General features: G+C 27.4%; 4 protein-coding genes and 3 long non-coding RNA genes across 11 annotated transcripts; 2 read left to right on the forward strand and 5 right to left on the reverse strand.

Annotated features, from left to right (window-relative positions):
* Nucleotides 1-1206: 1206 nt before the first annotated feature.
* On the reverse strand, nt 1207-7580 carry LOC100198830 (GSK3B-interacting protein). Of its 4 annotated transcripts, none has more exons than XM_065804994.1 (3): nt 7389-7580; nt 6932-7317; nt 1207-1482 (listed from the first exon to the last, which is right to left on the reverse strand). In XM_065804994.1, the coding sequence occupies exon 2, from the start codon at nt 7305-7307 to the stop codon at nt 6948-6950; it is 360 nt and encodes a 119-aa protein (XP_065661066.1). In that variant the 5' UTR covers nt 7308-7317; nt 7389-7580; the 3' UTR covers nt 1207-1482; nt 6932-6947. The 4 variants fall into 4 exon arrangements, with proteins under 4 accessions (XP_065661066.1, XP_065661063.1, XP_065661064.1 ...); XM_065804991.1 differs by having other exon boundaries at nt 1207-3091; XM_065804993.1 differs by lacking the exon at nt 1207-1482 and adding an exon at nt 2707-3091 and having other exon boundaries at nt 7389-7579.
* A 261-nt stretch (nt 7581-7841) lies between these two features.
* LOC100214245 (ATP-binding cassette sub-family B member 10, mitochondrial) lies at nt 7842-24074 on the reverse strand. Its single transcript, XM_065804995.1, has 12 exons — nt 23766-24074; nt 23367-23576; nt 21800-22002; nt 21238-21519; nt 20995-21130; nt 17158-17253; nt 14998-15141; nt 10436-10581; nt 9647-9821; nt 9278-9321; nt 8703-8737; nt 7842-8349 (listed from the first exon to the last, which is right to left on the reverse strand). The coding sequence occupies exons 1-12, from the start codon at nt 24031-24033 to the stop codon at nt 8121-8123; spliced, it is 1968 nt and encodes a 655-aa protein (XP_065661067.1). The 5' UTR covers nt 24034-24074; the 3' UTR covers nt 7842-8120.
* Nucleotides 24075-25109: 1035 nt separating this feature from the next.
* Nucleotides 25110-69786, reverse strand: LOC100214324 (adenylosuccinate synthetase). Its single transcript, XM_065804996.1, has 15 exons — nt 69529-69786; nt 55564-55631; nt 50169-50203; nt 45071-45184; nt 42861-42918; nt 42663-42708; nt 36189-36250; nt 36047-36079; nt 34791-34839; nt 32956-33079; nt 32691-32845; nt 30165-30289; nt 29843-29940; nt 29306-29455; nt 25110-25752 (listed from the first exon to the last, which is right to left on the reverse strand). The coding sequence occupies exons 1-15, from the start codon at nt 69640-69642 to the stop codon at nt 25700-25702; spliced, it is 1284 nt and encodes a 427-aa protein (XP_065661068.1). The 5' UTR covers nt 69643-69786; the 3' UTR covers nt 25110-25699.
* Nucleotides 69787-76283: 6497 nt separating this feature from the next.
* Nucleotides 76284-100767, forward strand: LOC124811139 (uncharacterized). 2 transcript variants are annotated; one of them, XR_010640699.1, is made up of 2 exons: nt 76284-76789; nt 99534-100767. It is a non-coding gene; the product is annotated as an uncharacterized LOC124811139 (long non-coding RNA). The 2 variants fall into 2 exon arrangements; XR_010640698.1 differs by lacking the exon at nt 99534-100767 and adding an exon at nt 94962-96960.
* LOC136084627 (uncharacterized) lies at nt 86660-89921 on the reverse strand. The gene is made up of 2 exons (XR_010640697.1): nt 87154-89921; nt 86660-86839 (listed from the first exon to the last, which is right to left on the reverse strand). It is a non-coding gene; the product is annotated as an uncharacterized LOC136084627 (long non-coding RNA).
* Nucleotides 100768-115633: 14866 nt separating the features above from the next.
* Nucleotides 115634-117129, forward strand: LOC136085039 (uncharacterized). Its single transcript, XR_010641023.1, has 3 exons — nt 115634-115853; nt 115974-116053; nt 116419-117129. It is a non-coding gene; the product is annotated as an uncharacterized LOC136085039 (long non-coding RNA).
* A 5738-nt stretch (nt 117130-122867) lies between these two features.
* Nucleotides 122868-123335, reverse strand: LOC136085329 (uncharacterized). Its single transcript, XM_065806626.1, has one exon. The coding sequence runs from the start codon at nt 123333-123335 to the stop codon at nt 122868-122870; it is 468 nt and encodes a 155-aa protein (XP_065662698.1).
* Between the last annotated feature and the right edge of the window lie 14666 nt (nt 123336-138001).

Below are 138001 nucleotides of genomic sequence, written 5' to 3' on the forward strand. Positions count from 1 at the left end.
ACGATTCATTTTATGTTCGTAACATAAGTTACGCTCTTTCCTTTCTATCAAATAAACTAAGTTATATTACATTGAAAATTTATAAGTAAAAATATACATATGACGAAAACAAACTGGAAATCTTAAAGCCATTTAACTACAAAAACATTAAAATTTTTATCCCGCTCAGTCATAATATTTTACGTATTAAAAACTGTCACTGATAACAGAAAAATTCGAAAGAAATTTGCCCATAATTTGATAATTTTGTGTGATTCATGCGGTTGGTGCGAATCATTTAAACCCCAAAAGTATTTATAAGACAAAACAATATTCAAATTCTTAAAATTTATCTTAACATTTTCTTTTGAAAAATGCACTAAGGGTAATATTATTGCATAGCATGAATTTTAGTGATAACATTCGTCATTTTATGTGTCCAAGAGACGAATATTCATGGTGCAAATAGCAATAAAACAAAGTGAAAGGCACAGTAACAAAATAAACTTTCTATCTTTATTAGCAATTTTAAAAGTCCTATTTTCAAAAATTTGTTTGGCAAGAAAATGTTTACATGGTCGGACTCAAAATTCAGATAAAACATTTCACTCATTTTTATTTTTTTAGGTGTTTATCTAGCACATGTGATTGTAGGGCACGTTGCGAGAGTCCTTCATATTCTATGGACTTGCGCGTCCTTTAGAACATGTATCACTGTTCTAATAACTTTTAATCTAATCTTAGTGTTGTATCGATAATTTAATAAAATTATATATAAAAATGTAATTATCTTGTTTGTGTTAAATTAACTACTATTATGTAATTTAAATACTATTATGAATTACGGTTTTTAATTTCTTTCCTGCCGTTTCAAACAATTAACTGTTCGTGATTTGTTCTACGATTGCTTTAGTTTGCTTTTATTTGCTTTACATAATGGTAGAACATTTTTTTCAACAATATATTTTATTTATAATATATTTTTTTTGAGTACGTATTAAGACGGAGCAGACATCTTTTAAACACGCCCCTGTATTGCATCTTTTAATGAATGACCCTTTTAAAATTCTTCCTGATTATATTAAAAGATGTTATGATTTGTAGCTAAATAGTTATTGTTAATACTAAAACTTAATAAACTTAATAGCCTATTGTTCATTCCTAAGATTCTTTTAAAAAAAAAACGAAAATATTGAAATAATACTATAGTTAAATAAATCATAAAGATTGTTTTTTATCAAAAGTAATACTTCACGTCTCTTTATCTCTATATACAATTGTTGCACTGCACAAAATAAAAGTACCTCTATAAAGTAAAAAAAGTTGTATGCAATCGACATAATTACACGACAAATAAATTGACAATTGTTTATATTATTCTAAAACCACATTCACTCCAAGCTTTCTGATAGTATCGCTAAAACTTTCATCGATAGTATCGCTAAAACTTTTCAATAATGCAACCGATAACGTAACACGAAGAAAACGAAAAAGTAATATATTCTAAAATTTTAATAAAAAATCATATGAAAGTATAATATATAAAAAAAACTATCTATATAAAAAATACAAATGTGATACGTTTAAAATGCTAAAATATTGACATCGGCGTAATTGCTAATATAGAATATGTTTTGATCAAAGAAATTACTACTTCCCCCTTTCCCTCGGTATTATAATTTTAACCGCCTGATTTATTTTTAAATAAAAAACAAATTAATAATATTTGAGGAGCAAAACGCGCAAAGTCACAAAAACAAAAATTTTGAGTTAATCCCTTTTCCACATTCTTTATAGAGATCTATCATCTATTTAAATATTAGACCAATTAAAAAATTTTTGGTCCGAAAAATAGACAAAGAAAAAATCAATTTCTGTTGATGCGCAACTAAGAGTAGTTTATGTTGTTTTCTCAAAATAAGTTTACTCGGACTTTTTCGGCGCGTTTTGTAAATGTGCTCCTCATGACAAAGATTTGTTTGCCTATAAAACACGAAATCAACGGGAACTTTTTAGTAGGCGTACTGCAAATATTGTGAATAAAACATTTTTATTTACTCCTTTGATGGCTAAAATACTAGACAAAAAAAAGGAAACAAATTTTAAAAGTCGATGTGCTCAGAAATTGACGCTAATTCGACTTCAGTTAAATCCAACATTTCAAAACTTTTTTTCCATACACTATCACATAAGTTCTCATCAAAGACTATTGGCCATGGAATCCTCTGTTCACATTCAGAGTAAAACCCTCCTTTCTTTGTTTCTACATCTTTTGAACAGGCACAATAAATTGAAGTTTGAGCACCAGCGCGTGTACCCTTAAATGCCAACCAAGTAAATGGCCTGCATAACACTTGATAGAAAAAGCTACTCATAAACCAAGCGTCTCTTCCAATGTTTGAGAATATAATACCTGGATCGACGCAAGAAATAGAAACATCGTCAAACGTAAACTTCTTAGCCAAATTAAGAAAAGTTGCAAGGCTGGCACATTTGCTATCAGCGTAAGCTTGCAGAGAGTTATACGGTCGTGAAGTGAAATTTAAATCTCCCACCTGTATATTGCTGAAAATGTACGTAAGAGAAGAAATCAGTATTATTCGCGAATGCGTATTGCTACATTTAAGCATTGGCAATAATAAGAGCGTTAGTAAAAAATGTCCTAGATGATTCACAGCAAAATTCAACTCAATTCCTTCTTTTGAAAACATATGAGGCACAAATATAATTCCAGCATTATTAATAAGTATATTTAAATAGCCATGTTTTCGTTTAAATAATATTACAAAACCTCTAATAGATTCATATGACGATAAATCCAACGGCATATACTCAACGTTAGCGCATTTGAAGGCCAGTTTAATGCTATGCATGGCATTTAAACCACGCGCTTCATCTCGACATGCAAGAATTACTTTAGCACCACGTTTGCAAAGTTCTAAAGCTGTTTCAAAACCAATACCAGAATTTGCACCAGTAATAATGATTACTTTTCCATTGAGAGACTCTGAGCCGTTATAAAATATACCAGAAGTAGATTTTTTAACAAGACACGCTGTAAATACAATAAGTGCAAGCCAACACAAAATGCTTTCAATGTCATCCATAATATCTAAGGGAAAAATATTCAAATAAAAAGGTTGGGTAAAGCTTAGGGTAGATTAGGGTAACATGAGCACCTTTAGCGGAAACTGGAATATTTTTAATAATAATTATGCTGGATCCAAAATTTTTGCGAATAAACAATTTTTAGGGATCCCTACTCATGATCTACTTAGATATTTGGGCACCCGATATTTTTTCTTAAAGATACAGAAGTTTTAAAAAAGTAGCAAAAATGCTCATATTACCCAACCCACTTGATAATATGAACACTTTAAATAAGCTAAAAAAATAACACAAATTAAGTAAAAAAATACCAACTTGACAATTAGAACTAATTTTTGGAATATAATGATTCGTTATTAACAAAACTTATTATTAAAAGATCAAATTTTAAGCCACTTTTTGAAGAAACAATACTATGTTTTCCGCAACAACAACAACAAAAAAGTTAGTTCGTAACTTCTATTTTATCAACTCAAACCTTTGAAAGATAAAAATTCAAATTTTTTGAATTTAATATACAGAAAAATATTTAGTATGGTTAAAATATTATAATTTTTTACTTTGTTTTGTTTTTATTCAAAAAGCATTTAAAACTACTGCTATCTTAGGACTTTAAACTAGATAATTTCAATGAAAAACACCGGGTAATTTGAGCATGCTCAAATTACCCGGTAAAATTATACAAAAATGGCATCTTTAGTTTTGACTTTATCTAAATGGCATCTTTAGATAAAGTCAAAACTAAATAACTCTATGCATCGTTTTTCAAACAAAAATGGAACGGATTTTTAGCTTACATATTTTCCTTTATGAAAAAATTAATTTCATTTTTTTAGCACTGAAATTTCGCGCCACAGATTTATTCATGCGTGATGTTATTATTTTAACAGTGCAAAAAATTTAACAGCGTTTTAATTAGATGATAGACGCTGATTACTGCATATAAATTTACGCTAATTGTACTAATTTCTGTTATCACCACAAAAAGTTGATTTAAAAAATACAAAGCAACTTTAACTTTACTGATTATATCTAAGAAACCTTTAAGTATGCTCATATTACCCAAGGTGCTCATATACACCTTAAGTCATTTAATTATAGATTTATACAAAATCATTGTAGTTAACAGAACTTTTTATTAGTTATAATTAACGTAAACAAAAAGTTGCATAGGTAAATAAATTAATTTCTACTATTTGTTACCATTAATGTAAACAAGGAGTTACTTAAGTAAACAAACCGATTTTTACTATTTAACATCCGCATGATAATTTATGTTCCTGAATTAAACTACAAAATATAATTTGAAACTTCTGTTACTAGTTTATTAGAAAAAAAACTAATAATTCTGAATATTTATATGAAAATATCTATTTTATGAAGGTGAAAAAAAGAAATATTCAACTGTACCATATTGATACCATTGAATGAAAGAAAATAAAAATCACAAAACATAGTTTGTATAAAGGAACCAAGAGGTCCTAATAAAGAAAATATCAAGCAGGAGTTTTTTTTGAAAGTAAATGATATACTCTAAAAGTCATCGCAGCATTTCCATTTGAATATTAATTTCCTAATTGTATACGTGCTTGAGGAATAATAATAATAATTTCGAAGTGCATGTAAAACAAAATAAAATTTTAAGATAATAAATTAATTTTATAGAGACTTGAGTATTTTTGAAAATATAAATTTATTTTATAACTTTTTAGTTACTTCAGAATAATCACTATAAATAATTGGATCGTTGCGCTGTGTTATCAATTGCTCACTTTCTGGTGGATTTCTGCTTTCTGGTGGATGCATTTTGAACTAAAACTGTAACAAAATTAAATTATAAACGCGTTCCAAATAAACATAGCGGTCATTACCATAATATTATGTAGTTCTAAACTGATTATCTTTCTGAAACCAAAAAATAAAAACTTAATAAAAAACGCAAAAATAGATAAACTCTAAACAACTATCAACAAGCTACTACAGGCCTCATCCCAGTAAGCTAAGACGCGTTTAACGCGTCTAAAAAACGTGAAATTAATACATTTTATAGACGCGTTTAACGCGTCTTATGCTTACTTTAATATACTTGCAATCACTCCTAATTTGTAACAAATCAATTATTTATAGTTACAAAATAAATAAAACTTATGATGAAGATTCATTTAGAAAACGAGTGTACGCATTTTTAGATACGCATCCAGATAATAATAAAAGCTTTATTGTAACTCATTTTTCGAATGGAAAACATACCGAAATCTGCTATGTAAAATATACTAAAGAAAAAAGAATAATATAAAGCCAAGAACATTATAGACCAAACAATCTAGGCCAAGAACAATATAACCCAAACAAAAAAACCCGATCAAATCAGATAGAGTTATTAAAAATCGATTGATCAAAAGAATGGCATTTCACAGCGTTTTTTGTAAAACGATTTAATGGATCACAAACGTGCATATGCAAAGCTATCAATAAAAAAAACTAGTATTCGTTATCATTAAAAAAATAAAAATAAAAAACCAAAAAAAACACTGGCGCAAAAAGCAGTATTTGTTCGAGAGAAAAAAAATAGTTATTATGGACGATGAATCGTACTTTTACTCGAGCAATACCAGTATTTCTGGAAACGCTGGGTTCTATTCTTCTGACATAAACGCTGCATCAAATGATTTAAGGTTGAAAAAAATAGACAAATTAGAAAATTACATGTTTGGATTCGAGTAATTGTTGTTGAAAATTGCATTCTCAACATAATTTCCAAGCATTACATCGCTTAATCGGGACAAGAAGCCAATGAAAATGTGTATATTTCAAAAAGTCTAATCAGATTAGAGAAATTGATTGCGAAATATCATTAAAATGACAAAATCATTTTCTTGTCTGATCTTTCTTAATCACATTATTCATGTAAAGTACAAAGCCATCTAAAATTCAAAAAATCGAATTTGTACCAAATGAGCATTCTAATGCGCCCAACTAATGTGCCAGAACTAAGGTAATGTGGTGCATAATAAGTCAGGGGGCAATATATATATATATATATATATATATATATATATATATATATATATATATATATATATATATATATATATATATATATATATATATATATATATATATATATACACACACACACATACACATATAATATATATACACGCGCTCACAGAATTTTTTGATGTTTTAGATAAAACACTTTCACACATTGTGCAAACTCCAAACTTAAGTATGTTCATATCTATGCCAAATGAGGAGACCTTGCAAAAATTTGGGATGGCAGAGGCCTGGGAAGAAAAAAAGCCCGAAAATGCTTGCCCCCCTGCTCAAATGTGAGGGCACTCAACTTTACTATCTTAAACTAAAATTAAATTTATCGACAGATTTTAAATTCCGTAGAAAAGTATTGTAAATTACAAAAGTGCAAGATTTACACCCCTTTCATTTTGGCAAATGTGCGGAAAATGTGCATGGTTATAACTTTTGTAATTTACAATATTTTTCTATGAAATTTAAAAACTGTCGATAAATTTAAACTTAGTTTAAGATAGTAAAGTTGAAATTTTACTACATCAGTGCTCTCATGTTTGAGCAGGGGGAGGGGAAGGGTCAAGCGTTTTAGGGCTTTTTTTGTACCCAGGCCTTTGCCATCCCAAATTTTTGCAAGGTCTCCTCATTTGACATAGATATGAACATACTTAGGTTTGGAGTTAGCATGATGTGTGAAAGTGTCCTATCTAAAACATCCTGCGGGCGCCCATGTGTATGTGTATATATATATATATATATATATATATATATATATATATATATATGTTATATATAATGTTCAATCAAATGTTACCTTAAGCAATGGATACTTATTCAGCATTTTTTTCTTGCAGATCTTTTAGAGCGTTTAACTTTACCGATAGTGCATTTCCAAAAACAGTTACATAACTTTCACTTATATTTTCAAGCAGCGAATAAACTGTTTCATATATTCTTGGATATGTTGTAGATCCATCTTCATCTTTGTCTAAAGCATGACTAACAACTTGAAAACCTTGAGGCGATAAGCGAACTGTAAATAAGGCATTTTCTTTTGTTTCAATATTTAAGAATACACAATAATCAGATGAAGGAAGTGAAGAAGATATTGAAATGTTCTTCACAGCATAACTAACTTCGTTTATAAGAACTTCTGCATCTTCCTTAAGGCTCATGTATTGAACCTCCATTTTTTTAAACCTACATATTATCTTTATTTAAATCCTTTGAAGTTAAATAAAAAAAAAAAAAACATAAAAATATTTACGCACCAGATGATATCACTCAACTTTTGTTCAGTGGAAAGCACAATGCGTCAATTGTCTCTTTTTAAAGACGGGCCAGATATGCTTCAAATTATGTCCTTTAATTGTTCTCTTTAACAATGAAATAATTATTGGTCTCCAAAGATATAATTATATTATTTAACCTAAAACTAAAAAAGATTTATAATAACCTTATATGTAAACTAAAAATTTCAAGAAGCCAGCATGATCAGAAATGAAAAGGGAAATAAACAAATTTAAAATACTAAAAAGCAAACAAACACTCCTCTCAAGATTTGTTTAGAATTAAATAAGTTTTACTAAAACTAATTGCAAACCGGAATCAAAATAAACTTAATTATTTTTAAGTGTATTATGTAATCGTTTGTAATGATGCGGGTAATATATTACATAATAAAAAATAAAAAAAGCAAGGTATAATTAAAAAGTTTCAAAACATTATGTTGTGATTTATTGATCTTTTTTACTGTTCATCTACAAACAATACATCTACAAAAAGTACGGCTGTAATAGTACCAATCTAATGCATTTTATTTGTGTTTAATAAAATATTTCTTGTTTCGTAAAGAAATCAAATTAATGATTTCAAAATAGTTTATGCTAGTTAAAAAAGAATAATTTCACGCCATCTAAATGTCTTGAAGACGCCTTAACAAAGTTATTGCTATTTTGTATCCTTTAATCTGAATATTTTTGGCACTGGAAAACGAAATCATATTACCCAGCAAATGACTGTCGCTCAACAAGTTGCCGAAATAAACCATCATTTTTAGATAGCAATTCTTGATAAGTCCCAATTTCCGAAATTTTGCCTTGCTTTAAAACCGCTATTTTATTTGCTGACTTTATAGTAGATAAACGGTGAGCGACTATAAGCGTTGTTCGGCCATTCATTAACTTTTGCAAAGCATCTTGAACTAAATACTCACTTTCTGCATCCAATGAACTATTTAAAAGTGATTAGTAAACACAATTACTTTTTTTTAGGCTTATACATGAAAAATATATTGTTTAAATTAAAAACATAAAAATGAAGTAGGATATTGTTTCAAAAGTTTCAAACTAATTTCAAAAATCGTTTAAAAAAAAATCAGATAGAAATGTTGTTATAAAATCACTTAAGATTTTAGACATAAAAATGTATATTTATGGACCATTATGTATGGCTTGATTACTTATGACATTGTTTTTTATATTGATGAGTTTAAATCAAAGAAGATAACATTCCAAAACACTGAAAACTTAACTAAAACAAAATTCTTTTATGTGTATATACAGTTAAATTTCCAAGACACAAACCTTGTAGCTTCATCAAGGAGAAGTATCTTCGGGTTCTATAAAACAAGAACTTTTATTATATACTTTTTTAAATAATCTTTTATTTTAACATTTTAAAAAAAAATTCAAAAAAACACGCATTCCTGACAAAACTATGCTCGAATTCATTTTTAGCGTAACTTGGCATACTCAAGAGGACTAGTGTTGATATTGATATAATATAATCGTATCAACATCACAACTAAAGCCAATGAAGTAGTGGTGCAGCGGTAAAGCGCTTGCTTCGTAAAAAAGGGATTATGAGTTCAATCCCCACCACGACCCTGCAATATCACGCTTAAATTGTTTCTTTGAGCAGCGGTTTTGTTTATCTCGTTTGGCTCGTGTTTTGAAGTTTAGAATTCGAGAGTGGGGTTGTAACAACAACAACAACAACAAAAAGTTTATTACAACAAAAACTTTATTATCTAAAACATAATAAACATAAATTTAGAATTAATTCAAAATTTTTCAAAATTTTAAATGCTTTTTCTGAAAAATAAAACAACAAAAAAAAGATTTTAAGTAAACAGCACCAATAAAAAATTAAAAGAAACCTTTAAAATAGCTCGAGCAATTGTAATACGTTGTCGTTGACCACCTAAAAAAAATTCAATTAATTCTTTCATATTTTTTTTCAAAGTCTTGAAATCCAACTAAAAAAATCCTTGAAATCATTTTTGATTCTTAACTTAGCCTTAGATTAACCTTAGGTTAGGTTAACTTTAGGTTAGCTTTAGATTTAACATTTTATAAATGTTACCAATTTATAATAATAATAATAACTTTAAAACACTCAAACAACAATTTATTTTAAATATCCTTTTAAATTATAATCTTTACTACCTTTGATAAAATGAAAACTTTCGTAACTACTCAACAGTAACTTTAGTAAATACTTAACAATCTCAAAAAAATGTACTAACCTGATAACATTAGGCCTTTTTCTCCAACTATTGTATTGAAACCATCTGGGAAATTCATAATGAAATTATATGCATTAGCTTGTTTGGCAGCTGAAACAATTTCTTCAAATGTTGCATCATTTTTTAAACCGTATGAAATATTGTTGGCAATTGTTGTAGAAAATAATACAGGCTCCTAAGAAACAATGACTTGTATTACTTAATCGTATATATAGTAAATCCATATTTCGAAAATTTGCTACTAAAAACGTCATAACTTTTAAAACGTCACTAAAAATGTCATAACATAAAATAATAAATAATAAATTGAATAGAATATACAAATCATTGACAACCGAACCTAAATGCTTAATACTAAATTTTTATTAATTCGCAGAGTATAATACTACATAAGTTGTAAGATGCTTGTAACCAAACTCTCTTGTTTTGTAACATAATTAATAATTAATAAATTTTAAACTTGTTTATTTGATGATTTAGTGTAACTAATAACAAAGATAAAAACAATTAACTTTTAGCAAAAGTTTCTTTGATTTGTTGTTGTATTTAATTATTTGTATTGATTAGCTGTTTGTATACTTTGCCCATTTGTAATATTTATTAACTAATAAACAATTATTCAAAATTTTTAGCAAACTATACTCTTTTGAATTTCTAACACTTTTTAATTTATAATAACAAATTTATCAATAGTAAAAAATAATTCTCAACATAATTGATAATCAACATAATTTAATGCTGATTACTATAATTCTAATGGTTTAGTTATTAGTGGGAGACTCATACTACCTGACTTACTGTCCCAATAGATTCTCTTAACATGTATGGATCAAGTTCATTAATGTTGACACCACCTATTGTTATTGAACCACTATTGATATTATAAAAACGAAGTAACAAAGATCCAACCGTACTTTTGCCACTACCACTTTCGCCTAAAATATTTACAAACTTTTAAATATAATAAATACAAATTTTTAAATATATACCATAAATCGAGGTGACTTTGATAATAGAGGTGACTTTGATAATTTAGCTTGTTAGTTACAAAAGTATTGGCTTAATGTAATTTTAAAATAACCACCTATTTCAATTTCTGATATATAATTATATTGTGTATATTTTTTAAATTATAATGATTGTGAAGAGATTACTTTTACTTACTTGTGGGAATGTGTTTGACTCAAACAAAATTACTCAAACAACAAAATAACAATTTTTACATGTCCCCAAAAAATGCCCAAAATGTTATAATTTTAATTTTTTGGCATAAATTGCTTTCTAAAAGCCCATAGCTAAAAAACTAATATATTCCAGTTATAATAACACTAGTATATACCACTCGTTTTTGGTTACTCCTAATTTCCACAAAAATCCAAACATTTTTTCTTCAATTTTTTTTATAATTTTTAGTCATTGATATATCAATCCTATTGTAATTTTTTATTGTTTTAAACAATTATTTCTAGTTAAAAAAGACATAACAACATAAAATATTAGAAAATATACAAGAACAATTGCAAGAAATGTGAGAATTTATAAATGTAATCCAGGTAGTAAATCATATGCAACAAATCTACCAGAAGCCATTCAAAATGTCTTGTTGGATATCTCAACGAACAGAATCTTCAAGGCATCAGAAACATTCAGTAAATAATTGATGTTAAAGCATTTGATTTAAGAACATTAATATTTTGACTTTCAAACTTTTGGTTTTAAGACTAGTACCCTACAGCAGTTAAGATATACAACATAGTACTAATTAATCAGTAGTCAAGTTTTGACACCAGTTGTTAGGTTATTTTTATTTTGTATATCTCTCTCAAAGATATGTCTAACTTTACAAAAAAAAGAAGAATAAAATCAATAGTAAGAAAGTGGCGAGCACGTTAAATAGATGCAACCTTAGCAGATGCTAATTTTGCAATCAATTTGATATATGGTTTTCAGAAATAAGAGTTAATCCTAAAAGATGAAGGTTAGATGACTCATTGAGTACATTACTGTTCATAAATATAGGAAAATCTAGATTATGCAATAACGATTAGCTGAAAAAAAGTTTTACCTGAGTTAAAATTCACTAGCCACTGAGAGTCCCATGCTGTAGCATAAGTGAAATCTTTTTCAATCTCAAATGCCCTCTCCAAGCAATTGGAGAGTGTTGGTTTTAAGACAAGAGTAAATGGTTAAGTAAATCAAAACAAGAGTAAATAGTAGCACCATCAGTGATGATTCAACCTTAAATGTGTGATTTTCTGATAGATCGTTAAAGTAAATTGAAAAAAGTATAGGGTCAAGAATAGAACCTTGACGTACCCCTGAAGTTACAGGAAATGAATGGGAGTGCTGTCCATCAAGGTATCAAGGATAACTTTTATACTATGGTTGTTAAGGAAGGATACAATAGTCTTTAAAATGTGATACACCGTAGGAAGAAAGCTTATAGAAAAGACCAGCATGCCAAACTTTATCAAAAGCTTTAGAAATGTCGAAAGCAAATCTATCAAACGATAAAACTTATCAGTTATTGCCGTTAATAAATCGGTAGTAAAACCTATATTGATGATCAGAAATTAAGTTATTAGATTCAAGATGAGAGATTAAGTGTTTATTAATTAAAGACTCAAAAATCTTGCTTATGATAGGAAGAAGACTAATGGGAGAATAGTTAGACAAGTCAGATAGCACTTCAAAATTTTAAAAAAAATAGAGATAACAGATGCCGCTTTCCAGCAGGCTGGAAAACAAGACTCTGATAAGCACTTGTTAAATAGTTTTGAAAGTATAGACAACAGCTCCGGAGCACCCTTCTGCAAGACTAGGGCAGGTATGTTGTCCGGACCACAAGCTTTAGAAGAGTCTAAATAGGAAATCACTTAGATACAGAAGCTGGAGTGATATGAATCCAATACAGAATGATCCATAACAATGGATCAACCTGTTTGTCAGCTATATCAGGTAGAATGTGACTAGTGGAATCAAGAGATGATATAGATGAGAAGTTATTAGCAAATAATTTTGCTTTGTCTTTAAGTGAGGTGACAAAATCTGAACTATATAAGAGAGGTGGAATAACAGATTTGCCCTTATAGTATCTATATATATATGAATAAATATGATGAAATACAAGATTTTGTGACTTGAGACTAGCAGGCTTTGGCATTAGACAAAACCTTTTAACAATGGTTCCTAGCAATAGTATAAAGATACTGTTAAAGATTCTCCAGAAGTCATGGGAGCCTAATTTTTGAGAAGAAATACAAGATTTTGTGACTTAAGACTTGCGGGCTTTGGCGTTAGACAAAACCTTTTTACAATGGTTTCTAGCAATAGTAAACAGACGTCTGTTTTTTGGAGAATTGTTTTGCTGATAGATATGAAACTAATGGTTATGATTGAAAATTGCAGCAGCAAAATGTGAGTAAAACCATGGAAAAGAGTGAGGTTTGACTTGGAATGGTTGAGAAGGTGTAAAAGATTCCATGCCAGCCTGAATCCAAGAAGTTACGTAAGAAGCACATTTGTCAAATGCTATAAATTTGTTTTTATATCATGTTCTAATTTAGTAAAACTTTAAAAAAACTATTAATGACACTTGTGAGGAAGGTTAAATTAATAAGCCATTATAAAACTATTGAGCTCAAAGTTGCAGCAAACAACGAGGTGAGATAATGTTTTTGAAGATGAAAAAAATAGTGACACAAAAAAAAAAATTTTTTCAATGAAATTCTTCAAATGAGAGGCATAATGTCATTTTACGTAAGCAGTAGCAATTTTAGTTAAGCAACTTTTTATCATTCTTTAACTTTTAAATTATTCTATAAGCAGTAAGATAAAAGAAGTAATTAATTTTTAAAAAAATAACATTAATTTTTGAATGATGTTTATGTAAAAATATTTGTTACTAAAGTTTAAATGACAATTATTTTAGATATAAGCGCTATTTACTAGTAAAAAAAAAAATTCAAATAACATTAATAATTTATTTTTATTTTGTTTTTATTTTATTGTAATGATTGATTTTTTTGCTTGAAAAACACTAATACTTTAAGCTTGAAGCAAAGTTCATAATAATATAATTTAATTCTGATAAAAAATATATGATTTAATTTAATACTTATTTAATAAAAATATATAATTTTATTCTGATAAAAAAAATATAATTTAATTTAGAAGTAAAGAATATATAATTTAATTTTGATTTAATAAATATATTTAAGTTTATTAAAATTAAACTTAATGCTTGGGTTTAACTTAACTGTCAAATTTATTTCAAAGTATTACTAAATATTGTTCAACATTTAAATTTTATTTGTTCTTAAAAGTTAGCTCATTTTTATCACAACTGTTTTTTCAGTTTTCCCTCCTTAATGTTATATTTTTTTTACTCAAAATTAAATTTTAAATAAACGGCTTTATCAAAAATTTGCACAAAACGTTTGAACTTTTTCTTTTTTTAAATAACGCAAGTTAAATGCAGCGATTATTTATTAACAATCGATATATACATAATTTTATTAAATGATGTTTGGAAAAATAATCTTTGCTTTCACAACAAAATTTTTATTAAAATAATAAACTTTTAATAAATAAAGTAAATAAATTAACGTAATTTTATGTTACTCGCTAATTTTTTTTAAAATAAAAAATTAGCGAGTAAGATAAAACAAAATTACATTTGGAGTTGCAAAGCCGCAATTAGAAATTTAAAAATTCAAAAATTTAACATATTTTAATTCATTTATGCAAATGTTGAAAAAAGAATGAAATTTGCTAATATCAAACATTTTGAAAAATGTAATATTAACAAAAAATAAAAAAAATTAACTTATTCCCTTATAGTAATAATAAAAAAGAAGTAACATTTAACTCGTTTTGCTGTAATTAGTATTACTGCAGTGATTTAAAAAAGTTAATGTCTTTAAAAAATAGAAAAATAAAGAAAATTTTATGACAAAAAATTCACATTCAAATTTGCTATTGCGTTAAGCATTTTTAATTTAAAACAAGGTCTGCTATAGCGCTTTTAAACTGCATATTTTTTCAATAGCATTTAAAACTATGAACTAACCAACCAGTTTAGAATTATCAAAGACTCTAATCCACAACCTTTTGTTTATTTTGAAGCTTTTAAATTATTATTTATTATACTATATTAACAAAAATATACATTAAAAAAAAACAAACCGTAACTTGTAATTGTTCATTTTATTATAAAAAAAATATATAAATAAAAAAATGAATTAATAAATGAATGAAAATAGACAATGGGAAAGTAAAAATCTCTTCATACTGTTCCAGCATGAGAATATTTAAAATAAAAATTTTTTTTAAAATATAAGACTTTTTACCTACTATTGCAACTGATGATCCTGACTCAGCATATAGATGAAAATTAGAAAGTACTTGTAGATCTTTTCGAGATGGATAATTAAAACAAACATCTTTAAACAAAACTGAGTGATTTTTAATTACATCAGATATATGCATTCCACCTAACAAAAAATTATATTAAACTATGCATTTATTAAATTATTCCAATAAAAACTATAAAAAATTAACATGGATTATAGCATATCGACGGCTTAATCTGTAAACGAGGTTAAAACATAAAGTCCAATAAACCAAACTGTGCAACAGCAACATAAAAGTATTTCATATGCTCATATATACACTTAAGTTATCTTTTTTTGGGAAACGGTTTTTACCAGTTTTAAGAATATTTAGGAATTATCTTTTGTACAATGACATCTTAGAAGTAAGAAAACCTGTTACCGCAATAAAGTTGATTTTACAAAAAAGTGGAGTTTTTTTTTTTTTTGGCAGATAAAGGTGCCAATATAGAATTAAAAAATTAAATATCATTCAAAAAAATATTTAGCTTGATGATCAAAGTTATATTTCTGCCAACTAAAGTTTTTAAAAATTTTGCTGAATTTTTTTTTGATTGAATTGTAATTAAATCTGTTTATAACCATACGTAAAATAATTGATGCACAAATAGTCTCTAAAGATAGACCAATTATTTGTGCTAGGGTTAAAATTTCCTTAATGTTAATACTTTCTACAATAATAAAAACCATATCACATTATTCGCATAGATAAACTTTTAACATAATATTGTAGTAAATAAAGGAAAATAGCCTTATTTAATTATAAATTTTTTAATAAATACATTTTTATTCTAATACAACTACAACACTAAAACATCACCCATTTGCTAATACATCATTTGTTTACTAATATATCATCCATTCACTAATACATCATCCACTCACTAATACATTATCCATTGGCTAATACATTTATTTGCTAATACACCATTCATTTATTAATACATTGTCCATTTACTAATATATCATCTATTAACTAATACATCATCCATTTACTAATACATCATCCATTTATTAATACATCATTCATTTACTAATACATTATCCATTCACTAATACATCATCCATTCATTAATACATAATCTATTCACTAATAAATCTAAATCAGTTATCAAATTATTCTAAATCAGTTGAGTTGGGCATGAGATTGACAAAATTTAAAGAAAAAAATAATTTAGAAAATAGAGTTGCAACTTAACTGTAGTTAAGACATTAATCCATTTGACAATAGAATGGAACATAAAAAAATAACTATTATGTGTACACATTGTTCCATTCATCTTTTGCAAATGCAAATCTTGGCATTTTAGTGATACACACAGTCTATAAACTAAATGATGTACAAACTGTCAATGTACAACATAAAAAAACGAATTTTGAGTTTTAAAATTATTTTAAATTTTTATCATAACATGTAGCGGTTTATAAACATTACCTATCATAACATAAACACAGGAAAACAAGTTTTAAGCATATAAAAAAATTAGAAAAATTGATATGGTGTGTTAAAAACAGTTACACTCATTTAAAAATTTAAAGATTCACACAATTAAGTGTCAGCAAATACTTTTTAATAGAAATAAGTAGTGATATTGTTCTAAAAACATTTGTATATTAGACTTAAATACCACATACATATATATATATATATATATATATATATATATATATATATATATATATATATATATATATATATATATATATATATATATATACACATATATATATATATATATATATATATATATATATATATATATATATATATATATATATATATATATATATATATATATATATATATATATATATATATATATATATATATATATATATATATATATATGAGCCTTTCAGTGCATTCTTAAACTCCATAAAAATAAAAGCCGAGAAAAGCGATGAAATAATATACATTGATTTTAAAATTTCCATTATTATAAAAAAAAGTGTAGTTTAATGAACTTAATTTTTATTATTAGGGAAATTTATTAAAAATGCAAAAAGCTATGACTAAATCAAATAGGCTGACGCTTAAATTAAAAATTTTTCAAAAAGTGAAGTTAATCAAAGTGTGCACTGAGAGACTCAGTCAAAATGTCAAAATTGTTATTCTACCTCTAAGTGGTATTTCAGGTTGTTTATCATTGAGTTGCCATATGCGAGAGCTTGCACCAATACCTCTCATTAACTCTGTGTAAAAAGACCCCATTCCTAAAAAAAATATACATAACTATATGATAATGGTAATGACTGTTACTTTTTACCCAAAAACAACAACAACACAGTTGAACATATTGCATGAAAATAGCGCACGGTTGAACATATTGCATAAAAACGGTGCAAAGTTTAATATATCCCATAAAAATGGTGCTTAGTTGAACATATTGCATAAAATGTTAAATATTACATAAAAAATTAAGAAAAATATTACTTAGTACATAAAAAATATTATTAGGATTGTTTACAATTGTTAAGCTACAAAATAATAGTATGCAGCATATATATATATATATATATATATATATATATATATATATATATATATATATATATATATGCATTTTGTTTATTTTTTAAAATTAGGTTATTATGAAAATATATGTTGTTAATTATTACTATTATTAAAGTTAGTATAACACAAAAGTTCATGTGTTTTAGAATGTTGTAAAAATATGATTATATATATATATATATATATATATATATATATATATATATATATATATATATATATATATATATATATATATATATATATATATATATATATATATATATATTAGGGTGGTGGTAAAAACAACTTATTTTAAAAATGTCAGCTGACAACCCCTAAATGTGTTTTATATAATAAAATAATACTGGATTTAAAAATTTTTGAATAAAAAATATTTTTACGGGTGCCACAAGGCCCTTATACATCAAACAGGTTCCTAATATTATAAAAAAAAAAGTTTTTCAAAAGTATATCATGTTGGGTCTCAAAAGAAGCAAAATTTTATAAAAATTTCAAAAATAACAATTATCTTTAAAAAAAAAATTGTTATTATATAGTTTATTGCAAAAAAAATGACCTTTTAAACTAAAAATGAAAAAAGTTTATTTTTTTTAATTATAATTTCAAAAAAATCTTAAATAATAGTTTTTTTATAAAATAATTGTTATTTTTAGAATTTTTATAAAATTTTGCTTCTTTTGAGACCCAACATGATATACTTTTGAAAAACTTTTTTTTTTATAATATTAGGAACCTGTTTGATGTATAAGGGCCTTGTGGCACCCGTAAAAATATTTTTTATTCAAAAATTTTTTAAATCCAGTATTATTTTATTATATAAAACACATTTAGGGGTTGTCAGCTGACATTTTAAAAATAAGTTGTTTTTACCACCACCCTAATATATATATATATATATATATATATATATATATATATATATATATATATATATATATATATATATATATATATAATCATATTTTTACAACATTCTAAAACACATGAACTTTTGTGTTATACTAACTTTAATAATAGTAATAATTAACAACATATATTTTCATAATAACCTAATTTTAAAAAATAAACAAAATGCAAAAAAATAACAAAAACAATTTTGTTAATTTTTTTTTGCAATTATATATATATATTTTTTCTTTTACAATAAATGACCTTAATAGTATTAGATCATTTATTGTAAAAGAAAAAATCATCTTTAGTATTAAGTATAAGTCTAAAGGCCGGATGAATTAAAAAAAAAGCAATTGCTTTAACTCAGCGTTTTTGGAGAAATTGTTCAGCTTTACGTGAATAAAAATTTGACAAAAATCACCCAAATCTTTATTCTAGTAAAGTTAAGCAATTTACTCCAAAAACGCTGAGTAATTGCTCAGCTTTCCATCAGGGCCAGCGCAAGCATTTATTGGTCTTTGAGATAGCTAACTTCCAGACATGGAGCAAACTTCAAAGATTTATATGTTTATACTTATGTTAAATAAGAATGCTTTGCAAAAAATTGCAATGATTGGAGCTTGGGAACAAAAAAGCCCCAAATTTTTAGCCTAGCCTGCCCCAAACATGAGAGCAACAAGTTGATGAAATATTTTTTGGACTATTTTCAACTAGACTTATATTCATCGATAAATTTTAAGTTTCATTGTAAAATAGTTTAGCATTCAAAAATTATGACCATAGAAAGTTTAAACCCCCCCCCCCAGTTTGAGGGGGTTGCAAATTTTATATGCTCATAATTTTTGAACGCTAAGAGAAAGTACTATGAAACTTAAAATTTATTGATAAATATAAGTCTAGTTGAAAATAATACAAAAAATATTTCATCAACATGTTGCTCTCATGTTTGGGGCAGGCTAGGCGAAAAAATTTGGGGCTTTTTTGTTCCCAAGCTCCAATCATCGCAATTTTTTGCAAAGCATTCTTATTTGACATAATTATAAACATATAAATGTTTGGAGTTTGCTCCATGTCTGGAAGTTAGCTATCTCAAAGACCAAAAAATACTGGCGCCGGCCCTGCTTTCCATGAATAAAAATTTATGCAAAATTGCTGAAATTTTTGTTCACGTAAAGCTGACCAATTACTAAGTAAAAGTAACTGCTTTTTTTATTCACCTGTCCTCATATATCAGTGGAGTAACAGTCTATCAGAGTGAAGCATGTATTTGTATTTGGTATTGCTTTATTTGTATTGTGTTTGAACTAAAGCTTTTTTTTATATTTGTATTTGATTGAAATTTGTTTATAGTTTTGAAAACTAGGATCATAGGCAATTTTTTTTTGTGCAAAAAACCAAAAGCTTCATTGCTGTTTTTTTGTTTGTTTAAACCAAAATACTACTTCTTTATTTTCAACACTGAAATATTAAAAAAAAACATTAACTTCAAGGTTTTCCTTAAAATTAAGAACAAATGTGGAGAGAGTTGCATTCATAAACTTATGATTTTTAGGTTCAAGAAATTTTGACTTGAAAAAATTCAAAATAAAATAATAATAATAAATTTCAAATAATATAAAAAATATGACTTTTAATATGTTTAATTATTTTTAGAATAAAAATAATTAAATGTTACATAGAATTAAAAGTTGAGTTAAGTTTAGTTTTAAGAAATAAAAAAAAAAGTTAAAAATACATTTTCATACTAGAAAAATTATTCATTTATATTTGTACAAGGAAAACTTAGATTACATATTAAAACTTAAATTATATATATCATTACATATATTTAAATTTGTTTATGGGAGAAATTAATGTATTTGTCTTTGATAAAATGTATTTAACTCCAACCGTGCAACCTATTGATTTTTGCTTAGCAACAAAAACTAGCTAACAAACTTAAGATTGTTGTTTATCAACAGAAACTAGCTAACAAACTTAAGATTGTTGTTTAGCAACAGAAACTAGCTAACAAACTTAAGTTTGTTGTTTAGCAACAGAAACTAGCTAACAAACTTAAGATTGTTGTTTAGCAACAGAAACTAGCTAACAAACTTAAGATTATCTTGGTGCACAAAGCAAACTTTTGTTGCTGTTAAAGCAAATTTTGGTGTTAAAAGAAACTTGCTAGAAAATGTTTAAAACTTGCTAGAAAATGTTTAAAACTTGCTAGCAAACTCAGGTTTGCTTTGGTATAAAACAATATTTAAAAATAGTAAAAATAATTTTTACTGACTTAAAAAAACAATCAAGTTACAATTTTTCTTTAAATTAAACCTTTTTTTTTAATTTTTGTGAATTTTTTTTTACTATTTTTTACTTAAGGAAATTTCACTATATGTAAAACTAAAAGTAAATAAAATCTAAAATTATTATTATTTACATAAATAGTTACAATATAGTTAAGTTTATAATATAGTAAAATGCACAGTTGATATTACAGGACATTAAAGAATGCAAATGTAAATTAAAGAATTCAAACCAAATAAAATATATTTTAATGGTACCTGCAATAGAGATCCCAACATAAACAGTGTATATTAAAAATGAAGTTAAATCACCAACAGTAATGTTTGATTCAACCATCATTTTTGCTCCATTGTATAACACGGCCAAAACAATAACATTTCCTGTGAAGGAATTCTAATAAAAATAAAATTTTAAAAGTTTTTTCAGTCTTTTTAACAACAGTTTACAATACAAAACAATTTTGTAATACTATATAAACTAATTAATATTATATTATATACAAAGCCAAAGAAAGCAGATCTGGCCAATGCTTCTTTTTGAGACAATTTATAAACATCACTGATTTTTGAATCATATTTCACTATTTCATTCTCTTCCTGAGCAAATGCTCTAACAGTTCTCATATTACTTAGTCGTTCTTCTGCAACCTTGCTTGAGTCAGCAAGTTTATCCTGCACTCTTTTTGTAATGCTTCGTACATATCTACCATAGATAACAGCAAACAAGACAACCGGAGGAACAACAAACAATGACACACCAGCAAGTTTAGGGCAAGTGTATACCTATAAATAAAAAATAAATGATAACGAATAACAAAATAAATAATAAAAGAAAAAATATATAGAAAAAACACTCAAAACTACAATATGCATAAAAGAATGCAAACTGATATTTATAAAATAACTTAAAATGGTAAATATAATTTCAGCGTATCTTGATAAAATAAATAACAGTATAAACCGTATATATAGCATATATAATAAATAGTATAAAATAATAGTAAAAATTTATTAAATTTTATATTCCTATGTAAAATATTATAAATGCAACAAAATTTATTACCATTAATGAAATGCCTCCAACAGCTTGCGTCAGAGCTCTCAAACCATCTGATATATTATCTGTTACTGCTTTACCAACAAGAATTGTATCATTTGATAATCGATTGGTAAGCTCGCCAGCTGATGTTTGGTCAAAAAAAGCAATTTCTTGTGAAATTATTGATTTAAAAGTCTTCTTGCGAAGTTGTTGAATGATTCTTTGGCCTACGCATATTATCCAATAACTATAATTTATTTATCATTGTTTATCAAGTATAATAATTTTATATATATATATATACATATATATATATATATATATATATATATATATATATATATATATATATATATATATATATATATATATATATATATAATATAGAATTTAGATGAATAAAAACAGCTGATTAGCGAACACTCTTTATATATATATATATATATAGGGGCTATTCTAGACCATTTTTGATAGTGTTAACCATATTTGGGTGCCGCCTAAATTAAAGAAGACCTTTTTATTTTTTTACATTTTTACGACAAATATTGTTTTTTTCGTAAACAAAAAACAAAACAAAAAAAAAAACTGATTCTCCGCTAAAGCTCCCTGAAACAAGGGGGTACTGCTGCCCAAATTTTTCTCCTAGAATAGGCTCTGATATATATATATATATATATATATATATATATATATATATATATATATATATATATATATATATATATATATATATATATATATATACATACATATATAAATATATATATATTTTATTTAGAGGAATAAAAGCAACTGATTAGCGGACACTCTTTGAGCTATTAAAAATGAACCGAAAATGGAAATGACTTGAAACTTTCCAGAAATATGAAATACTATCACATAATTTAGTATGTAAAAGTTGCAGCATTAATTTCTTCAACTTTTTTCAAAAATAAATTGTAGGTAGACTTAATGCAGCGAACGACATGGTAAAAAAAAAAGCACATACTGATGTTATTATAAAATTATAAAAAAAAAATTTTGAAATATTTAATGACTGCTATTTCTCATCGAAAATATATTAAATATGAGTTTTACTTGAACATTCCCTAGCAATTTATTTTTATAAAAATAACTACATAAGCTTGACAAATCCACAACTTTTGTGTGTGACCCTACATGAACTGTATTTAAACAATTATTATGACTCTAAGATATATAGTGCAATCCTGCAACTTTCTAAAAATCTTTACTAATATATATAATAATTTTTTTTTTTAAATGTATACTGCTAAAACTTAAATTTTCTAATGAATTAAAGTTTACTATCTAGTAACTAAAATTTTTCCACTTCAAATTTAATTTTTGATACATTACTAATGTATACCATTTTTTGTTGGCAAAATATTTATACATATTAAAATAAAACCAGAGTAAATTGGAGATTTTAATATAAGTCAGTTTTAATATTATGAAAATAATAGATAAAACATATACCATGCGTGATTTTTTGGAAATGCTCTTATTATATTTTATTAAACTTTAAAAAAATCAAAAACAATTGTTTACAATAACAATTTTATTCCATTTATAGTAGTGAAATCATTCTAACCTGCTGTCTGTATCATGTACAACCTTCCCATATTAGCCAAGGCACCAATAAAAAATACCCCTGATAAAAGATAACAATTTGAACGCAAAGAACTCAACATCTCCATATGATCTTCAGCCTTTGAAGAATACATAACATCAATAATTTTTCCCATAAAAAAAGGAACAGACATTGATATTGAAGAAAAGACAAGCATAAGAACAACGGATCCTAAATCGAAAAACATTTTTTTTTGTTGTTGATGTTTTTTTCTTTTTCTTGAGATTATTTTACGTTTTACTTTTTTGTTTAATAAAATTTATAAAATTAACATTGAACATAAAATCACATTACCTGAACTTATTTAATTTATATCTATTTATATGATCCAAATCCATAAACAAATTGGTGTCGCCTTACCTCCAATAGTCCACCGTTCAGGATATGCTAGTGATAAAAGTCTCTTGACATCACTACTCAAAGTTTTTTCTACTCCTGTTGATTTCCATTTTTTATTGAAAAGTAAATTTCTTTGCAAACATCTTAACTTGAATGGTTGACTGTAAACAACTTTGCTTTGATACTTCAAATTTCTGGTGATTGGAGAAAATGTTTGAAAAAAGCATCTTGAGCAAATAAAAAAGTTTGACTGGGTTTTACATTTTCTACTTAATAGATTAGAAAGCATCTAAAGTTAAAAAAGCCTCACACAAAAACACACTAAGCAATACAAAAATACACTGAGCAATAGAAATTAAGCAATACAAAAATATGATCTGGTAATTTCAAAGTATTAAAACAACTCTTTACAGCTTCTAACACTATTACAAAACACTATTTATTAGAGATAAAATATCTGTTTTTTAAACTGCTTTTTACAATTATATTATAAAAAAATATTAAATAATTTATTTTTATTGCATTATACCATTATATAAATATAAATAATGTTTAGAATAAACTTTTAATTTTTTTTTAATTTTGGTTTTTTTACAGAGAAAATATTTACAAAACACTTATACATTAATTAAATATCTTCTTAAATTAGGAACACTTTAAATAAATGTTCCTATGGATACAATACTGCCATTTTTAAGATCAGCAAGTCGTTTATTCCCTAAACGTAACAAATACTCAATTTGCATTATATTTGTTTTTGGAATATCTTTATTACGTTGGAATTCTTGACGAATATGAATCTTCATTCCAGCTCTATTATTAGCCATACGCAAAAGATTTCTATATAAAGCCAATACTTGTTTCTGCAATTGGCTTCTTCTGGTCATGTCATTTTTTCTTATATAATTAAAACATTTAAACATTATATATATATATATATATATATATATATATATATATATATATATATATATATATATATATATATATATATATATATATATATATATATATATATATATATATATATATATATATATATAAATTCATTAGATAGGTTTTTTTCAGCATTTTGTAAAGAAAAGAAAAATTAAAAATTATAATTTAATAGTAAGGGGTCGTTTATAAATAACGTCATGCTCTAGGATGGGGGAGAGGGATTAGTGGTTTTGTGACAAAACAAGACTTGTTAATAAAGAATAAAAATGTACGAGACTTTATGAGAAGGTACGAGACTTGTTACTAAAGAGTAAAAATGTTGTGACAAAAGGGGAAAGATAAGGCATCAAAAAACAGTCCCTAAAACAATCGGTTATCATTTTTATGTTTGTATATTTTTGATTATATAAATGTAAAAAATAAGCATTTAGGAAAATGTTAAAATTTACGATAATATCAGAGAAAAATTATTTACTGCTTACACAAAATATAAATTACAAAACATTGAACGCAAATAATAATATAAAACCTATATATAATTTTTTGTTTATATTATTTAAATAAAAAAAATTGTTTTATTCAAATAAAAAAAATTGACAATTAAAAACCACATAATGACAATCTATTAAAATAGTTTTAAAAAAAAGTTATTTGCAGAAGGACTTTTTATATCAAGATGAAAGTTTTAAATTTGTTCAAGTAAAAACTTTTTTTTCAAGTAAAAACTTTTTTTTTTTAGTGAACTAATAAAAATAATAAAACGAGAATAAAAAACATTTTGCTGTAAAAATGCCAAAACATAAATTTTTAAAATTTGACTAAAACTGGTTAATTACTAAACTTGGTTTAACAAGAATATTTTAACACCTCTATAGTAATGTTATTGTTGAAACACTTTTCTGTTAGACATGATTGATAGAACATTGACCTATTTTATAAACAATGAATAGTATCTACTACTAAAGCACAACAAAGATGATGACTTTGACATTTATTTGGTAATGCCACAAATTATTCTAAAACACTTCAATAGTAGCATCACGAGATTTTCCAACGCTCACCCATTTTACTAAATAACAAAAAACAAAAATAAATCTATTTTTAAATGAGCAATTAATATAATTAATAACAATGGTAATGACAACAATAATTTTAATAGAATAATAACAATCATAATAAAGTATGAATGATGACAATTTGCCTTTCAACTTTCTGAAAATTTTTCTTTTAAAAAAGATTTAGTTATTTTTAAAAATGTGTTAAACAGTTACTTTATTGACACTCCTATTAATTCAACAAAACTGAGCTGTGTATTCTATGATTGAAATGTAGAGTTTTCTATGATTGAAATGTAGAGGTTTCTATGATTGAAAGGTAGAGTTTTCTATGATTGAGTTTTTTACAGAAAAAAAAAACAAATTTAAATCTTTTATGAAGTTCACAAAAAATAGCATTCTAAAGATGAACAAAATTTGGAGAAAAAAAATTTAACCCAATTAATATTATAATTATGTATAAGTAAAAAAAAAACACATTAATAAAATAATAATATGATTAAATAATAAATATTTATAACATACAGCTAAAACTTAATATTTATGTTAAAATATATTATTATAAAATGTCTGACTAAACTTTAGTTAGTTTTAGACTAGCACCTGTTGCTTGTTTACTTCAAATAATTTGGAAATGCAAGTGCATTAAAAGTTTTAACATTAGAAACAGAATCTAAATATAACTCCAACTGCAATAAAACGTGATACCACTACAGGTGTGAAAGGTATTAGATAGTATTAATGACAGGTAGCACACTTCATCTTGCCTTCGCTTGAGAAGCAATTGCAAGATGAAGTGTACTTCCTGTAATCAATACTATCTAATACCTTTCACACCTGTAGTGATATCTATTTTTTTCTGTTTTAAAATTTAAGTTATCTTGGTTACTGTAACCCCAAATTTGCTATACATGTACATTTGTCTGAACCTCTGGCGCAGTGATAGTGATAGTGGCTATGCAACTCTTCCTACTATCTCCTAATGAGGGTACAGCTCTAAAACTCAGTTTAATGTATCTAAGGCTGGCTGGTAGTAAGGTTTCATAAACTCTATGGTAGCTCTCAGAGAAGCTGACTCCATCAACAGCTTTAAAATATCAGAGTATTAGCAGTACTATGTTGCGCATAAACAGTGTCCCTATTAATGCTTTTGGTGTGCATAGTATGGCACCATGCTCTATCTATGAATGACTCTAGTTCTCTTTAATTTAAATCATGCTTAAAGTAACCAATAGTATTAAACATAAAACCGCCAATTTGTTTCAATATATCTTTCACAAATATTCAAGGATTTTGAAGTATCATTCCATCAGTTGAATCCTACCTTACAAAATTCACCAGACTTGCTTGACTAATTTAAATTTGGCTATCCTTTGATTCACAAAGACTCAATTAGTCTCATGCATACTTGGGCGTATACTTACATATTAATTCATCTTTTCGTTAAGAAATCAGGTTTGCATTATCTGACCATTCTTTTATGTGCTCTATCACCTTTCTCTTTATTCTTTACCTTTCTTTTTCTTCAAGACCACTCTTTTAGATGTAACTTTTTGGCTTGGCTCTAACACCATTGAGCCTTCTGGCACTAATAACGGTAACTTCTGCTTTCTCAATCACTTACTCAAATAATAATCTTCAAGACTCATTTCCCAAACAACCCTAATTACTAACCTTGTGTCTTATCTTTGACCCTAGCTTGTATTCTCTCTATAAATCTTTTATCTTGCACTTCTTCTTTGGACTCGCCCTATCATCCCACTACTTACCACTACCCTAAAGCTGATTGGGATTCTTTTTGTGTTTTCTTTGTGATGGTTCTTGGGCTTTTTATCCAGGAAGAAATGGAAATTTTTATCCCTTTTTGTAGGTTTCCAATCAAGTCTACTTATACTCTATGGTTTTCACTTTCTTGTGCAGCTGCTATATCTAATTGTAATCATTTTTTTTCATAAAAAAAAAAAAAACACTTTTGAGAACAAAAGCCTTTTTATTATTGCAAGAAAACAATGTAAATGTTTATGAAAATAAAAAATGGTACTTTCTGATACTAAGCTCCATTATTCCAAGTTTACTAAATCTCATATCTTATCTCAGAAGTTAGACTCTAGAGACTTTTGATAATTTTTTAACAAGGTCATAAACAATGTCAAACATTTTATTTCTAAAACATTTTATTTCTAATTCATGAGTCTGATCCTATTACCTTTCTTAAGGATAAGGCTGAACTATTTGCAAAGAACTTTTCTTATAAATTGACTCTTAAATCTTATGGCCATACTCTTCATGTCATTCCAGTTAAACAGGTTGACACATTGTTAGACATCCAAATTGCTATGGCTACCATTGCTAAAGTCCTTTCTCAATTAAATTATTGTACAACTTATGGTCCAGACAAAATTCTTGTCATAGTCTTGCAAAAGTATTCTCCAGAACTTTCCGAAAACCCATTGTAAACGTAGTTGGACATGTTCTGTCCCAAGATAACCTCTAGTTGCATCAACCAAAACTCATTCTCGCTTGACTTGCCATTCAGCAAAGACACATTACTGCATCTGTCCCTGCATGCTCTAACAATTCATTTTTTTTTTCTCCCTGCACTTCAACCCTTTGGAACTTTCTCCCATTTTCATGTTTTCCTAACTCATACAAACTTCAACTTTTTAAATCTTTTGTCATCCAATTCCTTGTTCTACAACTCTATTCTTATTTTCTAGTAACTCCCAACATAATAGCGGTTGCTTGCAGCCTTGTTTGGAGCAAACTTGATAATCAAAAATAAAAAAAGATCAAAAAAAGTTGACTTTCTGCTTGAACTAATTCCTTTGTATAAAACAATAATTGTTAAAGGACTACAATTACTAATACTTAATGTCTAATTTAAATTGTTAGTAACAAGATTTAAAATGTTTAAACAAGAATTAAATTGTAACAGTTAATTATTTTCTTTTTTTTTTTTGTCATTTAGATTTCTTTATTGTTTCAACTCTTTACATTGCCTTGTTGTTGCACAGCAACAGTTGTATACCATTCTGAACAAAGTTACTAAATATAATTTACAGACTTAACCGAATCTATAGCAACAAATAAGTCCTTAGATTTAAACTGTTTTCCTGCTGGATAAAGCTATGTTTTGCATGGAATTTTAAATTTCATTTTCAAAAAAGTAGTAATGAAGCATAGTAATTAAGTAAGTAATCTTGTATTATTCTAAAATTTAATGACAGTATTTACAAAAATAATTTCATCTAGAACATCTAGAAATAGAATGTGTGAAAAAAACAAAATAATAGAAACTATTGATTATTACTTTATATAGAAACTTATTTTTTTTAATATTTCAATATAAACTCATACATTCTTTTTTTTCTTTCCAAAAAAAAAAAAAAAAAAGGAAGAATAATTAAAAAAAGAATGAAAAAAACTTATTTCTCCCCAACCCAAATTGTCATTTAATTTAGCAACAACGCCTTTGCATGTTCTCCCTATCCCAAAAAATGTTCCTACTAAAGCCCTTACAACTCCCTAAAATAAATGAACTAAAACAAAATTTTAAAACTTAAATACCTGGTACATTGACATAATCTTCAATAAATTTAATATATTTTCGAGCATTTTCTGGCAAATCCTCAAACTTGCGAATATCTTTTAGACTTTCATTCCAGCCTGGTAGAGTTGCATACACAACTTCAACTTTTTCTAGGATGCTGAGATTAGCTGAAAAAAAAAAAGTTACCTAAATTAGTGCATTTGGCATTAAACAAATAAAATATTTTAAATTTTTTTAGATACCAGTGATACAAGACTAGATATTTTATAACTTGTACTCCAAATAACAAATTTTACTGGTATTAGCTAAAATTGTTAGAATTTCTAAAAGATGATCTTTTTTTTTTTTATTTGATAAAACTAAATACTTTATTGATCAATAAATTTGTAATGAAAATTTTTAAACAAAAGGTCAAGTTTTTAACAAATAAAACTTAAAATTTTTTTTTTAAAAATCTAATTCTTGTCTAAAACTTGGAATTAAAATAAAATTTTACAAATTTTATTATAACAATTTTTATTTCCATCTTTTATTTATATTTTTACATAACTTACCTGGAAAAGATGGTAAAAGTACCCCATCTAATTTGTATCCAATAGCTATCTTTATTTCTTTTAATGTGTCCAGAACATCAATTTTTGTCAAAGCTAAACTATAAAACAAAACATTTTATAATTAAACTTATTAAAAATAAAAAAATGGTCGTTACTCCATTCAGAACTGTTTATGTATTAAAATAAAGTAAACGACAATATTTGCAATATTTACTGTACTTTAAAGTAATGTCTACAGAACATTACTTTTTATAAACCCAAAAAAATCAATGCAATAAATAAAAATGAAAACAAGAAACTATAAAATTTATAATAGCCATACGCTGTATATCCATTTATCATGTGTGTATAGTTAACAACCACTAAATCCAACCAACCACATCGCCTTGTTCTCCCGGTATTAGTTCCAACTTCATTACCGATTGTTTGAAGTAGGGTTCCAGTTTCCTATAGTTTTTAACTCAATAATAGTTAATCAAATAATAATAGTATAATACAATAATAATATAATAATATAAATAATAATAACAACAAAAATAATAATAATGATAATAATAACAATAATAGCAATAATAAAAATAATATTCTATTATAATTATTTAATAACTTATAATAACAACAATAATACCATTACTATAATTAAAAATAATAATAACAATAATAATAAAAACATTTTTTACTTATGTTCTATAAAAAAATGTTTAACTCAATTTTTTAAACAAATCATTCCATCATAAAAAAAAAAAATCATTTATAGAGCAATAATCTTTTTTAAAAAAACATCATTTCAAAAAAAAAAAACTTTAAAATAATTAGTAAAACTTTTTTAAATGTCACAAAGTTAATAAAATTAAAATCTCATTTAATTTTTTAAACATTCGATATATATATATATATATATATATATATATATATATATATATATATATATATATATATACATATATATATATATATATAAATATATATATAAATGTGGCAAAAATAAATGACCGCAAAAACAAAAATAACCAACCTTAATGAAAAAATATTTACAAATCATAAAAAAAAGAATTAATATTTTAAGGATTTATTAATGTTTCAACATGAAACTCACTTAATTCTGAATAATATCTTTTGAAACACTGTTCAGTAATTTTTTTACTAACTCTTTCAGCTGGTCCAGATCATTTTTTTCAATTTTACCAAGATTGTGGTTTAACCAAGACCACAAATTCTTTATGTAACTGAGATCTGGACTAATGGCAGGCCAAGACATGATTTTAATGTTGTTTTCTTCAAAAAATTGCTTGCAAATCTTAGCAGTATGGAGCATTATCATGTTGGAAGATAGTTCCCATGTCTCTTGGGAAAATGTCAATAGAAGATATTAAATAATTATCCCTTATGTTTAAATATCTTTGCAAATCAAGCCTTCCGTCAAATAATAATAAAAAAACCTACAATATTTCATAGTTCATGCAAGCCTAGATACATATACTACCACTACCATGTTTTGTTCTACACGTAGAACAAATGAGTCCATATATTCATGTAACTTTCTTCTCAGCATTACTTGCTTTTTCTTAAATCAACCTAAACATTTGTTTCATATCTGAAAATAAAGTTGTGCCATATGCTCATAGACTGAATTTTATGAACTAAACACCAGTTTTTTCTTTGCTTTCTGATGAGATGCTAGCTCTTTAGAATAGTGGCCATTATAGTATTTGTAGAAAAGAGAAAGAGAAGCAACATTAGGATGATGTGATAATGGTTGGAGGTTGGCTGCAAGAGCAGTTCCAACTATGTTTACAATGATTTTTGCACCTTGTCTAAAAGAGAAAGGGCATCATTGGAAGATCCACCCTAGATATGGCAACAGTATTCCCTACAAGAGCAGATAATGATTAGCTGAAAAATTGAGTTTCATCTGAATTAAAGTTCACCAGTCACTGAGAGCCCCATGCTGTAGCAGAAGTGAAATCCTTTTTAAGCTCAAATGCCCCTTTAAGCAATCAGAGAGTGTTGGCTTATCAAGACAAGAATAGATAATAGTATCATGCAAACAATGCCTCCTTAGATGTAAGAATTTCTGGAAGATTGTTAAAGTAAATTAAAAAGAGTAATGCATGATAAAACCTATTGGTTAATACTGTTAGCAAATCAGCTGTAGAACAAGAAGAAAATCAATATTGATGATCAGAAAGTAAGTTATTAGATTCAAATGAGAGATTAAGTGTTTGTTAATTATAGACTCAAAAATCTTGCTTATGATAGTAAGAAGACTAATGGAAGTCAGATTGCTCTCCAGAATTTTTGAAAATAGGGATAACAGATGCAGATTTCCAGCAGGCTGGAAAACAAGACTCTGATAGGCACTTGTTTAATAGTTTTATAAGTATAAACGACAGCTCCAGAGAACACTTCTGCAAGATTATAACAGGTATGTTGTCCAGACCATAAGCTGTAGAAGAGTCTAAGCAGGAAACCACTTTAGACACAGAAGCTGGAGTGATACGAACATCAAGCAATGGATTAACCTGTTTGTTGGCTATATCAGATAGAACCCATTTAGTAATATTAAATTTAATTATTTAATATTTAAAAAAAAGAAAATAAAGTAAACATTTCTTATAAGTAAAATAATAAAAAAGCCTTTAAACAACATTTAACACATTTTGCACTAATTAATATTATTGCAGTAATTTAAAAGCTAATGTCTTTAAAAAATAAAAAAATTAAAGAGAACTTTATGACATCAAATGTCGCGTTAAGCTAATGTATTAAGCACTTTTTATTTAAGACAAGGCCTTATATATATTTATATGTATATAAAAAATTTTTAAAAAAAAAGAAAAAATAATACATCAAACAATTCAGATGGAAGTACACCTCCACCAACTCTGGTAGTGTAAGCCTTAACAACACCATAGACATTGTTAATCGCTTTTGCTGGTATACCAAGCCCAGTAATTGCACCACCTATACCACAGTTTGATGATGTTACATATGGGTATGTGCCTAATAAAAATAATTCATAAAAATGTCATTTACACGACATTTGCATAAGTAATTTTGTCTTAATCTTACATATTATTCCTACAAATAAAAAAATAAACATGAATGCATACCAAAATCAATATCAAGCATAGTCGCATTTGCTCCTTCAACAAGTATATTTGAACCTTTTTTAATCTCTTCGTATATTAATGGAATCGTATCAACAACCATTGGTTTAAGTATTTCTGCATATTCCTTTAAAAAATAATTGTTTTTTACTTTTGTTAATATTGCTTTTTGAAGAGTTAATTGTTTTTGTATTAACAGTTTCAAAATCAAAATTTTTCAAATCATAACAAACTTGATTTATAAAAAAGTTTGTCATTAAATTATGGAGTATGAAGTATAATTATTATGTAGATGTATATAGATTGATATTATTTTATTAATTAGTTAAAAACAGTAATAAAATTGAATTAAACACAAAAACTCTTCTTAAAATAAAATAATTTAAACAGGTTTTTTAAGTGAATGTAGTTTTCACTACTTTTATTAGTAAACTTGCTTATATTTTACATTAAAAAAATAATAAAATGAAAAATTTTACAATCCATAAAAAAAAATGATAAAATAAAAAATTATATTATATATAAAAAAATTAATTTTACTCTAAATCAAAGTTTTCACTTTGCTAAAAAAAAAAAAAAAAATCCAAATAAAAAAATACAGTAAAATAAAATAAAATTATATTATATATAAAAAAATTAATTTTACTCTAAATCAAAGTTTTCATTTTGCTAAAAATAAAAAAAAAACCCAAATAAAAAAATACAGATTTTAAAATTATAAAGTTGCAAATTAAACTGGGTTTATTTAAGTTTAATTAAGCTGTTGTTAACAATATGAACACCATATACTACTATAATAGTTTAGAAATTTTATATTCCTTCGAAAAGTTCAAAAAGGTTTTTTGAACTTAGCAATCTTATTAACATAGCTAATTAAATACAGAAACACCCTGAAGCACAAATAAATAAAATAATGCAAAAATTTATAAAAATTATTAATGTGATATAGCTGTTCTAATATAGGGGAGACCGGGGTTAGTTGGCAGCAGGGGTTGGTTGATTAACTGCATTTATCTTATGATCATTTCATTAGAAAGTGCCAAAAATTACATAGAACCTTCTTAATTGACCATTTCATCTTTCACTGTAGTATTGTTAGAATTCGGACATTCGCAAGGAAGATATATAAGATAACATCGCTTCCTTAATACTTTACATAGAAAATAGTTGTATGAAAAAAAAAATTTGTAAAAATTTTAGTCATAATTGGTTTACTATTTTCAGTTAGTTTTTTTTTTTCAGTAGTTGCTGTTTCTCAGGATCTATAGACTGTTTACTGAAAAAAAGACTTTTAGGGTACTTTATTATAGCATTTACTATGGAAAATATATATTTTTATAAAATTAACTTTTTTTTAAATTTTCAATAATATTGAAAAAATTTATTTTTTACAAAAAATTTTTTAGAGTTTTTTTAAACAGATAAATTTTTAAACAGATAAAAAAGTGGCTACTGTTTTGGCTTGTTATATGAACTAATATTTGGCACCAACTAAAAGTAATATTAAATTTTTGGATTAAAATTGTTGTTACAATAAATAGCAAAAAATTCCCTATAAATTTTGCACACAATAAGATATGAATAATCATTTTTATAGTTTGCTTTTCTTTTTTTGAGGCCCCATAAGGCCCCCAAGAAAATTTTCTTAATAATGAACGCAAGTTAAAAATGTTAAAAATTCATATTCTTTAAGATTGCGTTTTATTATTTACAAAAAACTTTGCTGATATGGTTACAGAGCTCAAAGAGTAAAAACAGAGACAACAGAGGCCCCCCGGTTTCCTCTATATTTTAATAAATTACTTATTGTTTATAACTAATATTCTTCAGATGTTTACCTTATACTTTTGGATCTCACTTTCTATATTGATTTCAAGATCATGAAAACTAAAATAAAATAAAAGAATATATTTTAATTACAAGCATAAAAATAAATTTTTATTAACATAAACTTTTGAAAAACAGTGTAGTTACATACACCGACTTAAATAGGTAGGGGGAACTGGAGTGTACATACTTTTTCGCATTTCTATAGTTTGATATAAAGTTGTTTAAATGAACAGTGACTAAACAGACAAATAACCTCCAAAAATATATTAAACTTTTGATAAATATATTTGTTGCGGTGCAAGTTATATTAACATTGTAATAATTAATGCTGTGTTTTACCTATTACTGTTGTTTAATGATTTTTTTATTATTTAACAATTAAATTATTACTTATCTTTTCATCAATGATATCGGTTACATCATTGACTCATAAAGTTGACGCAGCAAAGTCTACATTAAGCAACTAAAATTTTAGTCAAATTGTAAAAAGTCAATTCTATTATAATTGAAGTTAATTAAAAAAGCCAATTCCATTTTGTGTTACATTGGAATATGTTACTGTACATCAACTGTGGGTTTATGTTTTAATTACTTTTAATCAAAAGAAAAGATTTGAAAAAAAGTGTTGTGTCACCAAACTAAATACCCACTTCCCTCTTACAAATTGACACAAAATTGTCAGTATATTCAAAGACTTAAAATGGTAAAACCTTAGATTTAATGTTTGCACTTATACTAATAATAAATATTTAGCGTTTTAATAAAACTCTTGAAAAACATAACTTTTTTAATGTCTTGTTTAACTTACTTTAGAAAATAAAATACTTTAGATTATTTTTTTATTTTCCTAATATTTTCTTTTAAAACAAAATACCAACAATAAATTGAAGAGGATTTCATTTTTAGAGTAAAATAATTTAATTCATAGTGAGAGTATTTACAAAAATATTCTTTGTTTGTCATATGACATTGAAAAAACTATTAACTTCAACCATTCAGAACCCTTAAAATAACTTATATATAGTAACTTATTATTGAAAATTTTTTTTAATTAATTTTTTGTATCTTTGTTAATACTTATTTGCTAAAGATTAAAAAAAAAGGGGATTTAAAATCAACATTTTTATTTTCTGCTGTTTATTTCCTTTATTATTTTATTTCCTAATTATTTTGTGTTTTACACAAAATAATTATTTGCATAAAAATTATGCCATTTTTAATGACATAATTTTTTGATATATTCAAAAAAAATAAAAGTATTTACAGCCTCTGATGATATGCTGACAAGTCCTTGAAGCTAAAAAAAAAATTAATTAAAATGAAACATTAAAAATACAATTCTTTTATCTTTTAGATCTTTTTTTACAGAAAACATCAAACACAAGTTAATTACAGATTTTACTTACAGGTTTGTAAACTTTTCAAAATCACCAACTAAGTCTGAAACTCTGATAGAATTTCTCAGTGCCTAAAATAATACTCTGCATATTATAAATGATAATAAATTAAAATAAATTATAATAAATGATAATAAATTAAAATAAATTATAACAAATGATAAAAAATTATAATGATCATTAGCATTTTGATGGTGACACTTGAACACCTGTACAACAAAAAATAACTAGAAGGAAATTAAAATTGCAGATTGGGCTTTGTATTAGAAAATGTTTAATAACACACAATTGGTTATACTGTGCATTTGAAATAATAATAAAAAAATGTATGATTTGTTACAAAAAAAAATTGTAATATTATCTCTGTGACCTAATAGGGCCAGCAAAAGATGATGAATATTTATAGATATAATAATCGTTTATATAATAGATATAATAATCGTTTAAAGTCAAGAGGTGCATTAATAAAAACTAAAGAATATGCACCACATTTATCCAGCATTATCCAAACATCCAAACACATTTATCAAAAGTGTTATGATGTATGGTAGTGAAACATGCGCAATGAACAGATGAATATGTGGTTTGTGTGAACTATCACAGTGGTGTACCCTTCTGTTTTTTCGCAGTTGCCCTGCGAGCGACTAAAACAGTTTTTATTTCTTATTTGAGTTGTCTGCTATGATAATCAGTAGTCCAATGTAATAGTTTTTTTTTTGTATTTTTTCTTGGGTGAAACTAATGATATCTTTAAAATTTTAGTTGCAAAGCCGTGTACTTTGTTTTTAAGGAGCAAGTTATTATAAGTTTGTTAGGGAAAAAGCTATAAAATAAAAAAAACAAAACAAAAAACTTATGACTACAAAACACTCTAGTCACTAACTGCATTATAAAAGTAATAAAACTATAACAGTGTTATTACTTTTAATAGTGTTATTATTTTTTTATAAAGCACTAATTTTTTTTTATAGTTCATTCTTTGTTCAAACATTACTAACTCCAAACTTTTATAAAAGTAGATAAGCATCTAGAAAATATAAAGTGGATATTTAAATATTATTCAAAATATTATGAACTTTTACAAATACTTAAACAACTTTATAAAAACGCACTTTACAAAAAGTTTGGCATTATGAAAAATATTACAAATAGTCCGTAAAAACGCGCATTAATTTTAAAATCAACTAATAAAAAGTTTTTATTAGTTAATTTTAAAATTAATATGCATTTTTACGGACCATTAGTAACATTTTTCATAATGCTAAACTTTTTGCACAGTATGTTTTTATAAAGTTGTTTAATTTCCTTAATAAGTTTTAAATATTATTTATATATCCATTCTATTTTTCTAGATGCTTTTCTACTCCAATTAAAATATAGTTTTATTAATAAATACACTCTTATAAGTAATAAATGTCAGATCATCGTGCCGGGCTACTGACAGACATTTTTTTTTATTTCAGTTGCCCTTGGAGAAAATGGATCGTGCTATGCCACCGGACGACCATGATGGGTACACCACTGCAATCTTCTTATTGAATTCTAATTTTCTTAGTATAAATATAGTATAAATAGAGCCTTCTTTCCTTGTTAAAAAAAACTTGTATAAAAATTATGATAATTTAAAAAAATGAGGTCAAAGCCAGTGGTTTTAAACACGATTTATGAGAGTCTGAGTAAAAAGAGACATGTAGTAATTGCTAGATAAAGAATAGATAATTAATTTGTCTTTTTAATAAGCTAAGTATAAATAATAAGTATGTGTAGTATACATATGATTTATTATGTCATACTTAGCAGCATCATGCCATACCTAGTAGCAGCAATAGAAAAATATGCTGAATAAAACATTTTAAATCAATTTTACTCTAACAAGCTACAAATAACTTTTAAAAACCTCTTTTTCAGTGAGCGTAACAAGTTTTAAATAACTTGAAGGCTATTTACAACTCTAAAGTTTGATAAAAAAGTCTTTCATACGTTTAATAGAACATGCTGTGTTCTGAATTCCGATCTTTGTTAACTCTGAACCTATTAATAATTCATTAGCATATTCTAATTTTTCTTAAACAAAATGCAGGAATTACCAAATAAAGAAGAGTTTTAAAAATTTTAGATTTAGCCATGATTGCTTTTAAGAGAGAAAAATTTGTAACACTGTCTTCCAATGCCCATTATACCCATATATACCATATGGGTAGCTTTTAGGCAGGTTGAGCAAAACATTTTGTCTTTCTCACATTTATGTAAAATCTTTTTTTTTTTAAATTAAATTTTAAAAAATAAATTAAAAAAATTTTTTTAATTTTTCTTTCCAGCATTTTAGAAATTTTCTTCCTTTTTTTTGATGGATATAATGGCTGTTTTGAACAAGACAGTTCAGCCTGCTCTAAAAAAGATGGCCATTATTTCCGGAATAATTAGAACCTATAGAATCAAAGTTATCAGACCTATAGTCAGAAGTGTTAAATCAATCATAACTTCTAACTACTCAAAGATAAAACTCTTTAACATCCCTAATATATATAAATATACTCTCGAATAAGATGTCAACACTTAAATCATATATATATATATATATATATATATATATAATATATATATATATATATATATATATATATATATATATATATATAAAATCATATATATATATATATATATATTTTTTTTTTTTTTTTTTTTTTGTTATTCACCTCTTCAAAGCTGATAAAGCCACTACAGATGAGGAGGCTACTTAATAGTGGTTATAACCCTCTCTTAACTCTATAACTCCGAAACACGAACCTTGACAAACAAGGCCGCTGCGCGGAGAAACAAGTTGAGCGCGGTACTACCAGGGACGTGGTGGGGATCGAACTCGGAACCTCTCGCTTATGAAGCGAGCGTTTACCACTACACCACTACCGCATATATATCTATGATTTAAATGTTGACATCTTGTTCAAGAATATATATATATAAACTACTTTGAAACATGGATTATAGGCATATAATATAATATAATTACAAAAAATTGTGACCGTTAAATAACAACAAAAATTTTTTTAAACTTGACAACACCTCTACAATGGATTCTTTTACGTAAATATGAAAAAAAAAATGAAGTCCAAAAAATTTGTTTTAACATATTGTCCATTCTCTAAACTTATACCACCGTACATTGGAGAACATTGATGTTTTTGTATCTCCAAGGCTTCACAGACTTTTCTATCAAAATTTTCTCCACTTAAAGTGTTTTTGCTTCATCCCATTCAATGTCCTCATTGCAATCAACTTTATGCAAAGCTAATGCAGACTGGTTTAACATGCATTCAATCAAATATTTTTAGCGATGTTGAACTCTGGATTGTACTCAAAGTATTGATTCACCGACACTTTAGAACATTTGCACTTAATTAAATAGGTTCCTGGTAGGTCATTGCATGACTATTTATTTTTAGATGTTAATAGTGTTTTTAAGTTGGTATTGGATTCAAAAACTGTTCTGTAACCAGCTTTTCTGAATATTCTTCTAAGCCTGGGAGATATTATTGGTATCCGTGGTAAAGAGATTGTAGAAAGGAGTTTGGTATTTTTTTTTGAACCTGATAAGAAATGTCTTTAAGCATTTTTTCATTGTACCCATTTTCAGTGAACACTTTAATTTAAAAAATTAATCTCATCTTGTAAATGATTTTTGCTGCATATTGAGTAGGCTCTGTGTATGTATCTGTTGAATATTGCTATTAAAATTATGGGATCGTGATTAGAATGAGGTTTGATTTGGATATTAGCTATAGCATCTTTCCTGTAAACCTTGAACACATATTTTCCTTGTGTATTATTAATTACAGTTATATCAAGAAAGTTAAGTATCTTACTTTTGTTTTCAACTTCAATTCCACAGGAAATAACAACGAAACAAACAAAGTTCTATTTGTTGTTTTGTTTCAGTTAAAGTAAGTTTAAAGTTCAGTTTAAATGTGAGATTTTTATTGAACTTCAGTTAAAGTTGAGATTTTGTAAGAAATGCTTTTATTTAATTGATCCAAAAGTAGTATAATTGCTTCTTTTAATGGTACTGATGGGAATAAGTTCACAATATCAAAGGATACCTGAATTTCATCTTTGTCTATTTTATATATATATATATATATATATATATATATATATATATATATATATATATATATATATATATATATATATATATATATATATATATATATATATATATATAGGCCTCAGCGGGAAGCGAGAGCTTAAGCTCTTTCGCCCACACTCCCCTAAAGTGATTGCGATTCCTTTTTTTTTGTTTTCAACACTATTCATTAAATTCATTTGCAACATTCTTTATTCTGTTATACAATTAATAATGCAACAATTTGTGACACTTCATTTTTTACATTTTAGACAATCAAAATTTTGCATCACTATTCCGCCACACCAATATCACTATAACATTAATGACAACATTAATGGTCACAAAGTTGTTTGTTAAAAAAAACTATTATGGTTGTAACTAAGATAAAAAAACGCCAAGTCATTTTTGAAATAAACCAATAAACTGCAATGCTTTTTTAATGGCATAGTTATTGTGAGAGAGAAAAAAATATTAAAAAATTGTCAATGAAATCAATGAATTTATTGATTCATGTTAGGGGTCGTCCATAAGTTATGCCATTCAATTTTCATTTTTGACTCTTTCCTTCTTTGTCACAACCACTAAACTCACTACAGCTCCCCCCCCCCTCCTTCCTCTATGACAAGAAGCTGTGAATAAAATAGTTACAAAAACTGTCACTTTTGAAAGAGGTATTTTACAGCCTCAAAGTACTTCTTTTTTTTTACCCTTTTTTTTTACCCTTTTTTGACATTTTTCAACCCCTTAAATAATATTGAATTTGATTATTTTATTTGCTATTTAAATAAAATTTTCAACATTTTGCTATTTAAATAAATTTTCAACATCTGCTATTTAAATAAAATTGAACAAAACTTTAACCTGTGTAAAATGTTGATTTTGTAATTATAAATTTGCACTGTCTTAATATATTCTTGGTTCTTGCATTATATTCAATAAAGTATGTTTTTAGAAATTAAAAAAAAATATGTAAATTTATGTTATTATAGTTCATTTACATAAAAAAAAGGAAAATCTTGGAAGACACTATTATCTAATCTGTTTTCATTTATTGAAGAATATATATTAGATAGTTATTTAATCAATATTAATTTTAGGAAAGAAATTGAGGCTTTAATAATGAAAAAGGCTGCTGAGAGATCTTCAAAAAAAAATTCTAAAAGGGAATCCTCAGAAAAAGAAGATTCACATATATCTTATAGTTTAGAAAGTGGTGTCACTTTCTAAACTATAAGATATATGTAAATCTTCTTTTTCTGAGGATTCCCTTTTAGAATTTTTTTTGAAGATCTCTCAGCAGCCTTTTTTTTTTGAGAAGTAGTGAGAAGTAGTGCTACTTCTTTGTGCCTGTAACAAATTATGTTTTAAAAAGACATATTACCCACTTTAACAAGATTTATCCCAGTAGTAAAAGATCTGGTCCAGACAATTAGCTCTTTAAACACTAGCCTGAAATGATCTTAAAAAAGATACAGTTCCATTAACGAGGATTCAAACTCATGCAGGAAATTGGTTAAATAAACAATATCTTGAGGCTGAACAGTTCTACAGAGATGTAATAGATAATTGGATCTACAAAAAGGTTAAGAACAACTGCATTGTTTGTACTGACTTGATAAAAATAATTTTAACAACCTGTTTTGTATGATCAAAATATGTGAACTAAATCTTTTAATTTTAGGGTGGTAAATCAAGAAAATATTATTAGGAGTATATATAGAATATCCTGTAAATACTCCTGTATATACAAAAGTGTATACAGGAGTATATAGGAGTATATACAAGGGGAGAGCTAACCCACCTTACTTTAGATACTTCACTAAGTTTGATATTTAAAATAATATAGTATATTTTTATTGCTTATTTATAATTTGATTACACACACGCACACTGTCTCTTTCAAGAATGCTTTCATAATATATCTATGTATTTACTTTTTTTCATGCGATTCTGCGCATAAGGAACCATGACATACTATTAAATAAGCGCATGCACGAAATTATCAGCTGTGTAGAGGTCCGTTTAATAATGTTTATGGGTGACATACATGGGGTCAAAAAATGTCAAAAAAGGTCAAAAAATGACACAAAAAAAGTACTTAGGGGCTTTAATAATAACTTTAATAACAATTGACATATAACAACTATGGCTTAAATAAAAATTGATATATAACAACTATGGCTTAAATAAAAATTGATATATAACAATTCTGAGAAGATTGCCTTTTCTCTACTAAAGTTCAAAAAATCTATTAATGGTAAAAAAAAAAATTTCTGAACTTTTGAGTCCATTTTGCAAAACTTTGTATTCTCTATATAATCTAAATAACTTCGTATAAAAACTACAAAAAAACTCACTTTTGTAGCATAGGCTGGTCCAATCCCTCTTTTTGTTGTACCAAGACTAAATATTAAAACATTTATTTAACAATTAACAAATTATATTAACAATATTTTTATCTGCAACCATGATATAGTTAAGGAAAATTACTTTTTAAAATAATTTAAATATAAATATAATAATTAAAATAATAAATATTCCTAAAATTAAACTACCTTGATTTATTCCTTAAATTTTCTAGAAAGCCATCTATTTGCTGATGTTGATCAAAAACTAAAAAAGTTGACAAAAACATCTTTGACATAAAACTAAAAAAAGTTGACATAAATATCCTTGACATTCAGTTAGAGTGTACCAAATGACAGAAATGAATACAAAATAAAAAACATCAATTTTTTATACTGTAGTCAAATACTTATCTACTTCTAATGGTCAAACTAGATAACACAATTACAAGCATTCCCAGAAAATGGCAACTGCACGCTTATGCCATAAAGTTATTACAATATTACTTTTATAAATAAAATTCTGAGCATCACTTGAAAACAGATTCATTTCTGACATTATTAACTTAAATTTACATGAGAGTGAAATTCACATACAACAGGACAGCAAAAAAGCAGTATACTGGTACAGCAGTACAGCAGTATATTGGTACAGTGGTATAGCAGCATATTGGTACAGCAGTAAAGTAGTACAGTCAAGTGACAACTTATTATGGCCACCTACAGCCCTCGGAATAAGGGTCGGCATTCCGCAATGCCGACCTACCTGCCAACCTTAAAGTGTTTGAGCTCAGCAATAAATTGCTGACCTCCTTTCTATGTTTTATGGTAAGACCTTTGTATCAAAATTTTTTTCCAACCTGATGCCGACCTCTAAAAGATTGAGGTCGGCAAGTTATTGCTGACCTTAATTCTTCTGATTGGGTTTTGCCGACCTCTAAAAGATTGAGGTCAGCAAGTTATTGCTGACCTTATTTCTTCCCAGGGTTGCCACCTATGAATTTTTGATCTTTTTAAAACCTCATTTTTTTTATATGAAAAATAAAAATTCTTTTAATTTCATAAAAGTTAATCTTTTGTTTAAAATAAAGTTTTAACTCATAAAATCAGTGCTTTTATTTTTGCTACTGGTAACACTGTTACTTTTGGCAGCCATTTTGTCTTCTTAATTATAATCTTTTTGCTGTACACTTGTTGATTTTTTTACCAGAGTTTTTAATTTGCTTATTAAGTAAGGTAAAGTGGGGTTTAACATTAACACCTCTTTAAAAAAATTTTTTTTTTAGCTGTGACAAACAAAATTTGGTATGATATATTTCTGTGCATTTACTAACGATATTACTGCCACAAACTGATGAAGAATTTAATTAGTTATCTAATATTATAGATAGGTAATTAATTCTGTTAGCACCAATCTACATTTTCGTTTTAAAAATAAGCAGCATTAAAAAGTAAGATATCAATTAGTTTCAGTTCTGATAGTGTCTATTTAAAAATATAAAAAAGTTAATGCTAATTTATGATTAAAATTTTTTTCTCTAAGAACTGTCAACTATTAAGCTCTACATCACATTAATGACTCAGTATTTGATTACAACAAAACTCCGTAGTACTGTAATTTTTTGTTTATAGAAACAAAAAATTACAGTACTACGGAGGTTTAATTATAGAAACAACAAGATAATTTTTTTCATTAAGTTTTGATGTTTTGTTCTAACCAATATTATGCAACATTGGTTATGTGTGGATTTTAATATTTTGCAAGTGTCGGTTTTCAGATCTGTTGACATCTATGATGCATCGGTACATTTTTTTCAGAACTATTTTTTTTAATTTAGGGTTTGTTTTGTTTGATTTCATTTCATGTAATTGTGAAAGATTCATCAGACGTAAGACATTCCACCAACTTTTGTTTGATTCTTGGCCCATGACTTAAGCATTCCTGTCAATCTTACCCCAAAACTGAAATATAGGTTTAAAAAAAAATACTTAATATATATTATTTTCATCAAACCTGTCTACATTTTTTATTGTTGTTATCAAACCTGTCTACATTTTTTATTAGTATCTAGTAGTGGTTAGTTAAGACAATTTTTATTTATATTCATTAATTTAATTCATTATTATTTTATTCTTTCTTTTTTTTTTAATTTTACTTTTAATCTTATTTTTATCTTTAAAATTATAATAATTTTTTTTCAGGTTTATTGAATTGCAAGTGTAACAATTTTTTGATTTAAGTTAACTGATTAGTTTGTAACTACTTGAATGTTGTTTGATTTAGTTTTGTAAAAAGAACTTTATTATGAATATGACAAACACATTTTTTTTTCAAATGTAAAAGTGTCAAGTTATTAAATTTATAAGATACATAAGTTTTTTGAAGAAAAAATATAAAATTGAAGAAAAAAAAAAGTTACCTAAATGTGTTCTATCTGAGATTTTCATTCTTTCCTTCATGCTTAAAATTCCTTTCATTGTGTTGTTTTCAATTTCTTTCATTAAAGTTGGAACATGCAGGACAACTCCATTGCCTAAGATAACAAGCACACACATACATACATACATACATACATACATACATACATACATACATACATACATACATACATACATACATACATACATACATACATACATACTTACATACATACATAAATACATACATGCATGCATATATATATATATATATATACATATATATATATATATATATATATATATATATATATATATATATATATATATATATATATATATATATATATATATATATATATATATATATATATTAGGGTGGTTTGTTTTTTGTTTTTTTTTGAGTTTGATATTGCACACCTTCCACCCTCTTATTTGGTGAGGTTCAATAAAAAAAGTTCACAGATAATTTTTTTTTGCAAACTGATGATGGGAAGTGGTCCCCCACACCTGCTTTGTAACCCCTTCAGTGTTACATGCATCAGTTTTACTTATTAGGGTTATAAAAATTATAAGAATGTATATAGCAATGACCTATTCCCAGACTCCACCCTAGAAATGATAGGTCCCGGACCTATTTTTTAAGCCCTTTTGAGACCCGTTTTTGTCTAAAACAATATATATCAGAAATCTATTAAAATCCGCTTGTGCCACTGTTACATGCATCAGTTTTACTTATTAGGGTGATAACAATAAAATAAATGTATATAGCAGTGACCTATTCCCACACCGCACCCTCAGGGTGCCAGGACCTGGACCTGTTTCTTAAGCCCTTTTGAGAGTTTTTTTCGAAAATGATAAATTTCTGAAACGTATTAAAACAAACTATTGCCAGTGTTCCGTGCACCAGTGTTACGTGCACCAGTTTTACTTTTAGGGTGACGACAAATGTATGAATGTATATAGTGAGATTAACTTGGGGCAAGGGGAAGGGGGTAAAGCTACAAAAAGCTGTTATAAGTACTTAAAAAATGTCCTTTTTTAACATTTCTTCAGTTTTTTTAATTGTGAGTACCAGTGGCCCATATGCCCCAAATGGTGTCCCTCTACTAGCCATTTCTACCTCAGCCATAATTGAAATTTATAAATTTAAAAATAACAAAAAATATTGTGAATGAAACTTTTAAAAGAATTAAAATTTTTCTAATGCGTTCAAGAAAACATATTACAAATAACAAATTTTAAAATTATTTGGGTGAAATAACATACATAACTTAATCAAACCTTGACATTTAACTAAATTAAAATATAACAGAAAAACAATAGCCATATATTAATATTATTATAATGTATTTAACTATATATTTAGTTCATATTATATATATATATATATATATATATATATATATATATATATATATATATAATATATATATATATATGTATATATATAAATATATATATATATATATATATATATTATATATATATATATATATATATGTATATATATAAATATATATATATATATATATATATATATATATATATATATATATATATATATGTATATATATAAATATATATATATATATATATATATATGTATATGTATATATGTAAATATATATATATATATATATATATATATATATATATATATATATATATATATGTATTTGAATATATTAAACTGTTACTACTTGGAATGATTATGGCTTAACTGTTTCTTTGTAGCTTCAGTTGAAAAATATTTTCTATGATTCAACTACTTGGTAGAGAAGCTGATGTTGATTGTCATTTTTTGTCAAAACTTCATTAAAGTCAGTGGCTAATTTAACTGCCTGTTCTGCACAGTCATTAACCACTTTCATGGCACAAACTATCTTACAAGCAGACTTATAGTCATCACGATTAGTCCAAGTTTTAGGAGACGATGTCAAGAATTTTTTTGATAGATTGAGAGAGTCAAACAAGTTCATTGAGCGCCGTGTAACAAAGTTAGCTATAGAAAGTTTAGAGAATGTATAAATTTTGATTGGAGCAAGTCTTCTATTGTCACCTGGTAATGGTTCTTTTTGTAAGGCATTTACATTATCCAGTTTCTCTTCAACAGTAATTTTATTACTGAATAATGGGAGAGCAGCTAGACCTTCACTTAAATACCATAACTGAAGTTTAATTTTATTTTTTGCAACATTTGCAACTTTGCTGTCAACTTGACAATAGTTCTCAACTACTTTTAAAAGAAGGAGATCATTTATTGGTGCTTCTGTTGTGAGAAGTGCTGAAAACCAGAAACATGCATATATTGTGGTTATGAAGAGACATATTCTTCTTAAAATCCCAATTTCTTTCTCTGTGATATTTAACTGATGACGAAAACCAAAAATTTTTAAACAGCATATACCTTTAGCCATCCATCGTGCACGATGGTAAGCCCCAGGAATGCAAATAGTTGTTGTATCATTATCTTCTCCCAAAAGAAGAAGACCTAGTCTTCCGAATTCTTTATAATCATCACGTGGTTGCGCTTCCTTTAAGTATTTTTTCAAATTTTCCACCACATTGGATTTTCGAGATGCAAGCCACTCTTTTTCAAACTTTGTAAGGCATCTAGCTCCGCTTTTATCACTTTCAAGTGGTTCAAACTTTGATTTTTCTATTAGCTCCCACTGGAACTTCACTCTATCAAAAAGTTCAATTTTTGGTCCTTTTGAAACAAAAAACGCATCAAACACTGCATTTGCACAGATTTTAAGAATATGATGTCGACAGGCTAAAACCAAAACTCTTCGATTTATTGACTTCTGTATGACAGTTATTGCCCCATTATGACTTCCTGCATTACTTGCAGTTGTGTCAAAGCAAAGACCTGCAAGATGCTCCTTAACGCTAGGCCATTCATGAATGAACTCAACTACCTTTTGTCCCATTAGAGCGCCAGTACCAGCAGGTATCTCAAGGATCCCTAATGATTTCTCAATATCCAAGCCAGATACAACAATTGGCAGACATTCACATCTGGTTCTAACAACATTCAACAACATTTTACCATCAAAATGAGCAACTAGTGGAACCAAGGGTTGAAAATTTTTTCTTACTGCAGTTGCAAGAGATTCACGGGATGTAGTTTGAGCTTCCATTGGAAGTGGAACATGAAAATGTTAGTTTATTTATATCAATACCGATTGCAGCTAGGGCTGGTGTGACAACCATCATTGCTTGTCGTGGTGTTATTTTTGTTTGGTCTAATGCTGCATAAAAGAGTTGATTGTTAAGAATACAACATTTGGATATTGTAGTCGAGAGATGACTAGTGCCCATAGAATGCTTTGAATTATTCGGACAAAGCTTTTTGTGTTTGAATTGACATATCACAGTCAGAACTTTCATCCAAAAAGTAATCTGAATTGCAACCCATTAATGTATCTGTAGATATAATCTTACTTTCTTTATGTTGTTCAAAGCGCCTTTTTTCTTCAAGCTTGCATTTTCTGTATTTTACAACTGCTTTCTTATACATTAAGTCTTTTGATGTCATTAACATCTTTCGGGGACCTCTCTAGTCTATCAGAAATTGTTTATCTTCATTTATTTTGATGAGACAATCCCATTCACCATGGGCAATATCAAAAAGTGTATTCATCTTGGCAGTGAATTTTTCTTGATAGCTATGTTGAGTAGCTGATTTTCTACTTATGTGCTTAGACACTTGGACATGTTGCTTGTGAATACTCTTTAGTTTAGCAACTACATAAGACTTTGCTATACTTGGAATGTTAGCTTTAAACCAGAAAATCATAACTTCATCTGCAACTGTGTTGCAGGATATTCAAAGAGTTGACTTTTTGATTATCATTACATAAAAAACTCTATATAGGGCAACAACACTTGTTGGCAACTGACTCGGCCCATCTATTGTTGAGAGAATATTTCCAACTAGCCAAACATTTGTAGTTGAGCATGTTGCTTTCTCTGAAGCAGCCATCTTCTTAAGTAATATTTTTATACTTTTTTACTATAATAGAAAGAATATAATAGAAATTTAATATATATAATTATATGATACACCCCCCACCTCCTATTTTCCCTACATTTTTCAATAATGAAATCAAAATATGCATTTAGGAGTGATTTTTGGTAAATAATGCTGAGGGGGTAAATCTAAATTTGGTTGTACTTTCCAGTCTTTTGTGAACTATCTATGTTGTAACATTCTAATACTTTATATATATATTTTTTTTAGATCAATTTATAGCAGTATTTTGTATGAAATAAAAATAGAATTACAAGATTAAGGTATTAGACAAATTTTGGTCAATTTAGGGTTCCGAGATAGGGTTTGGGAGACCACTTCCTATTTTCAGTTTGCAAAAAAATTTTAACTATATACTTTTTATAAAGTTAAAATTAAAAAAAAAAATTTTTCCCTATAAAAAAAAACCACCCTAACATATATATATATATATATATATATATATATATATATATATATATATATATATATATATATTAATTTAAGAATTAATATTTGTTCCTGACAAAGCTAGTGGATTCTCAGGCAGATAACTAGATTATCTTCATGAGAATCTATAACTTCATTTAACAGCTATTTTTTTTAAATAACTTATAACTTCATCCAATTAAAATATTAGAAAATCCAAATCAGCATTTTTGTTTAACATTTTGACATCTAAACAAACATTTAAGTTTAATGGTTCCACGATTGTGTGGTTCAGGATCTATAATATCATTAAATTAAAATGATGATTTCATAACAGAGTAATTCTCTTAAGCGCACCAGGACTATAGAACCCCACCTGTCTCACATGTACTTTTCCTCCTTAACCAGAATTGTGGTTATATAATAGATCAATATAAAAATTTTTGAATTCAATTTCAAAATTTTTTAATAAGTTCAATTTTACTTTTTATTTTTAATCCTAAATTAAAAATACGTATTTTTATTTTTTTATTTTTAATAATAAATTAAAAATACAGTTAAAATGTAATCTTTTTTTTTTTTATGCGATTGATTTTTTTGAAATTAAAAATGATTTAAAACTTTATTTACACTCAAATAAAATAAATAATTACCAATAATTACTGTAACAGACTCATTGATGATTCCACTAAAATAAATCCAAACAAAGATGTTATATAATAAACTCATTTTAACTATTAATCAATAAAGTATAAAAAAGCTAAAATAAAAATAAAAAAAGAAAAACAAACTTTGAATTAAAAAACTCCAAAAGCAAAATTGAGGATTTAGTATTAAAATATTTACAAGCATGTAATAAGTCAGTGACAAAAACAGAGTTTATTTGGCTTTACCCTTTTTTGGCAAAGTGGGGAAGGGGGAGGGGCTTGTTCTTGTGTTAGCCTTCCAAACCTCCTCTCCCCCCCCCCCTCTCTCAGTTAAAACCAGTGCTAAAAAAATAATTTTTTTCTTATTAAATATCACTTTGTTTGTATTCACCTTGTACCAGCTTTATCCGAAGAAAAGGAGTTGATTTAAAATATTGTCTCGTTGTAAAAGAAATTTCTTTGAATAAACAAATTTAGAATAAGACGTAAGTATACACTTACTTCCTATTCTAAATTTGCTACTTTAGTTATGCCAAAAAAAATTCTTCAAGATTTTAATAAATGTTTAAGTTGCAAATACTACCCTATTTGTAAATATTTATTAAAAACTGTTTAAAGTATTTTAAACATTTAGTAACTATATTTTATTAACTATTTTTAACAACTATATTTTATCAATTTTTATTTTAATAATTATTAAATCTTTAAAATACTTTAAACTATTCTCAATCCATATTTACAAAGTATTTGTAAATATTGACTGAGAGTATTTTTTGTAAATATTGATTGATTAGTATTTTCAAAAATAATAGTAATTATGCTCTCATAATTATGCTCTCACGCCTTGTATTTGAATAGTTGACATCTATATATAATATATTATACAGACAACTATTCGAATACAAAACATTTAAGAAGTGTATTTACTACTACTTTAATTTTCATTTCAATTTATATATTAGCAAATCTGTAAAATTAACTTTTATAAAAGATTAATATTTGAAATAAAAGAGATAATTACAGTAAAATCAAAGACATTTAAGATTAAAAATAACTAAAACTTGATAAAACTTTTATTAAGTTGTTGTAATCGTTATTTTTATTTTTATTAAAGCTATTCTAAAAAAATATGGAAAGGAACAAAACTTTCTAAAAAAGCCTTTTTGGGTTTCTTTGCATGCTTACAATATTGCTATATAAGACTGAAATTTTTGACTTTTGTTCATTCATTATTGAAAACAGTAAACTAATAATTGCCAACAGGCAAAAGTTTACATTGCTCTGAATAAATATTCTAAAATTGTTTTATCTTTTATTCCAGAAATAAATAAGCGTTTTAAATTCTTTTCTTATCTTATATATACTTGATAGAGCATATATATTAGAACGTATATATTTTAAAACATATATTTTAGAGCATATATATTTTAGAAAATATTTAGAGCTATATATTAAAGCATATATTTTAGAATATATATATTAGAGAATTTAGATAAATTTCATATATAGAGATCTATTCATATATATTTTAAGATTTTTTTTTTTTTAGTTCTTGAGAGATTTTTGAAACAAAAAGGTCAGAACTGTTACCTTTACTAGAAAAGTTTCATCTTTTAAATAGCCTAGTAAATATAGGGCTCGAATTAAGTGATCACGAATTGGTATATCTGGATATTTTTAACTTTTTAAAAGCCATAAACTCAGTCTATCACTAAACTATATAGCTGTTATTCAATAAAAAAAAGTTCATATTGATCTTGAATTATGATTAAAAAAATCTTATTACAAATCCGCCCTTTTAAAAAATCTCTGATCCTTGGCTTTAAATTAGCTGTAAATTTGCATTGTTCACTAAGCATAGATAAAAACACAAGTGAATAAAAGCCTCCATGGATATTTTATTTTTGCTGATAAAATTATAAAATGACCTTGATTTGATTTTTAGCCATATGCCAAAAAATTATATTAAACATGCAGATAAAAAAGTAAATATTAAATAATCATTTCTTTTAATAAAATTATCAGTATTTTGTTATTCAGATACCAGTAAATTTATTAAAATGACAAGTAGATTTAAAATTTCCCATTGCAGATGAGTGTAAATACATCAACTGACTTAGAACATGCAGAACATGGTAAAACATGCAGGGAGTGTTTATACATCAACTTACTAAGATAGGTAAAACATGCAGGAAGTAAACAAATTCAAGTATTTAGTAATTTAACCAGTAGAATAAATAATTAATTTATTAATTATTTATTCTACTGGTTAAATTACTAAATACTTGAATTTGAATAAGTAATTTATAATTTAGTTAATTAACTGATTGTTTATTAGATCAACATAAAAATTTACCTTAATTACTTACCAGGTAATTTATGTATTTTACAGGTCTTTAATTACTGTTATTTTTAAAAAAATACTGATCATTTAAATTGGGGCCATATAAAGACTGACCCAGCTTGCTGTCAAAAACTAAGAAAATAATATATGTTAGTAAAGAAAACCTCAACATGGCCTACAACCTTAATCACTTGTCAAAGTGATTAAGGGTTAGACCAATTTTTCAAATCAACTTCTTTCATATAATTTTTCTTAAATCAAAGAAATTTTAAAAACAAATTTAAGAATCTGCAGCCATATGTTTTAGATGTTTAGATTCCACTCCAGATGTAATATAGTTTTATTTGATCATGTTGTGTTATGTGATAACACAATTATCATATCATAAGATGTTGATCTAACACAATTCAACTCACTAAAAAAATACACATGATAAATAACTATTCAACCTTAATAATATCACATGATAAATAACTAACCAACCTTTTCAATGTCTATTTCATATACAATATTAATAAATTATGTCAGCAAAAAAAATATGCCAGTCAACGAAACAATCACTTTAGTTATATAATTTTATAAAAGTATTCTAATTTTTAGTTGACTATTGTGTTTTCTATTTTTTGATACTGATATTCTAATATCAAAATCGATATCATTTTTAACATTATTTAAAAGTATAATTCAAATAGCTTGTTCAACAGTTTTTTATTGATCAGCCATTAGATATTCACTATTGATAATAAAGTAATCTTTCTTATCAGAAACATCAGTATTTAGTAGTAACTTAGAGGAAGAACTGGAATAAAATTCTTGGACTTATTACTAATTACTGATAGCAATTTTAGTCATTAACTTATATTTATGTATTACATTGATTTCTTACATGTTAAAACATTGTTTAATAGGTACTGATCATAATTATTAACATATTTAAACATAAATATGTAGATCAAACATGTTAATTGAAATATATTAAACAATACTGGCTGCTTAAATATTTTAAAATTTATTTTAAAATAGAACTAAATTACACTGCTTGTTATTTTTCTTTGATAAAACTCTCAAAATGAATATAAGATACTTAGTGAAATACATTTAAGAATACAAAATATTATATTAAAAAATGTATATAAAAATAAAGTTTAAGTTACAATAATAATTATAACAGTAGCAACAACAACAACAACAACAACAACAACAACAAAAATAATAGTTATTTAGATTATCATTTTGAAGTTACTATTTGATTCCTTATAATCAGTAAGTACTTTTATATATGTCTGTACAAATGAAAGATTGCTGATTGCAAAAACAAGCATGTGGATATCTACAAGCTCATCAATGCACACAAACAAGTGCATATATAAATTTTTATAAAGAAAAAAAAAAGAACTTAAAACTATCCCTAATATCTTTCAAATCACAATAGTTATTAGCGTTTTTCTTAAATTTTTAATTTTTCAAATCAACATCTTGGCATTAATTAAATAGCACTTTGCCCAACCCAACTTATTAATTAAAAAGCACCTAGGCCAACCGACCATTTTTATTAAACAGCACTTATCCTATTAGTTTAACAGCAATTAAATAAATTTTAAAGACTTTTTTAAATTTATTCAATTCTTCTTTTCCTTAGTTTCAACATAATTTTCCTTTTATTTTTTTCTGTAGTTTTTGAATAATTTTTAAACTGTGTAATGTTTTATTAGCTTTTTTGATACAAAATATTTCAGCAATAGATGTGACATTTCAGTAATTAATAGAAAAAGTTGTGATATAAATAAAATTTGTCAATATTATTATTCTTTTTTGGAAGGAAAAGAAAATTTATATTAGCATTTCTTACTCATGGAAAATTAAACCATAAATAATATTAAGTTTAATAGAATTCTACAATCACTTGTAAATAATTATACATTTTTACACAAGACGTGTGATTTCAAGTCTTTATATGACCACGCAAATAATATTTTGTTTTGATGATTTAACCACGGTTTTAAACAAATGCACTGAAATAATTGGTTTTTAATTACTTTGAAAATAAATAATTTCGACATGTTTATCTTTACTAATGTTTTTTTATTAGCAAAACACTTTTAAATAAAGTAGCTAATGATTTTAATTAAAGTATCATTAAAAGTTGTATAATTTTTTATTTATATTATTTAATTATATAAGATTTTTTTTATAAGTAAAACAAAAGTAAAAATTTTAAAAAAATTTTTTATAAGTGACGACTTTAAACAGCGAAGGTCTGTTTAATAAACTTTATATTTTATTATATTATATTAGAATCATTAAAGTTTTTGCTGAGAAGAAAAAAATAAAGCCGTTTGAATTAAATATCTTTGATCTTTACGTTTTTATATTATTGAAACGCATTTAAATAAAATAACAAATCACTGCTAATGATTTTTTATAAAAACATTGATGAACAATATATGTTTTTTTATATTTATTTAAGTATTTAGTTTTTATTATAAATGTTTATAAATAAAAAAAAATTATAACAATTTTTTAAATATACGATTTAATTATTTTTACTTTTTTTACTTTTTGTGCGAAAAATTGTTAAGAATCTTTTTTTAAACTTTTAAATGTGCGCGTTTATATTAAACAATTGTCAGTTGTAAGTTGTTACTTTATTTAAAAAGGGTTTCGCAAAATATGAAATTATAAAAACATTAGTAAAGATAAACGATTCAAAGTTATTTATTCCAAACGTAATTTAGATAATCTTATTGTTATAGTTTATTATTTATTTTAGTTAAGTTTTAATTTTATTTTTGCTATTTTAGTTTCAGTTAAGTTATTTTTATTTTATTTTTTGCTATTTTTTTTACGAAAATTTATTTGCTTTTTAAACATTAAGTTTTTTTTAAGTTTCTTTATAGTTGAGTTAAGATTTTTATAGCGCGTTTTTAAAACATACAAATTTTTAAAACTTATTAACAGTTGTGGTCAAGTTAAGTAAAATCAAATAGTATTTGTGTGGTCATATTATGACGTGAAATCGCACGCCTTCCTGGCCAAGCCTGTAATAAATGATCATACCTCGGAATCAACTGAAATTTAAATTCCTTCTCCTCAACAATTACTGTATGCCCTGCATTACTGCCACCCTTAAAAAGCAAACATTAAAACAAGCATATTAGTTAACAAAAAATAAACATGTAAACATTAAAATGTTAACATTATATATATATATATATATATATATATATATATATATATATATATATATATATATATATATATATATATATATATATATATATATATATTATATATATATATATATATAACCCTAGAAAGTAGGAAAATTGAGGTCGGCAATAATTTGCCAACCTAAATTGTTTAGAGGTCAAAAAAAATTTGATACGAAGGTCTTACCATAAAACATAGAAACTCAAACACTTTAAGGTCAGCATTGCCGAATGCTGACCCTAATTCAGAGGGTTGATATATATACACATGGTGGTACATGGAGGGTTGATATATATACACATGGTGGTATATTTTTACTATGTATCTATCATTCAAATCCCAAAATCTTAAAACAAAAAAATTAATAATTACACTGATTGCTGGTAGCTTAATTACATGCCAAACAGGTAGTACAGCCTTTTACAATTATAACACTTATAATTAAATGTGATATGGTACAGTCGGTGCTGTTCTATAAGTAAATTTTACTATAAAGACAGTCTTTACGTTGAAATGTGCAAAATGTCAGTTATTTATTTATAACACCATCAATAACAGTCTTTTTTGTTGCTTGAGTTGGTACAGCCTTGGGATTTGCTTCAACAACTTGCAGCAGAAATTGTTTTTCATCCTCATCATTGGTTATGAGCTTGTTGAATTCTTCAAACAGTTCGACGCCTCATTCAGCTGTGCCATTGACATCTCGCAGTTAAAGAATGCGCTCTTTTCCTTCAAAATAGTCCTGGTTTTCGCTCCATGTGTCAGGTTGATTACTGAGAAAAGAGGCTCTAATGTCTAAGTTGTTCAGAATCATTGATGTTCTGGCACTTGCAAAATCTCCAATGTTTGAATTGTTACTAGGAATGATTTTCACGGCTTTCTTATCCTGACGTGTTAAACACTGTTATTTGAGTAGTACATTTGTCATTCATGCTACAATCTTAGCCTTATCACTTCCTGCAATTCTGTCAGAAAAGAGAGCCAGGCCCACAGTTTCGTCTGCATACCACAAGTGATTTTTGAACCTATCTCACAATCGATGACTTGGTATTTTCTGAGATATTTCCAGAATGCAAGATCATTACATGCTAGCGCACAAAAAGCGCTGGTAGGATGGTTATTTTTAAGTTAGCTTGTGCGATTTTAAAAATTCATTTTTTTATTTAAATTAAAATACAAATAGCGGAAAGAACGCTTTGAATAAATACTAGATAATTTTTAAAAAAACTGGAACTTTTTATAAAAGTTGAACAAATATACAAAAATGTTTTGTTCCAATTTAAAACTAAACACTTTTATTTTTTTAGCAAGCACTTTACTATACGCTTGCCAAAGTTTTTGCGGGAGTGTGGGCAAGCGCGATAAGACTTGAGCGCATAAGCGTTGGCTAAATAAAGAAGACTGTACCTGGCACATCAACTACAAGTGATGCTGCTGTCCACATTTTTGTATACAGAAGGGCTCTGAACTGCACAAACCAAAACATCTAGTTTTCCTCCTTATTTGTTAGGTTGAAGAAATCTTGTTGATCGTGGAAGAGAAAGATTTTTATGCTTTATATAAGCTTCACCATCCAACTTGCATGGTGAACAGGTCCTGAAGCTCGTCATTTGATCATTGCCAGTGGATAACCAAGGACAATTAATGTTAGCTCAACGAGTTCTCTGTAGTCCTCTTGAATCTGTGATTGTGTCATTTCAACAAAAAGCTGACAGTTGTTCATCATCCTGGATTGCAGATAAAGGCAGAGACTGAAATCGAAAGATTTCAGTCTCTGCTTTTATCTCCAATCTACAATAATTATTGTGCATGACTCCAGCCCAAACCGCTTTAAATCTCTTGAAGAAGGGTATGTCTGGAGAACTAGCTCCATTATGTGATGACGACACACTAACCATATCAATTCTTTGCCTATCAATTGTTCAAGAAGTACACAAACACTGCCCAAATGTCCTGTATTCACAGCTGTGTTGTCAAAACTCATTGCTGGACGTTGTCTGATAAAGTACAGCTTTATCAGACAACTTCCAAACCTGCAACAGATCATAAACAGCAATGGCCTAATTCTGTGCTGTTCCGGCTGCTACTTTTCGGCACACCAAGCAATTTATCGGCACCAACACCGGATACCAGCACTGGCAAGCGATCAACTTGTTCGATACCTAATATGTCAGGGAGAATTTTTTCATCCCAATGCAACACAAAAGGATAATCTGGCACAAAACTGTCCATTGAAAATTTGGCATGTTGTTTTCTGGCTTTTTATAGAACCTTTTGTATGGTAGTTCGTGAAAGAGGAAGCAAAGATGGATCAAAACCTAGCGCAGCCGCAATTGGAACCATTAGATACAGTGCCTCATGATTAGGGTTTGGGAAAACCCGGCATTTTTAGACCCGACAAGTCCGAGTCGAGTCTAAGAACATTTATCGGGTCCGGGTTCGGGTCCGGGTCCAATACGTCTTTTTAACTTGCAATTTTAACAATAGCATGAAAGGATTTTTTGTTTTCACGTCAATTTTTAAAAATGGATTAGGTATACGTTAAGGTAAATAAAGCAACTTTTAGCCAGTTCAACGTCTAACGTAAATTTTTTATTCTATACTTTTATTATAATCTTAAACTACCAAATAAACTTAACATTACCTTTTTAAAAATATCGCATTTTATAAAAATGCATGTAAATATACTAGCAAAAATAAATTCAACTCAATTAAAATACTTGCAAGTGTTTAATACAAAACAGAGCAATTATTTTTACTTAAAGAATGAAATTTTAAAAAAACTAGTGCATTTAATGAATTGTACAATAATCTAGAACGAATTCTTGTACAAAAGTTGGATGCTACAGAAAATATTCGTTCAGAATTTGTTAATGTTGGTTTTATCGTCAATGCTTGATACAATTTTTCTAAATATACAGTTCTTTTTTTAGTTTTTGAAAATAATAAAAATTCTTTTTTAATATCAGCTAATTTATCTCCGCAACTTGGCAAAATTGGACATTCGCACTTTCTAATATTTTATGTAGTTCTTCCTCCAATGTTAATGGTAGTGTGTTTCCTGTAGTATTATCGTTAATTTCAGCTGAATGCCCCTGTTCATGTATGTTTTGCTGTTTTTCATCCTCACCAAATAATCTCTTCAGTAAATCTGTTGTAAATAATTGTATTTTCTTTGAAGGCATAGTACCATTTACAAAAGAATCTAATAGCTCTTCTATTTCTTGGTTTTTACGGCTATTTATTCAAGTTTTCATCGTCATTAATAGCTCTCTACTTAAATTATCATTGGATTCTTTTAATTTTCTTAACATAAAATTAATTGCTAATCGGTCTGTTGCAAGATTAGCATTGTCTCTGTTAAGAGCTTCAACAGTTAATTTAATAGGCTTTAGAGTATTTTCCAATTCATTTAATAATTCAATATTATTATTTTCAATTAAATGTACACTTCCAATACCTTGCAGAGGTTCTTTAATGATATAAAATAATTTTAAAAATCTAGATATCATTCCGATTATTGAGTTCCAACGAGTTTTTATGTCTAACACTAGCTGAAGTTCCTAAAACTATTTTGATCTTTTCTTGCAAAATATTATTTCTCACAGAAGCAGAGGGGTTATTCCATATCAAATCACCTAGTTTTTTGAAAATTCCCTAGGGTACCATCTCAGATTTGCTTTAAATTTTGACCACACACAGATCTTATGAAAAAAATACAATCCAGAAAATTTCAGCTTGATTGACCAATTTGTTCAAAAGTTATGATGGAATTAAAAATGACCAAAATCTGAAAAATTTGTGTATCAGGAGCTTACAGCAGTTTTTTTCGATTTTTGACAAACCATAACTTTTTAAATAAAGATGGTGATCACCTGAAATTTTGTAGGGTAATAGTTTCACCCAAATAATCCATTATTGCAGTTGTTTTTGACTGATTTTTTACAGTTTTTGAGTTATTGTACCTTAAAGTTGCTAAATATTGCAACACTATAAATATTTTTTTGAACTTTAATGTGTTACAGTTTAATACTTACTTACAGAAAGTGGATTTTTGTGTTACCTTTGTGTACTTAGGGTCACCACTTGTTAGAATAATCAAAATTATGCATTACAAATTAATTTAGCACATGCAGCAGCCTATTAAAAAATCACTTTTTTTTTAAATTATGATAAATTACATCGACTTTGCTGGCATAGAAAGTAGCGTAAACAGTTGAAATAAATTATGAAACTTTTTAATGTTGAAGTTCTATATATAGACAATCACCATAAAAAATTTAAAGACCTATACTCTATCTTATGACATGATTGTAGCCTTTTAAGAGTGATGATATTTTCAAAAGGAGAACAAAAAAATACCACTTACCACATACAAAATTTATACCTCAAATTTTATACAAACTATACTGTAAAAAAGTGCATTCAAAGAGTAAGATATCAGTTAAAAGAAAAAGTATGTATACATGAAACTAATTAGCTTATCTCTGATTTTTATAACTTATAATACTGTCATAGTCATTACTAGCAAGAATATAGTCACGAGCACTTATATTTTTAATCAATGGAACACTTATTTGACATATTAACTTGTCAAATGGAACCCAACACTGACTTGATCGTGTATCGATTGTCTATTTTAAATTTAATTTGTTTCTTTGCATAAACTTCACATTAACGTCTTGGTTTTCATTACAAATATTAACCACAAGCCTTATGTACCATTCTTCATCGTAAAAGCATGCAATAAATTTACCGGTTAAAAATTTGAAGGATTTTTTTAAATCAAATTAACATCATTTAACACATGAGTATCATAGACAGTATCACTAGAGATTCTTTGTAAAAACAATTTCTCTCCATCTGGTACAAAACAGTGATAGCTTCTTGTTCCTGGAATTGTGCGCATCCCTTCATATTGTTTCTGAAAGTTAAAAGTTGTTTCATGGTTATTGATCTCATCACTTGAAAGATAAAATATGTTAACACCTTTGATGTTTTATTGAGCCCATGTAAACCGATCTTGTGGTGTGAGAATTTGATTGGTAATTGCTGCTCGTAGACTTGCTTTTGCTGCTTCTCTTTTTATAGTACCTCCTATTCCATCACATGGACTTTTGCCATGTGACGTAGCAAAGAAGTGATGCTCAGCATTTATTTGGTGATCTACAATGTGATAAATTAAGATTATTAGACATTTATAGTTTTTATACTGTGACGCAGCACCATCCCTGAAGTATTTAACTTTATTCACTGTGAGTAGTTTGATTTTGACCATAGGGAGCAACTTTGTGAGAAAACAATGGACTGCTGATTGGTCATGACAAAGATGGTCAGAAATTAAACAATAGCATTTACATTTAAGGTGATCTTTTTCATCTTTGCAATAAACAGTAAATGGGTGTAAGTTAGCTTGATTGGCTTGCCAGTAAAACCCTTGTATAGCATCTTGTACAAGAAAACTATAGTTTTCTGCAAAATCCATCAGAATAATGCAGGTATATTGGTCTAATGTTTGTTTTGCCTCTGATAAGTAGGAAGACTGTGCTTCTATGATAAAGTGGTGGTGACAAAGGTCATACAAAGTTTCACTTAAAGTTTACAATATAAATTCACTAATGCTTGTTTGGATTGTTATAAGTGCTGTTCAGTCAGTTGACACCCATTGTTTATATGTTATCTGATCATCAAAATCAAAATCATTCTTTTCAAACACATTTTTTAAGTAAGTCTTCAAATTTATTTTACCAGGGCAATTAGAACATAGATGAAACATGCAGTTTCGACTATCTATATTACAAACACATACTTTCATTAAATCTTTGTAATATATTAAATGGCTTTGTAATATATTAAATGGAAGAGCAGAGCACATCAACTTAGCATTTTGATGGTAAGAACATACACAAATTGAGTGGCTTCCACTACTATAAACAGGCACCTTCCACTACTATAAAGGTACCACTTTGGCCTTAGTTCACAGAACTTGCTGAATCCAACTTTGTGTTCAGGGTATAACTTCTTAAACTCCAGATGAAATTCTTTTAAACGAACTAATATTGAGCGTTTTTGTTTATGAACTTTAACATTATTTATACGCACAGAAACAAAGTCTTTTTTTCCTGGACATTGTCTAGTGTATTTGTCAGATTCATATATTTCAATGACTCTCTGCTTAACAATATCCTCCAAAGGATGTCCTTTTTCAGCCTCAGGTTTAGCAAGTATTCCCTTTTCATTTTTCAGCTTTCTGGCTTTCTTAACAAGATGGTCTGAAACCTAAGATGCATTGCAAGTTTTTTTAATTGACCAACTATCAGGAGTTATTGTTAGTAACTGAACTTTTTCTTCATTTAAACTGATTTTTCCTTTTTCTTTTATTGCATCTAAAAATTTGTCTAAATCATTACAGTTAATGCACTTTTGCTTTTCTCAGATATTATTTCTTTTGGGTCTATATCCAATGCGGATGCTACTAGGTTTGTCATACTTGTTTCCAGTTTTTTAACTTTTTGCTTTCCATATTCTAATTTGTCACGTTTACTTACATTTTTTAGAGGAGATATTTCCAGTAAAGAAGCACTCTTATTTAAAACTGTCTTATTTAGGTCTGAAGAACTAAACTCCTCATCATCAACATCTTTGTCTTCACCTTCTTGACTAAATATTTTTGTAATTTGTTCAAGTTTGAATTCATTCAAACAGTTAGTGCAAAGTTTTTGACCAGGTTTGATCTTAAGTTGACTTGCTGTTAAAATATCGACTTTACACAATCCCTTAATAATTTTTTTCTTGTGGACTTTAAATGGATCACAGCAGTATTTTTGAAGCGCTTCATATCTAGAAATATAGGCTTTTTCATAGTGAAAACATATCTCCTCATTTAGTTTAAAAGTATGTCCAATTCTTTGAATTAAAATTTCAACATCTCTGTTCACAATATCTTTTAGTTTTATTCTTCCAATCATTCTACAATAATGTTTTGTCGCAACCTTCATTTAAAAACTTCCCCCACACAATATTTCTCTGTCATTTTTTACTATTTTTAAAAAATTACTAAGTTTAAAAAAGACATAAACATATTAAATTTCAAAGAAACTAACAAATATCAGACACTGATTATGACACTGATTATGTCATTATTATTAGTACAAATTAAGACATTATGTCATTAAAAAGAAAACTGAATATATTCATTCACAGATAAATAAAAAATATACTACTGTATGAATAATTATTAGACTACGACCTAAGGCTAGCTCATTGTCTAATAACATTCTCCTTTTGAAAATATCATCACTCTCAAAAGGCTACAATCATGTCATAAGATAGAGTATAGGTCTTTAAATTTTTTATGGTGATTGTCTATATATAGAACCTCAACATTAAAAAGTTTCATAATTTATTTCAACTGTTTACGCTACTTTCTATGCCAGCAAAGTCGATGTAATTTATCATAATTTAAAAAAAAAGTGATTTTTTAATAGGCTGCTGCATGTGCTAAATTAATTTTCAATGCATAATTTTGATTATTCTAACAAGTGGTGACCCTAAGTACACAAAGGTAACACAAAAATCCACTTTCTGTAAGTAAGTATTAAACTGTAACACATTAAAGTTCAAAAAAATATTTATAGTGTTGCAATATTTAGCAACTTTAAGGTACAATAACTCAAAAACTGTAAAAAATCAGTCAAAAACAACTGCAATAATGGATTATTTGGGTGAAAAACTATTACCCTACAAAATTTCAGGTGATCACCATCTTTATTTAAAAAGTTATGGTTTGTCAAAAATCGAAAAAAACTGCTGTAAGCTCCTGATACACAAATTTTTCAGATTTTGGTCATTTTTAATTCCATCATAACTTTTGAACAAATTGGTCAATCAAGCTGAAATTTTTTGGATTGTATTTTTTTCATAAGATCTGTGTGTAGTCAAAATTTAAAGCAAATCTGAGGTGGTACCCTGGGAGCCTTTAGGTGATTTGATATGGAATAACCCAGAGGCGTGGTGGCCCCAGAGGTTATGCGGGATTCCCGCATGGGCTTTTTACTTTTTTATCTAAATATGAGCCTTTTGGCAAATTTTAATTTTTTCTACATTATAAAGAAATTCCACAATCATTTACAATATTTATGTTTGCTCAAATTAAATTTTATTAATGCTTTTTTACTTGATTTAAACTCTTCATTTTGAGAGCAATTATTTTAGTATTTTGCATAATAATAATATTGCTCTGAAAACAAAGTAGATATTTTAAGATGTATTATGATATTTTTTTCATAAGAAAAATTATGAACCCATAAACGATTTTTACATTCGCAATGTTGACAAAATAAATTTAAAAAAAGTCTGCAGACCCATATTATTATTGTTGGACTTAAATTAACTTAATTTAAAATTTAACCCCAAAATATTTTTTAAAATGAATTAATACGCAATACAATTACTATATAGTAACTGTATTGTGTTTTAATTCATTTAAGAAAAATGTTTTGGTGTTAAATTTTAAATTAAGTTATATATAAATATGTATCGAACTCATGTTTTGCATTTTTGTAGCGTTTCGAAACAGATATAAACTTGTTTTATAATAAATAAAGTTTTTTATTTTCATACAGTTTATATTATTGTATGTAAATAAACAAATTACTCTGTAATATCCTGTCCTCAGACAGATTAAAAAAAGTATGATGGCTGTGCAAAAAGTACATTTAAAGAAGATATGTTTTATGCAAACTTTGAATTATGAACTATGTAAATACACAAATAAAACCTTTTGAAAATAGCGTGAAACCATATTATTTAACGAATTTATTTTAATTGAGGTGTGGGAATACCGCAAATATTTTCAAATACAACTTCATATTACACCTTAACAATTGACTTATTTACGACACATTTTTATTACTATTAATTATAGGTAAGTTTAAAATAAATTATAAAGATTTCATAGCTTTAAATTTTTTTATTTTCATTATTTTAATTTTGTTTTATTTTTGAAATGAAAAAACAATAAAATAGCATTTTTGGAAAAAATATGAAATACTTTCAATTAAGTAACTGCTAAATGAAACTATGTATAAAAACTTTTATGTTTAAATTATGTCAATAACGGCACCATTTTTAGAACGGCATTTTTGCTGTTGTGAGTTTATGCGAAAATGTTTAAAAAAGTTAAAACACCGATTTAAACAAAAGCATAAACTATCTATAAAAAGAATTTCTAATTTTTGAAGATTTTCAATATTTACTTTAGAAAAAAAATTATATATAATTTTAAAAAATTTATATTATTATACAATAAAATATATATCATTATATAGTATTAGAAAAAATTAAAATATTTAATTTTTAATTTTGTGTTAGGCTATGTTCTTCAAACAATAAAATGCTAATTGCATTTGCTTGCGGTAAATTGTGTCATAAGAAAATCAGAACAAAAACGTGATCTTATTGTTCTGAAGTTTTTCATTTTGAAGTATTGCAAACAATATTAATAATTACAAATTACAATATTAATAACTACAAATATTACTAATTACAAATGTATTACAAACAATATTAATAACTGCAAGTGTTATCTCAACTTGCTAGTTTGTATTGATGATTTATTAGAATAAGGTCATATATATATATATATATATATATATATATATATATATATATATATATATATATATATATATATATATATATATATATATATATATATATATATATATATATAAAACGCGTAACGCATTTCTAAGTAACTCAACTCAGCAAATATATTTTGCATCGTTAGAAGTTATATTGCGTCACTAGCGTCTTTTCAAGTACCGCATTGTAATTAAAGTTATTTTATTAATGCGTTAAAAATCATACAAACAGTTTGTTTTTTTTCACTATAACAAAAGCTACAAATATAATCTAAGTTCTTATTTAAAAAATCATTTTTATTATTTTTTTCAAATATGAACTAAATTTTATTTTGAAAAAAATTTTTTTTTCATGAAACGTAAAATAATGTTTGTTTATTTTCTTATCATTTTACAGTTGGTTTTTGGTTATTTTATTAACTGTTAATAAATTTTTTCTTATTTAATTTGTGAACTCATTTTAATAATGTTTTTAAACAAGAAAGAGTTTTTTGTTGTTGTTTATCAGTTACCGATAACATTCGTGATCATAATTTATTTTCATAAATTAAACAAACGTCATTAAAACTTCACGTTATTGAATTAACAATAAACAAAATATCTTATTAATAAAATATTTACATCAAAATAAATCGTGCATTTTTTAAACTATTATGACTAAAAATAAATTTTATATTTAAAAGGAATTTGTATATTTAATACCTTAAGATAAAACTTAAAACACTTAATTTTTTTTAACTAATTTTTAACAACAACAACAAAAATTATGAAACAAGCTGTTTCTTTAACAAAAAATCTATTAGTTTACAATTGCGGTTAAATGCTTTTACTTACGACTATTTCTTCTGAATAAACATTACGTTAACGACATCAAAAGATAATTTAAAATATTCTAAAAAATAAAAGTTTTTGCGTAGCGCAAAACTGCTGAACGCGTAGGCAAATCGCCTTTTCGCAAGCAAAATGCGAGCTGCGTAACGCTTCTTAACAAGGCCTGATATATATATATACTATATGTATATATATATATATATATATATATATATATATATATATATATATATATATATATATATATATATATATATATATATATATATATATATATATATATATATATATTATATATATATATATATATATATTATATATATATATATATATATTATATATATATACATATTTTTTTTGTATGGGCCTTTACATCAAGCATATATGGTAAAATACTGCATATATAGGCCTTTTAATAAAAATCCCGCATGGGCTTTTAAGAGCCACCATGCCCCTGCACAGAAGAACTTTTTGAAAATTTAACAATTATACAAACACTTTTTATATTTTCTTCTACATTGCCTAAATTTGTTAATTCAACTTGTCCGTACTCTAGCTTAAACATTTGGATCAGATCTCCACGATTTCTTCTAATTTCCAGCGTTGTTAGATTAAGTCTACTCATTTGCTTTTTATACAAAAGATTTTTCATACAATGTGCAACTTTCTTAGCTCTTTGTTGAACTTGTTCAATTTTAAAGATACCTCCTTCTAGATATAGTCTCCATGCAGGTATAGCACATTCTAGATGCGGGCAGAGATAAATGGTATATAGCCTTTTCCATATATACTCGTTTCTTGATTGAAATGTATGCTTCAAAAGCCAAGTATACTATTTGCTTTTGCTACTATGTAATTTACATGTGCATGGGTTTTTAGGTCTTTGTATATAATAACTACTAAATCTCTTATTGTTTCGGTTTTTTTAATTTTAAAAATACATCCATTGGCGTTTGTGATTCAGTATTCATGATTTAGTTTTTTTTTTTTTACCTATTTGCATAGCCATGCACTTATCGATATTTTGTTCCATAAACCACATGTTGCACAAAGCTGAAATTCTGTTAATACTATCCTGAAGTTCAAGCAAATTTTATTAATGTGTGTTTGGTTTGATAGGTTTTTATAAACTTAAAATCATCAGTATAAATAAAACATTCAGTTTCGAGTTCTCTTGGTAAGTCGTTTATGTATAATACAAATAGTCGGTTTGAGAACAGATAACTGTGGTACACCACTTGATACATTCACCCAATCTGATACATCATGACCCATAACTACCCTTTGCCTCCTATTCATTAGAAAGCCTCAATCCAATTCAGCAATTTTTTATTCAAACCATACATTGATAACTTAAGCATTATTCGTCAGTGTAGCACTTTATCAAAAGCTTTAGAAAAGTCTAAATATACCATATCAACAATACTTTTACTATCTATACATTTTATTGCCACATCTGTGTATTTGAGTAGATTGGTTGTACAAGATTTTTTCAGGATAAAGCCTTGTTGTTCCTTGGTGACTAAGTTATTTGTTGTTAGATGATTGTTTATGTGTTGCCTTGTAAGATGTTCCATGACTTTGCATGGAACTAATGTGGTCCAGACCGGTCTGTAATTGGATGGTTCTAGTTTACTACCTTTTTTAAAGATAGGGCTAACATTCGCTTTAGTCCAAGCATTTGGAATACATCCACTATTATAAGAGAGCTGAAAAATTAGTTGCAATGGTAAAAAATATGATTCTGCACTCATTTTTGAGACGTAAGGGCAATTAAAGAATATAAGGTAGTATGCAACTCAGTTAAAAGTTATAAAATTTTGGCTTCCTTTTTGCATTTGAAAGAGCAACTGTATCGCATTGATATCACAATAGATTAGAATTTGGTAATAAATTATTGATCACCACAACTTTTCAATCTTGTTGAAATTTGTACCTTGAAAAATGAGTACTAAAACTCTTTACTCATACCAGTCTTTGTTAGAAATCAAGTGTACAAATGCCTGCTTTACTTTAAGTACATAAAGTAGTTAAATAGAATATGTAAACTTAAAATATTTTTTTCTGGCTACTGGCAGGGCCAGCGCAAGTAGGCATCATGAGTGTGTGAGGAGGAGGGGCTCTTACTTGTTTTGACTGTTAGAGACTGTTAAGTTTTCTTAAATCTTATTCTAAGGTAAGTTGTATAAGGTTTGGCAATCCAATCTTACCCTAATATTTCTTAATTTATTAACTTGTTTAGATTTATTTGATGACTATGTTACTTTGTGAATATCTTGTAAAATTTTAAAAATTTATTTCTTCACAAAAAAAAGTTAATTGTCATGGCAGTTAATTGTCTCTAATGCAGAACCATGCTTGACTTGCATGCATGCAAGACATACATGCATGTTGTATTATGTTATATTTTCAGAAATATTTTAATTAAAGGAATCTTCTATCATCATATTATTATCATCACATAATGATGGTAAAGAACTTGTTATACAAAAAAAAGTAAATTAAATTTGGGATCACCTTAGTTCATAGATAGATTTTAATGAAGAGATTTTTTTTTCAAAGAATAAGGCTAATAAGTTAATTAAGTTTTACTTTGAAATTGAAAATTCTAAAATCTAATTATTTAAAAAATAGACGCCCATACAAGAAATGGCAGCAAACGCTAAACCTAACATAAAAACCCATCAGTTTTAAATAAGAGCTCCATGTATTTGTTTGCAATTTAAAATACTATATTATTATCAATAGTTACTATTAATATTATTGGAATCTTTTCATTATAAAACACTCAAGTTAATTAAATTGTAATATGATTTTAAATTGCTCACCTAAAAGAAAATAAGATTTAAAAAAATAAAATTATTCTTTTAAAAATATTGCTGAAATTTTTCAGAAATTTTCTGCTTTTTGTATTTGAACTTTGCCACAGTTTAAATTGAATTACTAGAGTTTTCAGCAGTAATAGCAATTGATAATTAGTAGTTTTCAATAGGGTGACAATATCATGACCATGTTATCATTATATAAGATAACTAGTACCAATAGCTTTAGCTTAGATATTACTAATAACTAAGTATAATAAAGGTAACTAATATTCCATAGATAACTAATATACTAATAGCATCAGTTATCTTTATTAATATCTCTATTAGTTTACTTTATTTCAAAATAAAGAGTTATCAAAATAATAAAAACTTTTCATTTAAACAAATGTTAATTATCAGACTTAATAGTAAAATCTATTATATATTTTTAGATTTAAAACATAAATCGAGATAAAGCTTAAATTTTGACCTTTTTCTCTTTGTACGTTTTGAAAAACATCAAAAAGGATTACCTGACATCTACAAACAACATCAGCCTTTCCAGAAAGCACATCTACTATCTTTCCCTTTCCTTCGTCTCCCCATTGAGATCCTAGAACAACATTAATTTGTGACTGGCTTGACATTTTTTAGAAATTACAATGTTCGAGTGTATTCGGTATTCCTGGAAGAGGGGGAGGTGTGTGCCTTTCTTAATCGAGCTTTAGATTTTTCAAAACCGTTCAATGAAAAATCTTTAAGTTGTCATGATCGTTCGCAGATTGCGTCACGTTTAGGGAGGAAGAGGAGAACATAAATTTGTAGAAAGGTGGTGGTGGGTGAATTTTAAAATTTGTGACGTCACAAGTGAATTGATTTAGTTCTATAGTATTTTAGAATTTCAAAATTGCGGAAAGTTTAAATTTACCAATGTATTTGTCGCAAAAGGCGGTCGAATTTTGTAACGGTTTTTTTTTATAAATAAAAGCTTTTGAAAAATTTTGTAGAAAATATCAATGTAATAAATAAAATGTAACAAATAAAAAGATAACTTCCTTTGTAGTGATTGCTACAGAAAATTCTTTTTGGACAGCTGTTAACTAATTGTATAATTTTATTTGGGCAATCATTTCGAGTGGAAACGTACTGCAAAAATTCATCAAGTTTTCCTTCTTCCCAACAGAGAAAGACGCCCGTAAAACACCCTCACACTCTATCGGGCGCAATAAAACGTCTTAAGTCCATAGGATACCTGTAGGGCGTCTATATCCACACGATTATGTGTTGTAATCTCAATGGTTGGGGTCAAGTAATCAGATTACTGTGAGGTCGTCATTTTTGACTAAAAACGACCGTGTTGAGAAATATTTTGATGAATTTTCTTAACTTCCATGATGTAATAATTGCAACACTTTAATTCTCTTTGAAAATTTATTAACGAATAATTCTCATTAAGCAAGTATTAATGGTTGCAACACTTCATCTTCTTTTGACATTATTTCCGTCAGAAGGAATTCTCGTGTGAATGAAAATATAAGCCGTAAATTTATACTTAAATAGAATTGAAACAGTAGAAACAACAAATATTATTTCGCAAAATATGACCCAAAAATTTTGGTATTTTCATTATACAGTGTTACATAACATACACAAATAAATCAAATGCATTTCCTTAGTGAAGTTTATTGGATATGTAAAAGATTTACATAATTTATAAGATTTATTCCTATTTTAAAATCAGCTTATTTGGGTAAATTTTACATCTGCGAGCTAATGTTCCCCAACTTTGAACCAATAGTAATGATGTAAAGAAAATGTATATATGGTTTTTGAAAAATTTTTAGAAGGAGTCAGAAAAAAACTTGCAGATAAGATTATAAAGATAAAGTGATTGTTGTTGCTTTTGCGGCAAGAATAATATGAAGAGATGCAAATAATGCAAAGAAACATAAGGATCCTTTGGTGAAAAATGCCAAAAACTCTATTCCAGACTCACTTTTAGCCTAGATGCGAATAATCTTGGATAGTCCAAATATGTGTATTTCAGCAAGCTGCGCAGACGATTTCTGAACTTCTACAATTCAACAGTTATGCCAGTAGTTTGTATACCAACCTTAACAAATCAAACAAATGCAATAATTAGTTTACCACGAACAAACATCAACTTTTCCAAAAAAGTTTTAAGTAATAAAAATAATTCAATTTAAACGTTTAAGCAACTTGGCAATCCTTATCTAAAGGAATCAACAGACCTTTTCTCTTAGATTCACAAATAACAGTTGACCAATCTGTGATTACTACTATACAGTGGCGAATTTACCATATGCGAGGCCATAGGCAAGTTTTCTATTATATTAGTTGAGTTTTTAATTCTTGTGTTCTATTGTGTTTTGGATATTTATTAGAACGTAACGAAGCAAAAAACGCACATAGGTTTTAAATGTACATTAAGTATTTTTTTTATTTTGGATGAAGATGCACTAATAAGACTACTCAAAATGCGATTTTATTTTTTTCGCAGATTTTAGGAGGATCGATTACATTGACTAAAAACTTAACATTTCTGACTTTTAAAGACGCAAACTCATCAATTAAATCAGAACAGTCCAAGGACCGACTTATTTTATTTTCAATGGAAATTAAAGCTAATGCAGATAAGCGGTCTTGACCCACAGTGGAACGTAAATAGTTTTTTATGAGTTTTAATTTGAAAATTTTTATGAGTTTTTAATTTGGTTTTTTACATCATTTATTATTTACATTATACCAAAAAATTGTAACTCGTACACAATCAAAAAACAACATTTTTTATACCAACAACAATCATACTATAGCTATAGCAATATAACAAACTATAACAAACGAGAAACTAAAAACAAAATTGTTGTCAGGAAAAATAAAAAGATCGTTAATGAAGACATTAAAGTGCTCACAAAAACAAAAATGGCATAGCGACGTCAAACAAATATGATACTACAGAAACCACAAATCTTTTCAATATAAAACCAAAAACGTACCAGGATTTTGTATATTAAAATGTACATAAAGAACTCAACTCATAAAATGCATAAAGACTCAAAGTCAGAAGGAAGGAACAAGCGTCCTCATGAAAACATTAATGTAAAATAATAAAAATAGTATGTAGGGTAGATTAGGGTATTATGAGCACCTTAAGCAAAAATTGGAATAATTTCAAAAATAATTAAGCTGGATCCAAAATTTTTGCGAATAAACAATATTTAGGGATCCCTTCTCATGATCCACTCAGATATTTGGGCACCTGAAATTTTTTCTTAAAAACACAGAGGTTTTAAAAACGTCACAAAAATGCTCATATTACCCAGACCACTTGGTAATATGAGCACTTTAAATTAGCTCAAAAAAAAAGATTAATTTTGTAAAAAAATACCAACCTGACAATTAGAACTAATTTTTGGAATGTAATGATTTGTTTTTAACAAAACTTATCATTAAAAAATCAAATTTTAAGCCACTTTTTGTTGAAACAATACTACTATGTTTTCCGTAAGAAAAAAAGAAAAAAAAATTGTTCGTAATTTTTTCAATTTTATCAACTCAAACCTTTGAACGATAAAAATTTCATTTTTTTGAATTTAAATTACAGAAAAATATTTAGTATTGTTAAAATATTAAAAATTTTTACTATATTTTATTTTTATTCAAAAAACCAATTAAAACCACTGCTTTTTTAGGACTTTAAACTAGGTAATTTCAATGAAAATCACTGGGTAATTTGAGCATGCTCATATTACACAAAAATGGCATCTTTAAATAAAGTCAAAACTTAATAGTTCTATGCATTGTTTTTCAAGCCAAAAAGGATTGGATATTTAGCTAACATATTTTTTTTTATAAAAAAATTAATTTCATTATTTTAGCACCAAAATTTCGCGCCACAGACATATTCATGCGTGATGATATTATTTTAAAAAAGCAAAAAATTTAACAGCGTTTTAATTAGATGATACCCGCTAATTACTTCATATAGATTTACGCTAATTGCACTGGTTCCTGTAATCACTACATAAAGTCGATTCAAAAAATACATAGCAACTTTAACTTCACTGCTTACATCTAAGAAATCTTTAAGTATGCTCATATTACCAAGGTGCTCATATTACCCTAATCTACCCTAAATGTGATAAATTAGTAAAAGAAAAATCAGTCTTTGTTGTAAGTTCTGTAACGTCGAGTCTAATCAAAAGCCAGCGTAAGGAGTGAATATAAAAGCCATAACAATAATAAGGGAAGTGCCAGTCGTAAATCAAAGAACCCAAGATGGCTTTAACAGCAATGCAAGGAGAGTCTCCAACTTTAGACTTCACCAACTCACCAAGGATATTCCCAGGGAGGGGGCAGCCCCGTTTATGGGACTATTGTCAATAACTGTTAGCAAATGTAGTCATACTTCATCGAATCCACAATGGATAAAACACCTATACATGGAATAAACACTGATCTATGGCTCAAAGAGAAACCGCTACAACAAATACCCGGAACCAGCATAACATCCCATCACTGCTCAGATTATGTCTTGTGCAACAGTAAAAATGTAAAGACAATATTATATAAATAAATAAACAAACAAACAAAAAGTCATTCAGTTAGGAGGAGGGAAAAACAGAAAAAGCCTTTGAGACGTGTAGGTGTATATGGGCAAAGATATATTTGTCACAGTCATTGTCAATGTATATGAGACTAGAAACCGCATACTCTTTCATATGGTTGATAGGCATTATGTATAACGCAAAAAAAAATTGCTACATACATAATAATAGATGTATATGTAAAGTTGAATATTTTATAAAAATACTGTTTATAAAAATACTGTACGCATACATTATATTGAATTTTAATAAATGAGTTTCGTTGTTTATATTTATTGTAATAAGAAAATTTTTTTATATTGTACTAAGAAATTATTTTTGTACTAAGAAAAAAAAATGCGAGGCCACCTGAGCCAAAAAAACAACAGCGAAAAAAACACAATATTTTATGGAGTTAGGTTATAAATGACCCAGATTTTCGAATAAAAAAGGAAAGTCAAGTCATACTACACAAAAAATTCCTACACAACAGATGCTTGTCTATTCTTAAAAGACTCATTTTAGGTCCTCATAAATCATCCTCATAATACTTATCTTCATGAAGTTATTCTGGCTTAGATCTTCATAAAGTTTTGACCCTAGGTTTAAAAAAAAAGAATGGATCATTCATACCTTCCGCACATTTTTTTTTTTAGATTCTTTGATAATTGCCATAAATGCACCACACAGAAGTGCTTTCAATCTAAATGAATGAGGAATAGCTTCATTTTCACGCCAGCTTTTAAAACTAACTTTGTCTCACAAGTCTTATGGATCGCATTTGTACGATTCTGAAAAGACAACTTACTTAAGGTAAAAAGAGAAATTTTTAAATATGCTGGCAAAACATTAGCTGAAATGTTAATAACATTGAAACCGATTGATGGCTCGTTATAATTTTGTATTTGCCTTTAAATATTTAAAGAGCACCTAAAAACTATAGAGATCAACGGCATATTTTTCAAACAAAGTAATGATTTTTATAAAAGTATATAGGCTTATTTCAGTAAAAATTTTTGAAAATACTCCGAAAATTTTGAGCAAATTTTCTCGGAAACCTTCCAGAAATTTTCATCTCTAACAATTCCAACACTTTCTTCGCCCAAAAAATTACATGAACCGACATATAAAAAAGAAAACAAATCAGTTGTAAAGCTTAAGCATGTTTTTAATCAGGAAATTTTTTTTGTCTTCAATGTGGATTTAACTGCAGATAAATTAATGTTCTATTGAACCGGCTCTCAAGTGTTACGTGAAACTGCAAACTCTGAATAGATTTTAATTATAAATTTTGGAAAGCTGATGCTTAAAAGGAAAAAAAATTACTTCTTAAAAAAATCCAGTTTTAAGAACACATCAACATTGTTCCTTATTAATTTAAAAAAACATCGTCCTTAATCAACACTTTTTACCATCAACTGTAAAGATATGGAAAAAGGTGGACAGGATACGCACAGTCGCGTTGCTTGTGGGTCGAAACCCCCTCCCCTTATCCCCTAGCTCAAAAAAAAATCTGTCATGAGAGCCCCAAAATTCTTTTAAATTTTTAAAAAAGAGCTCCTTAAACTTGTAAAAGTGTCCAAAAATTGGTTATTTACACATGAAAGTGTTACAAAAGAAGCGAACTTTATTTAATTGTTTATTGAACAGTAAATATTTTTTTGTAAACAAATATTTAATAAAAATAAATAAAAAAGATTGAAAACAACGTGAGTAAAACGTTAAAACAATATTGCGAGTTGCATTAGCACAACATTGGTTGTCAACGTTATATTAAAAACCAATGTTGGCACGTTATATTTTAAGTTGACGAAATATAATCTTTTACATTAATTCAACGTAACATAATTTTGTGGGCGTATTGTTTGAAAATTTTGTCATATAGACATTAATCATAATTTTATTTAAGTTATATAGTTTAAAGATTCACTGTAGATTTCACTTAAATTATATAATTTTGAGTTAATAATAATAATAACGTTGATCCTATTTATAAAACCCAACGTTTTATAAATAGGATCAACGTTAATCCATGTACAATGAATCAACACTGAGTTATATATATTGGATCAACGTTGACGTATTGACACATACGTTGACCCAACGCATGCTCACTAACTGGTCGACATATACAATTTAAAAAAACTTATATTTAACATTTTCGTTTTCACTGAACCTTAAGTTTAAAGCAAATGTATATAAAAGGAAGAGAATTAAGGGTATTCATTATTTGGGATTGTTTGAATCATTCATTCATTATTCGGGATTGTTGAATCTTTATAATCAAAACAAACATCATTATTTGATATAAACTTAGGTTTTAACTTTTTAGTTCAATATTTAAGAAACGCGCGCATGCCTCTCATTAGAAATCTACGAATCAGATTGCGTATATCTGTGTTTGTTCTGTGTTTGAATAGGGTTTCCATCAACGGTATCTTGCTGTTACAATAAAATCTATGCTTACCCCAAGGAGTAGTAGAACGTTCTAGAAAATTATATTAAAGGGTTTTTCCGTGGAGCTCTCTTATTATTGCGTGTTTAATATAGTCATGGATTTTTTCTTTTTTTAAGTTTTTCGAGATCATGACTCAATTATTTTTAAACCAATTATACTGCTAGGTAATAAATATTTTTTTTAATAACGTTTAAATTCAGAATAAAAAGATATTTGACAAAAAATGTTGCAATACAGAAAATTTTGAAATTTTATTTCCTCTGGTTGTTTAAGTGTTCTAAGATGACCTAAAGTCATGTCACAGAGCACCGCAGAAAAATACTTTGAGAGCATAACTAATAAAATCTTGTAAAGCCACAGTCACCCACATAAATATTGAAAGTATAAACACTTTAACAAATTTAAAAAGATCCTCTTTAGAATCTTGAATAAAGCTGGAGTAAATTTATCGTAAAGTATTTTCAATCTCTTGACAAAATATTGAAATAAATCCGGATTAGAAAGAAACAATTTAAAAATCAAAAACATCAATCGGAAGAAAATCATCTCCTAGATTCAAATACGAGTAATTTCCAAGTTATTTACTCGATTATAAAGATAAAATAAAAATTCTGAAAAATGCAAACAAACATAAAGGTTCGGGAATATTTATAAACGAGGACTTCTCTGTCAAAACATCGTTAATACGAAAAAATTTATTCGAAGAAAGAAAGTTACAAAGGAACAACGGTAAGTACCTTACTGTTATATATGATAAATTAATGGTAAAGGATTATAAAAAATCAAATATTTGAATTATTTTATTTTATTTGTCATTAAAATTAAACTTATTTAAAATGGCTGACAAAACTGACAGATCCGATTTTGAGTTTAAAACGTTTGAAATTCATACTGCAACACTTTTAAATCAAAGTTCGGATCCTGATATTAATTTTTATAATAACGATGAAGTAATTAAACATATTAGCCCATTATATTATAACTTATAAAAGTGTGTATTTTATCGGAGACATTAACCTCAACATTTTTGACTATGACGTTAATAAGCACATTAATAATTTCTTTCATGTCTTTTTTCAATCTGGCTACATACCATTAATCAATAACGCGTGTAACTAAGACTAGTGTAACATCAATAGGCCGGGTGAAAAAAAAAAAGCAATTGCTTTTACTCATTAATTGGTTGGTTTTACGTGAATAACTTAAGCAGTTTTGCACAAACTTTTATTTACGTAAATTTAAGCAATGTACTCAGCTATTGCTCAGCTTTACGTGAGTAAAAAACTTAACCAAAATTTTTAAAATTTTTATTCATGTAAAGCTGACCAATTACTAAGTAAAACTAATTGCTTTTTTTTATTCACACGGCCTTATAGATCAAATTTTTACCAATGAATTTCTTACATCAAAATAAAAACAGGAATATTTTAAACGGATATTTCGGATCACTTTCCGATTTTTATTATTTCAAATAAATGCAATAAGTCTTATTCTCACAAAAGGAAAGTAACAAAACGACTAATAAACGACATCTCCATTAAATTTTTTCATGATATTATATCATTTGAAAAATGGGACAAAACTCTATCACATTTAAATGCTGATGAAGCTTATGATATCTTCTTAGCTAAATTTCTTAAATATTATAATAAAGCATTTCCCAAAATTACAAAATTATTAAAAGAAAAAAGCCTTTTAAGCCTTTAGATAACAAAGGGAATTGTTAAATCTTCAAAAATAAAACAGCGATTATAAAAATGAACACTAGAAAATGAAACTAACTATAAAAATTATAATCGTTTATTTGAGTTAATTTTGAGACGTTCAAAAACTAATTACTATTCAGATTAAATAATAAAAAATAATGGTTCACAAAACACATGGCGCATTATTAAGGAAATAATTGGCAAGAAAAATTTTGACAGAAATGCTCTGCCAAATAATCTCAAATTCAATAATAAATTAGTTGTTGATAAATCTATGATAGCAGAAACGCTTAATAACTTTTTTGTTAATGTTAGTAAAAGTTTAGCCGCTAAAATTAAACCATCTAAAATAAGCTTTAAATCATACTTGACATCAAATAATGCTATTATGCCTAATCATGAACTTACGAAGGAAGAATTGTTAAATTCAATATCCATGTCAAAACCTAACAAAAGTTCAGGTTTAGATGATGTCAGCAGTAATGTCGTTATTAATTCACTAAAATATATAACAATACCACTTGAATTCACAACTCAGATCCAGAGCCAACAGTGACTAACAGTCAAACGACTACAAGATCCTATGATGAACTTTAAAGATGCAGCATCTGATATGAAAATGTTGGAAAATTATCTCAAAGAATTTCGTGATCATTTGTGCCAAAATGCAATTGAGTATAACAAGGGCAGATGTATGGAATGGGGAATTGAAGCTGAGAGGAGAGTCAGGCAACGGCGAATAATGCCAGGTGAAAGGGCTGGAGATAGTGGCCTCTCTGCTGAAGATGAAGTTAGCAGAGTTTTGAAAATGACATTGGACCTTTTCCAACAAGAACTAACAACTCGCTTTAGACGATTAAATGATCTCAATGAAAAATTTGGATTCCTGCTCGATGTGAGAGTATTACTAAAGAGGGATGGTGATGAAAACCAAGAAAGTTTGCAGCAACACTGTTTGGATCTGGGAAACTTTTACAGTACAGATATCAGTGTAGCAGAATTATTCGCTAAAATCGCAGACTGTCAGATGCAGTTTAAATCTCGTGGGAGTCCAATACCAGCAATTCCGCTGGATTTACTTGCATTTATTTTGTCATACGGAAATGACGTTTTTCCAAACTTACGCATTGCATTACAAATCTTGCTCACAATTTCAGTGTCAATAGTCAGTTGCAAACGTTCCTTCAGCAAGTTGAAACTTATTCTTTCATATCTATGAGCTTCAATGGGGCAACAACGTCTTGTTAATTTGGCAATCTTTAGTGTCGAAAGAGAAACTCTAGAATCAACAGACTTTGACGACATAATAGATAAATTTGCTGCAGTTAAAGCTAGAAAGATCAAATTATAATTTATAAATAGTTGTTGATTATTGGATCTGATTGACCATCAGCCATCTGCCATCTGCATGAACCATAATGGATACGTAATTGGAAACATGAGTTAAATTGAGTTTGCATTATGATTAGCATTTGCATTTTTTTTATTAAAACTGTCATATACTTGGAAACATTAAGTTTTTTTTAGTTTATGTCTGCTTCAAGGGGGCGCCAATTTTCAGCATTGCTCTGGGCGCAAGAAACCCTAGCTACGCCACTGTTCGACCGATCATGCAATAATTAATCTTGTACAAGAAATATTTAAAGCTTTTGATGAACAAAAATTAAATTTAGGTATCTTTATTGATCTAAGCAAAGCGTTTGATACCGTAGATCATAATATTCTTCTATATAAACTTAAATTTATGGTATCATAAATTCTAACTTAGATTGGTTAAAGAGTTATTTGAAGAATAGAAATCAACGCATTTTATATGATGGCGAAAAACCAGATTTAATGACAATTAACTGCGGAGTCCCCCAAGGATCAATTCTAGGACCGCTTTTATTTCTCATTTATATAAATGACTTGAGTAAATTTTCCAATATCTTAAACTCAATTTTATTTGCCGACGATACAAATGTATTTTATTCTAATAAAGGTATTAATATTTTATTTGCAACAATGAACAAAAAGCTTGCAAAACTAAGTGAATGGTTTATATCGAATAAATTGTCCATAAAAACAAAATATTCTTTTTTCCATTGTCTTCAAGATAAAGACAACGTTCCCTTAAAACTTTCTAGGCATTTTATTAATAACACTTATGTCAAAAGAGAGCGTTCTTTGTTGTTTCTAGGTGTAGTTTTAGATGAAAATGTAACGTGGAAAGAGCACGTATAATACATAATAAAATCTCAAAAAATATAGGCCTCTTATATAAAGCCAAACAGCTGTTAAACTAAACTTGTTTGAAATTTATTTATTTTTCTTTTATTCATAGCTATATAAATTACGCTAACGTTGCAGCAACGTTGCTTGGTGCAGCGCTAATGTATCTAAAAATAAAAAGCTTTTAATTAAACAAAAACACGCTGTAAGAATTATTGGAAATGTGAATCGCTTCTTGCACACTAAATTTCTTTTTAATAAATTCAAATACTCAACGTATTTCAATTTAATTTATATCATATTTTTATGCTTATGGTCAAACTAGATATAAAAGTTAAATAAAAAGTTAAATAAAATGGCACCCATTTTATTTAACTCATTTTTTGAAAAAATAAATCATTTATACCCAACAAGATTTTCAAATAACAATTATACTCAACCAAAAGCATATTATTCTGCTATTAAGTTCTCGATTGCAATCAAAGGATCTAAATTATGGAACACGTTATGGATAATGAGTTTGAAAAAATTCCTTCCCTTGATCAATTTAAAAATAAAATAAAAAATAAACTTTTGATAATTGACAATAAACTAGACTTCTTCTGAAACTTTTAAATAGGAGTAATCACTCGTTTATATACATTTTGTAAAAGTCTAATTTTGTAAAAAAATTCTTTATGTCGAAATACATACATAATAAAAAAATTGACAGACATTGAGTGAAAGTGCCATGCAAAAAGCAATTCTTTCCGTGATAAGTGATGAAAGTATTTAGTGTACCACAAACTACATTTGAAAGAAAAGTAAAATTTTTTTAAAAATCCCGATAGTTAAAATGCTTGTGAAAATTTCAAATGGTTAATTATTTATTTACAGTATAGATACAATGTATTTAAATAATCATCGATATTATTACTCTTTGACAACTTATATGTATTATAGCCCAACACAAAATTATTAAATGTGTAAAATATATTATAAATGTTTTTTACTAAGTTTAAAGAAATTAAATTAGTACTTTTGCATTTTGGCTCTAGATGCTTTTATAACAGTACTCACCCCAAAGAAAGAAAAAGAACTTGTTATGCACATTCAGCTGATGGAAAAGATGCTATTTGAACTCAGCTCATTTGAGCTCAGAAAGTTAGCTGTTAAAAACAATAAGAAAGATATTTTTAATAATGAACTTGGCGTTGCCTGTTATGACTGGCATAAAAGTTTCATGGATAGACATTCCAAACACTTGTCATCTTGTAAACCGGAGGCTATATCAGCCCCTTGTGCCATGGGTTTTAATTGAGTGGCTGTTAGTAAGTGACTTGGGCCCCAGGCTCCGGCCCCGGCTAAATACAAGACTTTTTGCAAACCCGGCCCCGGTAAAATTATAAGATTTAGCAGGGGTTGATAGCCGGGGCTAGAAAAAAATGTATAATACCTAATATATTATATTTTTATGGTTACATTTACTATTTATTAAATACTGGTATACATTTATATATTTTTAAACTCTAATTTACTTCCAAAAAGACAGCAAGCAACCATTATTAAGTTATGAGGTACTTTAAAATAGAGAATAATTTAAAATACGAGGAAACTTATAACTGAAGACTTGAAAAGTTTTGAGTTGTATAAAAAAAGAAAACATGAAGATGGCTAAGAGTTATAAAGTTTTTTTTTGATGTTCAAAGAAAAAAACTGGGTTAATAAAAGTTTTTAAAGCATGAAGGGACAGATACAGTAAAAGGATGCAATTTGTTGAATAAAAAGTCAAACAAGAATGAGTTTTGGTTTATCTTTATAGAGATGATTGCTCGTTTGAATATTAATCATGATTGTATTTGTAGAAAAAAGAAAGCAATGCAACCTTACAACAATGGGAGAGTGGCTCAAGCTTGGCAGATAAAGCAGGTCTAATTACATTGTGCTTTTGGATTTTGTCTGGGGGTAAGAGGATTGTTATTTGTCAAGATAAGAATGCCAACGATATCGCAATTTTTTTTTGCAGTAAACATATGAGTTTTGTTGTCTAACAAAAATTGTGGATTTAAAGTCCAGAATTTAAATCCATAAGCCACTGCAAGCCATAGACTGTTACAGAAGAGAGATCAGATTTAAAATCGGCTGCTTGTTCTAAGAAACTAAAAAGTGAAGACTTTTTGTCAAGACAAGAGTGTAAAGTTGAGTTGTCAGCAAATAGAGTCACTTTAGATTTTATGAAGATTGTTATTGTAGAAAAGAAACAATGCAGAAGCAAAGATAAAACCTTGTGAAATAAAAAAGCGAGTAGGCCTTCAAGAGTAACTTTACTACTGCAGTTAGAAAGAAATAGTTTGATAACCTTAATCAATTTTTTAAAGTTTAGCAAAAATTGAAGAGAGTTCTAGAGAACACTTTTTTAAGACTATGATGGAAATCTATTCTGGAGCACAAACTGTAGAAATGTTTAATTGAGAATTAACTTTAACATTGGAAGCCAGAGTAATTTAAATGTTTAACAAAGGGTTCTGTTGAATCTGTTGAACTGTCACGAAGAGTATGGCCATTATATTCAAGAGTCAAATTAGTAAAATTTCACACTGTCGAAGAATAACCAAAAGTCTCTAGAACCTAACATCTGAGATAAGATACAAGATTTAGTAACCTAAGAATAAAAGAGCTTAACATCAGACTTTTTTACATTGGCTTCTTCAAAAAATTTTAAAAAATGAATATTGTTTAATAAGCAACTGCTCAAGATGGTAAAAAATGTGGAGTAGAATGACTTAAAATTGAAAAGAAGTAATAAAAGCTTTCCAAACTTTTATTCCTGAAGGAATAAAAGCTGCCAAGATGCACTTTATGCATACATATTATGGATATGAACATATATGTTTGCTATTAGTTTAAATGCTGGCATACAACAGGGCCGTAGGAACAATAATTATATTGGGGAGGGGGGGGGGCAGTACTCCACCTAAGTAGTTTTAAGGACTTTTTTTTTTTAGTCATTTTTTTAATTTATTTCTTCAAAACTATTTTTTTGAAAATTTATTGGGGGGCAAATGCCCCTTTCCCGTGGTTGCTATGGGCCTGTACAATATCCTTTCATAGTTATATAAACTTTAGTATTTATATGATATAGTATTTACCGGACGAGAAGATGATCAGATGGATGTGTGGTTAACTCTTGCAAGATAAGAAAAGGAGGTATAATCTTAGAAATATTTAAAAAAATCTTGCATCGAACAACATTTGTTAGAAAAGATTAAAGTAATTTAGGTATCAGCATGTAGAAAGGTAGCAGCTTTAGTAGAAAATGGTAGTGGTAGCAGTAAGAAAACTTTAAGAGAGTGCTTTTATATTGTATGAGCTTTAGTTAAGAAAAAGAAATGCTCCAGATTGTTTGTATTAGAGAAACAGCATAAAAGGCTAAAGCTTTATGATGATGATGATAATGATAATGATCGTCATCATTATCATCATGATGATGATAATAATGATTATAATGATGATGTTGATCATAATGATATTTATATGTGCATATATATACAAAATATGACATGAATTTTGAATTAAAAAAATTCTTTAAGATGTATAAACGTTTATGCAGCCCCGGTCACAAACCCGACCCCGGCTATATTTTATCAAACCCAGCCCCGGCCCCGGTCATATATCAACCCCGATCACTTACTAGTGGCTGTGGACTCTTTTTTTTTCTTTACTGCCTGGGCTAAATTTTGCTTAAGTGGGTGGATACAGAAAGAATTGTTTATTGTTTGGTTAAGAAAATTTATTTAATACTCAGGGACTAAAAAACTCTCTCTAGTTCTCCTTCTTTTAGATAGACATAAATCTCGAAGTTCATTGAATAAAATCTTTTGATCATAAAATAATGTCATACAAAAAAAAATGAATTAATTAACATTGAGAGAGAGAGAGAGAGAGAGAGAGAGAGAGAGAGAGAGAGAGAGAGAGAGAGAGAGAGAGAATGGTCTAGTTCTTCTTTGTTTGCCTTCTAAATGCACACATCAAATGCATCTCCTAGATTTAGCTTTTTTAAAGCCATTTAGCACTTACTATTACCACAATATCAGGAAATGGTTGAGAAAGAATCCTGGGCGCGCGGTTACTCAATTTTAAACAACTGCAATTTTTGGCTCAGTCTACCTGGAAGCTTCCACTATAACAAATGCCATAAGCAGCTTTCAAAAAGCAGATATATGGCTAGTTAATAGAAATTTTTTTTCCAATTCAGATTTTCTGGTAGCAGAAACTACTGATATTAATTTCATTGAAACAAACTTCGTTTCAATGAAATTAATATCAGTATTATGATGGCTGACAGAATGGAATAAATCAGTAACTTAATGGCTGACAGAAGCACATTGGTCATTAGTAAGATTTGAATGTTACTAGTGACCAATGTGTTTCTGTCAGTCATCCATCTGTGAGTACCAGTAATCCAATGGTACCTACAACCTGAATATCTGCTTTTAACAGCAATCTGAATGTTTCAGATTCCAGTATTTTACCCATTTCTACGAGCAATGTCACGTCATTTCAAAATATATTTTTAAGATTTATCATTCCAATGCGAAAGCAGTCACTGCATAGGAGGCTATAAAGGCAGAGAGGAAAAACTATAATCCTGATCTCCTCTCCATATAGTGCCTCGCTAAATGACACCCTAAGTAAAAATGAGTAAAATCCATCAAAAAAAGGAAAAAGGCTCAAAATGACAAACAAAAATGATTATGCATCAAAAATAAAAATTTTGAAGTGGATGGAAAAAACAATGCACCTAAAAAGAGGAAAATGATGAAAAATTTAGATGAAGACACTTCTTGTCTCTACTGTCAAGAAAAGTTTTCGACTAGTGCTGAAAGTTGGGTTTCTTGAAGGTTACTACAACTGGGTACATTACTTGTGTGCGAGTTTAGAAGAAAAGGCCAAGTTTTACTTGTGAACTATGTCTAAACAATGAATTAAGTTTACAACATATGTTATTGTTACACTGTATACTCCATTTTTTCCCTAGCAAGGGGCAAAATGTTTTTTTTTAAAGATTTTTAAATGTTAAATTTTTTATTCAATGCTATTGTCTTTTTCATTTTGTCAGATAGTTTGTATTGTATTTTGTCATTTGAAAAATTGTTTTTCTTTTAATTATTTTTGCCAACTTTTTGACGACTTTTCCTTAAGTACCTCATTATACCCCAGTTTTTAAACTGGTTCAAAAGGGTTCTATGAAAAGTTTGTGATAACGTAATGTTATCCTTATCTTCTTTTAGCCTCTATCTGTTTTAACTATATTTTGTTGTAAGTTCAATTTTTGTTTTTGTATTTTCCTTTATTTTATCTATATGTATACGTGCATTGTAAAAATTAATATTTATACTATGTTAAACAGGAAAAAAAAAAAAAAGAAAACTTAACAGTAACAGATCTATGTCATATATTCTAATAAATTCTTGGTTTTTGCAGGCTTACTTTTTAAAAATAATTTTTCTATATCAAATTATTTTGTTTTTATTCATCAGTATTCTGACAAATTGTTTAGTATAAATAAGTTATAAGGCATTTAATGTTTAGTGATATTAACTTGATTACTTATAAAAGTTTATTACTAATAGTAACAGTAAAAACAAAAAACAAAAAAAATCAACCTACTTCCCTAATTGAAAAATAAAATTAAACAAAAAACTATTGCAAAAACTTAAATTTAATTACAATTTATAATTAGAGTTCAGATATCAACAAATATATATTTAGACGCTCAAAAGACATGAAAGTTTAGATCATTATTTGTTTTAATTTCAAAATTTCTGGTCAATGTTAATACGTTTGCATTGAAAACTGTTAATAATTTTAGTTATCACCAAAAACCACAAAATGACAAAAAAAAAAAAAAAATTAGTTACGCTACCTTTACCGGTTGAACTGCTACCCTTCCCTACCCTGGTTGAACTGCTACCCTTCCCAATATGGAATTACTACTCTCTTTTTTTCTCTCTACCATGATCGCCACACTCTCAATACAAACACTTTGAATTTTTCAGATTTTTATTATTGGGTTTTTTAAAAATGGGTAAGCCACCTTAACAAATGGAACATCGTAGTATCCCAGTGAAAAAGCGCACATGGGATACGCGTGGATTTTTTCCACATGTAACCCATGTGGGGATTATTATTTTGTCCCATGTGGGTTTCATATGGTAAATCCCACATGGATTCCATATGGTAAATCCCATATGGGATACGCGTGGGTTTTTACCACATGTAACCCATATGGGGATTATTATTTTGTCCCATGTGGGTTTCATATGGTAAATCCCACATGGGTTTTATGTGGTAAATCCTACATGGGATATAGGTGGAAAATACGACATGTTATAGATCTTAAATGCCACATATTTTAATCCAAATGGTATAAAAGTAGTCAATACTAGACAAATGAAAGTCCGAATGCTTCTATGATAATTTTAAAAATTCTTTTAATTTAAAAATTACTTAAATAGTAATTTAAAATTAATCATCGAAGCTTTCAGAGAGGCTTAACTTAATCTGGTATTTGCTACTTTATCCCATTCGGTATTCAAAACGTGTAGCATTTTTGATCTTTTACATGTGATGTTTTCCACCTATAACCTATGTGGGATTTACCTTAAACTATTATGACGAAATTTTATAAAATTAAAAAACGTGTTGCAAAATGAATTTATTTAAAAATAAATGCTATTAATCAATACATCCAAAACGAATATTAAAAATATTATTTTTTCTTTTGCGATTTACACGCCGTTTTTTGTCAATTGAATTAATTAAATCGCTTCGGCTTATATATATCGGTTTTTAGTATCTTCTAACTTTCTTCAAACATTTTCTAAAAAAAAAAAAAATATAAATACAAATATATATAAATATAAATATAAATATAAATATATATATATATATATATATATATATATATATATATATATATATATATAAAAATATATATATATATATATATATATATATATATATAGAGAGAGAGAGAGAGAGAGAGAGAGAGAGAGAGAGAGAGAGAGAGAGAGAGAGAGAGAGAGCAATTTTAATAAGGAAAAATATTAGTCGAGCAATTTTAATTATTAGCCAGTTTGAAGTCATTAATGACTACAATATTTCACAAATAATTATTTCCTAATTATTACTTACAATGACTACCGTTTATGCGTAATTGAACACATATTATGCGTAATGATCTTGAACCCATGAGGAGAATCCTGAAAAAAAGTGATCAATAAGGAAAAGTAGTTAAACAAAAAAACGAAAACAAAAATGTAAAAACCTACTTTTTCAATGATGTAGACTTCTATAATAACAGGCCTTGACATCGCGCAAAATGCCGTAAAAACTGAAGGCCGATTAAACTTTCACTTTTACTTATATTGATATATTTTTATATTAGGTAGGGTGTAATGGCAGCCTATGTTTTCTAATAATAATCTCTAGTAAAAACGGAAATATAAAAAGAAAACCAAAAAATTGTTAAAAGATAATCATATTTTTCGTATTTCAAATTTCATTAAGAATATTTATGTAATATTAAATAGTATCAATAACAAGCAGAACCATAACAAAGTATATATCTATATATTAGAAAGATAACTGTATTTTTAATTTTTTTTGCTAAAAATGGTAACAATAAAAATCACCAACAATAAAAAACACCAATAAAAGTTGATTCAAGCAAAAAAAAAAGTTTTATCAATATATCTCAACAGGGTTAAAGTCATTATACTTGGCAACTTGTAGTCAATACACATACAATCATATAACCTTCGTCGCATAGCAAAATACTCATATGCTCTACATATAATATCTGAAGTATATAAAACTTCACCAACATTAACTTTTCTCATAGCATTAAGGTGTTCGAATAGAATATTTGATTGAAGCGAACTTTCTTTTTTTTAAAAAATCTAACTGCTTCAAATAAAGCTGATTTTGTTTTTATTAAATTTAATTTGTTTACAGCTAAATATGAAATATTACAAATTGTGCCATTATGGTTAGCTACAAATGAATAATCATTGAAAATTACTAAAATAAATAATGAAACACCAAGTTTGTACATTTTTGATTGTATGTGTAAACTTTTTTTATTAAGCTGGAAAACAATAACATCGTTATTATCACTTAACAAAGATTGAATATCGTCAAATATAATTTCATCCTCTTTTAGAAAATCATTTAACTCATCTGGTAAAATGTTTCGAAAACCGTTTGAAGTTACATTTTTTCTAACTTTACTTGCTGGTGTGGCTAAACAACTAGGCGGAATATTTTAAAAACAGATGGTGGGTTTAAAGGTCGTTGCTTCCCATATTTGCTTTCAAAAGGTGCTTCATTTGGCCAATGCAGTTGACATAATGCTGTATAGTCTGTAACAATAAAACCAGTTCTTGGGATAGCTTCACTACATCTTTTTCTCTCCTCTAGATTCTTCGGGAATTTATAAATTAATATTTTTGTCGTAGTTGAGTATTGATATTTTTGTTGTAGTTGTAATTGATATTGTAGTTGTATAAATTGATATTTTTGTTGTAGTTGAGATAGTTCGACTTGCAAAGAGATACACAGCATTTTAAAGGCATTTTTAAGGCATTTTAATTATTAAAAAAACTTATCGTTAGTTTGACAATATTATTACTTACAAAGTTAACGCCTTGAACCTTACATCAACATCAAGACAATAACAACGTTATTGTCTTGATGTTGGGCTATCTAATTTATAAACCAATCACATTTTAAAGATTTATTAAAAAAGCGCGAACACAAACTTTCATCTAATGTTAAAAGATGAAAATGTTAACACAGTATTAGGAATTGGCCTTCAGTTTAACAACTTTGTTGCGCGATGTCAAGGCCTGTTATTATAGAAGGCCGCGGTCACACATAATATAATATTCTGAAACTAATAAACAAACATCTAAATTTCTATAAGTAAATTTATTCTTTGATCATTGCCTTCATATCCTATCTTATTTTCATATCATAATCTATTATGGAATTATTTATATAACATATCACAACAATATTATTAAATTTGTGATGTTCAAATATCATATGAACATTCTCTAACATGTTCATATGATATTTGAATATAGTTCTTGAGTATATTATCTGCAAACAATTGACTGATGCAAGTTCTAATGTTGTCAAAAACCAAGCATGCATGCATGGGACACTGCAGTGTCCCACAAAGAAATGCAGGTTTGAAAGTCAAATTTTCTTTATTAAAAAAAAAAAAAAAAAATAGGGAGGAGATAAGGAGGTTTCTGTAACTTTTTTTAGGCTCCAAAACTTTTAACTTTATATATAATAAGGTTCATAAAACTTAAGGGACTAACGAAGTACATTGAGGAACAAAAACAGGATATTTACTGAAACTTTTAAATTTTTAATCTGGAGTACCACAGTGTAATTGGGAATAAAGTCTTTGGGTCCAGTATTCAAAGTAATATGATCTAAAGTAATATATAAATTAAATAAAATGCTTTAAAATGCATGCAGTTATACATATAACTCCTGATAGTTAACTATATGTATAACTAGTTATACATAAAATTTATTATATAAACTTATTTTTTAAGGTTATGCTTGAACAAATTAGAACCAATTAATTCAAATTCAAGATTTAGTTCAAGTTCAAGTTATTTGTTCATTGTTTTTTCACTATTTTATATTTATTTGTTCAAATTTTTTAACTAGTACTAATTCTTACTACAGTAAGAATATTTATCATTGTTGAACGTGATTTTATTAGTAACTTAATTTTACTATCAACATATTTTGACAACACCCTTTACATTTTAAATGATGACAGCTTTACTTTTCTATTGATGTTAAATTTATTACGTTTCAATAACTCAGATTGAATTTTAACTGAATTATTGTAAGCTTTGTAAGGGTTTGTTGTATCTCAAATGGTGTTGTAAATAAAGTAAAAATAATATATATATATATATATATATATATATATATATATATATATATATATATATATATATATATATATATATATATATATATATATATATATATATATAGTATTTAGGCTATTGGATCATCCATAAATTATGCCAGTAGATAGAGGGGCAGTGTGAGTTTAACAATAATTGACAATGGGGAGGAGATGTTGAGACCAAAATAATGTCAATTAAAAAATTGAATTAAAAAAAAAAGTAAAATATTTTATTTTAAAAAAAAGTAAAACAATTTATGCTAGCTATGAGCAGGTTTTAGAGGTATTTACACCAACAATGTGGTCTAAAAACTTCTTGCTTTTGTTGCTTAAAACTGTAGAGGATCATAGGAAAAACAATTTAAATTCAGAAATTAGCTTGCTTATCTGAAAGAACAATTTACGCATTTTTTTTTTTACTTTTAGTACTGTTGAGAATAAATGTATAACTGAACCAGAAAAAAATTGATGGTATATGCATTTTTTATATTATATTAAAAATTCAGATATACCATCATAATACGATAACAAAAGCTGACATCATTTTCAATGGGAAATGGCAAAAAATTGACTGAGTTTGATAAAGGGTGAAGTTGTTCAACAAACCGGGTCACCATCTGACATCATTATGCATAGATGACCCTACAATTTAAGTAAAATAAGTAATCAATTTGCCATATTTCTCTTTAGAAAGTGTAAGAAAAAAGCATTGTTATGCTGAGAACCTACCTATTGAGCAAGCTTTGACCACCTATTTTACAAATTTGAGAGACAGAAGTGGAAGTGCGAATCGCAAAAGAACTAATAACAATGCTCTAAATTGATTTTAACTTTGTAGACTAGCATTAACATAGTATTTAGTAATAATACATGATTTTTATAATTTGTATTTATTTCCATTAATTATCAGTTGTCAGTCTCCATTTTATAAAATGAATTAAAAAACTATTTATTTATAGTATATAAATAATACATAAATACTAGTTTCCTAATGCTATTATCATCACAATGTTAATGGTATTCGTTTTAAAGTGAAATTTTGTATCAATTTTATTGTTTTAATGTTATATTTATATATATATATATATATATATATATATATATATATATATATATATATATATATATATATATATATATATGTATATATATATATATATATATATATATATATATATATATATATATATATATATATATATATATATATATATATATATTACTTTTACTTTATTTACAACACCATTTGATATACAACAAACCCCTACAAAGCTTTCAATAATTCAGTTAAGATTTAATCTGAGTTATTGAAACGTAATAAATTTAACATCAATAACAACATAAAATCACGTTCAACAATGATAAACATTCTTACTGTAGTAAAATATAGTACTAACTGATAAATTTGAACAAATAAATATAAAATTAACAAAAACAATGAATAAATAAAAACATTAACTTGAACTTTAACTAAATCTTGAATTTGAATTAATTGGTACTAATTTATTCAAGCATAACCTTAAAAAATAAGTTTTTATAACAAATTATATGTATAAATAGTTATACATATAATTAACTATCAGGAGTTATATGTATAACTATATGCATTTTAAAGCATATTATTTTATTTAAACATTACTTAGATCATATTACTTTGAAAACTGGATCCAGAAGCTTTATTATCAATAACACTGTGGTACTCCAGATTAAAAATTGAAAAGTTTCTGTAAACATCCTGTTTTTGTTTCTCAATGTAGTTCGTAAGTCTCTTAAGTCTTAAGGACCTTATTATATCTAAAGTTAAAAGTTTTGGAGCATAAAAAAAGTTACAGAAACCCATCCTATTTTTTTCTTTTTTAATAGAGAAAATTAGGAATTCTTTGACTTTCAAACCTGCATTTCTTTGTGGGACACTGCAGTGTCCCATGCATGCAAGATTGGTTTTTGACAACATTTCAACTTGCATCAGTTAATTGTTTGCAAATAATTTACTCAAGATCTATATTCAAATAACTATAATATTATTCTAATAATACGTCTATTTGCACAAATCTTAATCTTATTTCTATAAGGAAAGATAAAAATTATTCGCGGTACTTACATACTTGCTTGCCATTCTCTTTATTAATATAAAATAATTTCTCACAAAATAAACGTAACGCAATGCAATGTCGATTTAAAAAATTTTTTTTTAGTTTTTTTTTAGTTTCCAGCTTTTAAATTAATTCCCATGCAAATCCCACAGGAAACCCACGTGGGATTTCCCATGTGTGTAAATACCATATGGTTCCCACATGTAACCCATGTGGGATTACCCACATGGGTTTAAGGTGACAAATTTCCATACGGATACCACATGGGAAAATCCGTCCCACATAAATCCCATAAATCCCACACGGAACCCACGCGGAACCCATGTGGGACGCGGTTTTATTTTTCACTGGGATAACGCTCTTGGTCTAAACATACTAAAGAGGGAATATCAAATCAAGCACGAAAATCTATTACATGAGAGGGCGGAGGGAAGGTGGGGGGGGGGGGTGTTAGCTTTGAGTAAAATTTAAAAACATGGTTTAAATTAAGAACCGTGGTTTTTGACTTAAAGTCATATTGAAATTATTTTCAAGTCTATGTTGTTTAAGTTCAGAGTCGTTAAGCAAAAAATATTAGAGAGACATATTTTGTTACGTAAGTAGATTAAATTATTTTTGAGATACAATGGCGGTTTGTTGGATTTGTAACAGAGATGATATTGTAATCCGAGCCGGAGGTTCTAACAAAGACTTTCAATTCACAGTTTATAAACACCTTTTAATAAATGTTTTAGTTTAACTTTTTACTACCATACAAAATTACCTTCAAAGGTCTCAAGTTTAACAGATACAAAATACAAATAAAATACAAAGTTCATTTGTTATTACAAAAGATCAATTCACAATTGATCTTTGTAATAACTTTCAAATTGAATTATTAAAACTTGAAAAAATTATTCGAAACCAATCTAACCTCTCGAAGCAAAAGACAAAGCTCCGTAACATCTTTTTTATATACGTCTTTTGCTATATAATAATTTGGTTTACCGGCTCATATACCTATAAAAGAATAGTTGAAATAATATCTGATGTACACGACTTTCATGACCTTGAATTTGGCAAAATTGTCACAACAGTCACAGACAATACCAGTAATTTTGCGAAGGCCTTTTTCGAGAAGATGGTATTTGAAGATGACCTTAAGCTGACAGGTATGGAACTTGAAAAGTGAAGAACGTGAAGCAGAAAAATAAAAATCCAATAGTGGCAACAGCACTAGCGGCAATAACAACTCTATACACAGACAGCAGAGACAAACATTGTTGTACAGAAAGTTGATTAGAAAAAATATAGCCAACAATTGTAGATTAGAAAAAATATAAGCCAACAATTGTAGCTTTAACTTCGTACCAGTGGATCATCCAGAGCAGGATCTTGAAATTGAAAGATAAGTTGAGCTTCATAGAAGATGCACAGCCAAAGTTTGCCAGAAACAAAATTTTTTGATGTTATACAAAATTATAATGAAACTTTTAGCTTTGACACTTGCAAGGTGTAAAGAATGTTTTTATAATATGCTGTTTTTTATGCTTATTGAGTTGAGACACATAATACAAAAAATGCTAACAGAATGTAGCATTATGGAGTGTCGGGGTCTGGTAGATTAATTATTGTCAGGTTTTTTAAAAATATCGGGGCGCTTTTTTATCTTAAATAGTGACGGATCCAGGATTTTTTGGTGATTGGAATAACTTCCAGACATGGAACAAACTCCCAACATTTGTATGTTTATACTTATGTCAAATAATGAGGCTTTGCAAAAAATTGCAATGGTTGGAGGCTTGGAACAAAAAACCCCTTAAACTTCGTCCCCCCCCCCCTCTCCAATGGATCCAAACGGAACTCCGTCTCGTCAGATTTTTCTCAGTTTTTCGGAGTTTTGGAGTTCGAGAGAAATCGAGAAACCTCGACGGAACTTCGACGAGGTTTTTAGAAAATATCAATTTTTACTCGTAAAATAATTAAATTCTTATATTATTTCTACGCAGCTTTTACAATAGTTCATGTTATTTTCAAAATATAAGTGTTCTCTTTTTTCAATATCAACACTAATTTACATCACAAAGCAATTAGTAATGCACGGTGGGTCAGGTGGTGGTGGTGGAAAAAACCTCAAAAAAAAAGCTTATTCTATTCAAAACCATATAATAAAACATTCTCGTACTTTTCTATCGTACTATTTCCAAGACTCTTTTTAGTATAATAATATCTTTTTGATAATAGAAGTTTTTAAATCCACAAAAATCAGTAACTGATGTGTGGTATAATAAAATGAAATGCATAATAAAATATCTTTTTTTGTCAAAAAAGCAAGAATTTTTTAATTTTTAAGCAAAGATATTGTAAACAGTAACTTTAAAAATATTATGCATGTGTGATATTAGTTAATGTATTTTAACTATTTAATAGTTTACCTTAACAAAAAACTTTTTTAACTCAAGATCATTATTTATAATATATACAAAAACTGGTCTTAAAATAACGAGGTAAGTTTTAAACATATAATACATTTTTTTTTACAATAATGTCGTATATCGTATGATCAAAATAACTTTGTCCATCATAAGTCTATTATTCGGCCCACTGTGCATTGTGGCGAAATTGTGTAATAAAATGTTATCACTGATAACAAATAATAATAATTAATGTTTCATTATACTTACCTATTAGAATAAATAACTTAATAATTTAAAATGTGATAACTTATCACAATTAAAATAAAATTAAAAACAACCCAATGGGCACCAAACCAAAAAAAGACGTCTTTTGAACGTTCAAAAGACGTCGAAAACGTACAAAAGACGTTCGATACGTTTAAAAGACGTTCAAAAGACGTCTTTTTTATGTTCCGTGCCTACTGGGAAATATCTGTCACAGTCAAATTGATAATTTTTCTTTTATAGAGAAAAATGGTTCCGGAAGCGTGGAAATACTTTGATGAAGTTGTGGTAAATGATAAGAAATACGTAGATTGAAAAAAATGCCATAAAAGAATCGCTTGTCCAGGAAACGGCCATATTGGTCAGGTCAAAAGTTGCGAGAAAATAGATTTAAAACCATCCAGTTCCAGACCAGTTTTGACTAAGTTGTCGTTAACCTATCTTCTTGCCAAGTTGACAGCTCTTGATGGATACTCGATTAGGTCCATAACTCAATCTGAAACACTTAGAATGCTTTTTGAAAATTATGGGCATAGTTTGCTCAAGTCAGCGTTCACAATTTCAGAAAAAATTAAGATGTTTCATGCTGAAGCCAAATGTTTAATGATCGCTGAATTGGCTACATTGAAAGCAAAAGGAGAAAAATTTGGAACAACAGGTGACGAATGGTGTAGCAATAGAGGTAGAATATACTACAATTGAACCTGTCATTTCGAAAAGGACATAAGTCCAAAACTTTTAGCAGTTAGTTTATAAGTTTGAATTAAAAATTTCTGTATGATTTATGTTTTAAGTACATAAGTTATATACGTTCTTTATTTATCTACTTCTATGTTTAATTTCTTTAGCAGCCTAGACATTATTTAATTAAAAATCATATTTTTGTTGATTTTGAAAAGTTTTAGTAAATGGACTTGTGCCCTTTTCGAAATGACAGGTTCAATTTAAATGTTCATCACGACCGAACATATTGTTTAGGAATGGTAAGATTGCCAACTCCTTGTTCTGGAGAAACATTTTGATAATGCAAAAATTAAAAGAATTCCGTATAGATGATGAAGATGCTGCAGGTAAAACTACGGATGGCTGTAGCTGGATGGTGAAATTGGGTACCATATTTAAGTTCCACGTCAAATCTGCCAGAATCATTCAATTCATTTGAGTGTTTGTGATTTGATATACGCTAAAAAAGATTGTCGCGAAATTGTGAACAAAGAAACTGAATCGGATATTGAAACAGAAACAGAAACTGATGGAGAGACTGAAGGAGAGTTTCTTATTGAATATTCGGATAATGAGATTGAATATGAAGAAAATATCGAAAAAAATCTACAGAAACTTCGAATACTAATATTAAAATATTCATCGTTTCGATATAAAGTTCTTAAAAGAATAATACACAATATTTATGGATCTTCGCATGACAAACGACTGTTGCTCGACAACCGCACTAGATGGAACAGTGTTTTTCAGATGATCAAAAGATTTTTGGACTGCTTAGAAGCTGTAAAAAAAACACTTTAAGAACTAAATTGCTTAAACATGTTAGATGAAATTGACTTATTGGAAGCCATTGCTGACGCTATAGTTCGCTTGGAAAAACCAAATACAACAATTTTGGAGTGTGACATCATTATGGAAACGTTAGTAAGGAAGTTGAAGGTTGTAGAAACTAACATCAGTTCTGATTTTGCAGAGACGTTAATCTTCAGATACGAAAATTGTAAAAACATTATGCTGGTATCATTGAGTCGTTATTTGCACAGTCCCGAATTTATAAAAAATAAAAACCACACATTTTTTTTTATGCTTCTAAAAAAGATATTCAAGTTTATGCTGCAAAATTATTTGATCAACTATTTGCAACAAAAGAAAATAGTCTCCAAACAAAATCAGATGATTGCGCTAAAAGCAAACAAGAAGAACCATCGCATTCGACATCTTTTTTTGTCAAAATTCAAGAAGTTTTATATCAAAACCAACCAACAGCTAAAAAGCCAAAAAAAGTCAAGACCTTCACCGATCAGTTAAAAGAATACGAAGTAACTGGTGAAATCAGAAGCAGTTCTGAAATTTGAACAAGCCATCCACAGAATTCAAGCAACTTCTTCTAAAGTAGAAAGAGTTTTCTCCTCGTCTTCCAGATTTGTCACAAAGTTTCGTAGTTCGCTTTCTGATGAAATGATAGATGTTTTCATCTTTTTAAAATATTATTTTGAAAGATCTATAAATCCTTTTTTTATTTTTTTTTTCAGTTTTTACTATAGGCACCCCAAGAAGTCTTTATTACAGAGCACCACGAGTGGGCATTTACCTGAAAGTTCACGCCTTCTTCCTAACTGATGCCGGTTAGAAAGCCATTTATTAGATATAACTTGTTCGTTAAAAGAGTGTGATAAGAAAAATATTTAAGTACTAAGAAATATAAAAATATAAATTTTTTAAAAATTTATTACCAATTATAAATCGAAATATATAAAATTAAAAAAAACAAATATAAGAACATTGTTTAATTATCAATAAGGTAATTTTTTAATTTATAACAAAGTTTTATCGAAACTCCGATTTTTTCTCGACTCCGTTTTTTCTCGATTTTGGATCCTTTGGCTGGCTTCAGTGTTACACCCAAGTGTTATATTTTATATAAAAATAAGTTAAAGTGAGTCAAAGCAATTTCTTTCTTTCCTCTTAAAGAATATAAATGAAAGTTCATTAAAAAAGAATCTTTATTCCAAAAGTTGCGTTATTTTCAACACACCCAATAATCTCATTTTAGGAAACCAGTTTATTAAGATGAGCTTTTTTTAATGGAACTCAAAAAACTCAAATTTACAAAAAAACAATCGCAAAAAAAATTTAATAAAATTGTATCTTCAAGGACTATCTTTAAGTAAAAAGAAATTATCTCAACCATCAAAAAAAAAACAATAATAAATATTTCCTATCTCTAAAAAAGTTAATGATACTATTTTTTGAAAAACCTTTCGCTCTTGAAATACCAAAATAAAGCTCTGCGGAGAAGTACTATAAACAAACGCGCTTTTTTTAATAAAAAGCTGCATCTCATCTTGAGCGTCTAAAAACGATCACCTTAAGCAACTTCACCAAACTATCATAATTTAAAAAGTATGACAACAGCTTATGTATTATCTCATGTAACCCATGGAATTAGCAGTAGATAAGCATAAAATATTGAGGATGTAATAAATTTTTGATGATCTTGTTTCGTTTTGACGTAATTACAAAATATTGAATAATAAAATTATAAAGGGGATGGTAAATTTTTTTTAACAGTAAAACAATCAAAGAATAATAACTATACATCCAAGAAATTAAAATAAATAACACTGTCGAAGTTCGCGAAAAAATCATTAGTCCACAAGTAAAAGAGGTTATACCATCTTAGGAATCTGCTCATCTTACGCAACCTTCCCCTATATCGGCCAGAACGAAATTGGGCAAAAGTAAATAAATTGTTTTGAGCAAAAATTTCTTATGATCATCTTGCAAATTAAAATCAATTGTAAAATAAAATTACAATTGAACTGTAACTTTATTTACAAGATGATCAAAAGAAATTTTAGCTCAAAAACAATTTATTTACTCTCGTCCAACTTAGCTTTGTCCGATATGGTATATATTCTAAATTTTATAGTCAGTTTTAAATTGATACATCTAACCACGTAATAATTAATGCTCATGATCATCATCTGATTGCATTTGAGGTCAATTTTATTTTAGTCATAGAAATATGATGTATAAACCAAATCCCCTTCCCATCCCCACCTTCCTTATGCTTAAACTTAAAAAATGTTTCAAAAACAACAACACAAAGACTTAAAATTATACGACCGTGCTTAGCAAAACAACCGTATCTAAAAAAAAAACATTATAAATATCGATACCGAGTTTAAAAAAAAAGATACGAATTATAAATCGTTTGAAAACGCCTATTAATCATTTTACTATTGTTATTAAACAGTTGAATAACATTAAAAACAAAAATTAGAACAAAAAAAAAAACATTAAAGAAAAATTATTTTATAGTTAAAACTATAAACACAATAAATGAAAACTTTATAGTTGAACTGTAAAACAGTTTTCTTTAATGTTCTTAAATGTTTTTGTTTTTATTATTTATTTTATCCATCTATAATAGATTTCTCATATAAGGTTATTATTTTTTTAAATTGCTTTTTAATTTTTTTAAATTTGTTAGAAATTTAATGGTTTTTTAATTTATTTAGTATTTTTTTTGTTTTTTATTTTGATTAATATTTTCCTATTTTTTAATCGCTTTTACGTATTCTATTATCTATATATTCACGCATTTTTCAACGAACTAAACTAAAATGGTAGAAATAAAATTTAAACGCCATGAAACTAAAAACAAAAAAAGTTTTTCTCTTTTTTAAAGTAAGTGAACTAACAAGTAATAAACAATTTTTTTATTACTATTGTAAAAACTAAAAGCTGTTGCCAGACTACAATAAACAAACGTAAAAGTCGACGCCTAATTGACAAAAGTAGTTTTAAAAAAGTGTAGTTTGATGTTAAACAATTAATATGTTAATCGTTTTAAAAGCATCTACTTATATTTATGTTTAACAAATATTTGAAAAACCGTAAATAATTTATAGATTTTTTTTATTTTCATAATGATATTTGTTGGCAAAAGTTAAAATTTCTTAAAAATTTTTATTAATCAAAATACCTTTTCATACTTTTATTGTTAATAAAAAAAGAAACGAAACTTTTCTTTACTGAAAATTAATTTTTTCAATGCTTGCAATTAATTTTTACCGTTTTCTCTAGTTTCGATAGATCAGTTGTTATGACAACAATGACGCAACTTGCCATACAAATGCAAACATAAAAAATTAATAAAATACTTCAAAAGAAATTAAACAATAACGTCGTTCGATCCCACCAATAATTTGAGTTCATTAATGCGCATGCTTACTTTAGATACTTTATGACACATGCGCTTTATATCTTATCAACATTAAAAAATGGTCTCAAAGGTTGGTATTGGAGTTGGTGTTGGTTTAGGATGTGTTGTTATTATTGCTGTTATAGTTATTTTTTTTTTGATACGCTATTTTAAGAATAAAAGTGGCATGGAAGGAACTTATAGACCAAATCAGGAGGAGCTTCATTCTAATCAAGTAATTGTAAACAATCTAGCTATACCAAACCCCGAGCGCCTAATATAGTCAATGCAAAGCATAATCGGAAAGATTGGTAAGAAAAAACCTAGTAAAACTCAATCTTTAAAAGATAATAATGCTCCAAATAGCAAATTGCAGAATCAAACGATTGTCATTTCAGAATCAACGACTGGAAACAATTTAGAATATATTTTAGAAGGATTTGGAAAAATTCGTAATTTAATCTTTAACTTAGTAACAAATCAACCGAATCAAAAAGTTTGTTAAAAATATTCAGGAAGTGGCGTTACAGACGTTTGTGAAAAGCAATATCACAATAATGGCTTATTTATTTAAAGTTCATTTATAATATAGTAACACAATAGATATCCCAAGCAAAAGAATAATTAATAAATTATATCAATGAGTTTAAACAGAATAATCATTGGATTTATTTCATTTAACACACAACGACGTTATTATAAAAGAACTTGCGCAAAGAAAATCTGTTTGTTTTTAAAATGAAAATTGTTTGTTTTTATAACAACTACAACTCATTTTTCTATTGCTTAAAATGTATAATAGCTGATTTTTGAAACAGCATTTTTTTATACACATTTATATCATGGAGTTATAAAAACAAACTTATTTTTATTTCCGTTAATACTAGTCTTTATTCTCAATTTACTAAACAAATTCCTAGCTATTAAAAAGTATATTTTTTATATTATGTTTGTATATATTAATAGGTTAAAAAATACTTAAAAAATTTTATGTTTTGAAATTATTTATATTAGAGTATAAAATTTACGTTTTTTTAAATTTTATATTATTTTATAATAATAAATTATCGGTGTTGTATAGTAAACAATATCAATATATTTATGAATTTTTTGTCAGGGGTGAAAACAACAAAAATATATAACCTAAAACAGTTGCAAGTTATAGTAAAAAAATTTACAAAACGTTTATATGTGTTATACCATATGTGTATATAAAATGAGTGTATATACCATACTTTTTTTAGAGTACATATTAAGGGCTAAAAATTGTTTACGATTAAATAAAATAATAAAATTGTTTACGATTGTCTATTAAAAATGAAAGCAAACTCAAGCAAACTATGAATGGCTAATTATTTGAAGTTATAATAAAAGCGGAATACAAAACAGTAATACAGTTTCATATTTTTGTGATATTGCTTGTCAAATTGGCTTGTTTCTTAACAATAGACAAAGTTGAAACTAATTTTTGACATATATAGCGTAATATAATGAAATCTCAACGGACATATCAATCAATGGAATATCAATGGATATATTTCATCATATAGAAATTTATCTGTTAAATGATTTATTATTTTACTTTAAAAAAAAGTACCAACCATTATTTTACTGAAAACGTGTTTTAAACTTTCCATAAAACCCTGTGTAAAAATAAACCAAATTCCAGTGAACCATTTTTATTACGCTTAATTATGCATTTTTTTTAATTGCTTACAATTTTAAATAATTCTGGATTTTAATTAAGGAAAGAAAAATTTTCAAATAGAAAAAATTCAAATTAAGGAATGCAAAAGTGTTAAAAAATATAAAATATTCAACTTTTGGTATACAATATGCTTGATTTGTGTTTATTTGAACATTTAAAGACTTAAAATTTATCTGCTTCTTGATTGTTAAATAACAGTTTGTTCCGAGCGGCAGATGGCCAAGAAGCGCTAAACGCTAAAGTATGACAAAAATAGGTACCTGATAAGATCTTACTTTTTTTGTCATTATTTAGCTTTAAATTTATCATTATTAACTTTAATAGTGTTTTTAGTGTCCCACGTGCATTTTAATACAGAAAATTGTTGAAAAGAAACCATCATCACACCAAAATCACAAGAAATCGTTGCTGCTCTGGAATGAGCCCTTGATCAACTTGAACTAACTGCGGACACTGTTGAATCAAGCAAAATTGTTAGGAAAATATTTTAAATCGTATAAATTTGTAGTTTTCCTGACCTTTTAGTAATCAACGCTGCATAATATTGACGAGGTCAATCAATTCTCCAGTTGGAGTCAATCACCATTAAAAAAAAAATATCCTCATTCAATAACTAATGGATGATCTAGGTAGTATTCGCTCGTCGTGGAATGATATTTTGGCTGAAGCAAAGCTAGTAGCTAGAAATCTAAAAAAATGGAACGGCTTTGAAACGAAATTTTTTGTGAAACGCAAAGGAATAGTGAAAGTATTTCATGAAGAACCATTAAACACAGTCCACTAACATAGCAAAACAGAAAAGAAAATTTGAAGTAAGCATTTTCAACATGACACTATTCAACCTAATTCTACAAAATAGGGGAAAGGCGCCTATGATGGCATACTTAACTTAGAAGCTTCATTTTTCAGTATCCTGAAGACCAATAATAAAAGTTTTGATATGATACATTCCTTGTTACATCTAGATCAATAATTACCCTGGGAGTTTTCATCAGTTTTATTTTTTTTATAAGTAATTCTTATGGTAAAAAAAAAGCACAAGTATGCCATCATAGGCAACCACTGCTCCTATGATGGCATAGGGGAGGATGGGGCTAGTTAGGATCGAGGGTAACTTAATGATTTCATTTAACCTTAGAGTCTTCCTTCAGAAAAGCCAGAAATTACATGAAACCATCCTAATTTACCATTTCATGCTACACACCAGCATTGTAAAATTTTGCGCATGCGCATAGGATATATTGCGTTTTACGTATTTTTGGACCAAAAAAAAAATGTTGGAGCATCGCTTTCTTTTAACTTTACTTAAAAATAAGTTTTTCTTATAAAAAAAAAAGGTTTTCCCAACTCGTCAATATTTCAACACCCCCAACTCGTCAGTATGCCATCATGGGTAAAAGTCATCATTTTCATTAAAACAAGCTGTGTCTGCTTTGTTCAAAAGATAAAATTAAAGTAATTATTCCACTAAATGCACAAAACTTGAATATAAAATGCATGAAAATTTTATTTCTGCACAGTTAATAGTAAAATCACAATCTTAAATATATGAAGGAAATAAAACTACAACAGCACATCCCAAAATCGATTTTTGTTGATTATAAAGGGACATTTTTTCACTAAAACTAATGTAAAGTCAGTATAGTCATGTAGGTCTAATCATTTTTTTACCAAAACCAATTTTAATGGAAATATGACCGGTATGCCATCATCAGCGCTATGCCATCATAGGCGCCTTTCCCCTAAGTCAAAATTCACATTCATAAAAAAGTTTCTTCTTAATTTTTATTTATCTGGTTTCCGCCTGATGAACCTATTGATGATCCTAAATTGAATAATATTATCAGTGCAAATATCCCTAGGTTGAATAATATTATTAGTTTCTAAGTTGAGTAATATTAATAGTGTGAATCCCTAAGTTAAAGAATATTATTTGTGTGAATCTCTAAGTTGAATAATATTATTAGTGTGAGCCTCTAAGTTGAATAATATTATTAGTGTGAACCTCTAAGTTCAACAATATTGTATTGAATAATATCGGATCAATAAGTTGAATATTATTAGTTGTAATTGCTTATTTGGAGTGAGGCTCTCACAATGTGTTTATCATATGCTTATTTTTCAAAAAGTTTGAGCCTAAATATGCTTAAAGAAATAAAAAAATGTTAAAAGATCAACTAAAATGGTAAATTTTATTACGATATCTACTATATACATTTTTGTTGTCATTTTACATGCATGACAACCAGACATGCATTTTACATATAATCAAAAATTAAAATAAAATTTAGTAAATTATACAAGGATTTAATGAATGGTTAAATAAAGAAAGAAACTAATGTATGCGATATAACTTTATATTTAATATGGGTCCTTGGTCTTATCACAGAGTACCTTGAAAGAGTATTTAACTAGGGTTTTTACGCCTTTTTCCATACCAAATTCGCTTGTCTGGGTAGAGCTGGCATTAAACCTTGGATATCTTGGTTTTGAGCCAGATTTCTAACCACTACGTGGCGTAGTGGTTAGAAATCTGGCTCAAAACCAACTCTCCTGAACAAAATCAAGCAGCCGTGGCGGCTACTTGATTTTGTTCAGGAGAGTTACAAACTGATTTTAAACAAACTTGAAGTTGACTATAGCTTCTGACTCTAAACTAAACTAGATTAGATATCATAGCTATTTATTAATTAAATAATGACAGGTATCAGTACTGAGTATCAAATAAATTGTACTTTTGCAGTATCCCGACAATCTATAAATCTATGCTTTCATAGATTTTTAGATTTTTAGGATACAACCTGATCTGAAATAAAGCAGGAGTGAATCTTCGATGTGCTTTAAAAGCTCTGTCCATAAAAGATTTAAAAAAATTGAAGATCTAGGAAAGAATAAGTAACAGAATAAAAAACTAGGATAAATAAAGATTAAACTATATAGATAATAAAAACTAGGATAAATAAAGATTAAACTATATAGATAATAAAATTGAAGGGCTTATTGTGAAAAAATGACAAGCCACACTTTTTTCAAAAATAAATTATTATCATTTTTATAATCATAAATAATATACGCAATAGCCAAAAAGATATTAAGGCGTAATTCTTAAAATTGGAACTATAATTATAAAATCACTTTACTGTAAGCACTGATTTTATAGATTTAAATAAAACTTAAAAGTTATTTTTCTCAAATATTTGTTTTTGTGGCTTGCCATTGTTTCATAATAAGCCCTTCAATTAATTTAATTTTTAGGAGACCAGGTACGACGAAATATAATGGAAACCTTGAAAGGAAAGAGACCTTTTTTTCTCTTTGACAGCAAAAAGATCAAAGAGATGGAGTGAAATCTGAATATTACCATTAATGATAAAAGGATTTCTATTAGTTTTACGTCTCATAATATTGACGAGACAAATGACCTCTTCTTTTGATTAGTTCAAACTGAAAGCTTCAAGGGAGTGAACCAGACAAGTATTACTTGTCTGGTTCACTCCCTTGAACCAGACAATGTTGTAATACCCCCAGAGGGTATTACAACATTGTAGATGAGATCTTTGCCATATGCTGTGGTACCACTGCTTTTAACACTAGAGTAACTTTTATTACCGTTACCATCCTCAAAAATATCCTCAACATACCCTTGCCCTCGTTTCTCTGCCGGCAAAATTTGTTGCAGTTACACATATCTAAATCTTTACATTAGTTGCAATTCTCTATCTTTCAATCATTGTTTGAAACAAGGAACAACTTCCCAAAACCTGGACAGACATTTCTTGTCAGCATACAGGGTCGTGCTTGGTGTTTAACAGAACAGTTAACAGTTCTGGTCATAGCCGACAATGATGTTTACGAAGAGGTAAAGAAGACAATCTTGGAGAAGTCGATCAAATGTGATGTTCTTGAACAGAAAAAACCGAAGCTAACGGTTATTGGCAGGTCAACAAAGCTTACTAAACTGGTAAGTTCCCAGAGCTAAATCCTGTTTAAGTTAGCTGTGATTCCAGTTAAAAAGGTGGAAAAGTAGATTACGGGAGATGTTAGTCAGGTGCTTGATATATTTTTAAAATTTTTGAAGCTGATTGAATGTGTTAATGACTGCTCTGAAAAAACATCAGACTGATCCAAGATTTTGTTTTAGGTTACAGATCAGACAAAGTAAAATAAAACTTCATGCTGGCCGCCATTTTTTTAGAAAAAAAACTCAAAACTTTTTCATTTTTTTAACTGATAATATATAATTTAAGAGAGTTCGTAAAATCCTTGGTCATTGGTCTTAAAGATTGTTTTTTTGTTTTTTAAAAATGAAGTTTTACAGATACCACTTTTACGCAAACAAACCATTTTATTTTGTTATATTTAGTCTATTTGGACCTAAGAGAATGGGAAAAGCTTAAGAGGAGTCTTTTTCTTTTTTAATTTGGTACACTCTATTATTCATAGTAAATAAATAAAACAAAGTAAAAGTAGAATGAAATAGAGGATATAATGAGTTATCGAATTTTTATTATTTTGCTCTTATTATATAGTTATTTAATAAGTTTTTTGCGAATATTTTTTGATCAAGTTACAAAAAATCTTTTTCTGAGTTTAATGATATGAAATTTTATTAAAAAAGAAATCTTTTTTTTTTTTTTTTGATATATTGTTAAATTTTGGTGCGAGTAATAATTTTTCTTTTTTTCTTGAAAAACGCGCATAAAACTAACGGATTTTATATAAGTGGGCTTTAAACGTATCGTTGTATTTTTTCGTAAAAGTATTTTTGTATTTTATAAATAAAAAATTACAATGTATGAAAACTTAAGCCTTATCTCGTTTCCTGAAGCAAACTTTATGTTCCTGAAATAAACAAAAAAGTATATTTTTGGCACCAACTTCAAACATTACATCAAATTTAAAAGGTCGGTAACTTTTTTAAATTTTATTGGATTTTTTTGTCTTGTAATTATGATTACAAGACAAAAAAATGGGTAAAACCATCCAAATTTAATACAACTAATTAGTATTTTGAAAAAACCAACTTTATTTACATTGTTAGTTTGCACGTTTTTCCAAAATATTAAGTTACGCAACAATAAATTGACAAACATGCAAATGTTTGATCAATAAAAATTCAATGATTAAAGTTCAAAATAAACATACTATCAGTGCTGATTGAACTGCAAACTGGGAACTAGTTCGCAGTTCAATCAGCACCTATTTTCAAGTTAACAATTTCTTTAATATAATCGCTACCGGTAGAGTTACCTAGAAAATCAGTATTTTTAAATTTAAAACATTGAATTATTTCCGTAACATTTTTTATTTCAGCACATTGATTTACAATGAAATACATCTTGTATAATTATTTATATTAATTGTGTGTGATTTCGAAAGTATATTTTGCAATAGCGCTTTTAATATATTCTAATTGTATTTTTATGTTTATTTTATTCCGTCATTAAAAAAAGAATACAATGCCGTTTTATATAAATAAAATTTACATGATCGGGGCTAAAAAACAATATTTGCCTTATCACTACGCCCCGACGTGCTTTCATCAGCAAACGTGTCCAATCATTAAAATGTAAACATAAAATTACTTTTTACCATATAAAAAATAGATACAAATTTTACAAGTACGTTAAGATCAGTAACTAATCTATAATCAAAAGGAAATCGTAAAAAAAAAGATTAAAAAAAAATAGTAATAATAATTACACCTAAAAATTAAAAATAAGTTAATAGAATTTAAGGAAAATTTAAATTAAAGACCAGCTATAAAGATAGTTATTAAAAAAGAAGAAAAAATAAAAAATAAAAAAAAAAGACGAAAAAAAAGAATCTTTGACATTGTTAAGAAGTTTATGTTTGAATAGAAAAAATTAAGAACAATTTTTCAGCTGGTTGTTTAATAAAGTGTTCCATAATTTAGGACCTCTGATGGCAATAGAAAATTTAGTAACCAAATAGTGTTGTTGTTGGAATGTACTGTTACGCAATTGCAATTGTGAAATGTGACGACTTGTATATATAAAAAGTAAATAAATTAAAAAACTCATGATTTTTTAATAAATTATCAGAGTTAACAAAACCGTTAGAAAAACAAACTGCTTTTTGAAAACCTTTGTTTTTCAAGAAAATATTTTGAAAAGCACGGATGTTTTATTTTTGTAAAATTTTGTAAAAGTATTAGTACTTTAATGTACAAAATTTGATAGAAAAATCGTAATTTTCGGTCATTATTTTTTGATATTTTTATATGATTATTTTTTTTTTGCAAGCATTCAATACCGTAAACCGGGGTAACTTTGTACCAATTTTGATAAAAAAGATAACTTTTTGAAAAAAAGGAACATTTGTCTAGAAATATTTTGATGCTCAAAGTTGTGCATTGCTAATGTCATTTAATTAGTAAAATGGTGTATTCATTGTGTTCACCAAATCCAAGATTTTATGGAAATAATGAGGAGGTCATTGTTATCCGGCAACTTTGTCATAGTAAATTGTTTCTTTAGCACCGGATATAAATTAAGTGTTATTAATGTAATTTAAACTTACATTTAACATTAACCATGAGCGAGATCTCGCCTCGTTCTCGTTTCTCGTGAGAAATGGGACTTCTCGTGAGAAACGAGAAATAGAAAATTCTCGCGAGAAGTAGAACGAGACTTAAATATTATATTATTTTCCAAATTAAAAATTATAATATTTACAAAATGCTTAATAATTTGTTTTTTTAATTAATTAATATTTTGACTCCGTGATTTTAATAAATCTAATTAAAAATTTAATTTGTTTTTGACAAAAACAAATCAAATTTTTAATTAGATTTTAAATTAAATTTTTTAATTAGATTTTTTTTAAAATCTAATTAAAAAATTTTAATTAGATTTTAAATATTTTTAATTAGATTTTAAATACAAAAACTTTTTGTATAAAATGGTGCACTTTCGACTTAATTTCATTAGTTTACCAGTGGAATTCAACTTTAGAGTTTTCAGCTCAGGTGGAAATGTCGTCCGATCATCCAGACACAACTTACAACCAGAAAAAGTAGAACAAATCATCTTAATCAGAGAAAACATTGCCTAGTTGGAAAAATTTGGCAAAAAAATTCTGAATTGATATTTGAAAAAGTTGTTTACATTTGACAAATGTCATTTGTGTCTATTTGTCAAAACCATGTTTACATTTTTTTTTTTACTTGGATTTTAATAAATTTGTTTTCAAAAATTGTTAAGTTTCTCGTCTCGTTTCGGTCTCATGAGAAGTACTAACTTCTCGTCTCAGTCTCGTCTCGGTTTGAAAAAACCTAGTCTCGCTCATGGTTATTTAGCATTTATTTCAAAAAGGGGTACCTAAAATATGTCAAGAAATTAAAAAAGGGAAAATAAAAATAAATATAAACAGTATTAAAGAAACATATTAGCTAAAATAATTTGATTTCTTTTTATTATTTTTTTATTAAATGTCAGAAAAAGCAAAAAATAAGAGAGTACTAAAGAACTTTAAGAATAATAAAAGTTTTAGAATAAACAAACAAATTGTAACATAAACTTTATTTTTTTTAAAAAAAAATTTAGGCATCTCTTCAGTAATCTATCATAAATTCAATAGAGACTGATTCACGAGAAGTCAGTTTCCTATCCAGAAGTATACTTCTCTATGCTTTTTTTAATGGTGCAAAGAATGCAACATCAAGAGGTTGAAGCACATGGGTTGAATTGGGCAGAAGGCATATGAATCTAGGCAAAAGAATTTCTCCAACACCATTTCCACAAAACATTACAGAGAAAGAAGCTGTACTGCTTACTGTTACTGCTATACATTATTCTCTCAGGGTACTTACTTCCACGTTTCATAACAACTTTTTTATTTTCAGGGTCATCACGCAAATTTGTTTCATCCAAATTGTTGTTAATTCCAAATATTACAAAGTGGAAATCCTTCAAGCTCAAGTCCAATATTGTCAAAATAAATTTTTAATTGTTCTTTGTTTATAGCTGCACGTTTTCTTTTAATATTTGATGCATAATATTGCATTAATATCGATTCTAGATGAAAATAACTGCTCCTCATCATAAGCAAATATGGTTGGTGCACCAATGCATTTTTTATGCTTTGACTTCATTTTATTATGCATAGTACTTCTGGGTATACTAAACCTTTTTGAGGCTTGACGAATAAAAATACCTTCATTAATTGCAGCCATACACTCTTTCAAAAGAATGATATAAGAACAAGTGTTGTATGCACATTTTCCAACACTATGCTTGTTATATTTATGAGGCATTATGCTTTAAACAAAAGTAAATATAAACAACACAAGCAAACTGCAATGTAGTAATTTATTAAGCTATTATATAATTTTATTAAATTGCAATTAAATTTGAAAATTAGAGTCTATATATTTTAATTTTGTTACAAAGTTAATAAAATTATGATTTAGCAATAACAACAAGAAATAGTTTAACAAGAAAATATACTTTTTTTATAATCCTAAAATACATTCATGCTAAAAACTGTTTTTCAAAATAAATTATTTGGATAACATGCTTCAAAAAAATATTATAGTTATAATAAATAACAATCAGACTACTTTAAAATGAATATTATTTACATGGCCAAAGTTACCCCAAAAGAGTATAAACCTACGGGGTAACTTTGACCACCCAGTAAAAAAACCAGAATGCTGTTATTTGAGCCAAAAACTTTTCGCTTAATTTTATCTGAGCGTTTGTCTTTAAAACAGAAGAAAAAATTAGTTGTTTGCTATCATTTTTATCTTCGTCCAGACAACATTCTGTTTCAGACAGTTTTTGATTGTGTTTTACCAAAATGTAGTTTTTATTCTTTTTCACCTATAGAGCATTTGCTTCAAACATCAGATCAAAATTTAAGCAAGAAACATTGCATTTATAAATAAAACAAAAATACTAAAACGTTACTTAACTGTTTAAAAGTTACAGATGTTTAATTAAAATTTTAAAAAATGGCTAAAGTTATGGTACGCTTTGTGACATTTGTTTACATTTTAACAAACGCGCAAATGCCTTTCTTTCAAATTCAACCAATCAGATTGCGTATATCACTGCCTCTTCTGAGCCCGTATAGGGTTTCAAAATATGCTAACGGGTACACTTTGCAACTGTAAGCTATCAATAAAACACAGCTGGCCGACACTGAATGTTTTAAATCATACTTTTTCCTTTTTTTTGTTGTTGTTGTTTAGTGCAAGTAGGTTAATGGCATTAGTAAAACTTTTGAAAAGCATAGTTTAAACATTTTTTGAAGCCTTCTACTAAAAATTCTATGTACCCCAATAACTTCCGTTTCGGTACCGAAGGTGTCCTTTATATTCTTTCCCGAGAAAAATTATATTGTGCTAAAATAATGCTTCAAAACAAATTTGTAATTTATTACAAACTTGTTTTGAAGCACTATTCATTGGATTTTATTTTACAAAGATTTTCAGACAGGTCTTTGCAGTTAAAAATTTCATGCTTGGCATCAAAGTTCGCAACACAATGGTCTCCAGCACATATAATGGTGGACCGTTTTTTAAATAAAAACAAAAGTTGGTTAGAGGGAGCAGATATTGAATTTAAAATAAGTATATATCAACGGTGCCCCTTTTCATCAACTGGAGGATTTCGAAAACACCCCAAAAAAAACTTTAAAGACTCGTCCTTCAAAACCAGCTGAGTTAACCACAGCTGCTGAAGTAGCATGTCGTATGTTTTGGAACAGAAATACAAGCTACTTTAATCAGAAAAAGTTTAGAATCATCAGAAAAAATAAAATCAAAAGACTTTATTTGTGGTGGCAGACAGTTGAGTAGTGACGAGGCATTAAATTATTACATTGACTCTAAATATACAAGTTTTTATCATTCTTATAAACAGATGCGAAAGTGGTCTTTAAAGACAGGGCATATAGTATTTTCCACCTTATTATAATATACGCAATTCAAAAAAGTTATTTTATCCATAAATGAACATACTTCTATTAAAGAAACACGTGCCGAGAATAAAGCCCTGTGTGAAAATTATACTTTTACTACACCATTCACAGTAATTAGAAAATAGGGATGTGATGGGACCTCTGGTAACAGCACAAAATTAGAGGTTTACAAACATTAATGCTACTGATGAGTTTCTGTTTGTTTTTTTATTTGTTCCGTTGAGACTGAGTAACGACCAAAATATTATTTCGCATTATCCGCAAACTTCATCTACACTTTTTTGCTAACTAATTTTATTTTTTCCCAAAGTTTTTATTAAATTAAATTAAATTATTTAAATTAAATTAAAGTTTTTATTTATTTAAAATAAATTTTTTCCCAAACCAAGTTTGTTTTTTCAAAAGAAACAAATGTATTTACTACAACAGCAACTAACCAAGTTTTAAAGAAGTATCTCATCTTATTCAAACAATCATAAGATTCAGCGTATCTCAAATTGCAATTAAGCACAACCTGATACTCTCAATAATAGATGGAAAAATTTACAATGACTCACACAAGTTCCCAACAAAAATGTTATACATGTAGTGGAACTCCCAAAATGATAAATGATAAATAAATAAAAACGGTAAATTAAAAGTCTTAGCTGTTAAAAAAGAATATTATAGTTTTGATCTGTCTACTTTGCATGCGTGGATTCGTTGTTTTTTTTTGAGTGTATGTTATACATTAGCTATCATTTAGATATAAAAAAGTAGCAAGCTAGAAGCGATGAAGATAAATCTAGTTTCCAAATACGTTCAGAAGATATTAAACAAAAATTTAAAAACAATATGGGCCTTGTTGTGGACAAACCAAATCCTGGCTTTGGGAATACAAATGATGGGAACACAGCTCGTAGGTTTTTTATGAAGCCAAAGTTAAGTGGTAAGATTACGGGTTTAGACGTCAATTTTATTTAAAATTTCAGTATTTTATTTAGAACACTTTCATCAGGCTATGATATTAATTATCATGATTTGAAAAACTTTTTACTGAAACAAAAACTCTTTATCTTAATCTAAACCCGTGGTACTATTTGCCTGTTATTGTGCACAAAATACTTGTACATAGCACAGAAGTTATAAAAACATGTCTTCTTCCAATCAGACATCTATCGGAAGAGTCTCAAGATGTCCGCAATATAGACTTTTGTCAATTCCGCGAGCATCATATAAGAAAAAACTCACGCATTTCTACAAATATAGATTTGCTCAAAATGCTTTTGGTAACATCAGATCCTGTCATCAACTCATACAGAGAATTGTCAATTAAGAAAACGAGTAAATTGGTTGGAAATATAATTCTATGTGACGATGAAGATTATTTAGGGTCCGATTCTTCGGATAGTGAAAGTAACAATAATTCATTCAATGATAGTTGTTAAGAGATGATTTTTTTTTTAATTTTAAGTTATCAGCTGAATTATAGTTGGTAGAGTAAAACCGGGTCAAACCGCACACCATATCATTCTGCACACTGATCAAAATTATCAAATAATAACTAAACGGATATGGCTATGAAAAAAATAAAAATAGATTCAAATACAGAACTATCTCCTCTATTCGAATTGATAAAATTATATGCCATTCAACTCCATTTTTTCCTTTTTTTTGATGCAACTTCAACAGGGAGTCAAAACTTTTTATATATTTTTTATCGTTGCGAACAAAATACCGCTTGAACCAAAACTGCATAATTTTTAAGCAACAAAACAAAAAGCTAAATAAAAAAAGTAAAAAAAACTCTTTTTTCTGATAAAACCGCACACTCGATTAATTACTTAGTTTAGTTTTTCGCAAGTGACTAAGGGCCTATTTTTATCTAATCAACTTAGTGTTAATTCCGGTTTAATAAAAATGAACTGTAATGTTATTTGCTAATATAATCATCTCTTACTCATTAAAAACTAATTATTATATTATTTCTCAATATAATTATCACTCACTCAGTTCAATTTAACTCACTCACTTTAACATGTCAACTAAAAATAACAAAAGCATACAAGGAAGACGATATACTAGCCGCATTAACTGATATGAAAGAAAATAAAACATCACTGAGAAAAGCAGCATTCAAACATGGTGTTCCAGTCTCAACGCTCAAAGATCGCAAAAAGAACAACAACAAAGGCTTCCATGGCTCAGGTACATCAATGGTATTCTCAAATGAAACAGAAAGATTGATGGTGCATGCGTTCTAAGTACTTGGTGACTGGGGTTGTGGTTGACCCGAAATGAAATCCTAGAATTTGTATGTGGCTACCTTAATCGCGAATATTATTCAAAATTGGCAAGCTTGGTAAAGACTGATTTTATGCCTTTATGAAAAGATCGTCAAAAGAAATTTCAACAAAAAAAGCGGATAACTTACCATCTAAAAGAGCCGCTTCTTGTACGCCAGAAATAATTAATCGTTATTTTGAGTGCGTCGCCAAGTAATATCAACAGACTGGTATAACTTCTGGGTCGCAAATTTGGAATTGCGATGAAACAGGTTTTTCGAGTGATCAAAGCAAAGCAAACGTAGCGTGTCGAAAAGACAAAGACGTGCATTTAAACTTACTGGCAACAATGAAAAAATTCATTATACTGTAAACAATTGCTGCAACGCTGATAGACATTTTGCACCATCATATGTGATATACAAAGCCAAAAGAAACTTTCGTTCTGACTGGGCAAGAGATGGTCCAGCTGGCACCAAATATTCAATTTTAAAATCAGGCTGGTTGGAGCACGATTGTTTATTGAATGACTGAAAGAAGTATTTATGCCCGAAACTGAGAAAATTGGTGATTTTCATATTTTAGTATTAGATAGGCATATAACTCACATAACTTTGGAAGCGGTATTGCTGTGCAAAAAACACAATATAATCTTGGTTTGTTGACCAGAGCATTCTTCATATATTCTACAACCATTGGACAGAGGTGTCTGTTGTCATATTAAACAAGCTTGAATAGAAATTCCTACAAAGTATTTCAAAAACTCAAAATGTAAGAATTTAGATAAACAAAATTTTCTAACGTTCTTCAAACTGCTGTACGAGAGTGGTAAATGTTTTATGCGCTAGCATGCAATCGCTGGTTTCCAGTACACTGGCCTATTTCCACTTAATAAAAACAACATAAATCTGAGCAACCTCAGCAAAACAATAATAAAAAACAAGTACCAGCAGCCAAACGATTAAAAGTTGCAAATTGTAAATTATGTATTTAATAGCATGTTGGTATGTGTTGATATAGCTATCTGAAAGCCTATTTCAGTATTCTATGTTATTGGAACAAACTGAAGCAGGCAATCAGTTAGCAAAAAATTCAGCAATACGCAAAACAATTACTCATAGAAAATCAAACTATTATTTAACCAGTCTAATAAAACAGGAATAAATTATTTATAGTGCAAACACGACTCTTAACCATAAAAAGAACACAAGCTTTTATATATAAACCGTAAAAAAACAGGCCTTTTAATTTTTTGGTTAGCGATCTTTATCATGCACCAAAAAGAGGTGCAATCAAAGATATAACTAGGATAAAATTAGGAATTATTACAGGATAAAATTAGGAACAAAGATAACTAGGTGTCTAACTTGCGAGATTTTATTGGACAAAAAATGATGCAGTTTTTTTTTGTTTATGACAATAATCCGCCATTTGTAAAAAGGGCAAAGCTGAAGCCGAAGTGTGGAATAAAAGTTAAAAATGCAAGTCAAAATTCCCAATAAATTAAAGATTATTCAAAAACAAGTTTTAATAATTATGAAACACTTATAAAAATTTTTTAATGAGCCTATGTTTATTGAAAATTTTAATTCATAAAAATGGTTCAAAAACGTCTGTCGTTTTACTTTTCTATTCAAAACTTTATGAAAAGTTTTAACTTTGTTTACATTTACTAATTTTTAACAACAGGCATTTAAAAAGCAATAATTTTTAACGTTTAAAATTTGACAGATAAGAAACAAAATAAACAAAACTCAGATTCTTGCTTCTATATATTTATATATATATATATATATATATATATATATATATATATATATATATATATATATATATATATATATATATATATATATATATATATATATATATAAACACACACACACACAATTATTTTTAAATATACTGAAAGAGTTAAACTGCCATTCTCAATTATGAGTAACAAAGATGCAATTATAGTTACAATAAAATGATCATAACCTAAAACAAAGTAAGTTTTGTTTAGAAACGCTTCATAAATAAATTTTTTAATGAATGTATAAAGCTTTTTCTATCTAGATTATTTTTACACAAGCTAGCAATTGCTCTACATTATTTATACAAGAAGAACTTCTAGTACAAATAACTTTGTATACATAATATTTTATAAAATTTATTTCACCTTATAAAGAATGGCAATTATAAATATTCACAAACCTAAATCTTGACCAAAAAACTAAAGATGTATAAGATGCACTCATAAAGTGATTCAGAGTCTTCAAATTCTAAACTTCAAGAATCAGGTTGTTTTTTTAATTTTAGGTCATGTATTTTTAATATTCCTAACTAAATACTTCAATGTAAGTCTATATAAATGAATGGAGTGTGCACTCTTTTGTATTGTTTTTTAATATTAATTTTAGAACGATAAGTACAACATATCACAATTATTTGCACACTAAAGAAGCAAGTTCTGATATTACAGTGCAAAAAGTTGCCAAATGTAAGTTCATCTGTTTTTATTCAACATTTTATGCTAAATAAAACCAGATAAATCTTTTTCAAAATATTTAAATTAGTTTGTGTACATGTATTTTTAATAAGTTAATAAATATTACATAAAACATTTCTTCAACAAGTAAAAATTTCAGAGAAGCAAGATTTCAGATTTCAGAGAAGCATTACTGCACTTTATTGTTATGATAAACTGCCATCAAGTTTTAAGTCTATTAGTGGAGTGCGTATGTTAATAAATGTTGTTTATTCATTTTTAAAAAGATGTTATGGTATATAATTCAATTTTCAGTTTTCCACAACTGTTTTTCATTAATATTTTACTCTGTTCTATTTTTTTTTTTTTTATAATAGGTTTTCAATATGCAATATTTATAGAACTACCATGCCTAAAGTCTAAAATCAAAAATTCTTTATCTGCGCTGAAATTTCTGAAATGCGGAGGCTGCTAAAATTGATGAAGGTGGATTAAACGTTTGTGCAATTGCTAATGCGTTATGATTATGTTTATGTTGTTTTTATTAAGTGGAAATAAGCCAGTGTACTGGAAACCAGCGATTGCATGGAAGCGTGTAAAACATTTACCACTCTCGTACAGCAGTTTGACGAACGGTCAAAAATTTTGTTTATCTAAATTCTTACATTTTGAGTCTTTGTAATACTTTGTAAAAATTTCTTTCCAAGCTTGTTTGATATGACAACAGACACCTCTGTCCAATGGTTATAGAATATGTAAAGAATGCTCTGGTAGACAAATCAAGTTTATATTGTGCTTTTTGCCCAGCAATACCGCTTACAAAGTTATTTTAGTTGTATGCCTACCTAATACTAAGATATGAATACCACCAACTTTCTCAGTTTCGGGTATAAAGTTCTTTCAGTCATTCAATAAACGCATCGTGCTCCACCCAACCTGATTTTAAAATTGAATATTTGGTGCCAGCTGAACCACCTCTTGCCCAGTCAGGACGAAAGTTTCTTTTGGTTTTGTATATCACAAAAAAAAACTGTGTTTGAAGATTCATTACTTTTTTATGATAAAATAAATGACACAACAAGGTTTAATGAAAGTGAAATAATTTTAAATAATAAAGTAAAGTTTTATTTGTTGTTATATTCTTGTTTACATTTATGTATAAAGTTTTCCTAAATAGAATAAAATGTGGTTAAACTAAATATATTCTATGATTTTTAAGGTCTTTTTCAGCTTTTGCTAATAATGTTTTGTATGAAATTAAGTCAAAATGTTTTATAGGATTGTTTAAGAAAGCTGGAACCTATGGAAATTAATCATTTAAAAAAAGTTTATTGTATAAAGTAATTCTAAGTAATTTTTAAGTAAATGTGGTGTGATGTCGTTTATACTGTTCCTTTTATATACTGTGTGAAATTTTACATTACTTTTTGCTTATTATTATTTACAGTTTGATGCATTATTTACAGATTGCATGCTAGTGAAAAGCATGAAAGATTTCTATGGTATTTTTCTTTTTAGGAACATTAGTGTCAAATACATTAAAATTCAATTTGGTCGATAAGGCGATTATTTCAAGAGAGCTCTAATAGAGTAGCATAAAAATTATTTTATTATGTTTTTGCATGCTTAAATTGTAAATAAACACAAAATGCTTGAGCTTTTAGTTATTTATCCGGATCGCATATTTACATACTCCACAAGGCGATAGCACACATGCGCCCGCGCACGATTTTTCGTACTTTTTTATAAAGAAACATATTTTTAAATTTTTGAAGAAGTACTTACTGTACCTATATATTGTTTTCTTTCTGACTATATTACTAAAACAAAAAAAAAATTTGAAACGCTGTGGTCGTCCACTTAAGTGTATAAAAAAGAACAAACCACAAAAACGTCCACGAAATTTGGCTTTAAATATATCCCAAGATAGAGCAAACGCTAAAAGTCATGGAGAAGGGCATTAATTACATTCAACTTTTCTTTTAAAATAAACCCTCACGATCTTTGTATAGTTGTGTACTTTAATTAAAAAAATGTTATTCTAATATACTTGCGTGTTCTTTGATTACTATACATTTATAAAGCGACACTTCAAATGTAAACACAAAGGTAAATAAAGTATAGTATATAGTACGTAATTTAAAAATATGTTTCTTTATAAAAAAGTACGAAAAATCGTGCGCGGGCGCATGTGTGCTATCGCCTTGTGGAGTATGTAAATATGCATCCGGATCTAGGCTGTTAGGCCTAAGTTTTCATTTGTAAAAAGATGTTGTTTTTTTTTTGTATAATATAAGTTATTTACTTAAATAACTTGTACGTAAAAAAAAGGTTTTTAGGAACAACGTTAAAAATGCTAAAACGTTTCATTTAGGCTTAATAAAAACCAATTAAAAAAATGTTTAGAAAAACAGCCGTTTACCGCTTCATATGAACGTTCAAAAAACCATTAAAAAACGTTTTTGAAGGACCCTTATAAAACGTTCACAAAACGTTTTTAAAAAAACGTCCGGTCACCGTTCATATGGACGTTTAAAAAGCCAATAAAAAACGTTTTTACGGGAAAAAACCAATAAAAAACCTTCCTTTTCGTGTTTTCTGAGTATATATTCAAAACTTTATTCTCTTTTTAATCGAAAATAAATCATTATTTTACAAGCCTCAAACTTTTACAATCATAAATCATTATTTTACAAGCCTCACACTTTTACATAAATAGTATTTAAATTTAAAATATATTTACTTCATTTAAGAAAAGAAAATTTAAAAATATTTGTTTACAAATTTAATCCACCATTTGTATAAAGAGCAAAAGTGGCTTCACTTTTCGGATCGAAGTTAGACATATAGTTATATCTAGTTATATAATATATCAATGGGTGTCATAGAATTTAAAATTTGCAGACTACAGAAAAATCTATTGATATTAAATATGACGTACATATAAATACTTTTTTTAAAAAAACTTGTTTTTACGGAATAATCTCTATTTGTTAAAAATATATTTATTTTTACAATATTTCGAGGGTATATTGATACCCTCGTTATGAAGTTATCAAAAAAACCGTATGACGTATATATGTATTGGTCGTCTCAACACCATCCGAAAAAATTATCACCATGCTTTTGAAATCAAAAACTCCCTACGAACCTTGTTATTCGGATATTTACCAATATTTGTTTATTGATATTTATATTGTATTTATCAAAAAAATTTAAATGTTAATTAAAATGGACTAAAATAATTAGGGAGATTGTAATGTTTGTGAGATTGTTTCTTCATTAGATCCCGAAGATTTTGTTGGTAAGATTTTATATTTAAGAGGGCTCGCTCCCCCTTAAATATAAAATCTTACCAACAAAATCTTCGGAGATTTTTAGGGTATTCATTAGAAAGGATATATAATAGTGTTTAAAAAAATATGTTTTCATTTTTAAAACATCTCAGCTGTTGCCAAACTATTTTTCTTGAAATGAAACTTTCTAGCATTATTTGCATTAGATCCATGCAATAAACAAAAAAAAAATAATATTATTTCGGGAAGGATGTCTGTTTGAGTTTTTAAAAAATTAACAAAATTTTTTATGTTTTCAACATAAAATTGAACTTTAGGCAAGCTAATCACAGACAATACAAAATATTTAAATCAAACTTTTGGTTTATTGCATGAAACAATCTATTATGTGTGTTGTGTGAAAATATCAGCTCAAAAGCAATAATAGAACTAAAGTTACCACATTTCCAAATTCTATAATAGAATTTAATAGAATATTAAATTCGGAAAAATGCAATCTGAGAAAATAAGCAAAACGTAAAACATTTTGTAAAAAGAGTTATAGTAAGATGTTATTTTTTAAAGCTTTTCAATTCTAAATATATTAAAATCAATTTAAAAGTTGTTTTGATAATGCAAATTTATACAACATCTATATTATCTATAGTTTTATATAAAAAAAACTATATCGCATGAAGAACATCTTTATAAAAAAAAAAGGATATATAACTAAAAATAAGAAAACAGCATATCCAGAACAAAAAAACTAAATAAAATAAAAACAACATCTTTAAAATTAATTTCAAAATAATCCTGCTTTATTGGTTTTTCCTTCATTTTGCTTTTTTTTATCATCATTTGTTTGTTTTTTTGTCCTCTAATTTGACAGAGAACTTTTTTTACTTCACTATGTTTTATTGAATTTTTAATCCTTTTGGTATTGATTTTATCACACCCAAGATTGATATAAAATCCTGGAACCATATTTAGTCTTTCAAACAAGTTAATAACAGCTTTAGCTCCAATTTTAAAGTTAGATACATCTCCAAATTGAGATAGGGATTCTAAAAGTTTTATTGAAGTGGATAACATATACAGTCTATGTATATATTTTCCACTGCAATAAAACTTTTAGAATTCTCATCTCCATATAATTCTTTATACCTCATTTGTGACTTTGTTGAAAAAACTTTCTTGCAAAAATAATTTTTGTCCCTTCTGTTTCCGTATTTGGTGCCAATCCAATAAAATTAGCTGAACAATGGTGATTGATTTCTAAATTAGTCTCAAATGAGTCTGTCATTTTGTAAATGTTCTCACATTTTTTACAATACCTACTTATCGAAACTACGTCCAAAACTTTACCTGTGTCTATTGAAATGCAACTAACTGTTCCATTTAGTAATGAAATCCTCATCTTTGCCAGTTGCCATCACATGACATAGGTACATCATAAAAATTATTCTGTGGTTGATTTTTGGATAACTCTTTTAGCTTTTGAGCTGCATCATTCATAGTTTGAGTGAAATAACATCTTGTTATAGTTATTTGATGTAAATGGTGGTAGAAAATTCATAAGTGCATTAAAGCAATTAATACCAGCAAAGCCTTGACCGCATCTACACATTGAGTATACTGTAGTTTATATCAAACCCTCATGATATAAATGATAGTTTTTTTGATGTTAAAAATGAATGCTCCAATTTATAAGAACATTTTACAGTCATTTTACTTGCTAATCCATGTTTTAAACTTTCACTTAGCTTTAAACATGAACTTTGTTTATATTGAGGACAACCAAGAATTGAAATTAATTTTGATAAATTAAATCCGAAATTCGATCTCCAGTAATACCATCATTTAAAGGCTGAGAATGCTATTTTTTGACAGCTTAGTAAACGATCTTGTTTTTTGTAATGATTCTGAAGTACTTGGAATAAGATTTAATAGTTCAGATTGCATGGACACATTGTTTTTGTTTGTTGATTTCCTTTAAACTTCCTTTTCTTTTTTTTTTTTAATTTGCAAACTTTACTCTTTTACATTATTCAGCTCAGTAATTCTTCTAAAATTTTGTTGATCACGGTTCGCTACAGTATAATCAAGAAGCTTAACTTGATCTGACATTAAATTATTTTTTACTTCTGCATCAGCCAATTTTTTAATATATGTTATTTCTGCTGTCTTTTTATTCAATTCAATACCAGTCTCCTTGCTAATAACTTTGGTTAAATCCTGCAGTGTAACTTTTCCACTACTTACATTTTTAAAAATATCATTAAATAATCCTTTTAACACTTCAAAGGCATTCATAGCTTTTGCCGTTATAATTAGTTTAAATCCTGTAATGTTAATACCTAAAGTCTTGAAATCATCCGTTGTAAATGTTGATGATTGTGCCCATTGTTCTCCGCCATATAAAGTCAATTAAATTATTTTAAATAATGTACCATCTCATACTGAAAATAAATTCACCTTTATTATCTTTACCAAATTTTATTTTAAAATTTTCATGTTCATAATTTGTTTTATAACTAGTTTTGCTTAATTTTAAATTGTAAATCATACCAATCTCTCACTTTGTAACCTCAATTATATTACTAACAGGTAAAACCTCAACTGTAACATTTCCCTGTCATTGTATTATATCTTTTACAACCTCAAGTGTTCTGGTTTAAAAGTGTTTTAATGCTTCTTGCATTTGCGCATCTCACTCTCTTTTAAGTTGTTTTCTATCAAAAATATTTACATCACCAACCTCTTCAAAGTTAAGGGGCTTCATATCAAAATCACCCTAGTTAAAACTATTCCTTTTCAATTCTCCATCTTCTTCCCCCTAATCCACATTACCTTTTTCAATTGGTTAAACATATTCAGCCATCTTATTGTTTTTTTCCAAACAATATATTAGATAGTACCTCTACCTCTAATTATAACACAAAAAAAATGGTTTTGAGTCTTTGATCTAGCTATGGGACTTTGCTAAATCCAAACCGTTATCTTATTACAAGGCATCGATCCAGAGCTGATATCACATAGTTAATCTTAAACCTTAAACTATCGCATCACCATCTGATATTATTTTGTTAGTTCCTTTTCCTTTTTTATCCCAAAACATAGTCATAAGTCATCAAAAGAGGTGTGTCCCGAGACCTGAAGGTCTCGGGACACACCTCTCTTGATGACTTGTGACTATGATTTGGGAATATTTTATTCTCCTGATTGTCATTTCTTGTAGCTACTAACTACTTGTAGCTACTAGGCATCTGAATAAAAGAGATAAACAGGTAAAATTAAGCTAAACAAAGTTGTTATTAAAAATAGAAAGAGTACATATCAAATCTAAGGTGCTCAAAGCACTTGACCAATTTCTAGGTGTCTTTTTCACTGCTACTTGTATATAAGTGAATGATTGTATATTGTGTGTATGTAACGGGTGATGCGGAAGTTATCAGACAAAATAAAAACGTCAATAACTTATTTATTAATAAAAAAACAAACTACTATTATAATTTTTTTAAATAAAGCATTTATCTTTTAATAAAAATATATTATTTTTTATATGAAAAAACACCACCATCTGCAATTGATCTCAATTTTGCTCTGACACCTTTCATATGCGACTGTAAAAAGTTTAAATCAATTTCTTGTAGTTTTAGTTTAATACGATCAATCAAAACTTGCTCTGTTGAAGCTTGCCAATCTCCCTCGTAAACCTTCTGTGCCAAATGTCCCCAAAAATTTTTAATTGGTCGTGCTTGAGGCACATTCGGGGGATTGGATTCTTTATCAATGTAATAGACATATTGGTCCATCCAATTTAGAGAATCTTTAGAATAATGAGAACTTGCTAAATCTGGCCAAAATAAATAATTAAAGTCTCTATGATACTTGTGAATAAATGGAAGAAGTTGTTTTTCTAAACATTCATTAATATAGATTGATGAATTGATCGCTACAGCCTTGGAGGTGCGAAACAATGGCTCGGACATACCACGGTCAGATATGGCTATCCACATTAATAATTTTTTTGGAAATTTCTCTTTTCCTATAAAACGAACACTTTCTGGGCATGTCTTTTTGTTGTTTGTGTAGTATGCAGAATTTCCAGGTATGTTGTCCCCTGCAAAACAAAAGTATTTTTCGTCATCGATGACTAGAAGCAATTTTATGTTATAGAGTTGGTTAACTAGTTTCCTGCTTTTTTTCTTTGCCTTTATTTGTTGTTCTATAGTGTATTTTGGAGTCTTAGTATATAGTGTATTTTATTTGTTGCTCTATAGTGTATTTTATTTGTTGTTCTATAGTGTATTTTATTTGTTGCTCTATAGTGTATTTTATTTGTTGTTCTATAGTGTATTTTATTTGTTGTTCTATAGTGTATTTTCTTTGTTGTTCTATAGTGTATTTTATTTGTTGTTCTATAGTGTATTTTATTTGTTGTTCTATAGTGTATTTTATTTGTTGTTCTATAGTGTATTTTATTTGTTGTTCTATAGTGTATTTTATTTGTTGTTCTATAGTGTATTTTATTTGTTGTTCTATAGTGTATTTTATTTGTTGTTCTATAGTGTATTTTATTTGTTGTTCTATAGTGTATTTTATTTGTTGTTCTATAGTGTATTTTATTTGTTGTTCTATAGTGTATTTTATTTGTTGTTCTATAGTGTATTTTATTTGTTGTTCTATAGTGTATTTTATTTGTTGTTCTATAGTGTATTTTATTTGTTGTTCTATAGTGTATTTTATTTGTTGTTCTATAGTGTATTTTATTTGTTGTTCTATAGTGTATTTTATTTGTTGTTCTATAGTGTATTTTATTTGTTATTCTATAGTGTATTTTATTTGTTGTTCTATAGTGTATTTTATTTGTTGTTCTATAGTGTATTTTATTTGTTGTTCTATAGTGTATTTTATTTGTTGTTCTATAGTGTATTTTATTTGTTGTTCTATAGTGTATTTTATGTATTTTGGAGTCTTTTCACGTTTTCTATACTTAATATTCCTTTTTTTTAACTGACGACCAATTGTCGATTGATTTACACCGAATTTAATACCTATTTTTCTCTGACTGACCCCTTTTCGATTGTTGACAAGTCTCGTTAATTCGAATTTCTTTTCTCTAGTCCAGGATGTTGGACAACCAGAGTGCTTTCTATCAGAAAACGATTGAACAGTTTCAAGTCTTTTTAGGTTATCATATATTGTACTTCCTTTTCAAAATGATTTACGATTATTTTTTTTTTTATATTGAGTTTATTTACAAAAAACATTTTTAGTCGCTTTAGAAAAGATTCTTGTTCAGCTGCATTTAACTTCATTTTAAATAATGGTGTTTCAAATAATAAAGTTTATATTTTATAGAACGTTTATGCTTACGCATAAAACCACAAAAACTAATTATTATGCTCAAATAATGAAATTAGGATTTGTCCGATAACTTCCGCATCACCCGTTATATTAAATGTAGATATTTAAATGGCATTATTTTATTCCTATAATCATTTAAAAAATTCATTACTTTATTAGAATATTAAAAATATAATAACTTATAGAAATCACAACTTGTGATCTTTATTTGTGGGAAGGTTTTATAAGTGTTTCCTTACAAGGGGAAACTGTAAACTGCTTTTGTTTCTCTCTATACTTTTTAGTAAATTGTTTGTGATTTGTCATATTAGCTTAATGTTTTTACCTGATAATTGATAGTTATATTTATAAACTTCAATGCTTGTTTATTTTTAGTCTCAGTTTATCACTTTTTTTACCATATTTTTTGGAGAACTAGTTAAAGTTGAAATAAATACTGTAACAGAGAGGAGACGGCATCTGGAGAACTTTGTTTGCACCGATTTTAGTACAAGAAATAAGCCAAATAAATCGAACAAACGCTTTTTCCCGCTGGATGAAACTATCCGCAACCTTATGCTAAAAAATAGAAAAAAATTTCGTATTCCCTGATAGACCAAGAGTGTTTAAATAAAAAGGCTGTAGAATATGCAGAAAATTATATAAAAGCTTTTATAAAGTTTCACCCAAAAGGTGAAAACAATTCAGAGGACAATAATCAAGACCTTCAAAAGTCCTTGTTGTTCATTTTTTAAGATAAATGGCAAAGAAGGTTACTTATGCGTTATGGCAATGAGCTATCATTTCTTGATGCAACATACCGAACTACTCAATATGTACTTCCTCTCTTCTTCCTAGTTGTAAAAACAAATGTTGATTATCAAATAGTTGCCATTTTTATATGCGAAAATGAAACAACGGAAGCCATTAAAGAAGCACTGGTATTTATTAAAAAATGTAGTCCTTCATTCCAACCTAAATACTTTATGACAGACTATTTAAACGAAGAGATAAAATCACTTAAACCATTGTTTCCCTGTAAAAAAATTTGTCATAAAAGATATTTTATTTAAGTAAAGTCTCAATATTTATTTTATTTGGAACAGTCAATCATTGTGTCATAAAAAATTGTTCTTGGTTAAAGAAATTATTAATAAAAAGTATTTATTCCCACAAATAAACTTGCCTTTTAATTATTATTTAGCTGTTTTGTTTAGAAAACTTTGTAATTAAAATATTCACCTCGTGATATTTGCACCACTATCATCTCATTGATAATAATATATATGTATATAATAAAAGTATAAGAGCTTTTATAAAATTTAAAGTCAAATAGAAAAAAAAATTCTCTGCATGTTTTTTTATTCTCATTTAATAAAAAGTTGTAGTAGCTAAAATAGATAGAAAATTGGTTATATACTAATTTAGTGACTCGCATAGTCCGCTATATTGGATCCTGAAGTACCGTCGACATCTGCGTCCATTTTCTGTTCCGTTTTTACAAAATGCTTTTTTGGCACGTCAGTGCTTCAAGCATTGTTTGATAGATCAGCCACTTTCAGTCACATTGTTTGTTTCATTTTACCAACAAGAAGGATCTCTAAGCATCAGTAAATTTTTATTTTTGTGTATCCGTAGCCATTTTGGTGTTTTTTCCCTTTGAAATAAGGTAAGTTTTGTTTTTTTAAATAAAATTTATCTATTGACCGTACATACCTAATTTTTAACCATACACCTAGCAAATTTGTTTTTCTATGTTAGTTTAAAATTGTATTACAATCAGTTTACTCAACAATATAAAATTTTTAAGCACAAATCTACATGTTGCCATTGTCGGCCGACTACCAATTATCGATAATGAAATCGTTTTTTTAAAAAAAGTAAAACTAAGGAGCCATGGTACTAGTCTAGACTCTAGATTACTCTAGAACTAGATCTATTTCTATCTGTTAAAATGTGAACTTATTATAATTGTAAGTTATTAGATCTAGAATGTAGATTATTCTAGATCTAGATTGGAAAATTAGACTTAGTGACTTAGACTTTATTACTTTATAAGTTTATTCAGTGAACTTAAGTGACTAGTTTAGTCAGTTGTGACATAGTCTTAGAACTTTTAATTGTTGATTGATCTATTCTAGACTCAAAAAGGTTCGTGTTTATGTTTTTGAGAATATAAAATAGTTTAGTTTTCCTAAAACATGCTAACCATGTCGTAAATTCCAGTTGATTCATTTTTTATTTTATTTTTACAAATATTTTTTTAGACTAATTTTAAGTTTTTAAGCGAGGGACAAAAAATACATTAAGTTAAGCTAAAATATACGGTGGATGCATGTTATGTTATTATTACAATATATATTATCAAAATAAATTAAGTTTATGCTAAGATGCTAAGCAACTTTAATAGCATAAAAATTGTAAAGACTAAACATATTTTGCGACTTTAATATTTATATCATGATCTGTCAAAATTATTTTTCTATTATCCTTAACTTGCTTAATTTTAGAGATGGGTATCCGCATACAAACAAGATAAACTCTTGCTGAATGTGAATACCAACAGATTATTCTAGATCTAGATTGGAAAATTAGACTTAGTGACTTAGACTTTATTACTTTATAAGTTTATTCAGTGAACTTAAGTGACTAGTTTAGTCAGTTGTGACATAGTCTTAGAACTTTTAATTGTTGATTGATCTATTCTAGACTCTAGAATCTGTGACTATATACATATTATTTTTCTCTAATCAACATACCTATTAAGAATGGGTGTATTTTAATATCAAAGTAAAAAAACTCTTGCAGAGTCTACAAAGATTTTAACTGAATATTTGCCAAAGGCTGATGTTGTTAAGCTAAAGACTGCCATTAAAAGAACAGAAGATGGTTTTTTAAAATTCAAAAAAGTTCCTGATCGATACTGGTTTGAAATAGTTAATTATTGTGATATGCCTTTCAGGTATCAACCAAAGGAGGATGAGTCTACTAAAGCAATGACCAGTATAGATCTTAATACAGCCTTTATGGCAGATACTACTGATACAGGAATAGTTGACACAACCTTAGATCTCAACACAGCTTTTGCTGATGCAAATGAAACTCAACATGCTTGACAATGTGGAAACAAAAGTATCTTCACACTAAAGACAACCAGATAGTTTTGAAATCTCTGGATCATAAAGAGTACATTAATTCAATAATGAAGCTGAAGATATCAAACAGTAAGCTAAGAACTCAGTTAAATAACTTATTAGAAAAAAACAGATCTGAAGCAAAAGAAAGAGATAAACACATTAAAAGCATTGAACTTGAATTCAAAATGGAGTTGGTGAAAGTAAAAAAGGAATGTTGTCAACTCACAGAACAAAACCATTATCTCTTAAGTTTGATCTTAGAGCCACAAGACAAAAGTGTGGTTGAAACCATGGTAGGACAAGCATATGGTCCAGCATTGAGGAAATGTGTCTACAGGTCCTTAGTTAGCCAAGTACCTATCACAAATATAAGTGATGTTCTAACCAATGTATGTCAGATTTTGACTGGGACAGAACTGTCTTTAGTTCCGCACAAATCAAATGTTGCCAGAATGGCTTTTGAGCTAGGAGCCATATCTCTTATTCAGACAGGAGAGGCTCTACATACTTGTGACGTTGCGACTTTGGCATTTGATGCCACTACAGTGGTGGACAAACATCTGAACGAATTCCATGTAAGTGTTTACCCACAAAAGCAGTCACTTACCATTTCTACCATGAGACTACCAGGGGGTAAAGCATTTGATTATGCCACACACATATTAACAGCATTGAAAGAAGTAGCTGATACTTATGCTGATTTTACACAGATGTCTAGAGTAACAGTTAAGGAAATCATTTTGTCCAAAATTAAAAGTTGTCTTTCAGATAGGGCACCTGTGAATCATTGTGCTAAAACAGGATATTAATGTTGAACTTCTAGAACTTCATTGCAATGTGCATCTATTGGACGGAATAGCTACAGCGTCTAAAAAAGCTCTCATTGATGTAGACAAAGAGCTGAAAATTAAAACTGCCACTGGAAAAGAAGGATCTGTAGTGTCTTTTCTGTACAACCTTTCAAAACTTAGGTAACTATATCTAATTTATATATTCTTTGTTTTGCTAACCTTTTTAAATAACAAATATGATGTATGGTACTATAAAAAAATATAACACATAATATATATTATATATATATATATAAATATATATATATATATATATATATATATATATATATATATATATATATATATATATACATATATATATATATATATATATATATATATATATATATATATATATATATATATATATATGTATATATATATATATATATATATATATATATATATATATATATATATATATATATATTTATTTATATATTTATTTATTTCTAAAAGTAAAACAAATTGAAAACTATTTTAAGATATAGCTTCAAAGGTGAACCAGCAACATTCAAGTCTTTCTTGAGAGAACATGGAGTTGCTCCAGGAACCTTTCTGCGCTATGTTGGAAACAGGGTACATGTAATTTTTCACATGGCTGGAGTTGCTATATTCCATCTACAGCTGCTAAAGTCATTTCTTCAGAAGTAAGAGTTTTATTTTTACAAATTATTGATAGAGCTTCAAAAATATAATTGAAAATCAAGTTAACATTTTGAAATATTTACTTTCAGACACAACAAAAATGTTGCGAGTAAAGCTCTTTTTGGGGACATTGGTAAAGATGGCATCATCTTTCAGCTGCAAGCTCTAGGATTGATTAGAAAAGTAATTACAGGCCCGTGGATGAAACTAGTTTATGGCAATGTATTGCAGAAATCTAATCTTGAACTGGTATTTTTATTTTTATTTTAAAATAATAGTAGTTAAATCTTATTTTTAGTAAAATTGATCACATTTAATTGTTGTCTTTCTATCTTTTTTGCTTAATATTATTTTAGCTTAAGAATATTGTGTACCCTTTTTCATTTATTTTTACATTTCATTAAATTTAGGTACCCATGTTCCAGATTTGTCATCAAAGAATCACCCAGATGAAACAAAGTTCCAATGATTTGTTGTCAACAGATCTAGATATTTTTGGGCAAAAATTAGTGTTTGACGAGGTGCACAAGTCATTGCTGAAAACAACTGATATAACGCTCCTCAACAAAATAACATCAACTCTTCTGAGTTCTATTGAGTGTGTTATTCATAGACAATTGCACAATTATATATCTGGGCCTCTATCTAACCCTACTGAGAAAATATTGAAGGACACACTATCAGCACCTGCCATGAATATGCATGCAGAACGTGTTCTTGGCATGACGGACTGTCTACTTTGAAAAGCCCCCAATGTCACTATTGGATATCTAGATTCAAAAGTTAAAGTAAAACTAAATCACACTTTTCAGTGGATTGAATCCAAACCAGAAGATATTCAAAGAAACCTAATACAATTTTCTATCACTAGAGGATCACAGATCCGAAAAGCAGGAGTGCTTGAAAGTAAAGGGATAGACGATAACATTAAAACAAGACGGATTGAACCATCTCAAAAGGCTAACAAGGTATCCAGACAGAAACTGGAACGAGACGTTAAAAAAGTCTTGTAAAATAATGCCTCTGTTGGTAATGAAATGTTTATAAAAGTTGCCCCAAACCAGAAACCTTTTCTTGAAAAAATGTTAAGCAATTAAAGTATGACTAATCATTTGTTTAATCATAAATGGGAACTAGACAATTGACAGGACAAAATTTTTTATGGACGAATACTAACAGAAAGGCATAAAGACAAGAGAACTGTATGTTACATCTTACTGGGGTTTCGACGAGGACTCATCAGAGGATTTTGACATGTTTATTGAGTCAATTATTGCTGACATGATACTTGGCAAACTATTTTTTGAAGTTTAGTTAAATTGTTTATGTAAGAAAAAAAATTTCATGTTTTTTTGCTACTTATAAGTTCAAATTCATCTCTTGAAACTGTTCATTTTGATGTGTTTTTTTTACCTATATGTAATCTTAAAAACTTATGAAATATTCATATTTATTTTAAAAAAATCATCAAACGTTTTTTTGTAATTTGCATAATTTATGGATAATAATTTCTTTATTTCATTTCATTTTTCATTGCAATTAGTACAATTAAATTCCTCTTTTGAAACTGCTCATTTTGGTGTATACTTTTGTTAATGTATTCATAATACTTTCTGAAATATTTACATTTGAAAGAAAATTGCTTCACTTTTTTTTTATTTCTCTATATAAAGTCCATAGGATGTCAAGGCACTTCGGACAAACTAAAAATCTCAATAACTTTTGAACCAATAATGCCAGCATCATAAATTTGGTGTTGTTGGAAAGCATTTTTCATTCTCTTTCATTTTATTACACATTTATTGGTATTGGATTAAATTAACTTTTTTGGTGCAACTACCTATACTAATTACTACATTTACAACAGAAACTGTTTTTTGTTTTGTAAAACTTCAAAAATCAAAAAAATAGTAAAATAAGTTGACAAAAAAAAATTATTCATTTTATCATATTAACTACTTCTTATTGTTCATCAATAATGAATGAATACCTTCATCAATAATGAATGAATACCTTCTTTAAAAATACTCCATAAAGTTTTTTATGGAGTATTTTTGTCTTTTTAATGTAGAATGTAGTGTATTTATTTGCGATTATCATCGTGAGCAAGCTTGGGAGCATTAGCTATTGAAATCTAGTAATGGGTTTTAATTGTCAAGGAAGATGTCAAGATTAAGTTACGTCGAATAGCTCTTTCAAAAACAATTGAGATTTGTAAAGAAGCTGTAAAAGCATTAAAAGATGCATCTGAATATAATAATCATCGAAAACTAAAAAAGTATTTAAAAAATACTTAGTTGTGTATCAAAAAGGTTCGTGTTTATGTTTTTGAGAATATAAAATAGTTTAGTTTTCCTAAAACATGCTAACCATGTCGTAAATTCCAGTTGATTCATTTTTTATTTTATTTTTACAAATATTTTTTTAGACTAATTTTAAGTTTTTAAGCGAGGGACAAAAAATACATTAAGTTAAGCTAAAATATACGGTGGATGCATGTTATGTTATTATTACAATATATATTATCAAAATAAATTAAGTTTATGCTAAGATGCTAAGCAACTTTAATAGCATAAAAATTGTAAAGACTAAACATATTTTGCGACTTTAATATTTATATCATGATCTGTCAAAATTATTTTTCTATTATCCTTAACTTGCTTAATTTTAGAGATGGGTATCCGCATACAAACAAGATAAACTCTTGCTGAATGTGAATACCAACAGCGGAATTGAGCGTCAAAACCAAAGTTTTAAATACTGTTTCTTAAAAAAAAGAAAAAATTCTTCCCTTACCGCGATGCTTAGCATATGCATTGAAGAATTCTTTCCACAGAAGTATGACATGTTAGTTATTGTCAATTCTATAGATACTACAAATAATTTCAATAATAATAGAAACAGTAAACAATGGTAACAATAAATAATATTCTCCTAAATATAATAGATATTGTCAGATTTCAAAAATTATTTTAAAGTGTAACTGTCTTTCAATGCCTTTTGGACGTTCAACAATTCTATATACTGTACTGTAAAAAGCAATCATATTTTAGCTATGTCAATGAAAACACAAGGGCAAACTCATCATACAGAAAATACCATGAGAAAATACCAACATATTTAACTAATCGTCAACGCCCTTTGGTTAATCACTGCATGCGAATGATTGACAAATTGCAATGTGTAGATCTAACAGGAATTAATGCTGTGACAGATAGATAATATTGCATCATTGAAGTCTAACAATTAGGTAATATAACAGTGCTATCTAGGTGGCGATAAACGTTTACTAACTTGTTCTTGTCCAACATGGTTTAATTCTGCTTATCCATGCAAGTATTTTTTTGCTATATTCTTAAAAGAAAATCTATCTTGGTCTGCTTTTGGTACGGCTTAATGGAGTTCTCCTTATTTTGTTTTGGATTTATTGTCAGAAGAAAGTAGTCTAACAAATACTGTATATTGTCCGGGCTCCGTTTATTCTGTTGACAATTCCACAAATGTCATCAATGACAATGCAGCACCACAGACAATAGTTGATTCAAAGCAAATTAGACAAACATTACCGTTAATAATAATCAACCATTTAAAAATACTTACCATACTGAGGCAGAATGTAGAGAATTATTGAATGAAATTAGTCCGTTATCATGTTTATGTGACTCACAAAAAATAGATACTTTATTTGAAGATTTGTTTAAAGTTAAAAAATGCTTATGTGAAAGTCTCCCAACCAAAACAGGGATTCTTCTTCGTCCTGTAGTTAAACCAGAAACTTGGAGCAAGCCTGAAATAAAGTTGTTATTAACATCCCAGTTACACAAAAATGAAAAATGATGAAACGAGTTGGTGCTAGATATGACTTATGTAAAGCTGCCAAAGAAATTTGTGTAAAAGCGGAAAAGTAAGAATCTTGTTATTCTGTGATTGTTACTGATTACTTAATTGAAGAAAATTGCAAAATCTTTACAGTTAGCCATGAGTCAATTAATGAAACTACATCTATTGAAAATAATAAACATCTTCAAGCCGCCTTAAGCCAAGTTAATAATGACGTTAACTTCAAACTAAGTTTCAATGTATTCAAAGTCTCAAATCGTCCTAGATTGGTGAAGCTGAACTATTTGAAATTAAAAAATGTCAAATGCTTAATGACAAAATTATTCATTTTAGAAATTAATGTTGGTTTACAGGATCCCATTAAGGGTCAAATCAATGCTTTTAATACACATGAGTCTACTCCTTTTGTTCAAGTTCTTCATGATGGGAATCTTCACTGGCTTTGTGTGAGCACATACAATTTGGAGCCAGGTGAGATTTATATGATTGACAGCCTTTTCCATGGCTCTATATCTGTCTAGACGAAAAAGCAAACATGTTCTATTTTACAAGGCAAAAAAAAGTATATATTAGTAAAAGTATTACCTGTTCAACAACAAACTAGTTTTTCGGATTGCGGATTGTATGCCATTGCCTGGGCTCGGCAAATCCTAGAAAATAAAAGTCATCCACTTCTATTATGTTTCAACAAGGGCAAATCAACTCCTAAGCTGTATATAAAAGAACCAGTTAGATGTATTTCCAGTCACTCAAAATCCCTCACTGTTTAAAAGATATTTAGCAAAGAACTTTTGTATCCCTCTGCATTGATTGTGTCGTATGTTTTGGACAAATAAAGATGAACAAATCTTTAATAGGTATATTATCGCATTAAAATGACTCCAAAATTTGAAATTTAATTTTAATAAATCATAAGTTGTAAATATTATTTTAGATTTTTAACATTATCTTTAGTATTACGTGTATATGTAAAGATTTTTGTTCGCATTGTTTATTTTACATTAAAGCAATGACTTTAAATTGCATGTTACATTAAAGCAATGACGTTAAATTGCATGTTACATTAAAGCAATGATTTTAAATTGCATGTTCATTAATTTAAATTTATTGAAACAATTAATAAGTACAAATTTTTTAAGGCAAATGACTCAATGTTTTAATTGCAAAAATTGGTTTCATCGTGAATGCAAAAGAATTCCTCAAAATGCATTTGAAAAAAAAGATGAGCTTTGGAGTTTTCATGATTGCTTCAAAGGATGTAAAATGAAGTAATATTAAAAAAAAATTTATACCAAAGCAAAAACTTTTTGAATGGAGTACTTAAGTGCTTTTTGAAAAAAGATGTCCCGAAAAAGACTGCTTTTAATCACTATATGTTCCTGGTTTACATGAACTCTAAAATAAGTTGAGAGGCTACATTAAAAAAAAAATAGCACCAAATTTAATGTTTTAAAACTGAACATTTTTAACTCCAGGTTAAAAATTGGTCTTTTCTATAGCTTAAATGTTGAGATTTTTTATAAAGTAGTACATTTCATCACTTTTAGAGTTTGTTGGCACCAAAGTCCATAAATAGATAGTGATTATTAACTTTTGAAAACGTCTTTTTTAGTACTTTCTATCCTTGTTATTCAAGCTATATCTAATATATATCCAGGTATATTTTATTTAATAATTGTTTTATAGCAAAAAAAAAAATTAATAATAATATTAGGAAATGTAAAGAATAAATAAAGATAAAAAAGAAGAAAATATGAGAGTTAGATTTTGTAAATGTTTGCTTTTCATGTTTCATAATTATGTAATACCAAAATCGTAACCATTATTTTAAAACTATAAAATAAGTTTGCAAGGATAATTGGTTATAATGCAGTGTAATATAGCAAAAAGTCCTTATTTTGTGGGTTATTACTTTATTGAAGATTTGCAAATAATAAGTTGTTAGCATTAAACAATTTTCTATTTTGTTTATACAAAGGAAACCAATAAAGCTTCATCCAAACCTTAGCACAAATGGTAAAAGCATCACTTCTAAAACGGTAATTTCCATAGCCACATAGATTTTTAAAAACATCAAAGCATTAAAGTGTTATGGCAAAGGATCTATATAACATTGTTCATTAAAAGATGAATTAGAAGAATTATTGAGAAATGAAAATTACGAAAGCTATTTTTAAAAAATCATATATCTTGATGTTTTTATTGCTTCATATGCATTATATGCTTAATAATGAATAGATATTTCCAAGTAATTAAATGAAGGTGTGTTATCTGAACAACAATAGAAGTTATCTTTTTAAATCTCCCATTTCCGTCTAGAAATCTTTGAAACTACATCAAACGTATGGATTACATCTTGTACATTACTAATATTAGCAGCATCAAAACGACTTAAGAGTATGTATGAGAAATCTTCCTTTCCTATAAAATCAGATTCTTCAGAAAATCCTTGCTACATCAACTTCATACTATTAGAAATGATTTTGATATTTAAACTTCAGGAACTGATGTTTAACTCTCGAATCATAAACTAAAATCTGATATAAATGGTAATTTATGTTTAAAAAAAGATTCCAGCTCTCTTATCTGCCAAAAAAATGTCTTAATCTTAATTAAAAGCTATTAATTTGCCAGAAAGTTTTCAAACAAAATTAAGAAGCAGCCTCGTTTCATAGTACAAGATTTTGCCTACTATCTGTTGATCAGTTGACTCTCAACGCTAACTTGTGAAAAAGAAACCCACAAAGTCTTCAATATACATAAGAATCTCCATGAAGTGTCAGAGCAAGGGTAACACTAAACTATGGTAACCAATATAGGAAACATGATTATGGTAAGAGAGGAGTCGTATTTTTAATCTTGGATCAATTTCTATTAACTGTGTTATGTTTATATGTGTAATATTATTAATTAATTAAATTAAATGATAAAATGTATGATGCTACACATTGTAAAAATGGCTCATCTGGTATTTAACAAATATCACTCACCAGTACAGGCAATGTTAATCTTATACAAAGAGTCATTTGAATTTGCAAAAAATTTAATATGGCTGCATGTCTTATATTTTTTTAGTTTCAAACAAAGTAAGTTAATACTGATAATGATTAAACAAATTTATATTACTGCTTACAATACTGTAAAAAAAAACAGGAGATTTTCTTAAAAAAGCAGGCTATTTTGTGACACAATTTTAAAATATTATTTAAAAAAATGATAAATGAACAAGTAAAAACGTTTTATAAACAGTAAAAACTGTATTTATATATATATATATATATATATATATACATATATGTATATATATATATATATATATATATATATATATATATATATATATATATATATATATATATATATATATATATATATATATATATATGTATGTATATATATATATATATATATATATATATATATATATATATATATATATATATATATATATATATATATATATATATATATATATATGTGTGTGTGTGTGTGTGTATAGTATAAACTAGCCCTGAAACAAATATGATGCTTGGTGTATGACTGACGGTATCAAATTTGAAAAAGCAAAAAATAAAATTTAATAGAGCATAAACGCATCGCAAGATGCATTTATGCTCTATTAACCTGGAGTTTACTTTATACTTATAATATTTGAGGTCAACTTATCTTAATACTTATATTATAATTTATAGTTAATTGTAATTTAAGAATCTTATTTTTATATTTAATAATTATCTTATGTTTTATTTATTTTATTATTTATATATGTAAACTTTTATATCTTAAACTTTTATTTCAAACTTTTTTAAGGAAAGAATTGAAAACAAGAATATTTTTTCTACTTTTAAAAATGTTTCAATTGTGAACAGCCTTTCATTACTTTAATTCTAATTTTATTTTCTTTCCTATTTCCATATCCAACTCTGCACTTAGTTTTCTTTTAAGATTTTGCCCCAACTCTACTTTTTGCTGGCCTTCTAGGAATACAATCCTTGACATTTTTGCAACACAAACTTTTAATAGTTTGTTTATCTCGTCCAACATTTTTTTGGGCAGAATCTATTTGTATTTTTAGCTGTCTTATGGAGTGCTCAATCTCTTCAAGCTTTAATTTTCTATCGTTGCGCTTTGCCAAAGTACAATGGAAAAAGAAATTTAAATCGGTGAAGCAACTTTATTTATTTATTTGAGAAGTTTATATTAAACTTTTTTTTAAAAAAAAATCACTCAAAAAATAACCTCCTTTTTTTCTCCTCGTCTTTTTTTTTTTTTCTACTTTATTTTTCCTTTTCTCAGCCAAATATTTTTCATAGGCTGAACGAGAATTTTTGCATCCATCAATCATTGCTGGAGTTACCTTATATAAAAAGTTAATAGCTTCTGAACCACCACTTTGAATAATGCTGTCTTTAATGATTTGAATTGACTCAAGGGTGTCTTCACAGATATTGTTGCCATGTTTCTAAAACAGAAATAAATAATAAAACTATGATAACTAATGGTAGCATTTTAACCAAACTGTCATATAAATCCTTTTTTATCATCTAGACAACACAAAACAATTAATTCTTGTAAATTTACCTCAAGTAATCTTTTGCTGATAGAAAATCATCTTTCTGAATCTGTATTTTCATGTGGAAGAAGTAAAACTGTTAATGCCAAATTGGCAAAGTGAAAGTACTTTGCGCTGTCACTTTCATTTCTAAACAGCGAATCTAGTAAATTAACTATACCGATTAGTTATGAAATGAAGAATAGTGGGCTGATTTAATCAAGTCTATCATTTATTTTCACTGAAAAACACAAAGAATATTTTATACATTAGAAAAATTCTATAAAATAAAAGTTACTTTATCTTTTTCCAATATTTTTCAACAT

This window comes from Hydra vulgaris, chromosome 09, assembly GCF_038396675.1.
Source record: "Hydra vulgaris chromosome 09, alternate assembly HydraT2T_AEP".
Classification (NCBI taxonomy): domain Eukaryota; kingdom Metazoa; phylum Cnidaria; class Hydrozoa; order Anthoathecata; family Hydridae; genus Hydra; species Hydra vulgaris.

What these genes read in the sequence shown, in the direction of transcription:
- LOC100198830 (XM_065804991.1), bottom strand. Translation starts at nt 3,086, where the DNA reads ATGGATGACATTGAAAGCATTTTGTGTTGGCTTGCACTTATTGTATTT.
- LOC100214245 (XM_065804995.1), bottom strand. Translation starts at nt 24,033, where the DNA reads ATGCTTTCTAATCTATTAAGTAGAAAATGTAAAACCCAGTCAAACTTT. An exon ending in ATCATCAGTTGCAATAGTAG is followed by an intron (nt 10,582 to 14,997) that starts GTAAAAAGTCTT and finishes TAAATATTTTAG; the next exon opens with GCGAAAGTGGTAGTGGCAAA. An exon ending in AAAAGGCCTAATGTTATCAG is followed by an intron (nt 9,322 to 9,646) that starts GTTAGTACATTT and finishes AATTTTTTTTAG; the next exon opens with GTGGTCAACGACAACGTATT.
- LOC100214324 (XM_065804996.1), bottom strand. Translation starts at nt 69,642, where the DNA reads ATGTCAAGCCAGTCACAAATTAATGTTGTTCTAGGATCTCAATGGGGA. An exon ending in AAATTTCAGTTGATTCCGAG is followed by an intron (nt 50,204 to 55,563) that starts GTATGATCATTT and finishes GATTTATTTTAG; the next exon opens with TGGAATCATCAATGAGTCTG. An exon ending in TTCCATCTGAATTGTTTGAT is followed by an intron (nt 30,290 to 32,690) that starts GTATTATTTTTT and finishes TAAAAACTATAG; the next exon opens with GAAACTGGAACCCTACTTCA.
- LOC136085329 (XM_065806626.1), bottom strand. Translation starts at nt 123,335, where the DNA reads ATGTGGATAGCCATATCTGACCGTGGTATGTCCGAGCCATTGTTTCGC.